Below are 143,279 nucleotides of genomic sequence, written 5' to 3'. Positions count from 1 at the left end.
TGGGATCCCTTTGATACATTTAGGATTATGGAAGCTACCTGTATGTAACAAATTGTTTCGATCCGTTGGCTTGCGAAACAAATTTGTTACAATTCCTCCCTCTTCAATAGTCATTTCTATGTCTAGGAAGTGTAACTTCTTTTTGGCAATCTCAGTTGTAAACCTTATAGTGGGGTGGCTCCTGTTCGCTTTCTCAACCATTTCCTGGAATAGCTTAACATCTCCCTGCCATATCACCAGGATATCGTCGACAAATCTCTGATACAACAAAATATGATGCCTGTACTCGCTTGCTAGGAACATCTTTTTTTCCAACATATGAACAAATAAATTTGCGAACGATGGTGCGACCGCTGCCCCCATCGACGTCCCCTGGCATTGCCAAAAGAACTGTTCTCCAAATTTAAAGTAATTTTTTGTTAACACAATTGCTAAACAGTCTATTAGGAAATAGAGTAGACGTAGGGGGATATCTGTCTCAAATAGCGCATTTTCTATGCAATCAATCCCCTCTTGCTGTGGGATCGCTGTAAATAAGCTTTCGATGTCAATGCTACAGAGGAAGCACTCATCATTTAAGCCAGTAATATCCTTCAATTTACATAGCAGGTCTGTGGTGTCTCTCAAACAGGTAGGAATTTGTTGCACAAGAGGTTGCAAATATGAATCCACGAATTTGGAAAGTGGTTCCAGCACCGACCCTATTCCGGATACTATAGGCCGTCCAGGGGGGTCTTGTAATCTTTTGTGTATTTTTGGTACAGTATACAGTACCGGTATACGTGGAAAAACTGTGGTTAAAAATTCCGCCACCCCCCTTATCAATTATGCCATCATTCCACGCTTCCTGGATCATAATATCAACCTCTTTTTTAATTTGTACAGTAGGATCATTACCTATTATTTTATAATGTCCAGGGACTGCCAATTGCCTCTGTATTTCCTCTACATACTTGGCTTTATCCATCACTACGATAGCGCCACCCTTATCAGCCTTTTTTATCACCAAATTGGTGTTGTTCTCTAAAGACTTTAGGGCTGTTCTTTCTCTTAGGGTGAGGTTATTCCCAGTGATGGCCCGCGACACATTTTTTTCCCACACCTGTTTAACATCATTTAACACAACGTTCTCAAACATATTTATGGCCTGGTTATCTATGTCTGGCATGTAACTGCTAGGTTTTTTTAGCAATACCTTCCTTTCATTTGGGCATTGTTTATTACCAATGAATTGCATTTTTAACTTAATGTTCCTTGTGAATTTCAAAAAGTCCACTTCCCAGTTTACAGGGTCATTGATGTAAGTGGGGACAAAGCCTAACCCTTTATTTAACACAGTACTCTCGGCTGTAGTTAGTTCATGGGAGGAAAGATTAACTTTTAAATCCATTACCTCCTCTGCTGGCGTTTCCGATACGGGTACTGTTCTCTGGGTATTGGTTCTCTTGAATTTTTTCTTTTTCCGTCGCTGTTGTCCCTTGGCATCCGCTCGCCTAAAAAAAACGGACGCTGAAGATGCAGTACTGGTCTCCGAGTCACTTGCCTGGCTGCCGTGTTCACTTAGTGGGGCTGCACCGTAATTCACATTGTCTCCATGTACAGGACCTGGCAGTCCGCTCTCTTGTCCCCTGTAGCGTGGTGGGTATCTTTGGGAGCGCTGCCGCCTTCGGTCCTCGTGGAAAGAGGACCGAAGGCGGCAGCGCTCCCAAAGATACCCACCACGCTACAGGGGACAAGAGAGCGGACTGCCAGGTCCTGTACATGGAGACAATGTGAATTACGGTGCAGCCCCACTAAGTGAACACGGCAGCCAGGCAAGTGACTCGGAGACCAGTACTGCATCTTCAGCGTCCGTTTTTTTAGGCGAGCGGATGCCAAGGGACAACAGCGACGGAAAAAGAAAAAATTCAAGAGAACCAATACCCAGAGAACAGTACCCGTATCGGAAACGCCAGCAGAGGAGGTAATGGATTTAAAAGTTAATCTTTCCTCCCATGAACTAACTACAGCCGAGAGTACTGTGTTAAATAAAGGGTTAGGCTTTGTCCCCACTTACATCAATGACCCTGTAAACTGGGAAGTGGACTTTTTGAAATTCACAAGGAACATTAAGTTAAAAATGCAATTCATTGGTAATAAACAATGCCCAAATGAAAGGAAGGTATTGCTAAAAAACCTAGCAGTTACATGCCAGACATAGATAACCAGGCCATAAATATGTTTGAGAACGTTGTGTTAAATGATGTTAAACAGGTGTGGGAAAAAAATGTGTCGCGGGCCATCACTGGGAATAACCTCACCCTAAGAGAAAGAACAGCCCTAAAGTCTTTAGAGAACAACACCAATTTGGTGATAAAAAAGGCTGATAAGGGTGGCGCTATCGTAGTGATGGATAAAGCCAAGTATGTAGAGGAAATACAGAGGCAATTGGCAGTCCCTGGACATTATAAAATAATAGGTAATGATCCTACTGTACAAATTAAAAAAGAGGTTGATATTATGATCCAGGAAGCGTGGAATGATGGCATAATTGATAAGGGGGTGGCGGAATTTTTAACCACAGTTTTTCCACGTATACCGGTACTGTATACTGTACCAAAAATACACAAAAGATTACAAGACCCCCTGGACGGCCTATAGTATCCGGAATAGGGTCGGTGCTGGAACCACTTTCCAAATTCGTGGATTCATATTTGCAACCTCTTGTGCAACAAATTCCTACCTGTTTGAGAGACACCACAGACCTGCTATGTAAATTGAAGGATATTACTGGCTTAAATGATGAGTGCTTCCTCTGTAGCATTGACATCGAAAGCTTATTTACAGCGATCCCACAGCAAGAGGGGATTGATTGCATAGAAAATGCGCTATTTGAGACAGATATCCCCCTACGTCTACTCTATTTCCTAATAGACTGTTTAGCAATTGTGTTAACAAAAAATTACTTTAAATTTGGAGAACAGTTCTTTTGGCAATGCCAGGGGACGTCGATGGGGGCAGCGGTCGCACCATCGTTCGCAAATTTATTTGTTCATATGTTGGAAAAAAAGATGTTCCTAGCAAGCGAGTACAGGCATCATATTTTGTTGTATCAGAGATTTGTCGACGATATCCTGGTGATATGGCAGGGAGATGTTAAGCTATTCCAGGAAATGGTTGAGAAAGCGAACAGGAGCCACCCCACTATAAGGTTTACAACTGAGATTGCCAAAAAGAAGTTACACTTCCTAGACATAGAAATGACTATTGAAGAGGGAGGAATTGTAACAAATTTGTTTCGCAAGCCAACGGATCGAAACAATTTGTTACATACAGGTAGCTTCCATAATCCTAAATGTATCAAAGGGATCCCAAAGGGCCAGCTACTGAGGGCTAGAAGAATAGCGTCCAAAGAAGAAGGGTATGATAAAGCTGCCCGAACCCTAAAAGGTAGATTCATGGAAAAGGGATATGCCCCATATGGACTGGACAAACTGATAGAGGAAGTTAAGGAAATACCTAGAGAGGAGCTATTAAAAGCGAAGGAAAGTAGAGTACGACAGGAGAGGATTCCCTTTGTTAGCCAATTTGGTAAACAAAGTAGGGAGATCGAGTCCATTATTAAAAAATACTGGCCAATCTTAAGTACTGACAAGGCACTCTCTAATATTTGCAAACAAGCACCAATGTTTTGCTACAAGAGAGGGAAGTCGATTAAAGACAAGCTTTGTAAAGCCAAACTCGAAACCAAGTGCAGGATGCAAACAATTTTCCATAGCACCCCTCAAGTCGGAACCTTCCATGCCTTAATTGTGTATGCTGTTCTTCTGTTATTAAAGGTAAATACATCAGTCACCCTACTAAAGGATATAAAGTCAACATGAAACATTACGCTACATGTAACACAAGCTCAGTAGTTTATTTATTGAAATGCCCCTGTGGGAAGGTCTATATAGGACAGACCTCAAGAAGTGTGAAGGAAAGAATAAAAGAACACAAAGGGAATATAAGAAACTATACCCCTAACACTAGTACAGATACAGCAGTCTCCCGACATTTTGCTGAATACCACCATAATGTAGCTCAGCTAAGGTGGTTAGTGGTAGAAGTGGTGAAACAACAAACAAGAGGAGGTGACAGAAAAAAAGCACTCCTCCAGAGGGAAGCTGTGTGGATTAAGAAATTGGATAGCATGCAGCCAGCAGGGTTAAATGACCAATGGAGCGTGAAATGCTTTTTATAACAAGTTAATTATATTTATTCTGCTTCAAATCCACAGATACAAGTGAATCCTGCCCTAACCTTATGATAGGTAAGCAAAGTAGTTTATTGCTGAATAGTAAGTAGTTAAACTGAGGGCTATGTATGACATTGTTGCTAATAGGTGACTTGAATTGAAATAGGCAATGCGGCTATAGCTTGCTACAAATGTGTCAAGTGAATCCTCCAGTAGGCAAAATATTTGCAGTACTAGGCTTTTCATTGTATATATGTTTTTACCAACCAGGTTGTGTGGAAGCCTACAACAGTGGTTGTCTTACCCAGCACGTCTCTGATGACTAAAGGATAATAATTTATAAGAAGACACAAGCACTTTGTACACTGTGGAGGTGTTTTAGTAGTTTTTTACTAATTTTTACTAATTGGTATTAATTGTTTTTAATAACCATTGTATAATGACACGATGTTGATGCAATAAAGTAGTTTTATAGTTGCACTAGACCCGGGGGGTAAATAATGGGTTAACTCCCTAAACAAAATTGTAATTGGTACACTTTCGTTTCCCCTCCCACCTATTTCCCTTAAAGATGGTGTGTTATTTGGTAATTTGTACACTTGACAAAGGGCAATTTTGCTCGAAACATGTTGTGTGAATAAAGAGATTTTTGCAGCAAAGCTCTGCGTCGACCTTGGACTGTTTCAACCAACAATATATTCTACTGAACGCCAATACCAAGGACGAGGTATAGAAACAGACCTTACAGGTTAGAAAAACAGAGGGGACAAAAACCACAGCCAGTGGAAACAATAGAAGTTTTCATATATATAGATATATATGAGCTCAAACGGCACTCACCATTCATTGGGGTTCTCGCCGGGTGCTAACCAATAAAACCAATAAATCAATAATAGTCCAGAGAAAGCACTCACGACATTGACCATCAGATATATTTCAGAGTCCTTTCTCTGGACTATTATATATATACATATGGAATATGGTGGAAGCTTTTGGAGGGCAGCCCTCAGGTGTCTATATATTGAAAATTCCAAAATAAAATTAAAAAATTTGGGGAGAGCTGTAAGGGCCTAAAGACAGCCCTGCCCGAACCTCTCCCACTTCACAAGTATCAATGGGAATTACATCCTTTACATCATGGGACTTAAACATGTTTATATGGGGGGCCCTTGATATCAATCTCTCTGGTGAGCCCCAGTCCAACACTGGCGCTAGCAGCAACAATAAAACTTTAAATCATTCATGCCCAACCTGCAACCCTCCAACTACAACTCTTAGTTCCATCAGACGGACAGTCCTACCACCATTAAAGGTGCCCCCCACCGATGTCTTATTTAAAGGAGAAGAAAAGCTCCAAGACAGTTTATTGCCAACAGATTAGCTACAATAATGCAAGCTATAAACTATATTTATTCTGCAGAATGCTTTACCATACCTGAGTAAACAGCTCTAGACACTGTCTCTGTTTGTTTAGGATAGAAGCTGCCATATTAGCTTGGAGCGACATCACTTCCTGCCCAAGTCTCTCCCTGCTCACTTACAGCTCTGGGCTCAGATTACAGCAGGGAGGGGAGGAGGGAGGGGAGAGAGGAGCAAACTGAGCATGCTCAAGCCCTAGCCCTGGAGGTTTAAGCTGAAAACAGGAAGTCTGATACAGAAGCCCATGAGTACACAATAGAAGGAAAGAAATTCTGTTTCTTTTGACAGAGGACTCAGAGCAGCATTACTTTAAGGGTATACTGGTGTATTTATATAAACGTTTCTGATAAAACTTACTTACTTTTAGCCTTTCCTTCTCCTTTATTAAGGTGCTGGCTGTCTAATTCTTCAGCGATTTAGAAAACACATAAAAGCCAAAATTACAGCACCGGGATCCTAAAAGTTTTCTCAAAATCGCCTTTCATCTTCTCCCCTTTCCTCCTCCGCAGGAACAGATTGGATCGATAGAAGATTAAATATATATATATATCTGGGCACCTCGAAAACGCTCTCATATCTGCGCCGGTTGTTATCTGAAACGTGTTTGATGGTGTCTCTGAATTCTCTTGCTACGTCTTCTCTTTTCATTGCCGGAAATCTGATGCCTGGATAAAACCAAAGAATAATAGGAAACATGGGAGAGGTTTTTTTTTTTCTTCCCTTGTTCTGTCTTGTTAGCAGAATTTCTAGAATCCTGTTCCATCAAGGGGAACTTTATTCTCATCCATTCCACCTTTATTTTAGGCTGAAAACGGACTTTTATTCCCTCTTTAGTGACAGAACAAAATGTTAGAGGTGCGTTATTACCACTCAGTGTCGGACTGGGGCACTGGGGGCCCACCAGAGAACCTGATCTGAAGGGCCCCCCAATTTACTCACGAAAGCCGACAAGGTAAAATAAACAAAATGCATAACAAAGTGAACATTTTTTTTATTTGTATACTATTAAATAACATTAAATTGCCACTATTAAATAACCTTATTAATAAGTATAATTTTTAATCACTTATAAAAAAAAACCACACAAACCAGTATACCTGCATAATAAACCAGCGAAGTAAGCTCGGGATAGACAGAAAAACGATAATATATAGTATAGTATTTCTTACTTAATTGTTACACCTGCGGTGATATTGGGGTTAATTATCATTAGGCAAAGTGTCTATTTCCCTTCCCCTGTGGGATTAGCTTGCCCTTTAACCAAAATAACACCTAAGGGCTAGTCCACACGGGGAGATAGCGACGCGTTTGCGGTCGCGGCGACAAAGCGCCGCGACAGTCGCCGCGACCGGCGCAGGCGACAGTTTTGTATGGGTGCCTATGTAAAAACGCCTGTGCTAACCACACGAGGCGATGCGCTTTTCAACAGTCGCCTGAAAAAGCCTGGCGAGGCCGCTATCTCCCCGTGTGGACTAGCCCTAAATGGCACCATCTGTGTTTCCAGATTTTGTACTTACAGACGTTTAAAGGTATTACTTGCGTAGTAAATAGTTGTTGCCCCTTGTTTTTAAGCACTGTTAGCATCCATCGGTTTCTAAAAAGATGTGCTAAACATCATGTAAAAAACCTTTAATAAATAAATTTAAAAGAGAAAATTGCACTCACATAAATATGCTTGGAATTAGCGGATAAAAGTCAGTCCATGGGTATTTCCAGCTATGTTTGCTCCGCTAGCGGAGGACTGATGGGAATGTAATAGGGACCTTAGATTGTAAGCTCACTTGTCAAGGACTGATGGGATTGTGATAGGGATCTTATATTGTAAAATCACTAGGACAGAAACTGATATAATTGTGATAGGGACCTTATAGTGTAAGCTCACTGGGCAAGAACTGATGGAAATGTGAAATATATATATAAAAATAGAGAGAGGGGTACACAGTTTATTCACATCAGTACACCATCAGCTTTATGAATCACATTTTGTCAACTTGTAATTGATTAAAAATTAATGTTACACTCGATCAATAAAAAAAAGTAAAAATTCAGTGCATATTTAATTTTTAAATCAATTTTTAATTCATTGTAAGCACTCGAGTCCCACCCCAGTCCCAGTAAAAATGGATTATGGAAATGGATAATAACAGAAAGTGGGTAAGCAAACTTAAAGGGGCAAACAAATGGTTAAATGTAAAATGAAATTAAAGGGGTGGTTAGCCTTTAATTTAACTTTTAGTATGTTATAGAATGGCTCATTCTAAGCAACATTTCAATTGGCCTTCATTATTTGTTTTCTATAGTTTTTAATAATTTGCCTTCTTCTGACTTTTTTCCAGCTTGCAAATGGGGGTCGCTGACCCCATCTAAAAAACAAATGCTCTGTAAGGCTACACATGTATTGTTTGTGCTACTTTTTTATTACTCATCTTTCTATTCAGGCCTCTCCTATTCCAGTCTCTTATTCAAATGAGTGCATGGTTGCTAGGGGAATTTGGACCCTAGCAACCAAGTGGCTGAAATTGCAAACTGGAAGCAGCTGGATAAAATGCTAAATAACACAAAAAAAACAGATTGTTTGCTCACCAGAAAAGTACTGTATTCAAGCTGGTCTCTAGCTAGAGGAGAAGCCAAGAACGTAGCAATAGGCTGCAGAGAACAAACGATGCCATGAGGGCACAGGCAGCAGGTCAATCAGAACCCAGGAACCACACCAGTACTCCCTCCCTGACGCGCTCTTTCTCCCTGATTCCCCCACCACGTGAGGGCGCAGGCACGGCAAGTGACGTCATCAGGGCTCAAATCGGAAAATAGGCGCACAGCTGAAGCGCAGCCACCAGGTGGAGAAGAGGCAGGAGGCGGGGCCATAGCTGCGTGATACAAGATCACGAGTTGAGCACCAGCAGCAATACAGATTATATAGTAGTGGCCACAGGGGCCCACAAGGACTGGGGCCCACCGGGATTTTTCCCGGTGGGCCAGTCCGACGCTGTTACCACTCAGCAAAAGATAACGTCGAATAAAAAGACATTTAACCTCCTCGAACACAAAAAGTTCTTTTTTTTTCCTATAAAATATTTTATATTTGAAGCCAGGTTACATAATAATATTCACCGCCATATTATCCTATTTCGGCAATACGTCGACTTTGCCTTTATCTTCTGATAGGTATTTTAGAAGGCAGTTATTACAGGTGCTTTAGATATGAGTCAATCTACTTCCGATCATTTTATTCTACTTTTGAAGAATATTTTCCGCATTTCTAATATACATGTAAAAGAGAACCTTCTGTGCTGCCTCTGCCCAAGGAATCGTCCTCGCTCAGAAAGAATACGAAAGCCCTTAATGATATTAGAAAAACAAGAGAACCCCAACTCTTAGAGCCTGGAGCCCTATGTTGTGCATCCTCCTTTGTGCTCCCCACCATGAAGAACAAGAGCAAACATTATTGACTAAACAAGTAGGGGGAACAAAGGGAACCGTCCATGATCCTCTGCGCCATTGTTTGTGCCTAATTTACGATGAAACCTAATGAACTCTCCCCTATTATAAAACCAGTGGATGGTAAATATTTGCTTTATGACTCTCATAGTGGAGCGCTTCCATTAACTAGAAACAAATAAATAAAACATCCGAACAGCTCTCCGAAGGAAACAATAGCTGCCTGTGCATGCAGAGTGGCCCCACTGGCAAATCCGCCCCACAATAAACGCGGGGCCTCCAAAAGCCTTCGATGGCCTTCGTCCGCTCCATTTTTCGCCTATAAATAACAAGCGCAGGTGGCGTTCCAGGAAACAATCGTATAAAAGTCCAAATGGAACCAATTAATCTCAGGGCGGGTTGGTTAAAACCTCTTTCCAGTCCTTTCGGATAGGCCTGTAATTGGTTTTCTTTTCCAGTCCAAGTTAAAAGAACAATGGGACCACTTAAATCTTTGTATTAAAGGGCAATTAAACCTTATAGCAAAGGAAGTTAATTCAGTTATAATGGAAGACGGCTGTAGCGTTATTTCTCATGGTCAGCAGATCTACGGCAAACAGGCCAGAGCTCCTCAATCAGTTGTCACATACCTTCTGTAGTTCCTCTCCTCCAAGTCATTTAGACATAGACATAGAGTGGGGTGGGTAATATTTAAATGTAAAGACTCTTACGGTGGACAACTACCATCAGGTTTGAAAATCATGCTGCAAGAGGGCTGCCTCCAATGGGTCTTTATGGGCCAAATGTATGATCTGGTTGTTTCACCTAAGCCAAATATTAGATCAGTCCAAATTATCCCAGCACAGACGGTCAAAAAAGGCAGAGATTTGCTTGTTTGGCAACCACCTTGTAGTAGGGATAATAGCTTCTAAGAAGACACTAGGGCAGTGGGATAGAATGTGTAGTAGGGAGAGATGGTGCCTATAGTAACAGTGGGATAATAGACTCTGGGAAGGGAGTGTGACTGTGGGATAGCAGGTATAGTAGGGAGAGATGGTGCCTATAGTAACAGTGGGATAATAGTCTCTGGGAAGGGAGTGTGACTGTGGGATAGCAGGTATAGTAGGGAGAGATGGTGTCTATAGTAACAGTGGATAATAGTCTCTGGGAAGGGAGTGTGACTGTGGGATAGCAGGTATAGTAGGGAGAGATGGTGCCTATAGTAACAGTGGATAATAGTCTCTGGGAAGGGAGTGTGACTGTGGGATAGCAGGTATAGTAGGGAGAGATGGTGCCTATAGTAACAGTGGGATAATAATCTCTGGGAAGGGAGTGTGACTGTGGGATAGCAGGTATAGTAGGGAGAGATGGTGTCTATAGTAACAGTGGGATAATAGTCTCTGGGAAGGGAGTGTGACTGTGGGATAGCAGGTATAGTAGGGAGAGATGGTGCCTATAGTAACAGTGGATAATAGTCTCTGGGAAGGGAGTGTGACTGTGGGATAGCAGGTATAGTAGGGAGAGATGGTGTCTATAGTAACAGTGGGATAATAGTCTCTGGGAAGGGAGTGTGACTGTGGGATAGCAGGTATAGTAGGGAGAGATGGTGCCTATAGTAACAGTGGATAATAGTCTCTGGGAGGGGAGTGTGACTGTGGGATAGCAGGTATAGTAGGGAGAGATGGTGCCTATAGTAACAGTGGATAATAGTCTCTGGGAAGGGAGTGTGACTGTGGGATAGACAGACACAAAGAATCGAGGTCACGCACCACTTGATTGCCAATCATTGGCGCACTTAGGATGGATGAGATAAATCATTGCTATACAGAGTGGGCAGTAAATGATCAGGTGTCCCCAATGACTAGGCATAGGCTAATGCAAATAATTAAAAACACTTGGGTCAGACACTGATCTATCAGACAGGATCTAAAGTGTTACATAGCAATGATTTTTTTGTTTTTTTAAGAAATGGAGTTACTCTTGTACGACTGATGACTTTAGCATTAACAGCCTCACTCAAGATAAAACTGCCCTTATGACATTTTATTCTGACCTTTGCAGCAACCCGGCAGCCTGATGGTGCCTATAGTAACAGTGGGATAATGTGCAATTGTTGCTGGTTAGAGCAATGACCCTATTGATAAACGAATCTGTTCATCAAATATTACTTCCCCTGTAATTTTTTACATACCATTTTTTCAATTGTGTCTTCTATTTTGGTTCCCCCCCCCCACAATCCAGTCCAGTGTTTGGGTTCTGCCAGCAGCTTATCCTGCTCGGATCATGTCCCCATGTTATCTTTAAACACAGCACTTACAGAACATCTTTGGCCCAGCTTGGCTTTATGTTCTGTGTCCCGCAGCCTCCTGTGATTTTATAATAATAAGAACAAGTGAAATGCCAAATATCCGACCCTCCGGCACTTGGAATGGGGTCTCGGGAATCCAGCGATCGGTGAATTGTACAGCAGTGATACAGACAAGTTAAATAAGTCCATCAGAACCTCATTCCGCTCAGTGTTCCAGTCTCTGGCATCGCCCGCCGGTTCCTCAGTATAAGTCAGTGTCATACAGCTCAGAGCAGGTTATAGAAAGAATAAGAGGGGGAGCGATGCATGAAAACAGCTGCTCGAACGGGAAAGAATAGGCTGATAAACATTGTAGCCACTAGCCGGTAAAGGTAACACAAAGGGGACACAAACCTTTAAGAGGATTCCCACCTATATTCATTAATTACACATGCTGAGAGCAGTATCTGTCTTCATTTTTCTCTTCTCTGCACTGCTGGGCCTGTCTCAGACGCTTTACAGAGCAAGTAGAGAGTTTTAGTGAAGGTTAACTTCCCCTTTATTTTTTATAATTAATGTGTTATTAATTACTAGTCTCATTTATTTTCACTGATCCTTTTTTATGCTCTTTTTTTTATAATGTCTGCGAGCTGTGAACCTACAGCTATGGTACAAGTGTTTTCCTGGGTAGGGAGAGCAGGTTAGGGCAACCCCAGTGGTTAAATATGGACACCACCACTTTAGCCCTAAGTCTCAGTGAGTAATGTTAATACAAGGTGTAACATTTGCTACTGGTACATGGAGCACTTGCAGAGGAGCTCAAGGCTGAGAAGGGAGAACACATATTTACTCTCTATATACACCTGAATGCCCAGCTAGAAGGTCGGTTAGGGTGGGATTTGGGGAGAGAACCTATTTGCTTTCCTAAGTGTTATTGGAACAATTTTTGAATAATTGATACGCCAAAGTATTGCTACATTTGTAACCTTGTAATGAGCTAAAGGGAACACTGATCAAAGGTTCCTCTATCCTCATCCCTTCAGTCATCCCTTCTTCTCTTGCAATTTTACATTTTAAATGAACTCCCTTTGCTTAACTTGTGCTTTTCTGTTCTTCACTCCCCTCTCCCACATCCTTCTCCTTGTCCTCATTTCCTTCCTTCCTTCCTCTTAGTCACCTTCATCCTACCTCTTTCACCTACTTTATTTGTGATCTCATCTCCATTTCCCCTTTTCTGCTGTTCTTCACTCCCCTCGTCCACATCCCCCTCCTCTTAAATCCACTTCCTTCCTCCCTCCCTTCATTCCACCTTCCCTCTTTCCTTCCTTCCTTCCCTCCCTCCCTCCATTCCTTCCTTCCTTCATCCTACCTCTTCTATCACCTTCTGTATTCCTGATGTCATCTCCATTTCCCTTCTCTGCTGTTCTTCACTCCCCTCGCTCACATCCCCTCCTCTTAACTCCACTTCCTTTCTCCCTTCTTTCCTTCCTTCCTTCTTTCATTCCTTTGTTTATTCCTTCCTTCCCTACCTCCCTCCCTCCCTCCATCCTTCGTTCCTTGATATTCCTTTGTTCATTCATTAATTCCTTCCTTCACTACCCCCTCCTTCCTTCCTTCCACCCTCCCTTCCTTCTTTCATTCCTTCCTTCCTCCCTCCCTCCCACCCTTCCTTCGTTCATTCCTTCCTTCCTCCCTCCCACCCTTCCTTCGTTCATTCCTTCCTTCCTTCCCCCCTCCCTCCCACCCTTCCCTACTTCCCCCCTCCCTTTCTTTGTTCATTCCTACCCTCCTTCCTTCCTTACCTACTTCCTTCCCCCCTCCCTTGCTTATTTCTTTTCTATTTCCCATGTTCCAATTAGCTTCTGCTGTGACTCTCTGCTGCCGCAACATTGTGTAACTGTCACTGAAATAATCAATAAATATTGTTAACGATTAATCTTCATCTTAAATTCACTGTGACCACTTGGCAAGTCAGAGGATAAAGTTCTGTTGTTGTTTAAAATGGTTGAAATTAGACAGGCCCCACACTTGCAGGTCAGCTCTTTGGGCGAGATTGCAGAGCTTTGGCAGATGATGGACCACATTAAGGTGATGCTGTGGTGTGTCTCCTGGGCAGATAGTTGGGTTACACGGGGGCCTGTGTATAGGGACTAAATGGGATTCTCCAGCCAGACTGATCATTATCTGGCCTAGCCCAGCCCTGGAAAATAGTTACTACAGGGTGACATTAACTTATTGGTTGACTTGAGTCACTAAATTATTGGGACGTGTATGGAGCCAAATCCACTTCATTCCAAACCAATATCTGTTCAAGTCTGTCCGGATAATCCCACCAGTTATAAATGGAAGGCTGGCAGGGTCCAAGCATTTATTGCAGGGCCGTTATCAGCTCTAGACCATTGATGGGCAACATTCATAACTCCAGGGGCCTAACATGTGGCCCCCGACTACTCTGAAGGGCCACGTGTTACACTCAGAGAATAGGGTCCCACTAGTGCAGATCTCAGTTGCTGGGGATAATGGCCTGGGATTAAATTATTGGTTTCCTCTGGATGACATGTTATATAGTCTGTCTCTTTGGATTTATCAGTGTAATTTCTGACCTTGCCTGCTCAGGGCTGATTATGATCTCATTTGAGCTGCATTAGGCGCTCGTTACTGCTCTGGGGGCGCTGCCTGTTCCAGGGCCACCCGATTAACACTGGGAGTGTGTGAGACACTAAAGGAACCCAGGGAACAAAGGGAGAAGGAACAACAGAGAATCAGAAGCAAAAAGGGAGAGGGATAGAAGAGGATTGTGGGACATAGAAACATTGAATGTTATGGAGAGAAAAGGAAGAAAGAATGAGTTCTGTGACCATATAAAGGCACAAGGCTGCAGGCTGAGTTATACAGGGAACTCTGAGTATCACTCATGTATTATAAGGGATAATGTACCCCCTACTGTAAATGATAAGGATATTAGAAGTCACTGAGGGGTTGTTCTGTGACCATATAAAGGCACAAGGCTGCAGGCTGAGTTATACAGGGAACTCTGAGTATCACTCATGTATTATAAGGGATAATGTACCCCCTACTGTAAATGATAAGGATATTAGAAGTCACTGAGGGGTTCTATGACTATATAAAGGCACAAGGCTGCAGCCTGAGTTATACAGGGAACTCTGAGTATCACTCATGTATTATAAGGGATAATGTACCCCCTACTGTAAATGATAAGGATATTAGAAGTCACTGAGGGGTTGTTCTGTGACCATATAAAGGCACAAGGCTGCAGGCTGAGTTATACAGGGAACTCTGAGTATCACTCATGTATTATAAGGGATAATGTACCCCCTACTGTAAATGATAAGGATATTAGAAGTCACTGAGGGGTTCTATGACTATATAAAGGCACAAGGCTGCAGCCTGAGTTATACAGGGAACTCTGAGTATCACTCATGTATTATAAGGGATAATGTACCCCCTACTGTAAATGATAAGGATATTAGAAGTCACTGAGGGGTTGTTCTGTGACCATATAAAGGCACAAGGCTGCAGGCTGAGTTATACAGGGAACTCTGAGTATCACTCATGTATTATAAGGGATAATGTACCCCCTACTGTAAATGATAAGGATATTAGAAGTCACTGAGGGGTTGTTCTGTGACCATATAAAGACACAAGGCTGCAGGCTGAGTTATACAGGGAACTCTGAGTATCACTCATGTATTATAAGGGATAATGTACCCCCTACTGTAAATGATAAGGATATTAGAAGTCACTGAGGGGTTGTTCTGTGACCATATAAAGGCACAAGGCTGCAGGCTGAGTTATACAGGGAACTCTGAGTATCACTCATGTATTATAAGGGATAATGTACCCCCTACTGTAAATGATAAGGATATTAGAAGTCACTGAGGGGTTGTTCTGTGACCATATAAAGGCACAAGGCTGCAGGCTGAGTTATACAGGGAACTCTGAGTATCACTCATGTATTATAAGGGATAATGTACCCCCTACTGTAAATGATAAGGATATTAGAAATCACTGAGGGGTTGTTCTGTGACTAAAGACACAAGGCTGCAGGCTGAGTTATACAGGGAACTCTGAGTATCACTCATGTATTATAAGGGATAATGTACCCCCTACTGTAAATGATAAGGATATTAGAAGTCACTGAGAAGTTTCTTGAAGAATAAACAGAACAGAATGAATGAGGGAGATGGTTTAGTTAATGATGACTGTCAGGCTTCAGTGATTCCAGTGTAAGAGCTAAAGCTCATTTAGTAGATCTGTGCCTAATGGTTACAATACATACGGTGCAATGCACTGAGGCTTTATGAATTGATTGCCAAGCCTCGCAGGAATGAATGTGCAACAAGCAGAAAGAAAGCAGGAAAAAACAATCCCTCCTCCCAGGCTGCACTAATTATACTGCAGGGACCACAGTGGACATTGGCTCATCCATGAACTACAACTCCCAGCATTCCCCTTAGCAACCTCTGGAGAACTACAGGTTATCTGAATGGTTTCTGTGCGTTTGGTGATTTCATCTGAGTGTGACCTAAAAGCACGAGTACCCAAGTGTAGTAAAACAGAGGCCCAACCCCATTGGTTTTTCCAGGTTTTTTTAACACGGCAGATTGATTCCAGCATATTATCTGATCAAGAGTCTCTTGCTTGGTCTTCTATTCCCCTTCCCTACTCATCAGTGTAAGCAAAATAAATATCCCCTTGTGACTTGAGTTGTCCTTTAAAGGCGTCATGTTTAAAGCCTGACTCCTTGTGAGATTATTAGGAGCGGAATTCCTGCCAACTGGAAGCAAAACGGGAATCAGCACGGATACGGATAAAGGTAATAAAGCAGCGAGTGGTGGGAAGGACTTCTGATATGTTATAATGGACTACGGTGTAAGTAGTAGGGCAAGTAAAAAAAGTCAATACATGGATTGTAAGTCTATAATAGTAAAGGAACGGTAACATCAAAAAATGTAATTCTTTTAACATAATGAAAATATCATGTAGTGTTGCCCTGCACTGGTAAAACTGACGTGTTTGCTTCAGAAACACTACTATAGTTCATATAAACAAGCTGCTGTGTGCTCTCCTTACTATAGGCACCATCTCTCCCTACTATACCTGCTATCCCACAGTCACACTCCCTTCCCAGAGACTATTATCCACTGTTACTATAGACACATCTCTCCCTACTATACCTGCTATCCCACAGTCACACTCCCTTCCCAGAGACTATTATCCACTGTTACTATAGACACCATCTCTCCCTACTATACCTGCTATCCCACAGTCACACTCCCTTCCCAGAGACTATTATCCACTGTTACTATAGACACCATCTCTCCCTACTATACCTGCTATCCCACAGTCACACTCCCTTCCCAGAGACTATTATCCACTGTTACTATAGGCACCATCTCTCCCTACTATACCTGCTATCCCACAGTCACACTCCCTTCCCAGAGACTATTATCCCACTGTTACTATAGGCACCATCTCTCCCTACTATACCTGCTATCCCACAGTCACACTCCCTTCCCAGAGACTATTATCCACTGTTACTATAGGCACCATCTCTCCCTACTATACCTGCTATCCCACAGTCACAGTCCCTTCCCAGAGACTATTATCCACTGTTGCTATAGGCACCATCTCTCCCTACTATACCTGCTATCCCACAGTCACACTCCCTTCCCAGAGACTATTATCCACTGTTACTATAGGCACCATCTCTCCCTACTATACCTGCTATCCCACAGTCACACTCCCTTCCCAGAGACCATTATCCACTGTTACTATAGGCACCATCTCTCCCTACTATACCTGTTATCCCACAGTCACACTCCCTTCCCAGAGACTATTATCTTACTGTTACTATAGGCACCATCTCTCCCTACTATACCTGCTATCCCACAGTCACAGTCCAATCCCAGAGACTATTATCCACTGTTACTATAGGCACCATCTCTCCCTACTATACCTGCTATCCCACAGTCACACTCCCTTCCCAGAGACTATTATCCACTGTTACTATAGGCACCATCTCTCCTTACTATACCTGCTATCCCACAGTCACACTCCCTTCCCAGAGACTATTATCCCACTGTTACTATAGGCACCATCTCTCCCTACTATACCTGCTATCCCACAGTCACACTCCCTTCCCAGAGACTATTATCCACTGTTACTATAGGCACCATCTCTCCCTACTATACCTGCTATCCCACAGTCACACTCCCTTCCCAGAGACTATTATCCACTGTTACTATAGGCACCATCTCTCCCTACTATACCTGCTATCCCACAGTCACACTCCCTTCCCAGAGACTATTATCCACTGTTACTATAGGCACCATCTCTCCCTACTATACCTGCTATCCCACAGTCACACTCCCTTCCCAGAGACTATTATCCACTGTTACTATAGGCACCATCTCTCCCTACTATACCTGCTATCCCACAGTCACACTCCCTTCCCAGAGACTATTATCTCACTGTTACTATAGGCACCATCTCTCCCTACTATACCTGCTATCCCACAGTCACAGTCCCTTCCCAGAGACTATTATCCACTGTTGCTATAGGCACCATCTCTCCCTACTATACCTGCTATCCCACAGTCACAGTCCCTTACCAGAGACTATTATCTACTGTTGCTATAGGCACCATCTCTCCCTACTATACCTGCTATCCCACAGTCACACTCCCTTCCCAGAGACTATTATCCACTGTTACTATAGGCACCATCTCTCCCTACTATACCTGCTATCCCACAGTCACAGTCCCTTCCCAGAGACTATTATCCACTGTTACTATAGGCACCATCTCTCCCTACTATACCTGTTATCCCACAGTCACACTCCCTTCCCAGAGACTATTATCTTACTGTTACTATAGGCACCATCTCTCCCTACTATACCTGCTATCCCACAGTCACAGTCCCTTCCCAGAGACTATTATCCACTGTTACTATAGGCACCATCTCTCCCTACTATACCTGCTATCCCACAGTCACACTCCCTTCCCAGAGACTATTATCCACTGTTACTATAGGCACCATCTCTCCTTACTATACCTGCTATCCCACAGTCACACTCCCTTCCCAGAGACTATTATCCCACTGTTACTATAGGCACCATCTCTCCCTACTATACCTGCTATCCTACAGTCACACTCCCTTCCCAGAGACTATTATCCCACTGTTACTATAGGCACCATCTCTCCTTACTATACCTGCTATCCCACAGTCACACTCCCTTCCCAGAGAATATTATCCACTGTTACTATAGACACCATCTCTCCCTACTATACCTGCTATCCCACAGTCACACTCCCTTCTCAGAGACTATTATCCACTGTTACTATAGACACCATCTCTCCCTACTATACCTGCTATCCCACAGTCACACTCCCTTCCCAGAGACTATTATCCACTGTTACTATAGGCACCATCTCTCCCTACTATACCTGCTATCCCACAGTCACACTCCCTTCCCAGAGACTATTATCAGACTGTTACTATAGGCACCATCTCTCCCTACTATACCTGCTATCCCACAGTCACACTCCCTTCCCAGAGACTATTATCCACTGTTACTATAGGCACCATCTCTCCCTACTATACCTGCTATCCCACAGTCACACTCCCTTCCCAGAGACTATTATCCCACTGTTACTATAGGCACCATCTCTCCCTACTATACCTGCTATCCCACAGTCACACTCCCTTCCCAGAGACTATTATCAGACTGTTACTATAGGCACCATCTCTCCCTACTATACCTGCTATCCCACAGTCACACTCCCTTCCCAGAGACTATTATCCACTGTTACTATAGGCACCATCTCTCCCTACTATACCTGCTATCCCACAGTCACACTCCCTTCCCAGAGACTATTATCCCACTGTTACTATAGGCACCATCTCTCCCTACTATACCTGCTATCCCACACACAATAGATAAGGTTATGGTACCAGTAAGAGTTAAGACAATTATCAAGTCTAATTCTGGTCTTCCCTGTAAATATTCGCTCTTTTTCTGCGCCTCTTTCTTAGTCACCTCTCCCGCCTCCCGCGCCGGAGCCTGTTTACACTGCTAATCCCTCACATCTCTGTAACCTTTTCCCCCTAAGGAAAAGGATTTTTCAGCCTAATGAATTGGAGCCCGGGGAGGACGGTGCCGAGGCAAAGGGACAAGGAGCTGTCAGACGAGGCTGCCGGGGAGATCTGAAGCTCCTGTGAAAAGTGATCGTGTTCTTCAAAAGGAAAATGTGCTAATGAGTCAGTTTCCCTACATGATAAGGCACCGGCAGTATACAGACTATTTGCCCATTACTTACTGCTGCCTCTGTTTTGGGACTTATTTAGGTTCTCTTGCTTTTGCTGTACTACAACTCCCAGCATGCCATGCCCCCTTCTGACATCAATATTATCTCACACACACATATAATATAAAGGTTTATGGGAGCATGAGGCCAGTGAGATCAAATCACTATGGTTTTTACCCATAATGCAGCATTATTTATCAGAATAAGTAGCAAGCACGCAAGTAGTGCATATCAGCATAATGCGCTTTTTAATGGACACAATTTTGTGCTTTACATTGCACCTTTGCATTATTACATGAGCCGTAATGGCCGACAAGCAGAGCCACTTACGCCTTCGTGGAAGCTTGCAGAGAGGGATAATGGAATGAATATACACTCAGTTCTTATTATTTTCTTTAGACAAATCCTCAGGAGAAAGAAAAAATGAATCCGCAGTGGCCCTTTAAGTAGCATAAAATTTACAGGGCCAAGGTAAAGCACAAAAGCAAACATGCACAGAGATGAGTGAAAACAAAGACATATTCAGGTGCATCAAGACTTTATTTAGACACAGGAAATGTTCTTTCCCCAAGTCTTTTCCTCTGTGAGATTAGGACAGAAATGTCAATATATCCGTGTCTTCTCACTCCAACGTAAGTCTGACAGGCGTGATGGTTAGGGCCCAATTTAGACCTGCCTGTAGCACTTGCTGCCAAGCAAAGAGGAAGATGGAGAGAGGGAGTGTAAGGAGAAGGGGAGATCATTAATCCATAGGTTATTTCCCCTCTGGGGACAAAGCTGAAGACAAGCCCTGGGGCACCAGAAATGTTCTGTTCTGGGACATGGGAAGACTTCTGCAAGTGAGAGAACCTATACCTTTGGTTCTGTTAAAAGTCGAATATTAGCCTATTTATGTCAAGATTGATTTGATATATGTGTCTCTCCATAGCTGGCGTAGTTTGATACATTTGTCCAACCAAGTTGTAGGCCAAATCATGTCGATGCAATCATCTAGCTTGAACCGTATGAGAAGGTCTATGCAGACTCATGGGGAGAGAACCATAAACGACCCAATGTGGCCCTTACCTGATGGGATTTTCCCAGTCTCTCTCATGGAGCTTACACCATCCTGTTAAGATATTCATTTGAGATGCCACCATTTTCTGGCCCCATACTCAGGAACCTAATGATGAAGAGCTTGATCTGCAGGTCAGAAGGTCCAGGTTGCAATTAATTCTTTATGTGGGTTATGATGGATGGTTGCAAAACGTGGAATGGACAACCTCAAGTATCCCTTACCTTGGAGCCATAAACTGTTTCACACCACCCCAGCTCCACGATTTTGAGACCATTGGGACGAGGGACGTTTTGGTCAAAAAATACAATTTGAAAACCTGTGGGCTATCCAGGGGTCCATTGTTGAAGTATTACATGACAGGAGGGCTAAGGGAAGTGTCAAGGAACAGACAGAATGCTGGATCTGTGCTACCACTGGGACAGAATCTCAGCTGCCATAAAGCAGGACAGGACTGCTGCTTACAATGGGGATCAGATAGGATCTGTGCAGCCACTGGGACAGAATGTTCTGTTATACAGATAGCTAGAATCTCAGCTGCCATAAAGTAGGACAGGACTGCTGCTTACAATGGGGATCAGATAGGATCTGTGCAGCCAGTGGGACAGAATGCTCTGTTATACAGATAGCTAGAATCTCAGCTGCCATAAAGCAGGACAGGACTGCTGCTTACAATGGGGATCAGATAGGATCTGTGCAGCCACTGGGACAGAATGCTCTGTTATACAGATAGCTAGAATCTCAGCTGCCATAAAGCAGGACAGGACTGCTGCTTACAATGGGGCTCAGATCAGACTAGTTTATTAGTGAAACTACAGAGAAGGGCATATCTTTATACTCTGGTGGGAGATGCTTTAACCCTTGCATTTCATTGCTGAAGATGATTAGCATCTTGGTGCTGGCACAGCTCCCCAGGTACAAGGTGATGCCAGCGCTGCAACTCCCTTTCTGCTATCAACTCCTTTCAACTTTTATGAGCTCCTGTTCCAGCCATGTATGAAATAATGCAGTCGCAGGGAAATAGTCACCTACTGAACCTTGAAATCAACCAGCCTGGATGGATAGTGCCAAATTCAGCACAGGGTGCCACTGTGTGAGCTCCGGTATCTTTGCCTCCTTACAGCAGCACCGACACCTATGCCCTCCAGTTAAGAGATCTTTTCCAGGTTTAAAGGGATACTGATAAGGTTCAAATCACTGGGTCTGACATGGAATAGATCAGACCAGAATATTGGTTCTGAATCCTGGCAGGTCAAACATTAATCATTATGTCAGCACAACTGGCTCGTGCTTCCTGGAATAGAGCTCGACTGAAGTAGAGAGATTGCTACACCCTTAAATGCACTGTGGACTTGATGCTGTAGGACCTTTAAGGAAAGAGAAAAGAAGTAGTAGAAGGCTTCCCTGGTCATAGACCCAAACAGCAAAGGATGTTGGGAGATGACATATCAACAACCACTTGCTGACTAGCCTACAAACTTCCCAATGCTCCTCGATAGCTAATGAACTTTTATCCCCCCCCTCCCCAAAAGCTGCTAAGAACGTCATCTTCCATCATCCCTACTGATACTGGAAGGCCACCAGGGACACACTGAGCGAATGGATAGAAAACACTCATACCATACAGTCACCGATTGGATCATTTTTATTATATAATAAAAAGCAAGACTGGACAAGGCGTTTTTTCTCCCTATTACCAATGACGGCCACGTATACGAACCAAGAGGCAAGGGTGGGGAAATTTGCAGCCCTTTTAGACAACTCTCTGTATTCTCCACCTGAAAAACTGGTGGAGAATGCGGAGAGTTGACTTTCAGGGAAGCCAACTGCATTAAGTAGGGATCACTAAGAACGAATGAGGCCTCCTTAACGGAGCGACACACACAGGCCAACGAGCTTGATACATGGGCGTGTATATTAGTAACTCAGAAGAGACAGGACACTTGGTTGCTGTCATTGTCAGAAGACTCATAATTTAGACTGGTCGTAGGCTCCTGTCTCGGCTGCCCTCATTCTGCCAGATCTCTCGGCTGAGACCAATTACGGAGGCTTGAGAGGCCAGTAACAAACCGATGTTGTAAAGGCAGCAGGAGAAACCAACCCCCCCCCCCCCAGGAGTAGCCAGGAACAGGGTGCCAATTAAAACAAGACAAAGGCCAACATGACGTGTCGACTCTAAAGAGGCTTAAGTGTTCATGGACTGAAGACCTCGGACAAGAGTTGAGAATATTATAATGGTGGAGTCAACGACACATGAACGTATACGAAGGAGAGCGAGCCGCACGCACACACTCGCAAACACACACACACACCAGCCGCAGCAAAATGAGGCTCGACACAACGTAAAACTGGTGTCACAGGGTTTACTGGAGCAATGCTCTGAAATCGTTACATGAATGGAGTCGCCCTAAAATAGTCACAATGGGTTACTGGAATGGTGCCTTCAACAGCCCAGTTATGTGTCGCACAGACTGTAAGAGCAAAAACCAACGAAGCATTGCAGACTAGTGGCGGAACGCTCTGCGGTTGTGAGAATGTTACGGGGGGCGCTGGAGTGATGCTCCGAGACTCAACGTGGCCTGTGGGAGGTTGGAATACGGGAGCAATGGCCTCTCAGTTCCCGCTGATGCCGAGTATATGAGAGCGGCTCAGACTAACGATACAGCAGGTCGTAAAGCAACACTCTGGAATATCTGCAGGTAGTAAAGCCGCTAAGTAGGGTGAGGTTCTGCAGTTCTACTGATACAAGCGCAAGAGCCTCACTCGTTTCACCAGGGGGGCAGTGCCATGTACAGCAGGCCTGGGGCTAATCAGAAAATGGGGCATAATATGTGAAAGCGCAGAGCGAACGCAGGGCTCATAATAGGAGGGGGTCCAATTGATGCAAATAAGGACAACTATTCCCCTGCATGGCTGCAGAACAAGATGGCGGCCCAACCTTTGGCCTTTCAGCTGCTGTTGAAGTGCAACTGCCAGCATCAAACAAGGCTAAAAAGGACTTGTATCTTGATTATTAAGACAGCGGGAATGGAGAGCAGCACACTTAGTAACTTCATAAGCAAGAGCTTATTGTAACCTGGCCCTTCTGTAACATTTACCTTTAATACTGTCATTGTTCATTGGCCAACTGCGGGAAACTATGGAGGCAGAGCGCCTGCAGCTGAGAAGCCCCTCCACCTCCCCAGGTAAATCGGCCAACTGTCTAGGATACAACAGGGGTGGGCGCAAGCTCTTGTGTTCATCCACAGGGGGGGGGGGGGGACAAGAAGCAGCTGATCAGAGTTAACACATGTGGTGCTCTACTGGCCTTCAGCAAGGTATAAAGTCATTTGGGTAAAGAGTTTCACACGAGGGGGGCGGAACAATTCCTGTACACACAAATGACGGGGGGTAGGGGGGTACATATCATCCAATATAATCATACATACAATGAAAACGTATTCGCAGGAGGTGGAGGGTTTGCACGCTTATAAGGATAGAGCTGCTGCTGCTGCATAAAAAGGAAAGTTGAGAATCAGAGGAGAAGTCTCACTGGCGGCAGGATCTCTGATTTTGGCAACCTGAACAGAACTCAGGCGTGTGATGCGGCTGGTTATTGGTTTACGGACAGCGGAAGAGAATAACCACCTCACGTCCTTAAAGAAACAGACACATGACCCATTCAGCACACAGCCTAGACCCGCAGTGCAGCAGCCCTCAGCCTACAATTTCATTATTCAGGGGGGGGAGCAGGCTGAGTTTGTAGCTCCTCTGAGCGGAGTTGTAGAAGAGGCAGGCCGGACACCCACACTCACATGCGCCGGAGAGAAAGAGAGAGACCCTTCCTTCCCCTCCACCACCCTTCTTGTAGTGCATGCATCACTCCTTGAGTTCAGCCAAAGCAAGAAGGGCAGTAACAGTCTTATAGCAGCTCCCTGCACTTGCCATCAAACTGACCCATAGGGAAATTTAGTGCCATCTACCCCTCCCCGTCTCCCTTTGGAACCAATAAAGCACAGACTAGGCAGTAAGGAGAGGGGCGTAATCCCTAGATCCTCCTCTCTCTCTACTCGTTAAGGCTCTTTGCTCACTTTGTAATATATATATATATATTAATCAGGGTGGAGCAAGAACACTTACCCCATTTGCAGTGAACATGGCTCCACTTAACTACCCTGGAGTAGTTGGCAACAGGGTGAGAGAGGGGGCAAAATGAGATTTCTCATTGTAAGCTTTATCCCATGACATGTTGGAGGGTCAGTTAGCAAATGGATTCCCCTCCAAGTCTATAGCACCATTGTCCACAGCTTGAAATCCCCACCAGCAGTAGTAGGCAGGGTGGGGGGTCAGTCTTTACAGCAGTACCAGGATCACAGGTCCGTGTTTCTACCTCTCCACCCCAGGAAAGGCGCCACTGCCAAGAGGCTGCACATCGACTTCACCCTCATTATTGTTATTGGTCAGCAACTGCGTCTCGGGGAGGAGTAATGGACTTGTTTGGGGCGGGGCAAGAAGGCGTTCTAACTCTGCTACAGTCTCCCTGGAGGTGGAGGGTTGTGGGGAGCGAGGGGCAGAAGCACGGGATGCTGGGTCAGACGCAGTCTGGGAGCCACGGTGGATTCTGTGGCTGACTATGATGTTGTTGCCGAAGCCTCCCATGGAGGCCATTGTTGTGCTCTGCTCTCTCTGCACCACGGCCGTCATCCCTCCTTCAGCCATAAGCCTCTGGATCCTGCTCAGAGCATCCTCCTGGCTCTCTCCTGTAGGACATGAAGCAGCAGAGTATGAGGGAAGAGAACAGCTGCAGAAAAATACAAGGGGAATGTAGGATCAGAATAGAGGGGAGAAATGAATTTGCTTGGCCTGGGAGTATTCAGCAAGGGAGGACACCAGAAAGAGAACTCAGGGACAGATCAGAGGATTCTCATAATTATAATGAACTGAGGATCAAAGCTCAAATCCAATCAGCTTTCATGTGGGACTGATACGACAGCTGTCTCAAGCATGCCATGGAAAGTAGGGGAACGTAACTAACAAAGGGAAAGAGCTGACACAACTGCTACTGTGCCAACATGGTGCAAGCAGTTGCCATGGATATACAAGAGGACTTGGTCACTTCATATCCCATTGCACTTAGTATAACGTGGACAATTGCTCTGTGGGCCCAGATGAGTTGTGCACCTTGTTCATAGAGTTAGTCACTGAGGGTTCTTCCCCTTTTTTCACATTCCCTTGCCTTGTTCCATGTTGAAGAGAAACACTGTCCATCACGTCAACATGGAACAAGGTGAGGGACGGTTTTAAAGGGGAACTATCGCGAAAATTAAAATTTTATATAAGCTTCATCATACCGAAATAAAATACAATAGATACAATTAAATATTCTGCATTGTTTCTGAAATAATCAAGTTTTCTTCACTATTCCTCTCTCAGCCTCTGTTTCTCTTCATTCTCTCTTCATGCAGCAGTTGGGTGTCAGATATTCATTGACAGTTAGATCCAATATATCTTATAGGGGGGCTTCCCTTCCTAGCAGATGTATTAGAGCTCACTCAAATAACTGATTCCAGTACAAACAAAATCTAACAAAATAACTGCCTTTTGCACAAATCCTTCATGTAGAGAAACAGGATCTCTATTTTAATAGAGTGAGCTCTAATACATCTTCTAGGCAAAAGGAGCCCCCCTATAAGATATATTGGATCTAACTGTCAATGAATATCTGACACCCAACTGCTGTATGAAGACAGAATGAAGAGAAACAGATGCTGAGAGAGGAATAGTGAACATAAACTTGATTATTTCAGAAACAGTACAGAATTTTTAATTCATTGTATTGTATTGTATAAAATTTCTTATTTCCGTAGGATAGTTCCCTTTTGAAGAAGAATTCAACCAGTAGTTTAAAAACATTTCCAAAACTTTTTCAGTCCCGAGCAGTGGTTCGGGACTGGAATTTTACTCCAATTGCGCATGCACCGAAACTTCCGAAAAAGACTGAAGGAAGAAGATGGCTGCCATGAACTCCAAGGCCAGAATCTGCACGGAGGGGTGAGTAAAAAATTAGGGGCATTTGCCCGGGGGGGCAGGTAGGCTGGTGGGAGGAGGGAAGAGTAGGGTTTTTTTTTATTACGGGTTGAATTCTCCTTTAATGACACTGCCAGTCTAAGGGAGGGGGGGATAACGGTCCTTCAGAGTCAGAGGAAGACTATTGAGGTCTTAGATCAGATGATGTTTATGCAACTGTTTCACATAAGCGCAAATTAATGGGCTCATGTAAAAAAGGAGGAGAATTTATTATGGAAGCATAAGTGGCCCCTTCCCACCCACCTGAGTCAGGCACCTCCGATGATGAGGGGATCCCTTCCTGCGACTCTCCAGTAGACGGTGCCCCCTCTAAGCTGCTGGAAGGGGTCTCTGCCGTGCCGCTGGACTCTGCTGGGGTTAACAAGAAGGGAGGGTACTGTGAGTGGACTGACATTAACAGCACAGAGAGAAAAAAAACACAAGAAATATTAAATTGGCTGTTTCACAGCTGTGTGCGAGCATTTTCAGTAAGCAATTAAACAAACAGACAGGGAAGCTTATTTAACTGAACTACCCGGGCGGTTACAGTAAATCTTATCCATTAAAACCCGAGGGATTCGGTGGCCAAACTGCTACGAAAAATGATGGAATGCCGACGCGGCTTGCTGGCCTGTGAAATTATTATTGGTCGCAAAATGAATAACCGATCAGGATCATCATGTAAAAACCTGATCGGCCCAGGTTTAAAGAGACACTAGCATTGCTTCTTACTCTTAATCCGGCAAAACCCGGATGTGTAATAAAAGACAAATTTTGCTCAGGTGCTGTAACCCATAGCAACAAACAGGATTGTCTGCCTTTACAGATGAAGCATGAAGACCCCTATCGCATTCACTCGATGTTTTTGGAGGTTACAAAACCCTTGTAGAGTGTGTCCTGGCTGGAATCAAACTCAGGTCCCCAGCATTGCAATTCATTTTCTGCTGCATTTGGGGAGTAGTCTAATAGCTGCTAATATTTAGTCCAGGAGTTCTGCAGCCTACTGATTAGGAGTGGCACTTCCAGTTCTCAGCGTCCAATTTGCAAACTCATACGACTGCAGAATTTTCCGTCCAAACTGGGGTGCACAGATCCGTTAAAATAACTTGCTTTAATCAGCTGCTTTGTGAAGGATTAATAGAAGTGTAATTATCTAATGCAGAACGTATGGCAGCAGCCTCACAGCCAGAACATAAATATTAGGGATGTACCGAATCCAGGATTCGGTTCGGGATTCGGCCTTTTTCAGTAGGGTCGGCTGATTCCTTGTGTGTGGCTGAACCGAATCTGGATCCTAATTTGCATATGTAAATTAGGTGTGGGAAGGTCAATCACGTGGCTTTTCGTCTCAAAACAAGGAAGTAAAACATTATTTTCCCACTTTTTCATTTCCTGCCTCTAATTTGTATATGCAAATTAGGATTCGGCCAAATCTTTCACAAAGGATTTGGTGCATCCGTAATAAATATACCAAACGCTCTCTGAGCATGTGCATGAAATGAGGCAGGGATATAGGGATATTTACCTAGATTTCCAGGTGTTGAGAATGGAAAATAAACCCTGCAGCAACACTCACAGCCTCCGCATTATACCAGGCAGAGGAAGAAGAGAGGAGTTAAGAAAGCAGGAGGGAAGACACATAGAAGCTGCAATCCTTACCCTCAGCAGTGGGGGGCGCTGGGCGGCTCTCTGGCACCTCCCTTTCGGTCTGTGTCTCTGCATTCTGCAGTTGAGGAGCAGGAGTCTGGGTTCCTTGGGAGGTCACCGAGGTGGTGGGATTACGAGGCTGAAGGCCAATGGCATTGATTAGGCCCATGTCTCTGTCTGATCTCCAAGAAGCACGACTGGTTCTGGGGAAAGAGTCCAAAGAGAATTAGTATTTGCGTATTGGAGAATCCCCCTCAGACTAGCCAACCAAGCACTGATCTTAAAAGGATACTGTCAAAACGCATCAGTTAATAGTGCTGCTGCAGCAGAATTCTGCACTGAAATCAGTTTCTGAAAAGAGCAAACAGATTTTTTTACATTTCATTTTGAAATCTGACATTGGGCTAGACATATTGTCAGCTTCCCAGGTGCCCTCAGTCATGTGAATTGTGCTCTGATAAACTTCAGTCACTCTTTACTGCAAGTTGGAGTGATATCACCCCTTCCCTTTCCCCAGCAGCCTAACTAGTGATGCGCTGAATCCAGGATTCGGTTCGGGATTCAGCAGGATTCGGCCAATCCTTCTGCCTGGCCGAACCTAAATCCTAATTTGCATATGCAAATTAGGGAGTGAGGGAAATCAGGTGACTTTTTGTCACAAAACAAGGAAGTAAAAAAAGTTTCCCCCTTCCCACCATTAATTTGCATATGCAAATTAAGATTCAGATTCAAAATAGTGGATTTGGTTCATCCCTACTAACAACAGCACAATGGGAAGGTAACCAGATAACAGCTCCCTAACACAAGATAACAGCTGCCTGGTAGATCTAAGAACAGCACTCAATAGTAAAATCCAGGTCCCACTGAGACACATTCAGTTACATTGAGTAAGAGAAACAACAGCCTGCCAGAAAGCGGTTCCATCCTAAAGTGCTGACTCTTTCTGAAAGCACATGACCAGGCAAAATGAGCTGAGATGCACCTACACACCAATATTACAACTAAATACACTTGCTGGTTCAGGAATGAAACTTTACATTGTAGAGTAATTATTTGCAGTGTAATTTAGAGACATCGTAAAAATTATGACAGAATCCCTTTAAAAGCTGTTATAGTAGGGTCATTTTAGGTCCTGATTAGATTTACAGGGGACCCTTTTGGCTTTACAGTACTGCAAAGCAAACCAATCATCCCAAACCCCCCTAAAACTCACTCAGTTTGGTCTGGATGCTCCTGTGGAGTAATGAGACCCTACCCAGTGTTTATTAAATAAACTGTATAACGCTTGCATATTATTCTCTCCTCCTGCAGGGTCAGACTTGCCAGTCAAGAATCCCAGGTGATCTCTTGGTGGGACAATACCCATCAGCCCTTTCTGATTTCCCCTAGAGGTCTATATCACACCTATTACATTCGCACGGCCTAGGTCTAATTGTTGTGAGAGTGGGCCCTCGTCAGGTTCTCTGGTGGGCCCTGTCTAACACGACCCCCTCTGTTACAAATGTGAATCAGATGAACCTTACCCAGGCCTCTCGCTGCTCCGTGGAGTGTTATGCTGTAGGATGGCCTCATTCATTTGCTCCCAGAACTGATCACAGACATTGTCAAATGCCCTGAAATAGGAAATAAAGACCATTATTATGTGGGTTAAGTTCCCCTTATATCAGTGTTCCTTGATTAGCATTAATGCACAGCGACTCCGGGTCTCTTAACACGAACCCTTTAAAAGGAGACAGATTGTAGAATGGTAATGGGTTAATGGATAATGGGAATGGTTTCTGGGTTAAATTGAAACCTACGCAGAATTGATGGAAACAATAGATGTCAACTGCTAATTATAGGGTGAGTGTGGCATTAAGCGGGTCTGTTCCCCCATTCCAGGGTTGCCAGCTAAATTGGGCAACTAATTTAAAGCCTAGGAGGGTTTTGAAAAGTAGAAACTAGCCAAGGTACGGATTTGGGCTATTTTTTGGGCTTTTGGCTGGTTTGTACTTTGGAAACCAGCCAAAGTTTTTCCTTGACCTAATGTGCCAAGCCTGTGTCTCCCAATGCATGTTGGGTAATGTAGTTTTTGTTTAACAATTTGCCAAGTTTAATGCAAGACTACAATACCCAGCATTCAGTGGGACTCACTTGTGTTGAAGTCGGGAGTTAACAGATTTTGATCTCTGTACCCCAGTCTCACATCCCTCTTAAAGGAGAAGGAAATTCCCTGGGCGCAAAAACCCTCCCCTGTGTTGCCCCCCCTCCCTCCTGGCCTACCTGTCCCGCCGGGCAAATGCCCCTAACTTGTTACTCACCCCTCTGCGCAGGTCCAGTCCATGGAGTTCACAGGCGCCATCTTCTCCCAAGCGATCTTCTTCCTGCTTTGACCGGCGTTTTGGCGCATACGCAGTAGGAGCATTTCACCAGTACGGATCTACTGTGCATGCGCCAAAAGTCATGACTTTTGGCGCATGCGCAGTAGATCTGTACTGGTGAAATGCTCCTACTGCACATGCGCCAAAAACGCCGGTTAACTCCTGACTTCAACACAGTAGATCCGTATCGGTGAAATGCTCCTACTGCGCATGTGCCAAAAACGCCGGTCAAAGCAGGAAGAAGATCGCTTGGGAGAAGATGGCGTCTGTGAACTCCGTGGACTGGACCTGCGCAGAGGGGTGAGTAACAAGTTAGGGGCATTTGCCCGGCGGGACAGGTAGGCCAGGAGGGAGGAGGGTGGCAACACAGGGGAGGGATTTTTGCGCCCAGGGGGTTTCGTTCTCTTTTAAGCATTCTCGCGTTTCCCGTGACTTTCCTCAATTTCAGCTAATTTTGGGGCAAAAATCTGCTGGCCAACAAAATGTCTAGAGTTTGCCCAGTTTTACCAAAATTTATTGAAATTTTTATGTATTAGGGCCTTGTGGGGCCCCTATACTCCCTGAGCCCCCCCTCTGTAGTAAAGGGCAAATCTGTCCCATTTTGGTTCATGGAAAAATTTGCAAAACCGTGAAAATTTAAATTTTTTTTCACATATATTCGTTTATTTTTTAGACTTTTTTTTCACTGCACATATTGTGCTGTTTTTGGGCTACTTTTGAAGTGCCTCTTGGCTAGTTTTGGACTGGTTTTATAGCTGATTTTGGCTGGTTTTGACAATTAGACCTCTCTCTCCCACGCCGGAACCACGTTACCCTTGTTCTTTCCTTCCCAGACAGACGGGAGTCGCGCTGAGCAATGCAGGGACGCTTTCGGAAAGTTCTGTTAATCAGCGGCATTGATTGGCTGATCAATACACAGCAGTGGTGATAAGCTCACACCGGTGACAGGGTGAAATCTGATTAAGCAATAATCAGTCACTTTTCTAACAGTCAAGTGACTCATACGGATCATTAGTCGCTTTCCCTTTATAGACAGAGCTGTCGGCGGCAACGAGGATCCGGACGAGGCAAAAAAGGTGCAGTGCACGGCTGCCTGATATCTAAACGAGCGTCTTCTCGTCCATTCAGATGAAGGACATCTGGGTTTTTTTCTTGGTGCATTCAGAAGCATCAATGCCAGCGGCAAACTATATTGTAAGAAAACGAGCCCCATCCATCACACAAGCCCAATCACTTGCAAGATGCAGGAGACAAGTGGATAGTTATAGAGTGCGCCCCTCCCTGATGCACCACTCACAAACAAACTGATAAATGAATTGTGTGGTGCCAGATGGCAGGCGAGAGAACTAGCGCTGAAGGGCATGAGACTGTGGAACAGGACCCCTGCAGCACAAGTCTACTGAAAGGATCACCGACCCACTGTTTATACAGGATTCAACAGGATGGAGACCACCCTAAACATCATGGAAGCCCTGTTTTTAGCTCTGGTTCACAGGTTGGGATCATCCATTGAGAGGGTAAGGGTTACAGCAAAGGCATTTGGTGCTAATGACCATGGCCAGAGCCGTCCTTAGGGGCCGGCAAATTGGGCCCTGCACTTGTGAAGGTTCTTCTGGCTTTCTACTCATGCGCATGATTAAAGGGATACTGTCATGCAGTGGCTTAACTAGATGTTGCTGGGCCCCACAGCAAATTAATTTTAGGGCCCCCAACATATCCAGTGTTTGTCCTGTTTTACCAATATATGTTCAAATTGCTCATCAATGAGAGCCTCATGGGGCCCCCTGTACCTCCTGGGCCCCCCTGCAGCCGCAGGGTCTGCTTCCTCTGTAGTTACGCCCCTGCTGTCATGGGAAAATATGTTTTTTTCCCCTCCAAAACGCATCAGTTAATAGTGCTGTTCCAGCAGAATTCTGCACTGAAATCCGTTTCTCAAAAGAGCAAACAGATTTTGTTATATTCAATTTTGAAATCTGACATGGGGCTAGACATATTGTCAGTTTCCCAGGTGCCCCTAGTCATGTGACTTGTGCTCTGGAAAACTTTAGTCACTCTGTACTGCTTACTCCTGTCTTTACACATTACATTTTTGGCTAACTTACTATATTAGATAATTTTTTTTATTTTGCACAGTCTATCTATTTACCCAGTTTTTATTTTTATACTGAACTGTTCCTTTAAAACAAAGCCAGAAGTTTCTAACCTGACACCTTGCTATTGGCACAATACAAAGCCATAACATTAGAGGTGACTCCATGGTGTGCCAAGCCCAGCAGTTGTAAAAACTCAGACTCTGCCAGTCATATGATATTGCAATACAATGCACAGGGGGTATAAGGGTGCACTTACTCTGGCCGACAAATCACCAGATCTCCCTTGTTGGTACCGTACGCCAATCCCAGGCCCGGCTCGGGCAGCCAACGGGCAGAGTTGATGCTGACGTGACGCCTCTGGTCTGCTGGCATCGGGTACAACACATTGAACACGCGCTGAAAAAGACAAGAGAGTATTTAATAGACACACAAACCTGGGCAGCATAGAGACAAAGCGGGACTTTAACCTGGCACTCACTTTGTACAAACAAAGATAAACTGCAACTGTCAGCACTGCAACTCCCTGCCAACCCCAACGCATGGCACTGACTCTGCACCAAACAGCTAAAGGCACGAGTGATTCCCCTGATCCTGAGATTAAAGGGAAAGTGATGTATTTTCTACAGGAATCGGATCCATAAAAATCAATCAGTGCACTGATCAGTAACAGATCCCTCTATACATCAAATGGCATGAGTCTCTGGGCTTAAAAGGCACAAAGGCAATTATATGGGGCAAAATTAGTGTAAGGTCTCTGAATGTAAATCCTAATTTATCTTTATAACAGCATTCTGTTCCTTTGACTGCACAGATCCTATCTGATCCCCATTGTAAGCAGCAGTCCTGTCCTGCTTTATGGCAGCTGAGATTCTAGCTATCTGTATAACAGAGCATTCTGTCCCAGTGGCTGCACAGATCCTATCTGATCCCCATTGTAAGCAGCAGTCCTGTCCTGCTTTATGGCAGCTGAGATTCTAGCTATCTGTATAACAGAGCATTCTGTCCCAGTGGCTGCACAGATCCTATCTGATCCCCATTGTAAGCAGCAGTCCTGCCCTGCTTTATGGCAGCTGAGATTCTAGCTATCTGTATAACAGAACATTCTGTCCCAGTGGCTGCACAGATCCTATCTGATCCCCATTGTAAGCAGCAGTCCTGTCCTGCTTTATGGCAGCTGAGATTCTAGCTATCTGTATAACAGAACATTCTGTCCCAGTGGCTGCACAAATCCTATCTGATCCCCATTGTAAGCAGCAGTCCTGTCCTGCTTTATGGCAGCTGAGATTCTAGCTATCTGTATAACAGAGCATTCTGTCCCAGTGACTGCACAAATCCTATCTGATCCCCATTGTAAGCAGCAGTCCTGTCCTGCTTTATGGCAGCTGAGATTCTAGCTATCTGTATAACAGAGCATTCTGTCCCAGTGGCTGCACAGATCCTATCTGATCCCCATTGTAAGCAGCAGTCCTGTCCTGCTTTATGGCAGCTGAGATTCTAGCTATCTGTATAACAGAACATTCTGTCCCAGTGGCTGCACAGATCCTATCTGATCCCCATTGTAAGCAGCAGTCCTGTCCTGCCTTATGGCCTTGATTCCAGTTATAAAGAGGAGTTGCTCTACTAAACAGACATTGTTTTTAGCAATATAAACAGCTGTGTGCCCATTCCTGCTAATTAAGCTATGTGAGGCCACAAGATACTACCCCTCCCTGGCAGATAGAGAAAACCAATATATAGGGGTGAATGTGCCAAGGACACCCACACTGTAGCACCTCAAGTCAAATTGACAGTCTCTGTTGAGCGTCAGGTTTCCTCTGCCCTTCCGCGTCAAAGACACTGCAATCAATTCATGGACGTCCAACTTCAATTAGCCGACTCTGATCCCTATTACTTTTATATTCCTTTATTTCCAAGGATTAGAAGCTGACCACTAACACCGTCCATCCGCTTAACCCCTCTGCTCCACGAGGCAGTGACTAGGAACGGAGTCTCAACTTGTAAGTATTTACGTTTAAAGAAGAGAGAGAACATGTTTTGTTTTGCAGCCCCCCCCCCAGGATCACAGGAGCCCATTTGGCCACCCCGTAGATAACTTGTTCTCCCTCTCCAGCCAGATATCTGTTGGCCAGGCTCCCATGCACTGGTCAACAAGCTTAAAGGGATACTGTCATGGGAAAAAATGTTTTTTCAAAATGAATCAGTTAATAGTGCTGCTCCAGCAGAATTCTGCACTGAAATCCATTTCTCAAAAGAGCAAACAGATTTTTTTTATATTCAATTTTGAAATCTGACATGGGGCTAGACATTTTGTCAATTTCCCAGCTGCCCCTGGTCATGTGACTTGTGCCTGCACTTTAGGAGAGAAATGCTTTCTGGCAGGCTGCTGTTTTTCCTTCTCAATGTAACTGAATGTGTCTCAGTGAGACATGGGTTTTTACTATTGAGTGTTGTTCTTAGATCTACCAGGCAGCTGTTATCTTGTGTTAGGGAGCTGTTATCTGGTTACCTTCCCATTGTTCTTTTGTTTGGCTGCTGGGGGGGGGAAGGGAGGGGGGTGATATCACTCCAACTTGCAGTACAGCAGTAAAGAGTGATTGAAGTTTATCAGAGCACAAGTCACATGACTTGGGGCAGCTGGGAAATTGACAATATGTCTAGCCCCATGTCAGATTTCAAAATTGAATATAAAAAAGTCTGTTTGCTCTTTTGAGAAATGGATTTCAGTGCAGAATTCTGCTGGAGCAGCACTATTCACTGATCCATTTTGAAATTTTTTTTTCCCCCATGACAGTATCCCTTTAACTTCCCCTTTAAAGCCCCTATATCAATACAGAAAGGAGCGTAGGAGACTTTGCCAAGGAAGGGCATGTGATAGAATATTCCAACAGACACTTCAAAAGCCATCGGCACTTCATTAAAAAGAGAATACTATTTGACTGAAAGCATTAGCCCTTGATGTGCGTTGGGCCAGCAGTGAGCACCCGGTCTAATTACATATAGGGAGAGCCTTACCTAACTATTCCTTTTGTTCTGCCTGAATCTCAGCATGAAAGCTTCTGTACAACATGAAATATCTATAGTTTTAACCCGTGCTGCCCACCAAACTATTCTCCCCATCAACTGGAATCAATAAGGGGCTGGTGTTGGCCAAAGCCAGTGACATTTCGGAAGGCGCCACATGTCGGCCGTTATCTGTCAGGAGCGAATATACACGCGGGGGGGGGTGACAGGTAAGTCATTAAGACTTCATTATGATGGATCAATAGTAGAAAAACAGATGCGGTGCTAATGGGCTTGGTAGGTCAATACTGTAAATAACACAACTTGTATTTAGAACGGTCAATAAATATCACACTATGGCCCCCCCCACACGCTCACATCCCATGCCTTTAAAGGGATTCTGTCATGATTTTTATGATGTCGTTTTTATTTCTAAATTACACGGTTTACACTGCAAATAATTCACTCTACAATATAAAATGTCATTTCCGAACCAACAAGTGTATTTATTTAGTTGTAATATTGGTGTGTAGGTGCATCTCAGGTCATTTTGCCTGGTCATGTGCTTTCAGAAAGAGCCAGCACTTTAGGATGGAACTGCTTTCTGGCAGGCTGTTGTTTCTCCTACTCAATGTAACTGAATGTGTCGCAATGGGACCTGGATTTTACTATTGAGTGTTGTTCTTAGATCTACCAGGCAGCTGTTATCTTGTGTTAGGGAGCTGCTATCTGGTTACCTTCCCATTGTTCTGTTGTTAGGCAGTAAAGAGTGACTGAAGTTTATCAGAGTCACATCACTTGGCGGCACCTGGGAAACGGACAATATGTCTAGCCCCATGTCAGATTTCAGAATGAAATTTAAAAAAATCAGTTTGTTCTTTTGAAAAAAAAAAAAAATGTATTTCAGTGCAGAATTCTGCTGGAACAGCCCTATTAACTGATGTGTTTTGGAAAAAAAAAAAACACGTTTTCCCATGGGGGGGTGATATCACTCCAACTTGCAATACAGCAGTACAGAGTGACTGACGTTTATCAGAGCACAAGTCACATGACTTGGCGGCACCTGGGAAACGGACAATATGTCTAGCCCCCTGTCAGATTTCAGAATGAAATTTAAAAAAATCAGTTTGTTCTTTTTTGAAAAAAAAAAACCAACGGATTTCAGTGCAGAATTCTGCTGGAGCAGCACTATTAACTGATGCGTTTTGGAAAAAAAAACACGTTTTCCCATACCTTTAAGGATCTGGTTAAACTAAATCCAAAAACTAAAGATTCCAGAAACCCCTTAATCAGCTTTTTTTTTGGCATGATTTGGACTTGTTGCAAATGCATTCAATGGGGGGGGTTCATTACAATGTGGCACCCTGCAGCAGGGCCACCATCAGAGTGGTATCCAGTCAGGGCCCCCCTGAAAGCACTGGTGTATAGGCAGAGTAGGGTGCAGGCTTCTGGGTGGATTGTGGCTGGGGTGTTGCCAGGTGAGGAATCTGCAGTCCTATTGTACTAAGGGAGTCAAGTCAAAGGATCCCAAAAGCATCAATGGTCCATTTTGTATGGGGGGGCCTTAGATGGGTGCTGGGCTTGGAGGGAGTGGGTGAGATTTGAGTGGATTGTGGGGTGAAGTTAGCAGGGCTCACTACCCACGGGGCCCCTAGTTATTAGACTACCTCCCACCTGGTTGATTCACCCTACCAACACAGTAGCAGAATGGTACCCCAATTAAAAAGAAAAAGGCAACCAAATTCCATACATTGCAAAAAAACTGACTTCTTGGGTCATATCTGGGTGTCACTTTTACGCCCAGTTCCAAATATCCTACTTTTTTTTTTTTACCCCAATTCCTTAGCATGGTCCCAACTCCACTGCCTCTCCCAAGTGCCGTGTTTCTTCACCAAATCCCAGGTGTCCCTTTCTCTAGTCCAACTGTTCCAAGTTCCCGGCTCCTTCATCCCCTCTACTAATAAACTATTTAAAGGCAAACTTGACTTTTAAGTTATTGCAGATTTAAAAGTTTCACGGCGTCAGTCAATGGTTTTTTTTTAGCGAGGGTTAAAGCAGAGAATTGAAGCAGAAGCCGGTGCTGAAATCGTGGAGCGTTGGGTTTCATTATGAAGAGGTTTCAGACTCTTCTCCGTTCCCTTGTGCTCTGCTAGAAAGACTTTACTAAAAACTGTCATTAAAAGCCGGAGTCTGTAACTGCCGCCAGCTTGTAACCTCCGCTCACAAACACGCGCTCCCCAGAGAGCTTTCAGGCTCACGGTGCCAATAAAGTCTCATCCAAACAGCCCAACTGCCGAGGTCACATGTGTCATAATTACGGGGGAAGTTGTTTTTAATCGCATGACACTGTTTTGCAGAAAATTAACAAGATTGGATCTTGAGAAGAGATAATCAGCAGTGACGGCCTGAGCAATTAATCCTACTCAATATTCCCGGCACCTCCTCGCACGCATAATGCTCGCAGCAGCACTCCCTTCTCTACTGCAGCCTCTCTATCTACTCTACTGACTCTCAAAATCCTCCCACTGGTTTTCTTCTCTTCCTTCCACTTTGGTGACTATAATGCTGGACCATACCAAATGCTCTGCAAAACCCAACCATACCCTACTCAATATTGCCGCCACCAACTCGGATAATGTTGGCAACACTCCCTCTTTACAAGCACATCTATCTACTCTACTGACTCTCAACAACCTCCTACTGGTTTCCTTCTCCTCCTTCCACTTTGGTGACAAGAATGCTGGACCATACCAAATGCTCTGCCAAACCCAACCTTACCCTACTCAATATTCCCAGTACCTACTCCGATAATGTTGACAACACTCCCTCTTTACAAGCACATCTATCTACTCTATTACATTCTTTGGCTTATCACAACACCCTCACCTTCATATTATTCCACTATAGTGATGGCCTGGACTATACCAAATGATTTGAGAGCCCCAACATTAAAAACACTCATTCCACTACCCCTGCAGCACCTAGTGCTGCCACCAGGAATCATGGAGCTCCATAACACTTAGCACAGGCTTCTTTTCCTGGGGACACCAGGTATAACCCAGTACCCTCCTGGGTGGTGGACCTTGCAAGCTAAGTAGAACATCTGATCCAAGGACTGGTCCGATTGCATCTTGGAGTTAATCTGGTCATAGATGTTGAGATTTTTAAAAGATCAGATCCTCATCGTGAGACCACGATTATCTCGGAACGATTGTACAAATTGTCCATCAACTAAAAAGACCAATTTGCCCGGAAAACAAAGGGGAGCTGTCTGCTTGGCCCTGCAAACATAGATCGATTGCACTGGGACCGACAAAGATTGTTTGACCTGGCCAATCAATTTCCTGACAGATGTCAGACGAAAAATCGTAAAATGTACGATCGTTCGAATCCCACTAACCGCACGATAATTTCGAAGGATTGGTCGGACTCCCCTAAAATCGGTGGTTCCGCAAGAAGAATCGTCGCGTCTATGGGGAGCTTTAGTACAGAATTTTTCCGCTCTGAGGCTAATTGGAGAGGCTTCAAATGTTTTTTTTTTTTCCTTCCTCTTATATACAGACTTAAAAGGTTGAACTTCATGGACATACCGTATATACTCGAGTATAAGCTGACCAGAGTATAAGCCGAGGTAGACTTTTTCAGCACATTTTGGATGCTGAAAAACTCGGCTTATACTCGGGTATATACGGTATGTCTTTTTTCAAACTAACTATGTAACCAATTTAAAAAAAAAAAAAGGCTAACAAAATCTCTGGCATCCTCTCAAATCTGCCAATAACATTCATGTCGCACCCACAACCCACCCAATCCCTGCTCACCCACCCACCTCAAATCAAACCTTCGTTGGTCTTAGGAGCACCCTCTGTCATGGGTCCACTGACTGGCCTCTCCTCCCTGATAAGGCCCTGGCTGCACCCAATAACAGTGCTCCGCTCCAGTATGGTGGCTGGGATAAACCATAAGCCATAACAAGATTGCTGCATTTTGACAGGAGGAGGAGGCTACAACTGATCGCCACCATCTAATTTCCTAGTTTCCGTGGGGTACAATAAACGGTTATTTTCACACCGTGCCCCACTGATGGCAACTGCTACGAGAATCTGTAATTTATTATGTGTCAGGATTCTAATTTAGTTTCCTTTGCTGAAGTACTTAAAGGGGAAATAAAGCACAACAGATAATTAGTCTGATTCCCAGCATGTGCTCCGTGCTGCGGTCATTTACCTGAGCTTAGGGACCCACTCACAATATACAAGGCTGATTAGTCATTCATTCTGGTTAATATTACTTGGCAGCTCAGAAACCAGTGCACTATGCTCTGTTCATTGATTTATGATTTTTAAGGACCCCTAAGCTCAGCTTCCCAACAGCAGCCCAGAGCCCACTGAGCATGTGCAGTGCCACTGACTCACAAAAGATGCCTAACAAGATCCAAGACGGGGAGATGCTGGGGGGCAACTTTGAAGGCCTGGAACATTACTGTTATTGGTCTGCTGAAGATCTGGGCTGTTAGCTCCTTTACAGATTACTAGACTCCATTCAAATGGGAAAGTATAACCCACACTTTGAACATCAAACCCCTTCTCCTCTTAGATTGTAAGTTCTAATGAAGCAGGGCCCTCATTACCTCTTGTACTGGTGTATGCACCCTTCTATTGTACAGAATATACTGGTGCTTTACAAGATAATAATAAGCCACAACTTCTTTTGTAAATTAACCTATTTTCCAGGAGGGCTAAAAACAAAGGGGGTCGGCAGGTACAAGGGAAAAGGATTCAAGTAAATTGATGGTGTGGCCTCTGCAAAATGACACAGGCTAAAACTGTCAGAAAATACAGGAGTGCCTGGGGCTGGAACAGTATGTTCCTTAATACAGAAAGGGCAAATGATCGGATGGTATCTGGGGGATTAATCAGTTGCCAAAAGACAACAAGTGACTGGCCAAGCATTCTGCCTAAATGTCAGTTTCCATGGTTGTGGGAGACGAGTAGAGTCCTATTAGTGCGACAGGGCACTTGCTGCTCATTAAAGGAATCCTGTCATCGGAAAACGTTTTTTTTCAAAACGCATCAGTTAATAGTGCTACTCCAGCAGATTTCTGCACTGAAATCCATTTCTCAAAAGAGCAAACAGATTTTTCAATTCAATTTTATATTCAATTTTGAAATCTGACATATTGTCAATTTCCCAGCTGCCCCATGTCATGTGACTTGTGCCTGCACTTTAGGAGACAAATGCTTTCTGGCAGGCTGCTGTTTTTCCTTCTCAATGTAACTGAATGTGTCTCAGTGGGACATGGGTTTTTACTACTGAGTGTTGTTCTTAGATCTACCAGGCAGCTGTTATCTTGTGTTAAGGTGGCCATAGACTCAAAGATCCGATCGTTTGGCGACATCGCCAAACGAGCGGATCTTTCCCCGATAAGCCACTAAACAGCATGGCTATATTGGGGGTAATTCGAACGTTCGGCTGTATGGCCGAACGATCGAATTACGATGCGCCAAAGGGGCTCCGACGGGTCGGTCGGTTAAAAATCCAACCTTCCCGTGGCCAGATATCGATTGGGAAGACCCGTCGGAAGCCCCCATACACGGGCAGATAAGCTGTCAAATCGGTCCAAACGACCGATATCGGCAGCTTTATCTGCCCGTCTATGGCCACCTTAAGGGAGCTGCTATCTGGTTACCATCCGATTTTTCTTTTGTTTGACTGCTGGGGGAAAAGGGAGGGGGTGATATCACTCCAACTTGCAGTACAGCAGTAAAGAGTGATTGAAGTTTATCAGAGCACAAGTCACATGACTTGGGGCAGCTGGGAAATTGAAAATATGTCTAGCCCCATGTCAGATTTCAGAATTGAATATAAAAAAAATCTGTTTGCTCTTTTGAGAAATGGATTTCAGTGCAGAATTCTGCTGGAGCAGCACTATTAACTGATTCATTTTGAAAGAACATTTTTTTCCCATGACAGTATCCCTTTAAACAGACACTGGGAATAGTGGCAATAAGCATACAGAGGGAGAGAAGCAGCTTGTTTATAGTGGCCGTAAAGAACCAGATGCATTTACACTGTAAACAGAACGTCCCATTGACATTGTAAATAGAACCGTCCCATCCCTCTTTGATAGTGAGGGTGTCAGGCCTGCGGCTCACTCCCTACTGCCAGCTCAGAGCCTGGCACCTGTGAAGGGGGGTGGGAGGATGAGTCAAAACAAGGAAGTGAATTATCTCCTAATATAGCAAAGCGCGGGAGGCATTTGCCAACAAAATTCTTGGCATGTGTTCAGATTCAAGCACCGGCCGCCCATGCCCGCTGCACTTCTGGCCAGCCCATTCCAACTGCCAATTTATTTCCAGCACAGAGATGACAGGAATTAATGCCCTAACGCTGGTAACGACAATAGTACAACTATATGATCCCTTATCCGGAAACCTGTTATCCAGAAATTTCCAAATTAAGGAAAGGCCGTCTCAAATAATAGTACATTTTAACCAAATTTTTAAAATTTGTTCCCGTTTTCTCTGTAATAATAAAGCAATATCTTGAAATTGAACGAAGATATAATTAATCCTTATTGGAGGCAAAACCAGCCTATTGGGTTTGTTTAATGTTTACATGATTTTCTAGTGGACTTAAAAGTATGAAGATCCAAATTATGGAAAGATCTGTTATCCGGAAAACCTCAGGTCCCAAGCATTCTGGATAACAGGTCCCATACCTGTATACCATTTATTCTAGAATACAAGGCAACACAATCTGCTTCCCATAGACAACTTGAAAGCTTCCAGTCATTGCAGAACCAAAAGGACCACTCCTATCCTTCGTCTGTCACTGGTTTCTGCCATTCAAAAAGACCAGGGAAGCTGGAGGATGCCTCCGTGTTGAATAGTAATGGAACTAGATTTAATAAAAAACAAAAAAAAAAACACACGCAGCCATAAAGTGAAACATGAGAAAATAGATTGGGACAACTAGGAAGTGAATATCATAGGATCGATAAAATTAATCTGTGGCACTTAGAATGATGACAACCAAGTAATTTTGGAAGGAAGTTCATCATATTGCCCATGAGCCTTTAAACCTTCAGTATAATGAACAGCCCCTTACCTGTAAACCGGAGACACAGGCAACTAACTACAGTAAGTTGGTTGTTAAAGGGATACTGTTATTTCTTTTTCAAAACGCATCAGTTAATAGTGCTGCTCCAGCAGAATTCTGCACTGAAATCCATTTCTCAAAAGAGCAAACTGTTTTTTTTAATATTTCATTTTGAAATCTGACTTGGGGCTAGACATATTGTCAGTTTCCCAGCTGCCCCCAGTCATGTGACTTGTGCTCTGATAAACTTCAGTCACTCTTTACTGCTGTACTGCAAATTGTAATGATATCACCTCCTCCCTTTTCCCCCCAGCAGCCTAACAACAGAACAATGGGAAGGTAACCAGATAGCAGCTCCCTAACACAAGATAACAGCTGCCTGGTAGATCTAAGAACAACACTCAATAGTAAAATCCAGGTCCCACTGAGACACATTCAGTTATATTGAGTAGGAGAAACAACAGCCTGCCAGAAAGCAGTTCCATCCTAAAGTGCTGGCTCTTTCTGAAAGCACATGACCAGGCAAAATGACCTGAGATGCACCTACTCACCAATATTACAACTTAATACACTTGCTGGTTCAGGAATGAAATTTTATATTGTAGAGTGAATTATTTGCAGTGTAAACAGTGTCATTTAGAAATAAAAAATATACCATAAAAATCATGACAGAATCCTTTAAAGAATGAAAATAAAACAGGTTTGGAGCAAGTATAGTAAGACATTTCTAGCCCTTACCCTCATTGATGTTTCTCCTCCATGAGGCTTCTGAAGGCGGAAGACCTGAGCCACCATATGCTCTGTGGAAGGATGAAGCAAAATCCTACGGGAGGCCAAACCAACCATGACATATCGTCCCATCGGGGACAGGCTTACTGAGATAGCATTGGGACCTGCACAAGAGGAAAAAAGCTCAAGTGAGCTCTCCAACAGAAAAGCAGTGCTTATAGCTTACCAGAAAATCAGCAATCTTACCAAAACGCTTGGTGAACAGGATCTCGCCCAAGTTGTGTGGCGCCAGGGAATATACGGCCAAGATGCCTTCATCAGGGAAGCCCCGCTGGCTGCTTGGGATAAAGGCTGCAAGGAGTTGCCCATCCGCAGAGATATCACAACTAGCATCATTGTATATCTTGCAGTTCTGAACCAGAACATTAATGGAGGCTGCAGGGACAACACAACTTAAGCATGAATACAAAGTCCCACATGTTTTTGTTATCTGGTCAGTGAATAAATGAACAAACTTGTTACTAGAACAGGGGGGTAGACACTCACCGTTGCTGATTTCGGGCAGGTCGTACTTGGTGAAGTCCCACCACTGCAGTCTGTAAGTCGTGTTTGCAATATTACTGGCCACCGCAGACTGCCCATCACCTATCACTGCACCTGTGCACAGATATAAGCAAAAAAGCATGTCAGGAGTTAAAAAGTCTAAAAGTTTATCCACAATGCTCATGACTCATTTTGTCTTTAATCATTCCTCAAAACAGTTCTTTTAATGATTAAGATGGTACGGTAAGAGACATACTAAACGAGGAGCACAGATGTACTCTGCCTAGAGAGATGGACCAGTGAGAGGGAAAACAGAATTAGGAACCAAAGATGGACCCTGTCCAGAGAGATGGTAAGATAAGAGGGACATGAAGAATAGGAACCACAGATGGATCCTGTCCATAGAGATAGTATGATAAGTTGGACATAGAGAATAAGTAACCACAGATGGACCCTGCCCAGACAGATGGTAAGATAAGTGGATGAGTAACCACAGATAGACCCTGCCCAGAGAAATGGTAAGGAAGGGGTCTTCAGAATGAGTAACTACAGATGGGCCCTGCCCAGAGATATGGTAAGATAAGAGGAACATAAAGAATGAGTAAACACAGATGGACCCTGCCCAGAGACATAGTAAGGTAAGAGGGACATAGAGAATGAGTAACTACAGATGGACCCTGCCCAAAATCGATGGTAAGGCAAAATGGACACAGAGAATGAGTAACCACAGATGGACCCTGCCCAGACAGATTGTAAGATAAATGGGACATAGAGAATGAGTAACTACAGATGGACCCTGCCCAGAGATATGGTAAGGTAAGAGGGACATAGAGAATGAGTAACTTCAGATGGACCCTGCCCAAAATCCATGGTAAGGTAAAATGGACACAGAGAATGAGTAACCACAGATGGACCCTGCCCAGAGAGACGGTAAGATAAGTTGGACATAGAGGATGAGTAACCACAGACTGACTCTGCCCAGAGAGATGGTAAGGTAAGAGGGGCATAGAGAATGAGAAACCACAGATGGACCCTGCCTAGAGAGATGGTAAGGTAAGAGGGACATAGAGGATGAGTAACCACAGATAGACCCTGTCCAGAGACATATTAAGATAAGTGGGACATAGAGAATGAGAAACAACAGATGGACTCTGCAGAGAGAGAGACGGCCCTGTGAGAGGGACCTAAAATATGAATAACTAGTTATATCCAAGCTGTAATGTAGAGTGCGCAAGCTGAGTGGTACTTAGAAATGAGTAAACATAGAAAGATATGTAAAGATGAGAGGGACATACAGAATGAGGAATCACAAATGTCAAGACAGAGGGCAAGATGAGTGGTACAAACATTATCATTATCCACACACACATGTATGCTGCTATACAGACACATGGAAAGGAGAGTAACACAACGAGACTGGATGGGTTAAAGGGAAATTCTAAAATAAAAAAAGATCAATGGTGTGCATCCCCCGCTGGAGCAGTCCCAGGGATTAGTATTGCACTGAATCTGCATCTCAGTAGAGCCACAAAAGCAGAGCAAGTCATGGGGAAAATAGCAGGGATACACCCGACCCCGTGTGTTGGGACGCGGCTAATAAATAACCCACCCAGTATTAATCCCGTGATATATGTTGGTGTCATGGTATCTTGCGTATCTCTGCCTCTGCTTTATTCCCATTCTCAGTGAAGAGTTCCGTAGAGCGTAAGCTCTTTAGAAAGCTGGAGCGGTTACACCTGCTTGCCTTCCTACCACCCCACGGCCCACACTTGTATTCTCTACTTGTATTCAGCGTTTCATGCCCTGAATACTTTGAAAAGGAACAGGGAGACGGAAGGGTCAGTAGAAGCTTACAGCCTTTCAGTGCCCCTGGGGGCGCACACTCTAATGGCAGGAGAGGAGGGGGGCTGGTGATGAGACAATCTAATGGAGGTCCCATTAGTCTGGGTCCCCAGAAGGCTGATGCCTCATCATTTGCTTGAGATGCCTGAAAAGGGAAGACTTAATGGAACCAGTTTCCAATCCTGAACCCGCCGAGACGGGAGCTTTGGCTAATTATGGAAGTGATTCCACCGGCTGGAAAGCCATGCCCGCGGCCCGGTCACCAGGGAGATAATCAGCAGGTTGCCTGAAGGGCTGCAAAATAAGTGCACTTGTAGGATCTTCTTGAGCTTTTAGCTCTGGTTTAAATGGAACATTATCACCAGCAGAGCGCTACCCAACAGCATGACCCCCCCCCCAATAGAGGCTGGTATGGAATTTACTGCTGCCCTCTCAGCTGGTGCTTCTACAGTCCCTCACTTTTAATGGCCTGGCAGCGGAATATATAAATGTAGCAAAGTGTTGAGAACCAATGAATCAAGAGGAGTCTATGTAATAGAAGTTGGCCAATGCTAAGCGCATAGATAGAGGCACAACCCCCGAGGAACCTTTCTTATATTTCTACTGGATTTATATTCATTGGCACCTCTCTACCCCCTAACCACCACCAGCAAGCCAATGTGGTCCCCCCAAATTCCCCCCAAAATCCAAGGAACAGGCCTTTGTACCCTGCACATTCCTTTTAACCACACCAACCAATCAATGTCACTGCTACAAATGTCCAACACCAACAGTATACCTACACCTCAAACATGGAGGATCTTTTCTCTATCCGCCACTTCTACAACGTGACCATCGTTGACTGTTAGGAGGCACATTAATCAAGGGTCGAATTTCGAACTCATGTTTTTTAAAGTCCCTTAAATTCAAATTAATTCAAAATTCAACCTGACGAAATGTATTAATAAAATTGAATTGTTAAAACCCGGACTAATTTTAACGACCCGACTTGAGTTTTTTTCTCCCAAAAAAACGTAAATGTCAGGAAGGCTCCGAACATCTCCAAATTGATTCCTGGACCTATCTCATTGACTTAAACAGTAATTTCGACAGGTTTTAGGTGGCGAATAGTCTAATTCAAATTAGACTATTAAATTAGAGTATGATAAATCTCGAAAATTGAATTTGATTTTTTTTAAAAAGCGCGAATCGAGTGTCGAAAATTCTCGTCGAATTTGACAGTTTTGACCATAAAAAAAATTAGAAAATTCGAATTAGAATTTTCAATTTGACCCTTAATAAACCTGCACCGTAGTATCAAAGGATCCCCGTTCTGCCTGGTATCAGTTTAATTGGCTTGTGTTTACATGACCTCGTTTGATTTAAATGAAAGAGAATTGAAACACATATAACCTTATGCTCGGTGGGAAGGACAGCTAAGGGTTACATGAAGGTCTCTACCTTGATGGTGTCCCCCAAACAGTCTGAGCAAGGATTCCCAGCACCCTCGGGGGAGGTGCTCTGCCAGGCAGAATCGTTGCTGCAATTTTCCATTGCCCATTGCCATGTAATTAGCTTGCTGATAAGAGGAAACTTTTACAGTTCCCCTGATGCCCCTTATTCCCTCCAGTCGGAAAAAAGGGTTGGTGAGCTGGCTAGAAAAAAAGGAACCCCTACCATGTTGTTAGCCCTGAGCTGCACAGTAGGATAATTAACTGTCTGCTGCTTCAATATAGGAAGAAAATCAGGCATCTCTATTGCAGTCTCGGGAGGAAAATGTTTCCGTCCTTCACTAAGTTACCAGCCCTCATTCAATAAAACACACTGGGGGCATGTAGAATCTTTCATTCCAATGCACAACGGGGGAAGGAAAATGACAAAAAGATGGATGGCATCTGCGGGGCTCCTTACTGGTACGCTGCTGCAGCGGCAAGGGGCCTTAAATAGACTCTGCTGCTGCTTTTGGGATGTCTAGGGACGACACCTTAACTGAGGCAAGTGAAATGGCAGCTCCTACTCGGCTCACTTAAACGGCAAGAACTCCATAGGAAATAACAATGCAGCAAATTCCAAACCTAACATGCTGCAATTTAAAAGGAAAGCTACTAAGGCAGTTTATTGCCAATAGATTAGCCATAATAGTGCAAGCTAGAACGCCATTTTTATTCTTTAGAATGCTTTTCCATAAACAGGTCTAGACACTGTCTGTGTTTGTTTAGGATAGCAGCTGACATATTAGCTTGGTGTGACATCACTTCATGCCCGAGTCTCTCCCTGCTCACTCATAGCTCTGGGCTCAGATTACAGCAAGGAGGGGCAAACTGAGCATGCTCAAGCCCTAGCCCTGGAGGTTTAAGCTGAAAACAGGAAGTCTGATACAGAAGCCCATGAGTACACAATAGAAGGAAAGAAATGCTGTGTTTCTTTTGACAGAGGACTCAGAGCAGCATTAGGTTGAGGGTTTACTGGTGTATTTATATAGACCTTTCTAATGAGGCTTACTTAGTTTTAACCTTTCCTTCTCCTTTAAGCCTATAGAACCGGCAAATTCAGCAACACTTTATAGTAATTATGCATCATTCCCTGCCCAGTGAAACTTACAATCTTATGTCCCTATCATATTAACACACACTAGGGTCAGTTATCAGGAGCCAATTAACCAGCCCATTTTGGAGTACGGGAGGAAACCATTGTACCTGGAGGATCCATTGCCCTGGCTGGAATTGAACCAAGGACCCCAGCTGTACAAATCTGCATCTACAGCTGGTTAGGAGGGATGTTGTCAATTACAACAAGAACCAGTGAATATCTCAGGGAAGATGGAATCACTGGTAGTAGGTTTCCAATGACAGCATCCTAAAAATATTGCAGGTGAGATGGAAAGACAGACAACAGACAAAGGTGAAGAGGGCAATAACTGTGCTGCTGTTCTTGGGAAGCAGTATGGCAGCCTCGTAACTAAAATATGGTGCCAGGAGCTGGGTGAGTTAAGAGTTAAACATGGTCAGTCCTGTTCACTGTATGAGCACCTATTACTAGAATTTTTTAAAGGAGAACAAAACCCTAAAAATTAATATGGTTAAAAATGATATATTTTACCAGCATAAAGTTTCAGCTTGTCAATAGCCGCAATGATCCAGGACTTCAAACTTGTCACAGGGGGTCACCATCTTGGAAAGTGTCTGTGACACTCACATGCTCAGTGGGCTCTGATTGGCTGTTGAGAAGCTAAGCTTAGGGCTCGTCACTAATTATCCAGCAGAAAATGAGCTTCCCTGGCTGTAATATAAGCTGATGCTACAGGTTTGCTGATTATTAAATTCTGATGCTAATTGCACTGGTTTCTGTGCTGCCATGTAGTAATTATGTGTATTAATTACTAATCAGCCTTATATTGTGACATTTCTATTCTATGTGTACTGTATATTGTGAGTGGGTCCCTAAGCTCAGTAAGTGACAGCAGCACAGAGCATGTGCAGTGAATCAGCAGAAAAGAAGATGGGGAGCTACTGGGGCATCTTTGGAGACACAGATCTTTACTGCTAAAGGGCTGTGGTCGCCTTGGGCTGGTACAGAAGCCCAAAACATAATGTACAACATTTCTAGCTACTTCTTTAGTTATGGTAAGGGCCATGTAGTGGATATGGGCATATACATAATTGGAAATAAGGAACAGAGGGACATCCAGCTGACTGGGAGTTTATTTCTACTACTTGGCTTATAATCCCATTTTAGTGGAAAGCCATATATTTTATAGGGGGAAAAAAGCGTTGCGACTAAGCAAAGATGGAAAATCTTGTGTTTTCTTTGCAATTCTTTCTGAACTCGGGGAAGGCAAAGTCAGGTGAATTGGAACCCGTCTGCTCGCTGTTTCGGAAGGAGCGGAAGCAATGGCCGCTGACCCTGCACTGATAAGCAGCACCGAGCTGACATTTAAAATAAAAATCAAGAGGCTGGCAGCTCATCTGCAGAAGAATTCATTTCCAAATTATCTTTGGAAAACAATCCCGAAGCTGATTTAACGCTCAATGGGATGTATTAAAGGGCAACGAGGATCGGGCACATGAAAGGCCTGGGGGGGGAAACGATTGCCATTTTAGGTGGAACCTGATCGCTAAGATTGATGGAACTGATATAATTTGGAAACAGCAATGGTAAGTATTAGGACGGATCCACGTGAGATGTTTGGCGCTTTAAGGGGTTGTTCACCTTTGAGTTAACTTTTAGTATTAGGGACTGATATTCTGTGACAATTTGCAATTGGTTTTAATTTTGTATTATTTGTGGTTTTTGAGTTACTTGGTATTTTATTCTGCAGCTCTCCAGATTGCAGTGTCAGCAAACTGGTTGCTAGCGTCCAGATTACCCTAGCAACCATGCATTGATTTAAAAGAGAATATGGAATATAAATAGGGGAGGGTCTGAACAAAAAGCAGAGTAATAAAAAGTAGCAATAACAATACATGTGTAGCCTTACAGAGCATTTGTTTTTTAGATGGGGTCAGTGACCCACATTTGAAAGCGGGAAAGAGTCAGAAGACAAATAATTCAAAAACTATACAAAGTAAATAATGAAGACCAAATGAAAAGTTGCTTAGAAATGGGCATTCTATAACATACTAACAGTTAACTGGAAGGTGAACCACAGCAGCTTTTCTTTTTTTTTTTTTAATAGTTTTTTAATTATGTGCTTTCTTCTTCTGACTCTCAAGCTTTCAGGGGGTCACTGATCCCATCTAAAAAAAAATTCCCTGTAAGGCTACAAATGTATAGTTATTGCTACTTTTTTTATTACTTCTACTCTCCTATTCATATTCCAGTCATTTATTCAAATCAATGCATGGTTTCTAGGGCAACTTGGACCCTAGAAACCAGATGGCTGAAACAAACTGGAGAGCTGCTGAATAAAAAGCTAAATAACCCCAAAACCATAAATAATAAAAAATGAAAACCAATTGCAAATTGTCTCAGAATATCCCTCTCTATATCATACTAACAGTTAGCAACCCCTTTAAAGAAGTAAAGGTATACAGCAAAAATGGATACTTCCAAATCAATCAGAGCCTTAAGGTGGCCATACACGGAGAGATCCGCTCGTTTGGCAATGTCGCCAAACGAGCGTATCTCTCCCCAATATGCCCACCTTGAGCTTAACAATGGCTAACAGGCGGTCGGATCGCGGGACCGCATCAACGAACAGATGGGATTTTTAGTCCCGTCCGATCGACATCTGGCCGACTTTCGGCCAGATATTGATCAGGAAAGCCAGTTGGAGGGCCCCTTACACGGGCCAATTAGCTGCCGACTTTGTCTGTCGGCAGCTTTTATCGGCCCGTGTATGGCCACCTTAACTCTGAATGATAGCCTTTGGTAGCCGACCAATCGGTCCACAATACGAGTGTTTATACAACTTCTATTTCTGAACTGGCCGACGCCTTTCATTCCTTATCCCAAAGGGCAGGGACCCCATTGTGAAACTATCTGGTATAGCTGTGCCTAGTTACCTATATTAGCGCTGGGACGAGGCACAGAAGATGAGTCCCATGACTGTCCTTGGTGTCATCAGCAGGAAGCTCATTTTGATTGGCCGTACTACCAAATAGCATGGTGCAACCTTCCAACAACGGACCGGCTGATATCCATTGTGCAGAAAGTCGTACAAAAGGACAATTGATAGTCTAACTGCACCGTGCAACTTGGTAGTGCAGCCAAACTTGTTGCCTGCTGAAATTATTAGTCTGAACAGTTCCTAGTCCCGGGGCTTCTTAAGACATCACGAGACAGGAGGCGAGTTTCTACAGCAACAAGAAGTTGGTGGGTTAGCAACCTGATGTCAGCGCTGGACCCTTCACGAGGGGCACAAGAATTAAATGCCAGAGTTCTGCTCGTGCCGAGCCTTTTGCGGATGGCATATAGCTCCCCTGGCTCTAATGTTGCCATGACAACCGTATCACTGACTTGCTGTTCCTCGTTAGAGCGAGAGGTAATTGGGTTAATTATCCCCTCGCAGAAAGGTTCATTGACGCACCCATCTAGAGGCACGCTGGAATAGTTCAAGATGCAACGGCTGCAAAAGTGGAATGCCGTAGGCAAAAAATCCACCTGGATGGCACCCCCCCTAATTCACGTGGCTGGGAGGGGTAAAATAATTTGCTGAACAAAACATTCCACGCTGTGGGAAGCAAAACCGATTGGGTGGCCTGGAAATACAAGGGGCTTCACAGGGAGCATGAAAAAGAGATCACAAAGAGGCAGTGTCATTAACCGCTTAAGTGCCAACAAAGGGCTATATTGCATTATATTTACCCAACAACCCAGTGTCCTTGTCTTTCTTTTGGGATAAAGGTGCAAACAGAGGCCAAAACAACATATGTTTAGACTATGGGAAGATAATGTTGTGTAGAAAGAATATGGGGTTGGTGCTTACCTGCCAGAACTCTGTTGACAGAAGAGTGTGTGGCCAGTCCCGGCTGACCGCGCTCATGGAAAATGCCAGCGTAAGGCAGGTATTCCGGCAGCAGGAATCTCCTGTACCAAAAAAAACAAACAAACACAAATAGGTAAAATGTTTGAGAATAGAAAGTACAGGTATGGGACCTGTTATTCAGAATGCTCAGGACCTGGGGTTTTCCGGATAACGGATCTTTCCGTAATTTGGGTCTTCGTGCCTTAAGTCTACTAGAAATTCATTTAAACATTAAATAAACCAAATAGGCTGATTTTGCTTCCAATAAGAATGAATTATATCTTAGTTGGGATCAAGTACAAGCTACTGTTTTATTTTTACAGAGAAATATGAAATCATTAAAAATTTGGATTATTTGGATAAAATGGAGTCTATGGGAGACAGCCATTCCCGTAATTCGGAGCTTTCTGGATATCGGGTTTCCGGATAAGGGATCCTATACCTGTATTGAAAGGTGTTAAAGGGGAATTATCGTGAAAATTAAAATGTAATATAAGCTTCCTCATACTGAAATAAGAAACTTTCTAAATACAATCACTTAAATATTCTGCATTGTTTCTAAAATAATCAAGTTTATCATCACTATCCCTCTCTCAGCATCTGTTTCTCTTCATTCAGCAGTTGGGTGTCCGATAATCAGTGACAGTTAGATCCAATATAAGGGGGGGTTCCTTTTGCCTAGAAGATGTATTAGAGCTCACTCTATTAAAATCCCCAGACATCATGTCTCTCTACATGCAGGATTTGTGCAAAAGGCAGTTATTTTGTTAGATTTTGTTTGTACTGGAATCAGTTATTTGAGTGAGCTCTAATACATCTGCTAGGAAAGGAAGCCCCCCTATAAGATATATTGGATCTAACGGTCAGAGAATATCTGAGGTATATTGGATATATTGGATATCTGAATTCTCAGAATTCTTAATTATATTTAAAAAGTTTATAATTTCAGTATGCTGAAGCTGACATTAAATTTTCATTTTCATGATAGTTCCGCTTCCACAACGAAATAGGGCCACCATTCAAAGGAGGCAGGGATACAGCTTGTGTTATAGGGGTGTACAGTGAATTTTTGGTCTGGATATTGCAGAAGAGGGGTCCTGGGCAGGAAAGTTTATATCTGGCACTTACAAATAGGGATGCACCGAATCCACTATTTGGGATTCGGCCGAATACCAAACCGAATCCGAATTTGCATATGCAAATTAGGGTCAGGAAAGGAAAAAGAGGAAAACACTTTTTTTGTGTTGAAAAGTAGCATGATTTCCCTACCCGCCCTTAATTTACATATGCAAATTAGGATTCAGATTAGGCCAAATAAAAATCCTGCTGAAAAAGGCAGAATCCTGCCCGAATCCCGAACCGAATCCTGGATTCGGTGCATCCCTACTTACAAACAGACCATTGTGTCAGTTGTGGGAAGGGGACTAACCATTTAGCAATACAGGAGGAATCAAATTGCAGATTGCAGCCCCATAAGGAATATAGAGCAGAAGGTCAGTTAACATTGTTTTGAAGAAGACCAGACGTCTGTATTCTTGTAATGTAAAGAATAAAGTCTGAGATGAAGAAGTGGCCCTCCAGCTATTACTTAAATATTCTGCATTCCTAACAACATTCGCCTGGAGGGGTGGGGGTGCTGGGAGCTGCAGTCAGCCACCCAATGTGATATAAGAATAAAAAGGTTAGAGCCATGGAGTTATCATATGTATAGTTAAAGGGAGGTTCTTGTTACGTACCTCGGTACAAAGCGTCCCAGGGATGGTGCCGACATTCGAGCATTTCGGGTTGTCCTATGCCGAGAGCGGTCCCCGTTGTCCCTGGGGAAAAACAATAAAATCAGTTAAGCAATGGTAGGTGGTGTTGGGCGAGACAGGGCAACCCTTAAAGGAGAAGGAAACTTGGGGGTGCCAAAAGTTAGGCACCCCCAAGTGATTGCATGTACTTACCTGAAACCCTGGGCCTGTGCCTCTATTAGGCGAAAACGGTCTGGGATTCTTCCAGAGAGCACCATGGAGCGATCCTCTTCCGGCTTCTTCTATCTTCGAATTTCCCGGGACAGACGCATGCGCAGTAGAATGAAATAGACGACTTTTTAGTTAAACTTCGGCTTTTTGCTCTAATGTGAGAAGAAAGAAGAAGGAAGCAGATCGCTCCGTGGTGGTCGCTGGAATAACTCCGGACCGCTGCCGTTTTCTCCTAATAGGCCCAGGGTTTCCGGTAAATACATGCGATCACTTGGGGGTGCCTAACTTCTGCCACCCCAAGTTAAAAAGTGGTGGTTCACTTTTAAATAAATGTTTTGTATGCTGCAGATAATTCTGAGACAATTTGCAATTGGTTTTAATTTTTTATTATTTGTGGTTTTTCAGTTATTTAGCTTTTTATTCAGCAGCTCTCTAGTTCGCCGTTTCAGCCATCTGGTTACTAGGGTCCAAATTCCCCTAGCAACCCTGCTTTGATTTGAATAAGAGACTGGAATATGAATAGGAGAGGGGCTGAAGGGATAGATGAGTAATAAAAAGTAGTAATAACCATACATCTGTAGCATTTTTTTTAAGATGGGGTCAGTGACCCCTATTTGAAAGCTGGAAAGAATCAGAAGACAATTCAAAAACTATAATAAAGAAAAAATGAAGACCAATTAAAAAGTTGCTTCATTCTATAACATACTAAACGTTATCTTAAAGGTGAATCACCCCTTTAAGTCTACCTCTGCATCTTCCATAGGGCTGCACCAGCAACTTGTGCCCCAAACTTGACATTGATGCGGGAAAATTAAAAACCCTAAACCAAGCATCTCCCAAATTGTCCCTTTAAAGGAAAAAGCATGACTGCATCACGCTACCATTTCCAGGACACATATCATGCACGCTATCGGACCAGCATGCATCACTGCGCATCGAATGTGGTCACTTCATCTGGGACAAAGCTGCTTCTCCCCCTTCTGAGAGAATTAAGATGCCCTCAAGAAATAGCTGTGCCCATGTCCCATTTATTCATGTCTTTTCATTGTCAAGCCTGTCCCGATTCTTGCTTGAAAGCACCCAGTTCCCTTTTTAGGTTGCCCCACTAACGTGTTGCGGTCTCGAGGAATGGCTGCAGCAAGAATAGTTAAGCCTTGCGGCGGTGAAGCGGATGGAAAGGCTGTTTGCTAAGAGTCGCCAGGTGTGAGGACAAATAGATGCTGTACCCTGCGATGTTGTAAAGGAGCCGTCGGCTGTTGAGTGGGGAGGAAAGAGTTTTCCAAAAGCCTTGTCAGCACCCTGCAGTTTTACATATCAAAGCTCATGTCTGACAATGCAACGGTGACACTTCATCTTCCCTCGCTAACAACGGTATCCGCATCATTTACCTTCACGTGCCCCGACCCCCTTCAACTCCAGACTAGTTACTCACAGCACCATGTGAATTGTTCTTTTTCACCACTTCAAAAGGCAAATAATTAAAGGGGAAGTTTCCATTTAAAGGATAAATAAACCTTTAAAATAAGTAAATATAAAATTGATGAGGGTGCTATTCTAAGCACTTTTGCAATGTACATTATTTATTTTCTTTTTATTCCAAGATATTAAAGGAGAAGGAAAGGCTAAAATTAAGTAAGCTTTATCAGAAAGGTCTATATAAATACACCAGTAAACCCTCAAAGTAATGCTGCTCTGAGTCCTCTGTCAAAATAAACACAGCATTTCATTAATTTTATTGTGTACTCATGGGCTTCTGTATCAGACTTCCTGTTTTCAGCATAACCTCCAGGGCAGGGCTTGAGCATGCTCAGTTTGCTCCTCTCCCCCTCCCTCCTCCCATCCCTGCTGTAATCTGAGCTCAGAGCTTTATGTGAGCAGGGAGAGACTCAGGCAGGAAGTGATGTCACACCAAGCTTATATGGCAGCTTCTATCCTAAACAAACAGATACAGTGTCTAGAGCTGTTTACTTAGGTATGGTAAAGCATTCTGAAGAATAAATATAGCATTCTTGCTTGCACTATTGTGGCTAATCTATTGGCAATAAACTATCTTGGAGCTTTCCTTCTCCTTTAAGGGATACATGTGCTGTTAATATGAATGAATTTTGTTACAACAGCGCCACCTGCTGGTCAGTTTCCCACCAGTCTGACCACCAAGTAGTCAAGGAAGTCAGGAAAGAAGAGGCTGCTCTGATGTTCTTCTGCTTAGGAAAGATTTGAGAAAGGTTTCTAATTTTATTCCTAAGCAGAAGAACATCAGAGCAGCCTCTTTCTTTCTCCTGACAACTTCCTTGACTACTTGGTGGTCAGACTGGTGGGAAAATGACCAGCAGGTGGCGCTGTTGTAACAAAATTCATTCATATTAACAGTACATGTATCCCTTAATATCTTAAAAGAAAAATAAACAATGAATGTAAACTGCAAAGGTGCTTACAATAGCACCCTCATCAATTTTACATTCACTTATTTTAAAGCTTTAGAATACTTTTTAGTTTTATCTTATCAATGCCATAAGCCTCTTTCCACCTTTCAAATGGAGGGGGGTCACCAGCAGCCCTGGTATGCTTAAACGAGAACTAAAGCCTAACTAAAGAAGTAGCTAGAAATGTTGTACATGATGTTTTGTGCTTCTGTACCAGCCCCAGGCAACCACAGCCCTTTAGCAGTAAAGATCTGTGTCTCCAAAGATGCCCCAGTAGCTCCCCATCTTCTTTTCTGCTGATTCACTGCACATGCTCTGTGCTGCTGTCACTTACTGAGCTTAGGGACCCACTCACAATATACAGTACACATAGAATAGAAATGTCACAATATAAGGCTGATTAGTAATTAATACACATAATTACTACATGGCAGCACAGAAACCAGTGCAATTAGCATTAGAATTTAATAATCAGCAAACCTGTAGCATCAGCTTATATTACAGGTAGGGTTGCCACCCGACCGGTATTTTACCGGCCTAGCCGGTAAAATACCTGCCAAGGCCGGGGCCGGTATTACAAAATTACCAGCAATGTAGCTGCCGGTAAATTTGTAATACGATTAAAAAGAGCCCTCGGCCTGCCCCCAATCCCCTGGAACTTAGCTTTTCTTGTGCTTCTTTTAGCGTCTGTGGTGCGGCCCCACCCCTTTTGATGTCACAGCCCGCCCATTTTGATGTCACGGCCCGCCCCTTTGTGTCCCCGCCCCCCACCAGCTGGTAAAGAATTTTAAAAAAGGTGCCAACCCTAATTACAGGGGAACCTCATTTTCTGCTGGATAATTAGTGATGACCCCTAAGCTTAGCTTCTCAACAGCCAATCAGAGCCCACTGAGCATGTGAGTGTCACAGACACTTTCCAAGATGGTGACCCCTTGTGACAAGTTTGAAGTCCTGGATCATTGCTGCTATTGACAAGCTCAAACTTTAGCCTCGTGCAATAAGTTCACTATATAAAAGATGGCATTTTTGGCCATATCCATTATTATTAGGGTTTAGTTCTCCTTTAAGTCACCATTCAAATGACAGAGACCTTCACAAGAAAAATGAAGGATAAGTACATACCAAGTTAAAATAAGCAGTAGCGGAATCCCTTTGTTACATACTCTCTCTTGCTGTATGAGTAGTTTGCAAGCGCCATATAAATGACACCGGCTAAAGCAGGGACGGCTGTTATATCTTTGTCATGTTTACAAGCCGAGCATTCAAGGGAAAGACTTATTGTCTCATGAAAACGGGAGAACTGGCAGACGCTTACAAAGGACTTGCTGTGGGCCAGCCGAATGGGATTATTTTATGTGTCCCTATTACATCCGGAATACAGATTGCACGCTGAGAGGCGACGAGACGAACACAAGAGGCAGAAAGGCTCATTTATTAATAGTGTAGCCCGCACAGACATTCATGCGACGCAGCGGTCGCATTTCTATTGCAGAAAGCCGCTGTCCCTGGTGATCCCTGCGAGTACAAGGAAATATCAGAGACACAAAGGAAACGCAGAATGCGTCGGGATAAGCTCTCGGCCTGCTACTCCTCTCTTATCTGATTAAAGCGCTGAAAATTTTCTCCTAGCTAATTGCAGTCATGGGGTATCCTCTCTGCAAGTGACGGCATACACAGGAAGATCTGCTCATTTCTCAAGGTAGCCAAATAAGTGTATATTTAGCCAACTCGGCTACCGATACACTGGGCCAGGGTGATCACAGGCCTACACCCATCAGGAGTAAATCACATTAAAGGGGGTTTTCAACTGATATTAGTATGATAAAGAGAGTGATATTCTGAGACAATAAGCAATTCGTTTTCATTTTTTTATTATTTGTGGCTTTTGAGTTATTTAGCTTTTTATTCAGCAGCTCTCCAGTTTGCAATTTCAGCACTCTAGTTGCCAGGGTCGAAATTACCCTAGCAACTATACACTGATTTGAATAAGAGACTGGAATATGAATAGGAGAGGCCTGGATAGAAAGTGGAGTAATAAAATGCAGCAATAACAATAAATGTGTAGCCTTACAGAGTATTTGTTGGGGTCAGTGACCCCCCATTTGAAAGCTGGAAAGAGTCAGAAGAAGAAGGCCAATAGTTCAAAAACTATAAAAAATAAATAAATCGAAAAGTTGCTTAGAACATTCTATAACATACTAAAAGTTAAAGGGGTGGTTTGCCTTTAAGTTAACTTTTAGTCTGTTATAGAATGACTAATATGAATAAAAAGCTAAATAACTCAAAAACCACAAATAATAAAAAATGAAAACCAATTGCAAATTGTCTCAGAATATCCCTCTCTACATCAAACGAAAAGTTAAATTAAAGGTGAACCGGCCCTTTAATGTGCTCCTCATTTTAGAGGATATTAGGTTAGAAGAGTGGCCTTCGGCCTTGTGCTTTTAAATGGTTATGGAACTCGGTGACTTATAATATCCTTATATTTTACAATAGGGGGAACTTTTTTCCAATTATAAATATATTTGTGTGTGTGCAATGTTTACAAAGGGGTTACACTCACTCAAACTCCTCAAATTCTAAATCTCCAGCCTCTACAGCTCCTTGAGCCTCGCTGGAGGACGAGACTGCAGAGGTGCGTAGTCGGTTCTGCTGGTATCTCATAGAGCGCTGCCTTATGCTGTCCCTCCGAGACAGGTACTGGATCATCCTTTGTGCGTAGTAGGCGGCTGGAGACAACCTGGAAATCAACAGCACAACACAGGCACGGTTAGCTGTCGCCGCCAACAAAGACTGACAGCAGAAATAAAGAGCACACTTTTAGGTTTACTTTTCCTTTAATCTTTTCAACGATGACTACAAAAGGGAAAACAAAGACTTGAGTGCAGCAAGTATTGTGTACTTGGGAGTGGAAAGATAATAGCCTGCGCTGAATTATTCAATTAAAGGGGTGGTGCACCTTTAACTTAACTTTTAGTATGTTATAGAATGACTAATTCTGAGCAGCTTTTCAATTGGCCTTCATTTTTATAATTTTTTAATTATTTGCCTTCTTCTTCTGACTCTTTCCAGCTGTGAAACGGGGGTCACTGACCCCATCTAAAAAACAAATGTTCTGTAAGGCTACAAATGTATTGTTATTGCAGCTTTTTCTTACTCTATCTATTCAGGCCCCTCTCCTATTCATATTCCAGTAGGGATGAACCTACTATTTTGGATTCGGCTGAACTCCTGAATCCTTTGTGTAAGATTCAGCCTAATTTCAAACCGAATCCGAATTTGTATATGCAAATTAGGAGTGGGAAGGGGGAAAATATTTTTTACTTCCTTTTGTGACAAAAGTTGACAAAATTTCCCTTCCCACCCTTAATTTGCATATGCAAATTAGAATCCAGATTCAGTTTGGCCGGGCACAAGGATTCGGCCGAATCCTGCTGGAAAAGGCTGAATCGTGAACGGAATCCTGGATTCGGTGCATCCATATATTCCAGTCTCTTATTCGAATCAATGCATGGTTGCTAGGGTATTTTGGATCCTAGCAACCAGATTATTGGAACTGTTAACTGGAGAGCTGCTAAATAACTCAAACTACAAATGATAAAAAATGAAAACCAATAGCAATTTGTTTCAGAATATCCCTCTCTACATCATACTAAATGTTAATTTAAAGGTGAACAACCCTTTTAAAGGTAAAGTTAACACAAAGAGAGGGATTTTTACCTGGCTGGGTCAGGGTAGATCGGATGCTCTCGAGAGCCGGTGGCATCATATCTGGACAGAGAGATCAATGAAGACTCCAAAAGCCTCCTAGAAGGTAGAGAAATAATAATAAAGGTCAAAACACTAAGTAGACTCACATACCCTGCTCCGGGCATTTACACAGTCAACAGCCCCTTTGTTGCCACAGTGTATTATGGGTATTCTTTGGAATAACATATTATGATAATATTCTATACCCCCAAGGATGTTATAAGCACATAAGAACTTAACAATGCTTCAAAGCTTGTCTTTCTGTGTAGGTGCTGCCATACCAAATACCATCAGTTTTCAAACTACACGTAAAGACATAACCAGGCAAATAAATGTCAGGAATGTAGGAAAATATTCAACACAGGTCACTTACAATTGTCTCAAGGTATTTCAGTATTTTAGGTTGGCCTAAGAGCTTACTTGGAAACAACCCAGTACATCTGATTGGTTTAACTGTATAGGGCCAAATAAATGCACTAATAGCACTAAATGGACATTACTGAAAACAGCTCAGTTGCCATATACAGGTATGGGATCCGTTATCCAGAAAGCTCCGAATTATGAAAAGGCCGTCTCCCATACACTCCATTTTATCAACATAATCCAGATGTTTAAAAATGATTTCCTATTTCTGTTTAATAATAAAACAGTAGTTTGTACTTGATCCCAACTAAGATATAATTAATCCTTATTGGAAGCAAAACCAGCCTATTGGGTTTATTTCATGTTTATATGATTTTCTAGTAGACTTAAAATATGAAGATCCAAATTACAGAGAGATTAGTTCCGGTAACCCCGTTATCCAGAATTACGGAATGAAGATCCAAATTACAGAAAAATCAGTTATCCTGAAAACCCCAGATGCCGAGCATTCTGGATAACAGGTCTCATACCTGTACTTTGTATTTAAACCCAACTAAGATATAATTAATCTTTATTGGAGGCAAAACCAGCCTTTTGGGTTTATTTACTATTTATATGATTTTTTAGAAGACTTAAGGTATGAAGATCCAAACCCAAGGTCCCGAGCATTCTGGATAACAGGTCCCATACCTGTACTTATTTATCAGACCTCTCTTATACACACTCAAGTACAAGGGCTTAACGTTTCCCTTTTCTGGGTATCTGCCTTTACACAAGCGGGGTAAGCCATATTGATTGATTAGGAAGGGGCCACATTTGGGGCGTATCGGTAGAGGGTTTTTGGAGAGAGGCCTTTCCTCATGACACCACTTTGTATGAATCGGTTAAGTTGTCCTTTAAGTAGCAAGTGGCTCATGTTAAAATACACAGGAGGAAGGTCCCTGCCCTGCAGAGCTTACAATTTAAATCAACAGAAAGAGCAAAACAAGGAGGCCTCTCTAAAAGACACAGGAGGAAGGTCCCTGCCCTGCAGAGCTTACAATTTAAATCAACAGAAAGAGCAAGACAAGGAGGCCTCTCTAAATGACTCAGGAGGAAGGTCCCTGCCCTGCAGAGCTTACAATTTAAATCAACAGAAAGAGCAAGATAAGGAGGCCTCTCTAAAAGACACAGGAGGAAGGTCCCTGCCCTGCAGAGCTTACAATTTAAATCAAGAGTAAGAGCAAGACAAGGAGGCCTCTCTAAACGTCTCTAAAAGACACAGGAGGAAGGTCCCTGCCCTGCAGAGCTTACAATTTAAATCAACAGAAAGAGCAAGATAAGGAGGCCTCTCTAAAAGACACAGGAGGAAGGTCCCTGCCCTGCAGAGCTTACAATTTAAATCAAGAGTAAGAGCAAGACAAGGAGGCCTCTCTAAAAGTCTCTAAAAGACACAGGAGGAAGGTCCCTGCCCTGCAGAGCTTACAATTTAAATCAACAGAAAGAGCAAGACAAGGAGACCTCTCTAAAAGACACAGGAGGAAGGTCCCTGCCCTGCAGAGCTTACAATTTAAATCAACAGAAAGAGCAAGACAAGGAGGCCTCTCTAAATGACTCAGGAGGAAGGTCCCTGCCCTGCAGAGCTTACAATTTAAATCAACAGAAAGAGCAAGATAAGGAGGCCTCTCTAAAAGACACAGGAGGAAGGTTCCTGCCCTGCAGAGCTTACAATTTAAATCAAGAGTAAGAGCAAGACAAGGAGGCCTCTCTAAACGTCTCTAAAAGACACAGGAGGAAGGTCCCTGCCCTGCAGAGCTTACAATTTAAATCAAGAGAAAGAGCAAGACAAGGAGGCCTCTCTAAAAGGCACAGGAGGAAGGTCCCTGCCCTGCAGAGCTTACAATTTAAATCAACAGAAAGAGCAAGATAAGGAGGCCTCTCTAAAAGACACAGGAGGAAGGTCCCTGCCCTGCAGAGCTTACAATTTAAATCAAGAGTAAGAGCAAGACAAGGAGGCCTCTCTAAAAGTCTCTAAAAGACACAGGAGGAAGGTCCCTGCCCTGCAGAGCTTACAATTTAAATCAACAGAAAGAGCAAGACAAGGAGGCCTCTCTAAAAGACACAGGAGGAAGGTCCCTGCCCTGCAGAGCTTACAATTTAAATCAACAGAAAGAGCAAGATAAGGAGGCCTCTCTAAAAGACACAGGAGGAAGGTCCCTGCCCTGCAGAGCTTACAATTTAAATCAACAGAAAGAGCAAGACAAGGAGGCCTCTCTAAAAGACACAGGAGGAAGGTCCCTGCCCTGCAGAGCTTAAAATTTAAATCAAGAGAAAGAGCAAGACAAGGAGGCCTCTCTAAACCATGCAGATAGGAATAGTTATTTGCGGTAGCCCCATGTGACTAAATGCCCTATAATCAGGGGTATCATCCGTAATCTCTTTCCCTTTGATGCTGAGCTGTTGAACAAGAGCCGCTCGCATTATAATAGAGTAACGGCACATTAGAGCGGATAATAAATCCTAGAGCAGCTACAGAGGCCAGGGTTGCGCCTGCCTAATTTCAGGGATACTGACAGCAAAATAACAGGATTTGCTCGTTACGAATAATTAAATGTTAATTATGTTTTTTGTTATGGATTTCTCCCATACAGCGCAGTTCTCAGCTCTTCTGATGTTTAATGGGCACAATATCATCCCAACATACAGTGCTGGGGTTTGCCTAAAAAAAAAAAAAAGTATTTGGCTAAAATCATTAAGCCCCGGCCATAAAATCTGCCAATTTGGCAGATAAAAGAAGCAGATTATTGGTCTGAAAATAAAATATTTGTTTGGCAGGTTTGAAAAAAAATATTGGTTAAAGACCAGACTGGGGCCCTTCATTTTTATTTTTTTAATCCTCCAGGTCTAGGGCTTGAGCATGCTCAGTTTGCTCCTCTCCCCCATTCTGCTGTATTCTGAGCTCATAGCTGTGAGTGAGCAGGAAGAGAATCAGGCAGGAAGTGATGTCACAGCAAGCTAATATGGCAGCTGCTATCCTAAACAGAGAACTTCTAGAGCTGTTTACTCGGGTATGGTAAAGTATTCTGCAGAATAAAAATGGCGTTCTAGCTTGCACTATTGTGGCTAATCTATTGGCAATAAACCGCCTTAGTAGCTTTCCTTCTCCTTTAACATCGCTCTCCTAAGGCTGCCACTGTGGTCCAAACAATGGTTCGACAATCAGCTGATTACAAGTTGTCCCATCATGTTGATGTCCAGACTGGGCAAAGATACATTTGGTGGTGATCTTGGCAAACAAGTGAATCTTCTTTTCTCCCATTACTGCCCAAATGTCCTACTTTTGCTTAGTGCTCTGTATGGCTTGTATTGCATTCGGAGAAAGCATAAACAAACCCCTTCCTAAATACATCACGTCCTAAGCAAACTCTGTAACAGGCACCAGGATCCCAAGCTCCGCCATTCCGTTACCTCGAGTGTTCCTTAAAGGGACAGTACAATTCAGTATAACAGAAAGCCCACAGTGCTGTGAGCAAAGGAACGACTTTATACAGTATACAGCCAATGTATGTGGACACTCCTCATTTTTGGATTTGGCAATTTAAAGGGATACTGTCATAGGAAAAAAAATTTTTTTTTTTCAAAACTCATCTGTTAATAGTGCTGCTGCAGCAGAATTTTGCACTGAAATCCGTTTCTCAAAAGAGCAAACTGATTTTTTATATTTAATTTTGAAATCTGACATGGGGCTAGACATATTGTCAGTTCCCAGCTGCCCCCAGTCATGTGACTTGTGCTCTGATAAACTTCAGTCGCTCTTTATGTCACTCTTCAGTCACCCCCAACCCCCAGCAGCCTAACAACAGAACAATGGGAAGGTAACAAGATAACAGCTGCCTGGTAGATATAAGAACAGCACTCAATAGTAAAATCCAGGTCCCACTGAGACACATTCAGTTACATTGAATAGGAGAAACAACAGCCTGCCAGAAAGCACTTCTGTCCTAAAGTGCTGGCACTTTCTGAAAGCACATGAACAGGCGCCCAAACAAAATTTTCCAACCAGCCTGATCGACGAGCCGACCGATATCTGAAGTCTTCTGCCGATTTCAGTCAGCCGATCTTCCACCATACACGCATCGGATATCATACGGAATTTAATTTAATACAATATCATCGGTGCATCTATGGCCACCTTCAGCCTGATCCCCAACATCGGTGCCCAACCTCTTAAAAGGAATGAAGCAAATCCCAATAACAATTTTCCAACATTTAATGGGAACTTGGCAGAAGAGTAGGAGCAGCAAAGGGAGGGACAACTCCATATTAATCCCCTTAGTTGCACTTGATTGCCTTGCACAACTGGGGTGTGATTCTAAACACGGCACTATCCACATGGAGTGAGTTTGCACTCCCTATGTCTGTCTGCTCCTTCTCGGTAATGCCCAAAATCTTTCAGGCAGCGATTCAAAACAATATTGGCACTTGAGGGTGCTATTTCATCGGAGTGTCCCATTTTGTCATCATCAGGGCAACCAGGAACAGAGCAGAGACATAGCACACCGTGTCTACAAAGTACATGTATAAAAGGAAAGCAAAACAGGGTTTATGTCTCTTTAAATTGAGAAAGCAAGTAAAGCTCCCCATAGACGCGACGATTCTTCTTGCCGAACGACCGATTTTAGGGAAGTCCGACCAATCCTTAGAAATTATTGTGCGGTTAGTGGGATTTGAACGATCGTACATCTTACGATTTTTCGGCCGACATCTGTTAGGAAATTGATTGGCCAGGTCAAAAGAATTTTGTCGGTCCCAGTGCAATGTATCTATGTCTGCAGGGCCAAGCAGGCAGCTCCCCTTTGTTTTCCTGGCAAATTGGTCTTTTTAGTTGATGGTCAATTCGTCTGATCGTTCCGAGAAAATCGTGGTCTCATGATGAGGATCGGATCTTTTAAAAATCTCAACATCAATGGCCAGCTTTACTCTATCCAGGCAGCAATAGCAGATTGGCTCAAAGACTAGCCAGAAGCTTAGTCATAGTCTAGAGCCCTTTTACTCTGAATTATATGGCTATGCCTCTCCAGCGGGAAATGCCATTAGGGAAGGAAAGATAAGCTGGCCTGAGTGATGCCTAATACCACTGCTCGGCCTTCTCTGGATTGGGGGGGGAATAAATGGAATTTGTTAGAGGGCTCTGCACTCGAGTCTTTCTACACATCCAAGTGCCAAGTTTCTAATTCTTTTAAATGGAGAATCTTCTGCTGCAGGGAGCCTGAAGACAGGACAGAGGGGAGGAACGAGGGAAGGAGGCAAGAAGAACTGGAGGGACTTGCCGCAGAGCAGAGGCCGATGCTGGAAGAATAAAAAGAAGCTGGCACTCTTTCTTCTCACCCACAGAAAAGCTGAGGGATAAAATGAGAAGGGTTGGAGGTTGCCAAGTTTTTCAGCGGCGCTCATGTACAAGCCAATCATAGCACATTCCAACTCGAGGTGCCTCGGCCAAAAACACTCAAGGGTGGGACGTGAGGAGAAGAGCTCCAAGTAAAGATGAAGCTGCGCCTTTGTTAAATGGGTTTTTTTTTTATTGAATAAGATGTAACCTCTAGCATAAATTCACTTTAATGGAAGGCCACCTTGCAATACCCTGTGATTGAGATGCCAATCATTGAGCAGAAAATGGATGTTTACTACAGTCCTAACATGAGCTGCTGTTTTTGCATTATATTGTTTGTATTACACATTAATAAGGGCCACAAATATGGCAGTGTTTGACTTCATTGGCCAGAGATTCATTGCGAGTCCAATTATAAATGTTACGATTTATAACAAATCTGGGCAAATCTAGAATATAATCTAGACCTTTACACTATGGAGATGGAACAAAGATTTAAGATGGACATACAAGGTCGCCAAACGTCGTCAAAGGCAGGGCGATATCAGGTTAATCCGATCGTTCGGCCCTAGGGCCAAACGATCGGATTACAAAGGAAATGGGGGCCGACGGGACAAGGGCCACAACTAGACGATGAGGTCCTTGATCGCCAAGTAAAATCAAACCTGACCGATCGATATCTGGATGATTTTTGGCTTGATATTGATCGGTGAGGCACGTTGGACAGTTAAGGCAACTACGCTTATAATATATTAGGGATGCACCGAATCCAGGATTCGGTTCGGGATTTGGGCCTTTTCAGCAGGACTTGGATTTGGCCGTATCCTTCTGCCCGGCCGAACCGAATCCTAGTTTGCTTAAGCCAATTAGGGGCAGGGAGGGAAATCACGTGACTTTTTGTCACAAAACAAGGAAGTAAAAAATGTTTTCCCCTTCCCACCCCTAATTTGCATATAAAAATTCGGATTCGGTTCGGTATTCGCCGAATCTTTTGCAAAGGATTCGGGGGTTCGCTGAATCCAAAATAGCGGACTCGGTGCATCCCTATAATATATAGATATAATACACAAAAGCCATGAATATCCTGTAAATTAATATAATACACAAAAGCCATGAATATCCTGTAAATTATATCCTTATAAACGGTGAGTTCTGATGTCATCAGTTATAAACGGTGAGTTCTGATGTCATATCTGTCACATGACTCACTGAAATTCGTGTATTATAATAAATAAAGTACCCCCAGTTGTAAAATATGAGGATATTAGAAGTCACCTCGGAGTTCCATGACCTGTATAAAAACACTCGGCCTTGTGTTTTTATATGGTCATGAAACTCCTCGGTAACTTATAATATCCTTATATTTTACAAAAGGGGGTACTTTATTCACTATATTATATCCTTATAAACGGTGAGTTCATATGTCATCAGTTATAAACGTGAGTACTGATGTCATTTCAGTCACATGACTCACTGAAACGTGTGTATTATAATAAATGAAGTACCCCCTGTTACAACATATGAGGATATTAGAAGTTACCTTGTGTTTTTATATGGTCATGAAACTCCTCTGTAACTTGTAATATCCTTATAATTTACAAGAGGGGGTACTTTATTCACTATATATATTATATAGATAGTTCCTAGTATTTTAATTGTATTCCTAGTATTTATTTAGTAATCAGTCCCTGCTCCAGTGGAGCTTACAATCTAAGGGCCCTATAACATTCACACACACTAGGGTCAGCTTTATCAGGAGCCAGTTAACCTGCAAGTATATTTGGGTACTCAAACATGGGGAGAATATACAAACTCCTAGTTAGAATTGAACTCAGGACCACAGCTGGTTATTCCTACTGGACAGCTGAAGGTGACAATTTTCTTTTTAGAGGATTAAACTTTTTCTAAAATTTGCATATGCAAATTAGGGATTAGAGATGGTGCCGTACTCAACTGAATCTTTTGTGGAGTGTTCAGTATCTGGAATCCATTAAAGGTACACCCTGCAATCATTGCTTTGACCTGCATGTTGCATAATACGGAACGTGCCCTGCTGCCCACAAAATTCACCGTATTCTCCCCAAGAGGAAAGGAAATTTTCGGCGGAATGAATAGTTGGGGAATGGAGGCTATTCAGCATTGGAAAGCCTTTCTTCAGGACTCTGAAATCCAGCCGCTGTTTCACAAGCCCAGGCTTTTCCTTTTGATTTAGGCAGCTTTTGTACTCATCCTGTCATTAAGTGTTCCATTTTCCCTGAGATTGGAATTTACATATCCTATTAGGCCGAACAAAAGAAGAAGCAGCAGCACTAGCACAGGCAAGCCTTGTCTGCATTCACAGGGGCCCCCCTCCCCAATTCTGAACGGATGGGAGATGCAGGCGACTGTTCCAGAGAACGGAAGAATGGAATTGAGGCCAAGGAAAGATGCTGAATTGTGTTTAACGCTGCTAAACTTATCAGTGACATCAGGTTTCAATACGGCGCTGCGTGAAAAATGCAACTTGCCTGCGACTGCATGGTGCCTGGAGCTAAGCTTCTTTAGAAAGGGGACAGATAAAGGGAGAGAAGAGAAAGCAGGGGGCAGATAAGAGAAGGAGAGAGTGATGGATGAGCGAGACAGAATGGGAGAGGGTGATAAAGGCAGGGTACTAGGTCTTTATATGTGGAGAACATGCTATGAAGATGTCACAAGGTGACAAACTGCAGAAGATACGGCTTCCTTTTTATATAGAGAGATTCTACTTCAATACCTGCCCCAGTGAGCTTACAATCTAAAGCGCCTCTCACTAAGGGCAGTTTTAACAGGAGTCAATTAACCTGCCTGCATAGTTGTAGCCACTACAAGAGGTTGCCACTAAGAGTAAGGGAACCTTAAAGGAACAGTAAAAAACGGAAGTCTTTTAAAGGAATGACAATTTAATGTTGTGTTTTGCAATGCACTGCCAAAACCGGTGTCCTTGATTCAGAAACACTACTATAGTTCATATAAAAAAGCTGCTGTGTAGCCATGGGGACAGCCATTCAAGCACAGGATACACAGTAGATAACAGATAAGTACTACTATAGTTTATATAAAAAAGCTGCTGTGTAGCCATGGGGACAGCCATTCAAGCACAGGATACACAGTAGATAACAGATAAGTACTACTATAGTTTATATAAACAAGCTGCTGTGTAGCCATGGGGCAGCCATTCAAGCACAGGGTACACAGTAGATAACAGATAAGTACTACTATAGTTTATATAAACAGGCTGCTGTGTAGCCATGGGGGCAGCCATTCAAGCACAGGATACACAGTAGATAACAGATAAGTACTACTATAGTTTATACAAACAAGCTGCTGTGTAGCCATGGGGGCAGCCATTCAAGCACAGGATACACAGTAGATAACAGATAAGTACTACTATAGTTTATATAAACAGGCTGCTGTGTAGCCATGGGGGCAGCCATTCAAGCACAGGATACACAGTAGATAACAGATAAGTACTACTATAGTTTATATAAACAAGCTGCTGTGTAGCCATGGGGGCAGCCATTCAAGCACAGGATACACAGTAGTTAACAGATAAGTACTACTATAGTTTATATAAACAAGCTGCTGTGTAGCCATGGGGGCAGCCATTCAAGCACAGGATACACAGTAGATAACAGATAAGTACTACTATAGTTTATATAAACAAGCTGCTATGTAGCCACGGGGACAGCCATTCAAGCACAGGATACACAGTAGATAACAGATAAATACTACTATAGTTTATATAAACAAGCTGCTGTGTAGCCATGGGGGCAGCCATTCAAGCAAAGGATAAACAGTAGATAACAGATAAGTACTACTATAGTTTATATAAACACACTGCTGTGTAGCCTTGGGAGCAGCCATTCAAGCACAGGATACACAGTAGATAACAGATAAGTACTACTATAGTTTATATAAACAAGCTGCTGTGTTTCATTTCATCAAAGGACTTAACATTTTTAGTGTTACTATTCCTTTAAAGACATTTGGGATCATTTATAAACACTGCACCTGGGCAGTAACCCAAATAATTGCTTTTACTGCACCACCTGCAGTTGGCTGAAAAAAAGCTAATCGCTAATTGTTCCCTATGGGTTACTGCCCAGGTGCAAATTTGGACACTGTTTATAAATGAACCCCATTGTCCCTAGCAAGTCTTGCTTAGCAGCACTGCTGTGATCCATACAGCATTGTGTCCCCTATCCAACAGAACTAAAATCAGCCGAGGGCAAAGAAGGGTATCTGTGGTGGGTAGCACTGGCTCTGAAACCATGCGTGCCATCAGGGTAGCCATATTCATGATTAAATTAACCCTAGTGTGTGTGTTAATTTAGACTGTAAGCTCACTAGGGCAGGGACTTACCTATAACAGGAATATGTGGACACTACTAAGATCAGTCAAACCATAATGGGCTTTATTTAGTCCTTTCTGTTGTGCAGGCAACAGTATATCTGGGGTTACGCTCACGCTCCTGGGAAGGCCATTCAAGCAGTGAAGGGGTTAAATTAATTAGTCGTTGGAAGAAAAGGGTGCAAGCAAATGCGATCCCCAGCACAAACACCTATATTTATATATATATATATATATATATATATATATATATATATATATATATATATATATATATATATATATATATATATAGTGAATAAAGTACCCCCTCTTGTAAATATATAGTGAATAAAGTACCCCCTCTGGTATATTATAAGGATATTATAAGTAAAAGAGGAGTTTCATGACCATATAAAAACACGAGGTTTTATTTATTATAATACACAAGTTTTAGGGAGTCATGTGACAGAAATGACATCACTAGTCACCGTTTATAACTGATGACATCAGTACTCACCGTTTATAAGGATATCATTTACAGACTATTCATGGCTTTTGTGTATTATACAAAAATAAAATGATGGCTGAGAGCAATGGTCATAGAATAACTACTAACATACTGCAGCTGCGCAGGTCACTTTACGATCCTGACAGCAGAGTTTTGCAATAAGGCTGTGAAATCAACCTCAGGCTAACTGCTGGCTCTGCTTCAGTCCGAAGCAGATCAGTTATTATTTCAACCCCCCAGGTTAACAAGTATGACTTTAAATAAAGGTAGTGATACAAACTTGCAGACTGCATAAAATACTGTCTCAGATTAATTAAATTTCCAAAGATAATCTAATCAAGAGAATCCTCATGCAAATTGAGACTGCACAAAGTCAGCATTATGAGCTGTCTAAAGTGATATCTTTCAAAGGGGTACCGTCAGGACTTGATAATTGCGGATCAACTTCATACGACGGCAGAACATGTAATGAAACTGACAGATGGGCCCCCACGTTAAAGGAGAACTAAAGCTTAACTAAAGAAGTAGCTAAAAATGTTGTACATGATGTTGTGGCTCCTGTACCAGCCCAAGGCAACCACAGCCCTTTAGCAGTAAAGATCTGTGTCTCCAAAGATGCCCCAGTAGCTCCCCATCTTCTTTTCTGCTGATTCACTGCACATGCTCTGTGCTGCTGTCACTTACTGAGCTTAGGGAGCCACTCACAATATACAGTACATAGAATAGAAATGTCACAATATAAGGCTGATTAGTAATTAATACAGATAATTACTACATGGCAGCACAGAAACCAGTGCAATTAGCATCAGAATTTAATAATCAGCAAACCTGTAGCATCAGCTTATATTACAGCCAGGGAAGCTCATTTTCTGATGGATAATTAGTGACGAGCCCTAAGCTTAGCTTCTCAACAGCCAATCAGAGCCCACTGAGCATGTGAGTGTCACAGACACTTTCCAAGATGGTGACCCCCTGTGACAAGTTTGAAGTCCTGGATCATTGCTGCTATTCACAAGCTGAAACTTTAGCCTCGTGCAATAAGTTCAGTATATAAAATATGGCATTTTTATCCATATTTATTTTTAGGGTTTAGTTCCCCTTTAAGAACCTGGCAAAATTATGCTTTGGGCTGTGTCCTCACCTGGTCCGTTAAACCTTGTGCATCTTTAGAATTTCAATATTTTATCATAAGAAGACAGTCAAGCTCACATGCAAATAGTAGTTGCAGCTATACTACAGATCTCGAGGTCAGCATCCAAAGCTCGCATTTCTGAGAAATGTGTTTCCTCGCCCTTACGGAAATTTCAGATGTCCTAGATAAAATCTCTTCTCCACAGCATTGTAATGGAATCTCCCCCGAGTCAGTGGCTGGTCCTGTTCTACAGATGGCTAATTCAGTGCAACAAGGCAACCTGCTACCCTGCAGCGCCACCTTGTGGTAAAGACTATCATTTGAAATAGGTGCAACAATCTAGGACCTTATGGTCTAAAGGTGGCCATAGATGTTACAATTAAGATCTTTCCTGGAAAAGATCGTTCGTTTCAATACACACGTGTAGAGCTGAATCATCAGATATACAGAGAGAAACAATAGAATTCTACCTGTATCTGACCATTCAGCACTAACAATGGCCGTTGTTTGGGTGCATTCAAAGTCGCCCAATCAAAACCTTCTGCAGATATCGGTTGGCTCTTCTCCCACCATACACACACAAATATCTTATTAAAATTTGTTTTGTAAGGTATCATCGGTGCGTCTATAACCACCTTAATTCTGACATATTGGCCTCTAGTTGAACAGACCTGATCTAGATTTGTCTTATGAAACGGTAAACAATAGCTTGTTAAAGGGGAACTAAAGTCTAAAATAGAATAAGGCTAGAAATGATTTATGCTTTCAAAGTTGGTCACAGGGGGTCACCATCTTGTAACTTTGTTATACGTCTTTGCAAGACCAAGACTGTGCACATGCTCAGTGTGGTCTGGTCTTCAGTTGGGAGGTTAAGCTTAGGGATCGTCATAAATGATCAAAACAGCACAAGTCAAATAATATCTGCCATAGAAGCCGATACAGCAAGACTGATTAATAATCAGAATATACAGACTGCACTGGGTCAGAGGATACAAATCTCTTCCCAGTCGCCGGCTGCTCTACAGGGAAACAAACAAAGCTGCTCGAGTTCTGGGAAGTAAGGCGGGGGGGGGCGTTTGAAAGTATGATCAATTTTCCTGCAGAGCAGTTAGGGGTCAGTCTGAAGTTTCCTATCTGCAGCAGTCACAGCAAGTAAATGAAGGGGGAATTTCACTGCATACAGTCAGGTTTATTAAAAAAATGGTACACATTTTTTAATTAAAGCATATTTTCATTAAAGAAATTAAAAATAGGATTTTTAACACCTCACTTGCAAAAGAATTAGCAATGCCCCCCCGTCTTACCTTCTGAGAGAGTCCTCCTCTGTGCTCTCCTCCTGCAGATCCTGTGGTAAGGCCTCTTGGGATACATTCGGAGCTCTACTAACAGATGCTGGCTGGCTGTAGACACGTTCCCAGTGTCCAGTCTCTGGGTTATACACCACTCCTACTGTTCTCTCCTCCTGTGTAGCCCCATTTTCCAGACGACTACTGCTTGCCGTCATGCTTCCTAGGTCCACTCTCCCCGCCCCCGCCGTACCAGGGTGATCTGTGCTGCCAGCGGCGAGACCAGCCTGGAAAGAGCTTGGGGGAGGAATGGGTGGAGGCTGCCAGGCAGAGGTTCCTGTTGTCTCTGGATAAGCTGGTGGGGTCCTTTCCCAGCGCAGTGTGTCATTGTTAAAGGTCAGCAGGTTGTGACATGCACGACAGCGATTAATGTGTCCACGGGGCTGGCTGGAGGTGCTGTCGCCTGCATGAGCTTGTGGGGGTTGATGAGATGATGTTCCAGGCTGCTCAGGTTCTAAATTGTTGTTAAGCATCTCGTGAGTCTGTCCCTGTGTTGTTCCCGGTGCTCCCGGCTCCACATCATGAAGCCTGTCGTACTCAAGGAAGAAGCGCCTCAGGTCACACTGAAGGTCAGTTCGAGTGGTTGAGGGGTGAACAGGTGGGGGAGCCCCAGTACTGTCAGATTCCGAGCTAGAGAACCCTCTCCCCTCTGTTGCTGAGGTGTATACAGAAGAGGACGTTTCTCCTTCCTGTTGTCGCAGAACTGACAAGAGGCTGACAGAAGAGGCACTCGTCCTGGGTGGTGGCATGGGTTCCGGCTCTGGCCGAGGTCCCATACTCAGCACAGTGCGAGTCCATTCAGAACCAGCCAAATCAGTGGGTGGCTGCTGATAGCGGGAAGGCTGCCCTGTTAGTGACCGGCGGGTAGGTCCCAGGCTCAGGTTACGCAGTGTGTTGCCGGCTGTGCTGCTGTGAACGCTGCTGAAGGCAGAAGGGCGGCTCAGAAGACCATGATCATGTTGAGCGGATGACTGGTGCTGCTGCTGCCGCTCCAAGGAGTGCAAGGGTTCTGTCTGCACTGGGGAAAATGAAGTGGAAGTAGCCCCCGAAGAGGTAGAAGGAGCCCCTGGTGCTTCTGGGTGTGGGAAGAGAGGAGAAGACAGCCGTGCATTGGAGCAGCGGATGCAGAGGCACAACATACTGGGGTCTTGGCAGCAGGGAGTATTGACTGCTGGGGCTCGCTCTCGGATGCGGGTATATAGAACCCGCTGGTTGCTGTCGTTTGATGGGGGAGGCAGTGGTGTAGGTGGAGGGGGTGGAGGAGATGGCGTGGCAGAATCCTGCACAGGTGGCTGCTCTCCTGCCTGGGTACCTGAGGATCGGGAGGAGAGCATGTGCAGGAAGTTGTGAAGCAGAGGAGTCCTGCGCACTGGCTGAGTCTGCAGCAGGGAACGCTGGCGATATATGGGAATCTCTGCACTGTCAAGGGGGATCTCAGATTCTTCATCGCTCTGAAGGAAATTTAAAAAAAAAAAGACAATTATTAAACAGCCGTCTAACTGCCTTACTTTAAACACACTGTGCATGGAGTCTGTTCAGAACTATACTGTGCTACTATCTATTCTTTTTACAATGAAGTGCAGTTGGCTACAAACCTTGTGCAAAAACCTATGTACTCCTTGGTCAAATACCTTTTGCTCACAGTCCAGTGAATTATTGCACAGAGGACTTAGTGGACAGATGGTTCCGTTAAGGTCCAAAACACAGCAAATACCTGCCTTGTATGGGCATCTTAAGAAACCATACATGTATAGAAAAATCATTTATCATGCTTTTTTACATTTCGTTTAAAGGAGAAATAAAATAAAAGATTAAAATAAAGTATGTATTAGGGGCAGAACGCTAACCCTGGGCAGGCTGGAGATTTCAAGGGCAGAGACATACGCTCAGATTCGGTGAGATTAGTCACGCAGCGCCAAATCTCCTCTTCTTCGGGGCAACTAATCTCCCCGAACTGCCTCCCGCCTGCTAGAATGAAATCACCAGCTGAATGGCAATTGGTGTGTTTCGTTTTACGAAGTCGTCGTTAATTCACAAGGAAACTTCAAGCAAGTTCGGAAAACGAGGCAGTTCGGGGAGATTAGTCGCCCCCCTAAGAAGAGGCAATTTATCAGAGAGCTGGGAGGAAGGGAATTGGTGTTGTTGAATGATGGAGGGGTGGCCTAGGGGAGCATTATTACGAAATCCACCCAAAATGGCCCACAAATTCCAACACAAATGTGCTTCATTTAGTATCTGAGAGTAATAGGGATGCTCGGAAAGCTTACCTGCTGGTTAGAGGGGTTTACGATAGCAGTAAGAAGATAATGTCCAAGGGGGTCAAATCGTACCAATCTGTGGGGGGAAAAGAGAACACATGTCGTTTCCTTGAAACAAAATACATGGCATAGAGAAACAATTAAAATAATTTAAGATTCCAAGGAACGCTATGTACAGTAGCAGGGCTTAAAGGAGAACTAAAGCCTAACTAAAGAAGTGGTTAGAATTGTTGTACATTATGTTTTGTGCTTCTGTACCAGCCCGAGGCAACCACAGCCCTTTAGCAGTAAAGATCTGTGTCTCCAAAGATGCCCCAGTAGCTCCCCATCTTCTTTTCTGCTGATTCACTGCACATGCTCTGTGCTGCTGTCACTTACTGAGCTTAGGGAGCCACTCACAATATACAGTACACATAGAATAGAAATGTCACAATATAAGGCTGATTAGTAATTAATACAGATAATTACTACATGGCAGCACAGAAACCAGTGCAATTATCATCAGAATTTAATAATCAGCAAACCTGTAGCATCAGCTTATATTACAGCCAGGGAAGCTCATTTTCTGCTGGATAATTAGTGACGAGCCCTAAGCTTAGCTTCTCAACAGCCAATCAGAGCCCACTGAGCATGTGAGTGTCACAGACACTTTCCAAGATGGTGACCCCCTGTGACAAGTTTGAAGTCCTGGATCATTGCTGCTATTGACAAGCTGAAACTTTAGCCTCGTGCAATAAGTTCACTATATAAAATATGACATTTTTAGCCATATTCAGTTTTTGGGTTTAGTTCTCCTTTTAAGGGGTGGTTCATCTTGAAGTTAACTTTTAGTATGTAACAGAATGGCTAATTCTAATCAACTTTTCAATTGGTCTTCATTATTTATTTTTAGTAATTTGTGAATGATTTGCCTTCTTCCAGCTTTTTGAAGGGATCACTGACCCCATCTTAAAAACAAATGCTCTGTAAGGCTACAAATGTATTGTTATTGCTACTTTATTACTCATCTTTCTATTCAGGCCTATACTATTAATAATCCAGTCTCATTCAAATCAATGCATGGTTGCTAGGGTAACTTGGACCCTAGTAACCAGATGGCTGAAATTGCCAATTGAAGAGGTAACGGAGCTAAATAACTCAAAAACCACAAATGATAAAAAATTAAAACCAATAGCAAATTGTCTCAGAATATCACTCTCTAAAAGTTCATGCTAAAAGTTCATTTATAGGTGAACAACACCTTTAAGGTGGCCTAGACATTAAGATTCTTCGACCAATTTCCGTGCAATCTGACAGAGCCTTCAAATTATCGTGAAGTTAGTGGGCACCGAATCTACCGATTTTCATCAGACATCGGTCAGAAAATCGATGGTCAGGTTAGAAAATTTATATCAGTCACAGTGAAATGTATCCATTGTCCAGTTGTTTGCAGGGCCAATCAGGCAGCGGGCCACGGTTTCCTAACCTTAAAGGGATACTGTCATGGGAAAAAAAATTTTTTTCAAAATGAATCAGTTAATAGTGCTGCTCCAGCAGAATTCTGCACTGAAATCCGTTTCTCAAAAGAGCAAACAGATTTTTTTATATTCAATTTTGAAATTTCACATGGGGCTAGACATATTGTCAATTTCCCAGCTGCCCCATGTCATGTGACTTGTGCCTGCACTTTAGGAGAGAAATGCTTTCTGGCAGGCTGCTATTTTTCCTTCTAAATGTAACTGAATGTGTCTCAGTGAGACATGTGTTTTTCTTAGATCTACCAGGCAGCTGTTATCTTGTGTTAGGGAGCTGTTATCTGGTTACCTTCCCATTGTTCTTTTGTTTGGCTGCTGGGGGGAAAAGGGAGGGGGGTGATATCACTCCAACTTGCAGTACAGCAGTAAAGAGTGATTGAAGTTTATCAGAGCACAAGTCACATGACTTGGGGCAGCTGGGAAACTGACAATATGTCTAGCAGCCCCGTGTCAGATTTCAAAATTGAATATAAAAAAATCTGTTTGCTCTTTTGAGAAATGGATTTCAGTGCAGAATTCTGCTGGAGTAGCACTATTAACTGATGCGTTTTGAAAAAAAACATGTTTTCCGATGACAGGATCCCTTTAAACTAGACGACATTCGTTTTTGTTGATGGACAAATCGTACATTTAAACGATTGTTTGGGGTCCTACAACAACGAAAAGATCTTTTAAAAACCTCTAACACCTATTGCCGCCTTTACAAGCGGATTAAACATAATAAAAGTATCAGCAGATGACATTGTGGAACGTTAGACGGGAGGGAACCTTCTGTAATGCGACCAAAGTGATTTCCCTTTAATGCACTGTAATAGGAGAAAAATCAAACATTTACCTTTAATGGCTCACTGGAGAGATAATCAATGCAAACTCTCCAGACAATAGGCAGTCTTTCTGTTACCTATTTAGTTGGCTATTAATAGGCATCCTCTTTAATCACTCATTATTTTCCAATTACCTTCTCGGCTGAATAGAGTACAAGGGAGAGCATTTCCCCATGCACACACTAAATGGTGATTATATAGAGCCTCTCGGTGGACAACTGAACCCTCGCAGAGAAGATCTGAGTGACGGCATCCGGTCCAGGAGTTGGAATAAACCCCTGGCAGCTCAGATGACAGCTAAGGCATTATTCGCATATCCATCTTATAAATGGATTAGTGAATAAATAAGCCTTGGAGCTGCCAGTTGTATCCCACATGCTGAAGGGATGTTCCAGAGCGAAGGCTACAGCCAAGTGAAGAGCAATGCTAATATAACATTACACTTGGAAAATTGAAGGCATTGGCGTAAGAAACATATCACCAACCCCAAACACTGCTATTGAGAAGCAGAAGAGCTAGTCATCTGTGAGAGTGGGTTTGTTATGTTCCTTGGTGGACCTTAAAGGGGAATTATCACAAAATTGAATATAAGCTTCAGCATACTGAAATAAGAAACTTCCTAAATACAATCAATTAAATATTTCAAATAAATGGTTCAAATCCCCCTAGCAACCAGGCATTGATTTGAATAAGAGACTGGAATATGGAGAGGCCTGAACAGAAAGATGAGTAATAAAAAAATATCAATAACAATGCATTTGTAGCCTTACAGAGCATTTGTTTTTAGATGGATCAGTGACTCCCATTTGAAAGCTGGAAAGTGTCAGAAGAAGAAGGGAAATACCGTATATACTCGAGTATAAGCCGAGTTTTTCAGCCCCCAAAATATGCTGAAAAACTCTACCTCGGCTTATACTCGGGTCAAGCGCAAAAATGGTCTAAGAATAGTCGCCGGCGTCCAAGAATATTCGCCGGCGTCCAAGAATAGTCTCCAAGAATATTCGCCGGCATCCAAAAACGAGACGCCGGCACCTCCAATGGGAGCAGAAACCCTCAATTTTTTGATTGAAACTTACCAGAAGCTGCTGCATTTCTCACCCTAGGCTTATGCTCGAGTCAATAAGCTTTCCCAGTTTTTGAAGGTAAAATTAGGTACCTCGGCTTATACTCGAGTATATATGGTAATCAAAAAAAACGATACAAAATAAATAACGAAGACCAATTGAAAAGTTGCTCAGAAATGGTCATTCTATAACATGTTTAAGGTTAACTTAAAGGTGAACCACCCATTTGACATCTATGTTTTCTAAAACAGAACAACCAGTCCTTTAAGATAAATGTGCATCAGATCACAGAGCACTGTACTCAAAGGGGAAAATAAAAAAAGAACAGAAACGAGACAGAATTTGATTGACTGTAGGTCCTTATAAATGGTGTCTCGGTGCAATAGAAAAGCAAAAGCGTTCAATATAAAGCATTGCACACCGGATGGATGACAGGAAGCTGGGGCTTGTGATAAATTGCGGACAATAGTTTTTATGTTTATCTCAAACTTTGGACCAAGAGGTTGGCAAAACTCCCAGACGAGACTAACTTTAAGAATCTAACTGGTGATTTGTATTGCTAGGATATACTAGCGACTATGTAGACAGGAGTCTAGTTTTTCCCTTAGACCAAATTAAAGGGCTGGTTCACCTTTAGGTTAAATTTTAGTATATTATAGAATGGCTAACGGTGCCCATACACTGAGAGATCAGCTCGTTTGGCGATGTCGTCAAACGAGCGGATCTCTCCCCGATATGCCCACCTTGAGGTGGGCAATATCAGGCCGATCCGATCGTGGGCCCTAGGGCCCAACGATCGGATCCTAATGAATAGCAATGGGCGGTCGGATCGCGGGACCGCATCAACGAATAGATGCGGCCGTGATCCGACGGGATTTTTTGTCCCATCCGATCGAGATCTGGCCGACTTTCGGCCAAATCTCGATCGGTGAAGCCCGTCGGGGGCCCCATACATGGGCCAATAAGCTGCCGACACGGTCTGTCGGCAGCTTTTATCGGCCCGTGTATGGTCACCTTAATTCTAAGCAACCTTTTAACTATTTGCCTTCTACTTCTGATTCTTTCCAGCTTTAAAACGGGGCTCACTGACCCCTTCAAAAAAACAAATGTTTTTTTAAAACTACAAATGTATTGATCATCTATTTCTATTCTATATTCCAGTCTCTTATTCAAATCAGAGCATGGTTGCTAGGGTAATTTGGACCCTAGCAACCAGATTGCTAAAACTGCAAACTGGAGAGCCGCTGAATAAAAAGCTAAATAAATCAAAAACCACAAATAATAAAAATGACAAACAATTGCAAACTATCTACATCATACTAAACCTTAATTGAAAGGTGAAACCCCCTTTAAAAGTATAAAAACCAAAAGGGTGCAAGTAGAAGAGCACCCGCTAGGATTCTGTTCATTTTCTAGCTCCATGATGTCCTGAGTAGTGACGAGTAAAATTTTTAGCCAAGTTTCGTTGTGAAAGGACGCCCATAGACTTCAATGGGAGAAAACAAATGGATGGCTGTGGACTTTAATGCATTTCAACGAATTTTCGCTGTTTAGCGAATTTTTGGTGAAGCGAAACAGGTTAGATTCACTCGTCACTAGTCCTGAAGAACAAAAAGTGTATGGCATATTTTAGATTATTTTAGGGAACAATGTATACGTCCGTGGCAGAAGGCACTTTCCCTATCTACCATTTGCAGACACTGGAAAAAGTTCCTCACCGTACACGTTCCATTTCACTGGCCGTTTTTACCACAGCGAAAGGTTCTCGCCGGCTCCAGTCCCAAAAGTGAATCTCGCTGGCGGTGGCGATAAGCAGCAGCTGTACTGTGGGGTGGAAAGCCAGGGAGGCGATGGCATTGTTACTGTCCGTAAACCAGCTTTCGCTGCCGCCCTGAAACATGTAAAAAAAACTCAAATTAGGGATGCACCAAATCCAGAATTTTGTATTCGGCCGAACCCCCAAATCCTTCGCAAAAGATTCGGCTGAATACCAAACCAAATCCGAATCCTAATTTGCATATGAAAATTATGGGTGGGAAGGGGAAACATTTTTTACTTCCTTGTTTTGTGATGAAAAGTCATCTCCCCGTCACTAATGTGCATATGCAAATTAGGATTCAGATTCGGTTTGGCCGGGCAGAAAGATTTGGCCGAATTCGAATCCTGCTGAAAAAGCCTGATTCACGAACCGAATCCTGGAATCGGTGCATCCCTATTAGAGACATGTGCTGGGAAAGAGACACAAATACAAGCTATGTCGGGGATAAACAGAAAGAATTCTGTAAAGACAATTCATTACGTGTGACCAGAAATACATAAAGCAGAACACTACTTCCTGCTTTTCAGCTCTCTTGGTTTCCATTGTTTGGTTACCACGCAATAACCAATCAGAGACTTAAGTGGGGCACCTGGGTCATAACTGTTGCTATTGAATATGAGCTGAATGCTGAGGATCAATTACAAACTCACTGAACAGTTACGTCCCATGTGGCCCCCCTTTATAGTAACTAACTACTACCTCCTCTTCAGCTCTCTAACTCTGAGTTAAGGTTTCCATACATGGATAGATCCGCTCGTTTGGCGATGTCGTTTTGGCGGTGTCGCCAAACGAGCGGATCTCCCTCCGATATGCCCACCTTGAGGTGGGCAATATCGGGCAGATCCGATCGTGGGCCCTAGGGCCAACGATCGGATCCTAGCATTCGCAAACGGGCGGTCGGATCGCGGGACCGCATCAACGAACAGATGCGGCCGCGATCCGACGGGATTTTTAATCCCATCCGATTGAGATCTGGCCGACTTTCGGCCAGATCTCGATCGGGGAAGCCCTTCGGGGGCCCCCATACACGGGCCAATAAGCTGCCGACTCGGTCTGTCGGCAGCTTTTATCGGCCCGTGTATGGCCACCTTTAGTGTTCTGGTTATTATATAGTGAATAAAGTACCCCCTCTTGTAAAATATAAGGATATTATTAGTTACCGAGGAGTTTCACGACCATATAAAAACACGAGGCCGAAGGCCGAGTGTTTTTATACAGGTCATGGAACTCTGAGGTAACTTCTAATATCCTCATATTTTACAACTGGGGGTACTTTATTTATTATAATACACAAAATTTAGTGAGTCATGTGACAGAAATGACATCACTACTCACCGTTTATAACTGATGACATCACTACTCACCGTTTATAAGGATATAATTTACAGGATATTCATGGCTTTTGTGTATTATATTAGATATAATACACAAAAGCCATGAATATCCTGTAAATTATATCCTTATAAACGGTGAGTTCTGATGTCATCAGTTATAAACAGTGAGTTCTGATGTCATTTCTGTCACATGACTCACTGAAATTTGTGTATTATAATAAATAAAGTACCCCCAGTTGTAAAATATGAGGATATTAGAAGTTACCTCAGAGTTCCATGACCTGTATAAAAGATTTTATATGGTCATGAAACTCCTCGGTAACTTATAATATCCTTATATTTTACAAGAGGGGGTACTTTATTCACTATATAATACACAAAAGCCATGAATATCTTGTAAATTATATCCTTATAAATGGTGAGTTCTGATGTCATCAGTTATAAACGGTGAGTTCTGATGTCATTTCTGTCACATGACTCACTCAAATTTGTGTATTATAATAAATAAAGTACCCCCTGTTGCAAAATATGAGGATATTAGAAGTTACCCCGGAGTTCCATGACCTGTATAAAAACACTCGGCCTTTGGCCTAGTGTTTTTATATGGTCATGAAACTCCTCGGTAACTTATAATATCCTTATATTTTACAAGAGGGGGTACTTTATTCACTATATCCAGTCACCCCAGCCTTTATACATTACATTTTTGGCTAACTATATTCGAAATATTTTTTATTTTGCACTGCCTATCTATTTACCCAGTTTTTATTTTTACACTGAATAATTCCTTTTACTCAGACTCTTCACCTTTCAGGATGTGGCACATCAGGTACCACAGGGCAGGGCAATGTACATCAGCTATACCCAGAGTGTGGAGAACAAAGGCATCTAGAAGGTACATGAGGCCAGAAACAAAAGGGCTGTAACTTGTAAATGGCATGGGGTTACTAACTGCAGGAAAAGGCAGAGTAAATCTGCACTATAAACTTTATCACGGCTTTACTGGTGTTTTAAGCAAGATTGGAAATGCATTTTCTTGATCACCTAAATCCTGACTGTCCATCTTGTGGTGCACCTGCTCTGGCCAGCAGTCATGTTTTAATGTCCACTTTTTCTATAAATCCTTATAGCAGCAGGAGATTTCTTTCTCTAGGTCACCTTTGAAGTTAAACCCGGTAGGTTTGCTTTGGACGCTGTGCCCACCATCTGCAGCTTTGACCACAATACCATATGATAATGCTAGTGGAAATGAGACAGAACAGGCTAACAGATTCATATAAACCTTGGGCATAAATACTGCTACTGATCTGCTGGTACAAACTGGTTCTTCCAGTTCAGATAACCATCTATTTAAGGCTCTAAACACTGAAACACTCACTCCACCAATGAATGACTTGCTGCTTCTGAGTCCATATATGTTATTTTTTACTTCTTCTTCAAATTAAACTTCAATTTAATTTAAAGGGATTCTGTCATGATTTTTATGATGTCGTTTTTATTTCTGAACTACACTGTTTACACTGCAAATAATTCTCTTTACAATATAAAGTTTCTTTACTGAACCAGCAAGTGTATTTAGTTGTAATATTGGTGTGTAGGTGCATCTCAGGTAATATTGCCTGGCCATGTGCTTTCAGAGAGAGCCAGCACTTTAGCTTTCAACTGCTTTCTGGCAGGCTGTTGTTTCTCCTACTCAATGTAACTGAATGTGTCGCAGTGGGACCGGGATTTTCCTATTGAGTGCTGTTCTTATATCAACCAGGCAGCTGTTATCTTGTGTTAGGGAGCTGCTATATGGTTACCTTCCCATTGTTCTGTTGTTAGGCTGCTGGGGGGAAAGGGAGGGGGTGATATCACTCCAACTTGCAGTACAGCAGTAAAGAGTGACTGGGAAAACTCTATTTGCTCTTTTGAGAAATGGATTCAGTGCAGCACTATTAACTAATGTGTTTTGAAAAAAAAACCCCATTTTTTCACATGACAGTATCCCTTTAAAGTCTCTGAAAACTGCAGCACTTACTTTGGGCAGGATTATCCCACGACTTGGAAGCATCTTCCTCAAAAGGGTATTTCTAAGTGCCGTTTGCACATCTTCTCTGACTGTTCTCACTCTAACACTGTAATAACCTTGAGATGTGTGCACTGAAAAGCCTATGAATCATTTCTAGATGGGAACAGCGTATCTGCTGCTGAAGTCTATGCTGTCAATGATAGGATGATTCTCATCAACAAAAAAGGATCTAACACTGTCATGGGTCAAAAACAGAATGAACCTTCCATTATCCTACTCCCACTATACTGGGATTGTCAAACAGACACCATTTAAGACTCTTCTTCCTGGAAGATCTTTAGCCTTTATCTGGGTCTGTTCCTTCCTCCTGAAGATTCCCCAAAACCTTGGGAGACCGCTATGTTGATCAGTGCCTTAAAAGTCTAAATCTGAAGCAGCTGATCTATTCTGTCCCTGTATTCTCAGCAGAATGAGAGAATAGATCAAGGATCTGGAATCTGAACCTGTCAAGGGTCCAAGATACTTACATGTAAGTCCCAAATTCTAACCTCGCCATCGAGGCACCCTGACGCAATGAGTCCTGGGATGGTGGGATGGAAAGTCACACACCATGGAGTGCGCCGATGTCCCACGAGAGAATGGATACAGCGCCCAGTCTTAACCTCTGTGATGTAAATATTGTGATTTACATGGGTGGAAGCCAGCAGAGTCCTGAAGGAGGAGAAAGTATTGCATAGGTTAGGAAATGCAGGCGTCAACAATGGGCAATGCATCTTGCCTCTGAGATCATTTAATGCAGTTATTCTGTAAAAAACTCTGCAGTGTCCCATATAGCTGCATCTTATGAGAAAAGAGAAGATACCATGTGCACGGCGTCGGTCTATGGCTAAAAGTTCATGAGCAAGGCAGCAAAACTATTAGCCACTTTTCTGTGCACAGATTAATAAAGAAGAATTTATTAATCTGTGCACAGAAAAGTGGCTAATCGTTTTGCTCTCTTGCTCATGAACTTTTAGTAGCACACGGACGCTCTCATTTTTACTAATTAATTCACAAAAAGCAACATTTTAATTAAATTTGTGTGCTACAGTGTACCTGGTTGTCTACATGTGTATAAACTCAGAGTCAAGCCCTAAGCAGATACGAAGGGAAAGCTGCTCGTTGGGCCCTAATCATTAGGCTCAGTGTGTAGTTTCTTGGCAGAACCCAAGGAAGACAGGTGATGATCGTGCTCTGCCAGGTGGCAAAGCAGCTGCATGCTATCACGAGTGCCAGTGGGCACAGGGAGGGGGGGGACTTACCTGTCTGGGCTGAATGCCAGTAGGAATGTAGAACGCGGGCTGTCGGGAAGCTCCACCTTCTGCAAGACAAACAAGGTCACGGGTTTAGAAATAAACAAGGCAGAAACACAAGCAATGCCCTCATGCACCAGTGAATCGACAAGAGCCCTCTGGAGAGACTTTAACCCCAAGAGTTCAACTTCGGGCTACTTTATGTCTGCTCACAAACTGCAAAGTACTATTTGATTGTAACTAGGTGTGTAAGGTATGTAACCCAATTACTGATGCGTGCCTGACATTACATACAGAAGAATAATTATTAGGAGATGGCATAGCAGATCTAAAGTTGGGCATACACTGTTAGGGCAAGGCCAGACATGGCGTTTTTACGCTACGTTTTTAAAAAAGCTCAGTCAGGCGTAAATACGATAAACTGCACTACCACTGAAACTAATGGAAAAAGCAATATGGCGATTCTCACATGGCGTTTGCAAGCCGAAATCCGGCACGGGACGCCAGTACTGGCGTTTTTCAGCAGAAACGCAAGAAACTACCAAATCAATAGATTCAACACTTGCTTGTTCTGTGACAAAAAAAGTAACGCAATTTCCCTCCCAACCCTCATTTGCATATGCAAATTCGGATTCGGTTCGGTATTTGGCCGAATCTTTCATGAAGGATTTGGGGGTTCGGCTGAATAGAAAATAGTGGATTCGGTGCATCCCCAATAGTAACATAGTAAGTTAGGTTGAAAAAAAGTTACACGTCCATCACGTTCAACCTTTTAACTCTATTTTAACCTGCCTAACTGCTAGTTGGTCCAGGAAGGCAAAAATAATAATAATGATCAAAAATATCTTATAGGGGGGCTCCCTTTCCTAGCAGATGTATTAGAGCTCATTCAAATAACTGATTCCTGTACAAACAAAATCTAGGCTATTCTTACACTTCTCACCTTGCCCTCCCATTTCATAAACCGGGTCTTATCCTCCACCAGGCATTGCAGAAGACGTTGGGCTCCCTGAGCTTGCAATCCTCTCTCCCGTCCAGCCAGGATCCGGACTGCATTCTTCTCAGGAGCTACCTTCATGTCACCACCAGTGCCGTCACTGCAAGCTCTTGGAACTAGACACAGGAGCTGACATCCAGGAGCAGGCGGACTTCATGGAAGCCTAGTGCACAGGGAAAGGAATGAACAGCCTGATAAGAACAATATGTTCGAAGGACAGAAACATTTCTTGCTTATCTCCTCTACAGACACCCCCAAATTACCCCCCATCAACATTCTCTATACAGGAGGAAAAAATGGCGCCAACAATTATTGTAGTTAAAGTGCAAGATAATCTATGTAATACTCGAAGGTGCATGCAGTGACCTTAAATGGGTGGTTCACCTTTAAATTAACTTTTAGTAAGCTTTTTATATATGTATATATATATATATATATATATATATATATATATATATATATATATATATATATATATATATATATATAGAATGACTAATTCTAAGCAATTTCTCAATTGGTCTTGATCCCTTTTTCTTTTTATTATGGTTTTTGAATTATTTGCTTTCTTCTTCTGACTCTTTCCAGCTTTCAAATGGGTGTCACTGACCCCATCTAAAAAACAAATGCTCTGTAAGGCTTAGGGATGCACCGAATCCACTATTTTGGATTCGGCCGAACCCCCGAATCCTTGCGAAAGATTTGGCCAAATACCGAACCAAATCCTAATTTGCATATGCAAATTAGGGATGGGAAGGGAATTTTTTTACTTCCTTGTTTTGTGACAAAAAGTCACATGATTTCCCTCCCCGTCCCTAATTTCCATATGCAAATTATGATTCGGCCAAATCCGAATCGTGCTGAAAAAGGCCGAATCCTGGATTCGGTGCTTCCATAGTAAGGCTACAAAATGTACTGTTATTGATACTTTTTATTACTCATCTTTCTATTCAGGCCTCTCCTATTCATATTCCAGTCTCTTATTCAAATCAGTGCATGGTTGCTAGGGTCATTTGGACCTTGGCAACCAGATGGCTGAAATTGCAAACCGGAGAGCTGCTGAATAAAAAGCTAAATAACTCAAAAACCACGAATAATAAAAAATTAAAACCAACTGCAAATTGTCACCGAATATCTCTCTTTATAATACTGAAAGATAATTTAAAGGTGAACAACCCCTTTAATACATCTCTGGTTCACTTGTTTGTGCATAGGGCAGTGGCTGACGGGAATATTTGTCCATCGCGATTATTCAAGTGCGACGGAGGGAGACAAATCACCTGAAAATGTGTCTCCATTGGAAATAACTGAAATTGCTGGTGATAAAACCAACATATCGCAAAGTCGCCAGAGGTTTCCTCCAGAGGCAACTTTGGGCGACTTTACGATATGCTGGTTTTACTGCCGCCAGCCAGTGCCCTAAATAGGATCTCTTGTTGAGCGCTACAGCTCAGCCTGTTTTGGGCATTACCCGGAGCACAGCTGTGTTCTGTAGATTAAATGGCACTCAATGGGGACAGAGCCAACAACTCATTAAGCTGCGTTGGGAGGGAACTGTTGCCTCAATACAGGCTGGAACACAGAGTATCTTTTTTGCCCAGTCCCCTCAAATAAAAATGCCATCTAAAGCACCAAATAAGCTTTGCCCCAAAATGAGCTAATTTATATAATAATTCCATAGGAATTAACTAATTATAGGAAGACGCAGAAAGGCTTTTCTCTCTTGCACATTAAGCAGCACCTTTATCAAGGGTCAAATTTATTTATGTGAGGTTTTTTTTGACTCACATGAACTCTATTTGACTCGAAATTCGAATAGTCGACTAGTTATTATTAAAATCGAACATGTAAAACATTGCAGACTCGAAAACTCGACTTGAATTCGACCAAAGTCGATTTCCGTTCTCTCTCTACAAACAACTCCAAATTGATCCCTGGACCTCTCCCATTGACTTATACAATGATTTGGCAGGTTTTAGGTGACGAATAGTTGAATTCGAATTCTTAAAGGGCCAGGGTATGAAAAATATCGAAAATGACATTTTTCAAATCAAGTTTGGTTAATTCCCTAGTCGGATTTGACAGCGTAGACCATAAAAAAAATAGAAAATTTGAATTTTCAATTCGACCCTTAATGGAGAAGTAAAGCTTAACTAAAGAAGTAGCTAGAAATGTTGTACATTATGTTTTGGGCTTTTGTACCAGCCCAAGGCAACCACAGCCCTTTAGCAGTAAAGATCTGTGTCTCCAAAGATGCCCCAGTAGCTCCTCATCTTCTTTTCTGCTGTTTCACTGCACATGCTCTGTGCTGCTTTCACTTACTGAGCTTAGGGACCCACTCACAATATACAGTACACATAGAATAGACATGTCACAATATAAGGCTGATTAGTAATTAATACACATAATTACTACATGGCAGCACAGAAACCAGTGCAATTAGCATCAGAATTTAATAATCAGCAAACCTGTAGCATCATCTTATATTACAGCCAGGGAAGCTCATTTTCTGCTGGATAATTAGTGACGAGCCCTAAGCTTAGCTTCTCAACAGCCAATCAGAGCCCACTGAGCATGTGAGTGTCACAGACACTTTCCAAGATGGTGACCCCCTGTGGCAAGTTTGAAGTCCTGGATCATTGCTGCTATTGACAAGCGGAAACTTTAGGCTAGTGCAATAAGTTCACTATATAAAATATGGCATTTTTAGCCATATTCATATTTTTATGGTTTAGTTCTCCTTTAATAAATCTGCCCTTAAGGATTCACTAGTCACGTTTGCTACAGTCTGCGCCTAAAGTACTGATCTTCCAGGCTCAAACACCAGAGACAGGGCCATCGACTTCAAACTTAGATTTAAAAAAACCGGTAAAAAATTGGAAAGTAATTGAAAAAAGTCTATTTCTCGTGAGATAACTGAAAATAACGGAATGGAAAAAAAGTGTTTGGAAGGTGAACAATCCCTTTAAGGCTTATGAAAATTCCAAAATATCCATAGATAGCGAACAAAAAAAAAAACAGATGCCCCTAATGAATCCTGGGTTGCACCAAACTGGAACCTTTTTAATCGGCCAAACCAATTCCGAACCCTTAAAATCACATGATAACAGAAGGTTTCAGTTTCTTTCTTTCTTTCTCACGTCCTCCTTTCTTTCTTTCACACGTTTGTGCAAATAAAGGTTTGGAATTGGATTTGAAATTTGGTATTTTTCTGCTCAGCAGTTCAGAACTTTAAAGTCACGTGATTTTAAGACATTGGATTCGATTCAGCAGAACACGTGCCAAACTGAATGCTGATTCGGTGCATCTCTTCTAACAAGAGAGACGATATATATTTGGATGAGCAGCCATGTTTTGCCTTCCAAACAGCTGAACCACAAAGTAGAGTCATGCGCGGGTCCATTTTTTGGAACCCGTACTTGACCCGTCCCCGCAACCCGAATTCTTACCCGCTTGGACCCGCTGACCATCAAGAATCAGGAAGTGCTGTCATTGTAAACTGGAAGTGACATCATCGGAAGTAGACGTGATCAGAAAAAAGGAGTAAATATCGCTATTGAGAAGACCCGCGGCCCGACCCACGTCTATACCCGCACCCGGAACTTCTACCCGCAGTGTACCGCAGGTTTTTGCGGGTATCCGACCCACTGCAGGACTCCACCACGGCTGACTGTCAGTCTTCTAGATCGTCACTTCTCCCAGCATTCTGAGTAAGCAAACACTTTTTTTGGACAGAAATCACTGTAACTCATGGAGCTTCTTATGCAGGTCAGTACCATAAGACTAGAAGATAGCGGGACTAAACTTCAAGAAAACATTGCAACTAAAAGTAAAAGCACTTGAGATAACAGCTCACATACATGAAATCTAGGAAACAACAGCACAAAGGGAATGGTCAGGCCATCTAATTAATGTTTAACCACAATAACATTTAATGTTTCTGCCAAAAATAATTAAGGGCAAACTTCTCATTTGATGGATGATATTTCCCCCGTTTTTTTTAGTAAGAAGCAGCAATGTTTTCTTATTTAAGGCCCATGAAAATAAAAGGAAGAACGAGAAAACATTGGCAGCCGCACTGTACACAGAGTACAAGTATCAAACAGAATTTATTGGCAGGACAATATTTTGATTGGCAGCCGGGGCCATTACAGCTTTAACCATTTTGCTTCGGAGTGGGGGGAAAACACGATTACACAGCCACATGCCACAATGGAAACGCCCCGACTGAAGAATAAACCACAATTCACTTTGCACTCCAATAACGTAGCCAGCAAAGTCATGCTGGGAGTTGTAGTCTCATCGAGCTCCTCTGAAGGATCCAAATGATGATCGGAAAGCCTATGGAGAGGCAACAGTTTGTCACCCATCCTGCAGTGCTGGAAATCGGGCAAGGAGTATAACACAAGCTATCGTCCCATTGGTCATTGTCTTTACCCATGTGACTAATGCCCAGGGAAGTACATGCTGTAAATTCAGATTAACCAGCCAGATAATTGCTTTAATTCTTCTACCTTCACTAGACAAACAAAAACAAAAGCTAACTGCTGATTGGCTGCTGTAGCTATTTTGTCCCTGCAACCACATAAAAACCAGAAAGTGTTTTCTCATTTCCTTCCTGTGAATTTAAGGGACGCGCAGAATCCAGTATCCAAAAAAAAATCAAGAACATAAAAAAGAATATTTTTTTTTCTCTTTCCCTCGTCTCCCTAATTTACATATGCAAATTAGGGTTTGGATTCAGTTCAGCATTCGGACAAATGTTTCACAAAGGAATCGGGATCTGGCTAAAATAGTGATTTCCATGCACCCCTAGCGAATTTGTGACATTGCTGGAAGCCGCTGTTCGTCTATTCCCACACTTTCCGAATGATCTCTCTTTCCTCTTTCATTTACATTAGGGATGCACCGAATCCACTATTTTGTATTCGGCCGAACCCACGAATCCTTCGTGAAAGATTCTGACGAATACCAAATCCTAATTTGCATATGCAATTTAGGGGTGGGAAGGGGAAAATATTTTTTACTTCCTTGTTTTGTGAAAAAGTCACGTGCTTTCCCTCCTGCCCCTAATTTGCATATGCAAATTAGGATTCGGTTTGGCCGGGCAGAAGGATTCGGCTGAATCCGAAACCTGCTGAAAAAGGCCGAATCCCGAACCGAATCCAGGATTCGGTGCATTCCTAATTTATATTTTTAGCCCAACCCTTAACTGATGAAGATCATTATTTGACAAGAAGTTTGTCATTCTGCAGAGAAAGCGCATGGCTGAAATCCATGGAATCTGGCATTGCTGCAAAGACTCCATAGACGTGAGTGTCTGGGCAGGAGAATACAGATAAGAGTCAAAACGGCTATGTCCACAGGCCGGCAGTTGCCAAAGCAATCCCACAGATTTCAAAGCATGGAATTTTTTTTCTTTTTTTTCATCACAATAAAAAAAAAAATATCTCTTAATATGTATCTACTTTATATAAAGGTGACATTTCCTTTAATTCAGACACGAACCTCCCCTTAAAGTTGTATGAGCAAACATTTGCCGTGGGCATGAAGCCACGAGGTTTAAATTCAACTCAGAAAAAGTTATTTCTAATTATTATAAATGTCATTAATATAATTATTATTTATAGTTGAATGGTTACAATTAGAAATAATGAGAAAAGTATGTCGCTCCATAAATAAACTCCCATAATGAGAGTCCTTAAACGCAGAGATCATTTCCACAAAGAGCTTTCTAGGAACTGATAACATTCGATAAAACTCCCGTATTCCCTAGCAAAAATCGCACACACATATGATATATTAATTTGAGCCATATTGAAAATGAGCTTGTGCAGCTTACACAGATCCCCCTGCTACATACAGGACTGCCATTCAGCTGCATAGGATTACGGCACACCAGCTGGAGGGCAGCACACACACAGGTATGGGACCCGTTATCAGGAAACCCATTATCCATAAATCAACAAAATAAGGAAAGGCCACCTCCCATAGACTGCATTTTCTCCAAATAATCCAAAATTCTCAAAATGACTTCCTTTTTCACTGTAATAATAAAACAGTCGCTTGTTCTTGATCCCAACTGAGATATAATTAATCCTTAGTGTAGTCAAAACCAGCCTATTGGGTTTACTTAATGGTTACATGATTTTCTAGTAGACTTAAGGTATGAAGACTAGTTATCTGTAAAACTAGTCGGAAAGACTAGTTATCTGTAAAACCCCAGGTCCTGTATGTATGTGTGTGTATATATATATATATATTTATATATACATATATATCTATATATATCTATATAGACTTGAACAAAACACCAGCACCAAGGGACTTTTTGTGCAAAAAACTTCTGTATTAGTTACATTGTGTGTAAAACCGACGTTTCGGTCCCTTTTGGATAGCACACACACACACACACATATATATATAAAATAAAAACTGGGTGGAAAAAAAGCCTCAGTTTCCTGAGTCTGCACAGTAATGTAGATACTAATTTGACAAGCAGAGTCAGAACAGGAATCCATTTCTTTGAATCAATTTAGCCTTTTACATAACATTACAGCTGCCAAACCCAGTCATTTAATAAATGGTTTATTGTCTCTCTAACAGGGAGATGTGTTTAGTTACTGTCTTGTCCCTTATTAAGTCTATTCAGGCACCTTACACTGGCTTTGCAGGAACTCTGAAGCATGTGGGTAAGACAGTGAACCAGAGCACAGGCACACACAGGAACTGATCTTGTAGAGAATAACTTTTACTAAGAGTTAACACAGCAACATATAACAGCACACTGTAAAATGGTGGCTTAGTCTTTCTAACACTCTCAGCACAGGAACAGGACGAACAAAACATGTGACCAGATCTGATTTGTCCTGCTTTTCTGTGGCGTGGGCAGAAATGACGGGTCTGCAAAAAGGAAAAAAATAATAATAAAAAGGAGCGCTGGGGGAGGGAAACCTGTAGCCCCTTAATATGCGCTGGATGAGAGGAGGTTAATGAGACATAGATGCGATTCTGGTGCAGAGAAGGGAAAATGGCCGCTGTTTGTTTATCAGGTTTATCCAAGGAAAAGATAGCCACGCCCAAAACATCCTTTAGCCCAACCCTTTTTGGGTGTAACACTGTGTACAAAGTATTTCGATGAAACTTGATGGGGCTTCAACCACAATTTGGGCAATTTTACTGAATGCAAATTACAGATATTCCACTCACACACTTCTCTCAAAAACTGCACAAGCTACACACAACTTCCTGCTTCCTACTTCCTGCCAAAATATTTCTCTCCTTTTTATAAGGTAGAGACTCATTAATTCCAGCTCCTATACTGCCCGCGAGCCCAGTAAAGTACTGCCCCTGTTATTGTCCTTATCTGTTGTGTCTCAGAGAATTGTGGGAGGCACATACCTACCCCCCAGAGTCTTTTCAGTCACTTGTCTCTGTCCTTGAATAAAAGGCACCTATCTAGTGCTTCCAATCCCTATTTCTGTAGGGAAATGAGAGAGAGCAGACAGTAACCCTTCCAACACTTTCCTCTTGTCTCTGTCTCTATATATTAGGTAGCGGAAGGAGGGTGGTTTGGGCATGTTGTGCCCAGTGACTTTCTTTGGGTCACTTTTCCTGAAGTTTAACTTTGGCGGTTTGGCCCAAGGAAATGATTCCCTGTGGGAAGTCTGTATCAGGAATTGGGTATTGCCTTTTGTAGGAACATGGTTTCAAGGCGGTAGAATGAAGAGATTTCGGATAGTACAGTTGTATCACAGGGTGATCAGGGACTATTTTGCTGTTTCTCTCGCTTTGAGAGACTGTGTGTGTGACATCCTTCAGGAAAGCCTTCGCTATCTTAATGGCAAGAGACTCCCCCCTAAGTTCTTTGACAACTGTTGGCTTTCACTCCAAGGGAAACTCTATGTCTGGGGCAACTTAAATTATCTTAGTATTGGCAGCAAAAATTGCCCCTGGGAGTGTGAAGAGGAAGAGACCCAGGATCACTTTCTGGTCAGTTGCCCTGTGACTAGAGACGTGTATGGTCAGTTAGCCGCAGCTCTTAAAGTTCCCGCCCTGAAAAACTTGACCTATACAGAGTCAGCCTATGGGGTTTCTGTCTGTTTCTACACATATTTGTCTTGTTCCCTATAAATTATTAAACTGCAATTTATTATTTGGCCGAGTATGCAGAAATGGAACTAAAGCCCTACAGACCTGGGTGAGACCATATTAACCAGGCCGTAACCCCTTTATTACCCAGCATCCTCCTTACAGATATTGCAATTTACTGAATTCTTTATCAGTCCTATAGTCCTCCTGCCAGGGTCCATGGGGTAACAGTGGCACCCCTAGTCCCCCCAAGTAGTTCTCCACTGTAGGATAGGAATTTAAATACCAATATGTCTGCAAAGGTCTTCCTTCATCTAGGGATCATAGTATAAGTCTAAAGCCACCTTTTCGCATCTTTAAGTGAACTTTTAGTATGATGTAGAGAGTGATATTCTGTGACAATTTGCAATTGGTTTTCATTTTTATTATTTGCAATTTTTGAGTCATTTAGCTTTTTATTCAGCAGCTCTCCAGTTTATAATCTGGTTGCTAGGGTCCAAATTACCCTAGCAACCATGCACTGATTTGAATAAGAGACTGGAATATGACTCCCAGCATCAAATGGCACTGTGACTCCCAGAATCAAACGACATGGTGACTCCCAATGGCACAGTGACTCCCAGCATCACATGGCACAGTGACTCCCAATGGCACAGTGACTCCCAGCTTAAAGTAGCACTGTGACACCCAATGGCACAGTAGCTTCCAGCATCAAATGGCACTGTGACTCCCAGAATGCACATAGGGCCCCGCATGTACATAGGGCATGTACATAAGTCGAAGGATTTACCGCAAATGCTACGATCGAACGATCGAAGGAAAAATCGTTCGATCGAACGATTAAATCCTTCGAATTGAACGATTCGAAGGATTTTAATCGATCGATCGAACGATTTTTCTTCGATCAGAAAAAGGTTAGAAAACTTATGGGGAAGGTCCCCATAGGCTAACATTGTAGCTCGGTAGGTTTAAAGTGGCGAAGTAGGTAGTCGAAGTTTTTTTTAAAGAGACAGTACTTCGACTATCGAATAGTCGAACGATTTTTAATTCGAATCGAAGTCGTAGTCGAAGTAGCTTATTCGATGGTCGAAGTACTCAAAAAAAACTTCGAAATTCGACGTTTTTTTACTTTGAATCCGTCACTCGAGCTTAGTAAATGTGCCCCGAAGTCTACTAGAAAATCAATGTAAATGTAAACATTAAATAAACCCAACAGGCTGGTTTGGTTTCCAATAAGGATTAATTATATCTTAGTTGGGATAAAGTACAAGGGACTGTTTTATTATCACAGAGAAAAAGCAAATTGTTCTTTAAAAATTGGATTATTTGGATAAAATGAAGTCTATGGGAGAGGGCCTTTCCATAATTCAGAGCTTTCTGGAGAACGGGTTTCCAGATAACGAATCCCCTACCTGTATGATGTAGAAAGTAATATTCGGAGACAATTGGTTTTCATTTTTTATTATTTGTGGTTTTTGAGTGATTTTGCGTTTTATTCAGCAGCTCTCCAGTTCGCAATTTCAGCAATCTGGTTGCTAGGGTCCAAAATAAACTAGCAACCATGCATTGATTTGAATTAGAAGCTGAAATATGAATAGGAGAGGCCTGAATAGACAGAGGAGTAATAAAAAGTAGCAGTAATAATAAATGTGTAGCTTTACAGAGCATTTGTTTTTTAGATGGGGTCAGCGACCCCTGTTTGAAAACTTGAAAGAGTCCCTGTAAAAGTAAGCACGCATGGCGGAGGGGAAGGGGGGGTGAGCAGACAGGCCATGGGGACATTTGGATTAGCAGCCCCAGCAGGCCTTGCACACCCCAGTCTGAACCTGGTATTGTACACTAGTGATGGCCGAATTTGTCCCGTTTCCCTTCACCAAAAAAAAATCGCTACAAAATTTGCAAAACGTCGAAAAATTCACAAAACGGTGAAAAATTGGTAAAACGCATCGTAGTCAATGGGTGCTTGTCAATATAGACGTCCGCGACAATTTTTTTTATTTTGTCCAAATGCATTAAAGTCAATGGGCGTCCGAATAATTTTGACGCGTGTCAATTTTTATGCGTGCGACTATTCTGACGTGCGGCCACATTTTTTGGACGCGGCAGATTTTCTCCGCAGTTTCACGAATTTATGCGCCAGCGGCAAAACGCAGAAATTCACGCCTGGCGAATTTATTCACACATCACTATCGTGCACATTATGTCACTGAAATAAGAAACTTTCCAAATACGACCATAGATGGCCATAGATTTGAATGGCGTTGTGTGTCAAAAAAAAATTCGCAGCATGAAAACATTTTTTGATGCCCATAGACTTTAATTGGCGTCGGCGACATTTCGCTGGCGGCGAATTTTTGTCAAAACGAAACAGGTGCCCATCCCTATGTATTAGAGCTCAGCCTCTCAAAATCATCAGGATTTGTGTCAATGTCAGTTATTTTGACTTAGGTTTTGTTTCAATTGGTGTCAGTTATTTGTCTGATCTCTAATACATCTGCAAGAAAATGGAGCCCCCTCCCCCAAAAAAGATGTATTAGACCTGTCTGACGCCAACTTCTACATCAGAAGGAAAGAAACAGACGCTGAGCATTAGGATCCGTTATCCGGAAATCTGTTATTCAGGAAGCTCTGAATTACGGAAAAGGCCGTCTCCCAAAGACTCCGTTTTATCCAAATATTCCAATTTTTTCAAGAATAATTTCCTTTTTCTGTGTAATAATAAAACATTAGCTTGCACTTGATCCCAACTAAGATATAATTAATCCGTATTAGAAGCAAAACCAGCCTATTGGGTTTATTTACTATTTATATGATTTTTTAATAGACTTAAGGTATGAAGATCCAAATTACGAAAGATCAGGAAAACCGCATTCTGGATAACAGGTCCCTAAACCTGTACTTGCAAACTGCTGAATAAAAAGCTAAATAACTCAAAAACCACAAATAATAAAAAATGAAAACCAATTGCAAATTGTCTCAGAATATCCCTCTCTATATCATACTAAAAGTTAAAAGCAAAATACGGAGTGCATGGTGGAAAGCCGTATTGGGACACTACCTACACAAGAGTTAATAGACCGGGCGTAGTCTCCACTTTGTTGTACAGCGCCCTATACACCTTGTATTAGAATTAAACATGTTTATTATTTGAACTATGATTCTCTGATGAGCAGCTAATTGTCATGGATAGTGATGGGAAAATAAATTAGCCTGGCGCGAATTAGCAACGAAAATCCGCGTTTCGCCACCGCCGAAAAAAGTCAAAATAGTTGTGCAAATTCACGACACATATCCGCGTTTCGCCGCCGACAAATACATTCGCAAAACTCCCGCGAAATTCGCCGGCGGCTAAACGTTTTGGACGCACGTCCGTAAAGTTGCTCGCGTCAAAATAGTTGCGCAGCAACACTATTCGGACGCCCATTTAAAAGCTGGAAAGAGTCAGAAGAAAAAGGCAAATAATTATAAAACTAAATAAATAATGAAACCAATGGAAAGTTTAGAATGGAGCATTCTATTACATGCTAAACGTTTACGTAAAGGAGAAACACCCACTTAAACATTGATTAAACCCAGTAGGATTGTTTTGCCGTCAATAAGAACCAGGAAGGGAAGTTTGAGAAGAATGGTTTAAAAAACATTATGAAATCTGATTGGCTGTTCTTGGCTCCACCCACATTTTCCAACCTTGGACCACAGTGCAAACACTGTACAAATTTTGGGGATCCTGCTTTTATAAGTGTCAGAATGGCAGCAGTTTAAGTTTCCCCATTGAAAGTCAATGAGTGGCATCTGATTGGCGGTTGGTGGCTCCTCCCACTTTTTCTAACCTTGAACTGTAGTTACCCAGTGAACTCTGCAAAGTTTAGGGGTCAATGACCTACAGAATGTGAGAATGGCAGCATATTAAGTTTCCCCATTGAAAGTCAATGAGTGGCATCTGATTGGCGGTTGGTGGCTCCTCCCACTTTTTCTAACCTTGAACTGCAGTTACCCAGTGAACTCTGCAAAGTTTAGGGGTCAATGACCTACAGAATGTGAGAATGGCAGCATTTTAAGTTTAAAACAATACAATTGGCTGTTGGTGGCTCCGTCCACTATTAATAACCTTGAGTGTGGGACCCCTGCCATTAACACTGTTTCATGTTTTTTTTTATCAGTCTTAGTGCAGTGAAAATAACGGAAAGAGAATCTTGTTTGATGGTTGAAATGTGAAGTAAAACACGGCCTTCAAACACCTATTATGATGTCATCGTTACAGCTGGCATTTCTCATAATAATCAGATCAGGCATTGTGATGTCATCGTGACAGCTGGCACAATCATTTCTGAGCATTGTGATGTCATAGTGACAGCTGACATCATCACTTCTTAGCATTGTGAGGTCATCGTTACAGCTGGCCTGTCCTGAGATGTAGTTGTTTACCAGTTGCTTTCGAGTCGTTTCAAGGCTAGCAGAGGAAGAAGAAGGAGCTCGCTCCCGATTTCTTTTTCTGTTTAGTGTGAAATAGATTCTAATTTTTTTCCCTTTTTTTTTAACTTTTTAACTTTTTAACTCTTTTTTCTTTTTTTAATGATGTTTGAAAAACTCAAAACTTTTTTTAGACCCATTTTGGCAGAGTTAATATATATCCTGTCCCTGTTAGTCGGCTTCTTTTTAGAACACCAAGGCATTAAGATCGGATATGTGATAGTAGGAATTCTGATATGGAAGCGTTACAGGATCTGGAAGAAAAACCGCCGTCCCACTGAAAAGACAGAGGATGAACCCAAAGAACAAAAAAAGATCCGAAAACAGTAAGGCTCCCGTGTTCTCTGCTTAAAGGGGTAGACATTTCAATTGTTTGTATTGAAGAATATCATTTTATTGTTTCTTTTTATTATTTATCAATTCATGTTGAAGTTTATTTTTCAAACCACTGAGCCATGACCCAAATAGGGTTGCCACCTTTCCTCTCGTTATATTCAGGATATGGGGGAGGGGGAAGCGGTGATGTCATGGGGCAAGGCTGGTGATGTCAGTAGCATGACCACTGAAGTCAGAGGAGGGACTAGTACGGTCAGGCATGGGGCTATGACATGGAGATCAGCGATTGGCCGATTGCCATGACAATCAAAGGGAATCTGGTCTGAGTTTCCTTCTTTGGTTTTCCAGTTTTGACCCGGAAAACGCCTCTGTCCTTGTCAAAACCAGACAGGTGGCAACTCTGGACCCAAACAACTTATTTTAATTAGGAATGCACCGAATCCTGCTTAAAAGAACCAAATCCGACCCCTAATTTGCATATGCAAATGAGGGGTGGGAAGGGGAAAACATTTTTTACTTTCTTGATTTGTGACAATAGTCACGCAATTTCCCTCCCCGCCTCTAATTTGCATATGCAAATTAGGATTCGGTTCGGCCTGGCAGAAGGATTCGGCCGAATCCTGCTTAAAAAGGCCGAATCCCGAACCGAATCCTGGATTCGGTGCATCCCTAATTTTAATGTCACCTTTAATGAGTCAAGGATGTGGGTCATATAAAAGCTTATGGGTAACGAGCAGTCATCCCTCAATTGTAGAAACAAATTGAAGCCCCCTTTGCCTAGTTTAAAGGGGTAGTAAAAAAAAAAAGAACAATTTCAAGAAAAAGTCAGATTTTATGCCCAAGGTAACGTTCTTTTGGCTGCCAGGGTCGGTGACCCCAATTTGAAACTTAGAATAATACTAAAAAATATACAATTATTTGAAAAAAGGGACTTCACCTCCAATTATTTTTCAAATAATTATATTCTCAATATAGATGTGGACACTCCATTAGCTTAGTTCACCAATTATCTAGCCTGAATATATCCCGCTAAAACCATTTGAAACTAAAAAAGATACTTTAAACATATTAAGGCCAATTGAAAAGTTGCTAAGAATAAGACACTTATGACTTCCTGAAAGTTAATGTATAAACGAACGCACCCATCTTAAAATTAGGGAGGCGCCGAATCCACTATTTTGGATTCGGCCGAATCCCTAGCAAAAGATTAGCCCAAGAACCGAATCCGAATTTGCATATGCAAAGTAGGGGTGGGAAGAGGAAACATTTTTTACTTCCTTGTAAAAAAAAAAAAGTTGTGTAATTTCCCTCCCGCCCCTGATTTGCATATGCAAATCAGGATTCGGATTTGGTTCTCACTAGGGATGTCGCGGACTGTTCGCCGGCGAACTTGTTCGCGCGAACATCGGCTGTTCGCGTCCGCCGCAAGTTCGCGAACGTCGCGCGACGTTCGCCAATAGGCGTTCGCGCCAAAATCGTTCGACCATTCGAACGCTAAAATCGAAGGATTTTCGTTCGAATCGAACGATCGAAGCCATTGGATTGAATGAAATCATTCGATCGAATGGCTTCAATCATTCGATTCGAACGAAAATCGTTAAAATCGATTAAAATCCTTCGATCGTTCGAATCGAACGATTTTCGGATGTTCGAAGTTCGCAAACTGTTCGCGAACTGTTCGCATTTTTTGCCGGTGTTCGCGAACGGCGTTCGCGAACACATTATCGGCGGTTCGCTACATCCCTAGTTCTCACCGGCAGAAGGATTCGGCTGAATCCAAATCTTGGCTGAATCCTGGATTCAGTGCATCCCTACTTAAAATAGACTTGGTTTATCATGGAGCAAAAATGTAAACGTTTAAATACAATAATGGAACATGAACCGTAACACGCTTCTTCCTCTCTGTTCCTGCAGGTTCCACGTGAAGGCTTTGAGAAAATCGAGTCCCTGAATGTGGTAAGTTATATATATATATATTTTTATTTACACTTTATTCTTTGTCACTGGATGATTGTACATGGGAAATTTGGGCATGCATGGGCAGGGCTGCCATCAGGGGGGGACAGGGGGGAGAGTTGTAGGGGGCCCCGAGGGTAAGGGGGGCCCGGCCACACCACACTTACTTGATTAGCCGGGCCCCCCTGCTTGCTGAGAGCTGCCAACTTTGGGAAGGCAGGGTGGGAGCACAGGGGGAGGTATCTTCTGTCCATTACTTTCCCTTATTGGTCACTGAGTTTAAGTCCCAGTTGCTCAGGGATTGGATAGCTGAGGTTTGAACTTCTCCTCCAGCTCATCCAATCACCATGCAGCTTTACAGGGACTCGAAATTCTGTGACCAATAAGGAAAGAAAATGCTGTCACTGGAAGAAGATGCAGCCACCTGTGCTCCCCTCCTCCCTTCTGTAGTTGGCAGCTCACTGACAGCAGGTGGGCCCCACTAATGAAGTACGTGTAACATGGCAGGGCCCCCCTAAAGGTAACCCTTTGTGGTCCCTGTTGTGTGGTGGGGCCCTGAGCGCCAAATTTTTTTTGAAACTTTTTTTTTAAACTTTCATAATCCATTTAAGGGGGCCCTGGCCACCAATGTTCTTATAATGTGGGGGGGCCGTGGCCACAATTTTTTTTTTTTGCCATGTGGGTTCCTAGCCATCAATATTTTTTAATGGGGGGCCCTGACCACAAATGTTTTTTAATGGGGGGCCCTGACCACCAATATTTTTTATTAACATGTGGGAACCCTAACCACCAATGTTTTTTTTTTTTTACTGTGTAGTGGGGGTGGACCTGTGGGGTGGGGAGGGTGGACTTGTAGGTGGGGCTTGCGGTGGGCACAACCCAGGGGGCCCAGGAAATGTTATCGTATGGGTATGTACGTGTGTCTACATCTCTAACCTCTGCCTTTTCAACTTGTTTCAATGGCAGATTGTTGAGGATATATGGCATCTTCTTTCCAAATACGTGGAAAAGATGATTCGAGAGAGGATTCAGCCTGACATACGCGCCAAAAGCAATTATCTTGCCTCGTTCCGTTTCATCAACATCGATTTTGGCAAGAAGGTAATGATCTCTTTCTGTACTTGGGTTATTCCTCTTCTTGTAAATAGATTTCTTGTAACACCCCAATCTTTATGCTCAGCCCCCACAGATAAAGTCTTGGAAAACTCATGCGGATCCAGAAAAAAAGCAAATAATGTTGGATCTCGATGTCAGGTACATTTCAAACCCATCTTTTTTCTATTTCCTTTGCCCACTCTGAAATGTCCCTTCCTTACATAATTGTCTTTTGCTCCTTTTTTCAGTTATAATGCCGACATAAAGGTGGATGCTGGTTTTACGGAAAAAACCCCCATAGCCGGCATCAAATCTATAAAGGTGAGCCTACCAGTCTTATATCGCGTACGTTAGCTGCTTCCTTTGCATTTATTATATATATAAACATTACTTTCTCTTTTGCAGCTGGAGGGAATCTTGCGGGTAATTTTGGCACCGCTGATGGAGGACTCACCCATATTTGGAGCACTGACCGTTTATTTCCCTCACCGTCCGGTAAGTCAATAAGATTTGGAGCTGAAGGTAGAATTCATATGTAGTTAGGAAACCGTCGATATTTCTAGTTCTGTAGTCTGAACTCTTCAATGTGACTGTGCATTTATTGCAGGTATTGGAACTACAATGGACCGGATTTGCCCACCTACTGAATATTCCTGGACTTCAGTAAGTTGACTTATATGTACTCATACTCTGCCCTTCCTTTCCCAGCTATTGCTTTTGTCTTTAATCAAAAACGTTATTGCGCTTTATTCCTCTCCCAATTCCCTACCTGCTCTATCTAGCTTATTTGTACATTGGAATAACATACATATTTCCTTCTCCCATCTCCTTCAGAACGCTGTCGGAAAAAGAGCTTGTGAACCAAATCGGACAGATCATCGTTGCGCCGCAGCATTTCAGCCATCCCCTTGCAGCCAGATTTGATTTGGCTAAGCTGCAGTTTTTAGAACCCTGGGTAAGGCCTAGTTTGTATTTTATAGCCTTCCTGCTTCCCTGTAGAGAGTCAAAGGGGCAAATTCACTAAAGGACGAAGCGCCTAACGTTAGCATTAATTCGCTAGCGCATTTTCGTTAATTCGCCGATTCACTAACGGACACTGGCATAAATTTGCTAGTGTTACTTCGCACCCTTATATGCCTGGCGAATTTGCGCAATGGACCTAACTACGCAAATTCACAGATGCGCGCATTTTTCTGAACGCTACCTTTTACGCTAGACTTCCTTCGCCACCTCAGACCAGGCGAAGTGCAATAGAGTAGATAGGGATTGCTTCAAAAAAAGCTGGCGTTTTTTCTTTTTTTATGGGTGATAGGCTGGTGATAGGCTTCCCCCCTACATTTCCTAACTCATGGCACCTTAACTATACAGTGGGCACATGTGTAGGGCAAAATAAAAATTTTATTTGCTGTTTTGAAGGTTTCCCAGGCGTGTGTAGTGCTGCTACATATACCTCCATTGTAACTTCAATTTGGCTCCGTATGCAAATTAAGCATCGCTAGCGTAACTTCGCTTTGCCTGGCGAATTAACGCTAGTGCAACTTCGCAACCTTTCATTTCCCCTGAGCGCAACTTCGGATTTTAGTGAATTTGCGTAGCGCTGGCGAAAATTCGCCTGGCGAAGTGCGGCAAAGCACGCGCTGGCGCAACTACGAATCTTAGTGAATTTGCCCCTTTAAAGAGTGAACTTTTAATTTTGAAAACTAAGAGAGTCTACGTTGAAGCTCTTTTCTCTTACACATTACCCTTTTCACTTTATTTTAGAATGCGCTTCGTATCCGAGTCATAGAAGCCAAAAACCTTGTTGCCAAGGAAATTTTAACCAAATCGTCGAACCCTTATGTTGTGATATGCGGAGGAGGAACAACAGCAAAGACAAGGGTGATACACAAGAACTTGAATCCAAAGTGGAATGAGACCTTTGAGGTATCGCATCGCTTACACAGATATTTATCTGTACAGTAAATTCAGTAGATTGCATCTTAGATATTATAACCACATTTCTCGTTTTATCCTTAGATATTATATTCTGACCTCCCAGACCAGGAGATAGAATTTAATCTTATCTCTGACAAAGGTGTTAAGATAAACCAGCAATTGGGCAGGTGAGTATGTCCATATGTGACCCTATAATAACAATAAGCAGCTGTAGAATCTGTAGATACAGTTTCTAACTATTTTTCCTTTTCCATATCTAGTTGCAGAATTAGAATTAAAGAGGTGCCAGAGAGAGGATTCATAGACAAGGTAAGTGTAGCCAGTCATGTTGATTTATAATGATAATAATAGTAATACTAATAATACAAAGCTTTCTGAGGCATCTGACTATGTTTTTTTACTTTACTATTTTAGTGGATAGATTTGGAGAACGTAAAGTCTGGCCAGCTTCATATCAAGGTGACACGTCTCAGGCTACTTTCAGACCCAACCCAACTGGAAGAGGTAAAGTCTCTGTTCCTTTAAGCTGGCTGCCGTGGAGATACGTTGGAATGTTTTGTTGGTGCATCAAATTTTTTTTTGGTTTTCCAGGTGCTGAAAGTAAACGAACAATCTCGGCCAAAAAGAGATAATGAGATTGCTTCAGCCGTTCTGTACACCTATATTGAAAAAGGAAGGGGTCTGCCTGTTCTACAAGTGAGTCAGATTAAAAGTCCCTCTAACTGCCATTCCTGTCCCTACTGCCTGTTATTATCTTAATTTGAGGTCCTTTTTAATCTCGAATATTTAAGATATAATAGGTGTAAAATATCTCCCAACACCAAGTTGAAAGTTTCCCTTTTTCCCATTATACACCATTATTGATCGACATCTTTTCTTGTCCAACAGATGAAGAAGGACAATCTGAAAGCGTTAGCTGTCGTGCAGGTTGGCGTTGAAGACAATGTAAAGAAGTTTGGAGTAAGTATTAGAATAACTGTCCAAATATGTGTTACTTATGGAGGAAGGGGAGGCGCTGATTGGCACTTCCTTGTACCCTGTGAAAATATCTGTTTCATTAAATGGCCGTGCCAGATTCCATTCTGAATACATCTTATTTCTATTTACAGAGCAGAATAAATAACGGAGAAGCAGAGTGGAAAAAGAGGTTCCAGTTCTTGATAAGGAACCCACTTAATGAGGAACTGAAGCTTAAGGTGAGTACAAATGGGCTTTTCTTACGGCTGCTGTTGTACCCATGTAGGGTGCTGTGTTGTGTTTGTTTGCTTTCTGACCCACTTATGACCGGTATTTTCACAGGTTCACAATGAACACAATAAGCCCATCGGAAGTATTACCGTGCGCCTATCTCGCCTTCTGGCTGCTTCGGAAATGACCTTGCAGGACTGGCTGCCCCTGGAATCAACTGAACAGAATAGTGAAATCCGGGTGAAATTACAATTGAGGGTAAGTGGTATACACTCTATTGTGTTAATATCATCTGTGCTAGAATATTTTCAGCTTTAAAAGACACTGGCATAAACAGTAACAGGGGGGAGGCAGGCCCGGGTGCAGCCTCCACCCGGAATCGTTTTTTTCAACGTTTTTTCGCCGGCACAAACTGCAGGCGGGCTCACAGAGCGGACCCTGCTAGAATTGCACCCACTGCTCCCCCGGTAGTTCAGTCACTGGCCATTAAAGAAATTGTCTCATATGTATATTGATCCAGTGTTATGTGTTTTCCCCTTAGATTTTGACCCCTGATGTTGGAGCTCCATCGCCTCAAGGAAAGACCAAGGCTCAATTTTTCAAACCACGGACCAAAGTCAAGAAGCGCTGATCATTCTTAGCCAGAAGTCATTCTTTCTGAGAATTTCACCACCAACATTAGCTCCTCTTGGGGAATGTTATACTGGTCACGCAATTATTGCACTGAGAGTAAGGGTGTCCGTTTAGTAAGGGTATATATTGTAGTCAGGTTGTTTTGTTCCCACCCCTGGAAGGTCCCACCAGAAATCCCCGGAGGAAAGTCTGGGTTAGAGGAGGAACTTAGAAGACTAGGTTTCATCTCCTACATGAATAATTAATTCAACTACCCTGATGTAGCCTCTCTTCACCCTTTGGCATCAGTTTAAGCTGTGAGCCATGCAAGTACTTTTGGGGCAGAGGAGAAGGAAGAGGACATCAAAGATGTCCATAAAGCAAGCCAACATTGAACTTTTGTATTACAAATAGAAGATATTTTGTTCTTGTAACATTTAAATGCCCATGAATGTCAACTGGAATGTCAACAGGCTCCCACCAGTCTGTAGAGGACGAACGAGGAAGAGGAGGACTTAACATAAACATCAATGCTGCTACCTAAGGCCACAACTTACCCTCTATGTGTCAGTACCTTCTAGGTTGCACCCTCATGGTCCCTGACCTTTGGCCTGACTTCTCATGATGGAACATCTACTGTCTGTCTTGCTTATCCGTTATTAAGATCAAAGCTAACACCAAATAAGTTTGACTTGGTCTGGACGGGATGGGTGGAAGATTTGCGGCTTGGGGCTGCTCATACCTGAGAAACTGTATCTGTAAGATTTGTCTCCATATCATTGTTATGCTGTATGTGATGTACTGCGAAATTGTGTACCTGGTCATGTGTACGGATATGCATATGTACAGCGCTGATTGCCAAGTATTGTGACTTGTTTCTCCACCAACCATTCTTTCTTTTTTCTTTTTGTTTGTATTTTGTTTTGAAAACAATAAAAACGATTATAAAAAAAAAAAAAGATCAAAGCTAACTCGCAGGTCTCCTTCCCATGGTTGGACAAATTTCAAATCCTTTTTTAGGAGTTAAATGGAACATATGGTCATACAGGATCTAGTATCCAAGGCAAATTAGCTTATAAGAGACTTAGTGCAGTATTGTATTTGAAGAAATCTAAATATTTCCTCTTGGGGAATGTTATACGGGTCACACAACTGTTGCACTGAGAGTAAGGGTGTCCATTTAGTAAGGGAATATACTGTAGTCAGGTTGTTTTGTTTTCACCACTGGAAGGTCACACCAGAAATCACTGGAGGAAAGTCTGGGTTAGACAAAAAAACAGCTGGTTTAGATGGAGAAACAAAATTATAAGGCCAAATCTGTGCTGTATCTTGAGAGAATTTGACAGAAATCCCTAGAGGAAAGTCTGGGTTAGACAAACCCTGAGAGAATGTGACAATATTGGGTGTGCCCTTATTTATAGAGGGAAGCATTTAGAACATAAGGGGGGATGAAGCCCGTTAAGGGATGAAATGGGATTATGCAAGGCCCCCTTCCCCGTAAGGTGCAGCCCTTTTAGCCTCCCCCACCCCATTCCCAGCTAGCCCCCAGGTAAGAACAATGGAAAGGGGGGAAAAAGTTGGCGGGTTGGGGGTGGAAACAGAGGAGGAGCGTTGAGCAGGGCAGGGGTTTTAAGAGGATGTGGTTTGTGAAGAGTTCATACATATTTGTTTTTTGTTTCCCACCCTCCCTCTCTAGGTAAGACGGATCCAGTCGAGAAAAAGGTGCTCCAGGGTTGTTATGACCGATCGCCTGGATGGGGTCAAGAAGGAATTTTTCTCATAGCACTTAATTGGCTGAAAAGTGCTAGAGTTTTCGTGTTCCTCTGGAGTACCATTATCTGTGTTGGTCAACAGATTTGCTAGGGTCAGCTGCGGCTAGGCATCAGTGCAGCTCTAGGTCTACGAATTGGTTACAGTGCAGGCCTACCTTGAGTGAGTCACAAGTGTGCATCAGACTGGGACTGCACGGTCTTCTCTGATGCATGCAAGTGACTGGGCTAGTGCCTTTTATGCACTTTGAGGGAGCAGGGGGTGGGCAAAAAGGCGGTCACTGAGTGCGCCCAACCCTTTGATCTCTACTTCATGTTTGGAAATCTTTTGGGCATTGAGCCCACGTTTTTTTGAGTTGCACATTTTTTGGGCAGGGAGCCCACGTTTGGAGCTGGGGTCAGGGTGTACCTTAACTTTGATTCTTTAAGTGTAAAATAAAGCCTGTGACCTCCACCGATTTTGCCATAATATGTCTCTGTGTTTTAATTGAATGGTAAAGGCACAACTTGGGGGATAGGGGGTTCCTTGGCCTATACATTTCGAACATGCCCACAAGAAGGCCAGTGTTTTAATGGACTTTCCTTGTGTACACTACATCCCAAGATAGTACAGTGGGTCACCTTACAGATTTAGGGTCTATGGCCTTGTTCAATGGTCAGCTCTATGGTTTATGGACATAGATATATTGATGTCAGTGTGAGCATTATGTTCAAGCTGTTTGTAAACGTTCCCTGTGTCTGTATTGGTTTATTCCAGACCCCCAAAAAACAGTTTAATTAGTGTGTGTTGATAGGGGCCTTCGACTGAAAGTCTGCACAGTAATGTAGATACTAATTTGACAAGCAGAGTCAGAACAGGAATCCATTTCTTTGAATCAATTAACTTTTACTAAGAGTTAACACAGCAACATATAACAGCACACTGTAAAATGGTGGCTTAGTCTTTCTAACACTCTCAGCACAGGAACAGGACGAACAGAACATGTGACCAGATCTGATCTGTCCTACTTTTCTGTGGTGTGGGCAGAAATGACGGGTCTGCAAAAAGGAAAAAAATAATAATAAAAAGGAGCGCTGGGGGAGGGAAACCTGTAGCCCCTTAATATGCGCTGGATGAGAGGAGGTTAATGAGACATAGATGCGATTCTGGTGCAGAGAAGGGAAAATGGCCGCTGTTGGTTTATCAGGTTTATCCAAGGAAAAGAGCCACGCCAAAAACATCCTTTAGCCCAACCCTTTTTGGGTGTAACACTGTGTACAAAGTATTTCAATGAAATTTGATGGGGCTTCAACCACAATTTGAGCAATTTTACTGAATGCAAATTACAGATATTCCACTCACAAACTTCTCTCAAAAACTGCACAAGCTACACACAACTTCCTGCTTCCTACTTCCTGCTAAAATATTTCTCTCCTTTTTATAAGGTAGAGACTCATTAATTCCAGCTCCTATACTGCCCGCGAACCCAGTAAAGTACTGCCCCTGTTATTGTCCTTATCTGTTGTGTCTCCGAGAATTGTGGGAGGCACATACCTACCCCCCAGAGTCTTTTCAGTCACTTGTCTCTGTCCTTGAATAAAAGGCACCTATCTAGTGCTTCCAATCCCTGTTTCTGTAGGAAAATGAGAGAGAGCAGACATTAACCCTTCCAACACTTTCCTCTTGTCTCTATATATTAGGTAGCGGAAGGAGGGTGGTTTGGGCATGTTGTGCCCAGTGACTTTCTTTGGGTCACTTTTCCTGAAGTTTAACTTTGGCGGTTTGGCCCAAGGAAATGATTCCCTGTGGGAAGTCTGTATCAGGAATTGGGTATTGCCTTTTGTAGGAACATGGTTTCAAGGCGGTAGAATGAAGAGATTTCGGATAGTACAGTTGTATCACAGGGTGATCAGGGACTATTTTGCTGTTTCTCTCGCTTTGAGAGACTGTGTGTGTGACATCCTTCAGGAAAGCCTTCGCTATCTTAATGGCAAGAGACTCCCCCCTAAGTTCTTTGACAACTGTTGGCTTTCACTCCAAGGGAAACTCTATGTCTGGGGCAACTTAAATTATCTTAGTATTGGCAGCAAAAATTGCCCCTGGGAGTGTGAAGAGGAAGAGACCCAGGATCACTTTCTGGTCAGTTGCCCTGTGACTAGAGACGTGTATGGTCAGTTAGCCGCAGCTCTTAACTGAATTGTTCAGTGTAAAAATAAAAACTGGGTAAATAGATAGGCTGTGCAAAATAAAAAATGTTTCTAATATAGCTAGTTAGGCACAAATGTAATGTATAAAGGCTGGAGTGATTTGATGTATAACATGTCAGTCAGGACACTACTCTCTACTACTACTCTCTTGGTTTACACTGACTGGTTACCCTGGCTACCAGGCAGTAACCAATCAGAGACTTGAGGGGGGGGCCACATGGGTCATAACTGTTGCTTTTGAATGTGAGCTGAATGCTTAGGATCAATTGCAAACTCACTGAACAGAAATGTACCATGTTGCCCCCCTTCAAGTCGTGTTCTGGCTGTTTTATTAGACATCTGTTCACTCTGTTTGTATTTGTATTGGTATTGGTATTGTCTCCCACACTCTGATACTGCTCTCCTTTTATCCTCAGGGTGATGGCAGAGATATTGCCCAGCACAATGTACGAGCAGAGATATGTCCTGGAAATGATTTAGTTTGTTCTCCATGCATTTCTGGAAGGGTGGGGGAGTTTAGTTATTGTTTTTGTGTTGGGGTGGTACAAAGGCCATATGGACAAAAACAAGACTTTGCAAGTTTGGCCTTGTGAATTGGTGGTTTGGACTATTGCCTATGGACAGAGGGATGGACTCTGGGGGCAGGAGGGTGAATGGGTGGGGTTGTTGGTTTTCTGATATGTTAACGTTTTGAATTAATGTAAGTGCATTTTTATAATAAAAATCCCTATATATTAAGTACATCCCTATTTCTATCATGTACTAGAATTTGAATGACAGAAGTTACATAATGCCCATCAGCGTTCCATGTCCTGTATAATTTGGCCAGCTGTTAACCCTCCAGATGCTGAGTCTCCACCAATCTCCGCATCCTCACAAAGCCCCCTGAACTTGCTTTAAAATGTCATTTTCAAAAGACTCTTTAACAAGGAGTCTATATGTTCTCTCCTTGTCTGTATGGGTTTCCCAGTTTCCTCCCACCTTCCAAAATAATACAGGCAGGTTAATTCCTGATAAAACCACGCCACTGTTATAAAGGCCTTAGTTTGCAAGCTCTACTGGGTTATCCACATTATCACAAGAATATGTCAATGTCGCTTTAAATCCCACCGCCGATCACTAATCCCGTGCCAAAATATTCTCAGAACTCAGGTCAGATTAAGAAGTTATTCTTATTGTTTCTTATTGAACGATTTGAACGATTTTTCTTCGATCAGAAAAAGCTTAGAAAACTTATGGGGAAGGTCCCCATAGGCTAACATTGTAACTCGGTAGGTTTAAAGTGGTGAAGTAGGTAGTCTACTTCGACTATCGAATAGTCGAACGATTTTTAGTTCGAATCGAAGTCCTAGTCGAAGTAGCCTATTCGATGGTCGAAGTACCCAAAAAAAAATTTCGAAATTCAAAGTTTTTTTACTTTGAATCCTTCACTCGAGCTTAGTAAATGTGCCCCGAAGTCTACTAGAAAATCAATGTAAATGTAAACATTAAATAAACCCAACAGGCTGGTTTGGTTTCCAATAAGGATTAATTATATATTAGTTGGGATAAAGTACAAGGGACTGTTTTATTATCACAGAGAAAAAGCAAATTGTTCTTTAAAAATTGGATTATTTGGATAAAATGATGTCCATGGGAGAGGGCCTTTCCATAATTCAGAGCTTTCTGGAGAACGGGTTTCCAGATAACGAATCCCCTACCTGTATGATGTAGAGAGTAATATTCGGAGACAATTGGTTTTCATTTTTTATTATTTGTGGTTTTTGAGTAATTTCGCGTTTTATTCAGCAGCTCTCCAGTTCGCAATTTTCAGCAATCTGGTTGCTAGGGTCCAAAATAAACTAACAACCATGCATTGATTTGAATTAGAGGCTGGAATATGAATAGGAGAGGCCTGAATAGACAGAGAAGTAATAAAAAGTAGCAGTAATAATAAATGTGTAGCTTTACAGAGCATTTGTTTTTTAGATGGGCTCAGCGACCCCTGTTTGAAAACTTGAAAGAGTCCCTGTAAAAGTAAGCACGCATGGCGGAGGGGAAGGGGGGTGAGCAGACAGGCCATGGGGACATTTGGATTAGCAGCCCCAGCAGGCCTTGCACACCCCAGTCTGAACCTGGTATTGTACACTAGTGATGGCCGAATTTGTCCCATTTCCCTTCACCAAAAAAAAGAATTCGCTACAAAATTTGCAAAACATTGAAAAATTCACAAAACGGTGAAATATTGGTAAAACGCATCGTAGTCAATGGGCGCTTGTCAATTTAGACGTCCGCGACAATTTTTTTATTCTGTCCAAATACATTAAAGTCAATGGGCGTCCGAATAATTTTGACGCGCGTCAATTTTTATGTGTGCGACTATTCTGACGTGTGCCCATATTTTGTGGATGCGGCAGATTTTCTCTGCAGTTTCACGAATTTATGCACCAGCGGCGAAACGCGGAAATTCACGCCTGGCGAATTTATTCACCCATCACTATCGTGCACATTATGTCACTGAAATAAGAAACTTTAGAAATACGACCATAGATGGCCATAGATTTGTATGGCGTTGTGTGTCAAAAAAAATCGTAGCATGAAAACATTTTTTCGACGCCCATAGACTTTAATGGGCATCTGCGACATTTCGCTGGCGGCGAATTTTTGTCGAAACGAAACGGGTCAAATTTGCCCATCCCTATGTATTAGAGCTCAGTCTCTCAAAATCATCAGGATTTGTGTCAAAGTCAGTTATTTTGACTTAGGTTTTGTTTCAGTTGGTGTCAGTTATTTGTGTGATCTCTAATACATCTGCAAGAAAATGGAGCCCCCTCCCCCAAAAAAAAGATGTATCAGACCTGTCTGACGCCAACTTCTACATCAGAAGGAAAGAAACAGACGCTGAGCATTAGGATCCGTTATCCGGAAATCTGTTATCCAGAAAGCTGAATTACGGAAAAGGCCGTCTCCCATAAACTCCGTTTTATCCAAACATTCCAATTTTTTTAAGAATCATTTCCTTTTTCTGTGTAATAATAAAACAGTAGCTTGTACTTGATCCCAACTAAGATATAATTAATCCTTATTGAAAGCAAAACCAGCCTATTGGGTTTATTTACTATTTATATGATTTTTTAATAGACAAGGTATGAAGATCCAAATTACGAAAGATCAGGAAAACCGCATTCTGGATAACAGGTCCCTAAACCTGTACTTGCAAACTGCTGAATAAAAAGCTAAATAACTCAAAAACCACAAATAATAAAAAATGTAAACCAATTGCAAATTGTCTCAGAATATCCCTCTCTACATCATACTAAAAGTTAAAAGCAAAATACGGAGTGCATGGTGGAAAGCCGTATTGGGACACTACCTACACAAGAGTCAATAGACCGGGCGTAGTCTCCACTTTGTTGTACAGCGCCCTATACACCTTGTATTAGAATTAAACATGTTTATTATTTGAACTATGATTCTCTGACGAGCAGCTAATTGTCATGTATAGTGATGGACGAATAAATTCGCCTGGCGTGAATTAGCGACGAATATCCGTGTTTCGCCACCGGCGAAAAAAGTTTTGGACGCACATTCCATTTCTTCGATTGTGGCGGCTGCAGTAAAGATTTGAAATAAACGTTTCAATTGTGAGGTTGTAGAATTTGCTGGAGGGGTTATGTAGCAGGGCTTGTCCCTTGTCTGTGCATAAGAAGGTTAATATAGAGTGCCAAAATTTCATTTACATGAGGACACTCCCACCACCTGTGAAGCGGGCTGCCAGTAGCATCACTACCTTTCCAACACTTATGATAGGTGGTGGTCGATGCGTTGTATTGTAGAAGGTGTAAAGTGCCATCGGAATAGCAGATTTTTGTTGCTCTCAATATGGTTTGTGCACCTGGTGGCACCCTTGGTTGTGTAAGGTGAATATTTAAAGGAGAAGGAAAATCCTGTTATACTTGGGGTGCCAAAAGTTAGGCACCCCCAAGCGATTGCATTTACTTATCTGCAGGACCAGGCCAAGCCCCCCCCCCACATTGGTGCTCACTGCAGGGATATCACTGATCACTCACATGTGAAAAATTGAAGTCATGTTAAAACATACCCTTAAATCGATATGCCTTCTCCTCTGCTATGGATAACACAGCACCTCCAGCACATGATTGGGGCCCCCCTAACAACATTTTCCAAATGTTTACAAACCCCCTGAACAAACTCCTACTTGGCTCATGTCCCACAGGTGCCATAGGGCAGGCAGAGTATGGCACACACAGGGAGAATAGGGCAGGCAGAGTATGGCACACACAGGGAGTAGAGGGCAGGCAGAATACAGCAGGAGACAGGCAAATCTATCAGGGCCACTCTAAGATGAACAGTTCATACTCTGCTACATATAATGACACAATGTTGGTGCCCCTCCAGCAGTTTGTATGAGTGTGAACAGGGGAACAATGTGGGCAGTTCCAGTCTGGGTCTCAGATGTGAACAGTACAGGGCTTTAACAATGCAGGGGGGAGTACAGGTGTGAACAATGCAGGGGGGAGTACAGGTGTGAACAATGCAAGGGGGAGTACAGGTGTGAACAATGCAGGGGGGAGTACAGGTGTGAACAATGCAAGGGCAAGTTAATCTCAGTACTGATACCTTTTAAAGATTATACAAGGTAAAGAGTCACAGCAGGCAGACTTTCATGTGGGGCCACACAAGCGGGGGGTTTCAGGCCGGATGCGTGCCATGGGCCACTCGTTGAACAGCACTACTGTAGGGGCCCCTATGGGTTAATCTGCCCTGCAGCTTTAAGGCCCCCACCTTTTTCTTAGAGTGATCTGCCAGAGAGAATGACACTCCCCTGCTACACTGCTATATAGTGTGTGTAGGGAGTGGCCACTTCCTCTTTGGCCTGTGGATGGTGATCCAGCTGGGTGGGCTCAGGGGAGCCTGGGCACAGCTAGGCCCAGAAAGGCCCATGTGCTTTGGAAGAAGAAGTCGGGGACCAGGTAACCCCGTGAATGAGGAATAGTTGCACTAGGGCAGACTTGTTATAGTCTCTCTAGGAGAGAAAGGCAGAGAGGTGAGAGAGAAAGAGCAGCTGAAGCTCCAACAAGGATTTGCAGTAAGGGAGGAGCTTCCCAGAGGCTCTGTGTGTTGCCTCCAGTCAGGGACCTCAGTGAGGAGGGACTGTAGGGTAGAAGCTGCTTTCCTGACAACTTCCAGGAGGGAATGAGTGTGTATTCTGCCAATGCCTAATGGAGACCTTTCCTCTGTGAGAAATGCCTAATGCCTGCAGCTCTGTGTGAGAAATGTGCTATTGCCTCAGCTCCTGCGTGACTACTAAACCTGTGGTCACTTGCCTTGTGTATAGTTAATAAACCGTTTCTGTTTTACTGCAAGAACCTCCTGGCGCCCATCTTTTGTTGTATGCACAGTAGCCTGGGGGATGTAGTTGCACTACACCATAGAGGGAACACTTCCACATGGCGAAGGCCCTGACCCTGTTGTGTAAGTCGCAGTGTAACCCATGCTTCTACTGCTAGCTGGACAGTTTAACTATTTGTGTGCTATGCAGCCCAAATAGGTGTTACACTACTATAGAGGAAACAGACCCCATGGCCCCGGACCCCCTATTTCCCAGACCCCCCAGAAACCGCTGGGTCTGCTTCCTCTAAGTTACGCCCAGTGGCGTAACTACCGGGGGAGCACGGGGGTGCGATTGTACCAGGACCCGCACCCCCGCAGGGCCCCCCCGGCAGATCGGGCCCTGCTGCAGCCGGCTGTAGCCGAAGAGAAAATCGGCACGGAAGGGGGTGGGGGGGCTTCACGGCCCGCACCAGGGCCCGCCCCCACCTAGTAACGCTACTGGTTATGCCACTGGAAGGAATAAACACTGCAAGGGGTCCTGTTAGCTGAACAGGTAGAGTGGGAGGGGCAGAACTCAAAGTCTTCTTCAGCCCTCTCTTATATAGGGTAGATATATGATAGGTGGTTAGCGGGTGATCTATTTAGATTGGGTTAGTTATCAAAGAGCTTTCATGCAATTTTCCATTCAGTTTCTAAGCAGGTGGGGGAATTTGGTGATAGAGGCCTCAAGTTCCTCAGTTTTCATCACCTTTGGGACTTCCCCTATATATACATTGCATGGCAAGACCGCTCCTCAATGTCTGCCTCCTTATCAGTAAGACTAGCTAATTCTTTTTCCATCATTTGTTGCCACCTCATTGTGCGCTGAGGCAAACTCTCCCATCTTGAGCTCTGCTGGGTCTCTCAAGCTACTTTTTCTAACCTTGAACTGCAGTTACCCAGTGAACTCTGCAAAGTTTAGGGGGTCCATGACCTAAATAATGTGAGAATGGCAGCATTTTAAATTTAAAACAATACAATACAATGGGTGAAATCTGATTGGCTGTTGGTGGCTCCGCCCACTTTTAATAACCTTTGACATTAGTTAAAATTAAAATGGAGTCTATGGGAGAAGTCCTTTCCGTAATTCAGAACTTTATGGATGACGGGTTTCCGGATACTTGTATAACTTCAGTGCCGACCCCTTTATTTATAATTATGTTTTTCGTTTCTTTTATTGTAAGGTTTTATGTAAACATTAAAGCAATATCAATTAAAAAAAATATTTCCAAAATAAAAACCAAGCAAAAGTTCCCCACAGTCAACTACACAATCAACAGTTATTTTTTTTTATCAGTCTTAGTGCAGTGAAAATAACGGAAAGAGAATCTTGTTTGATGGTTGAAATGAGAAGTAAAACACGGCCTTCAAACCCCTATTATGATGTCATCGTTACAGCTGGCATATCTCATAATAATCAGATCAGGCATTGTGATGTCATAGTGACAGCACAATCAATTCTAAGCATTGTGATGTCATAGTGACAGCTGACATAATCACTTTAAGCATTGTGAGGTCATCGTTACAGCTGGCCTGTCCTGAGATGTAGTTGTTTACCAGTTGCTTTCGAGTCGTTTCAAGGCTAGCAGAGGAAGAAGAAGGAGCTCGCTCCCGATTTCTTTTTCTGTATAGTGTGAAATTGATTCCAATTTTTTTCCCTTTTTTCTTTAACTTTTTAACTCTTTTTTTTTAATGATGTTTGAAAAACTCAAAACTTTTTTTAGACCCATTTTGGCAGAGTTAATATATATCCTGTCCCTGTTAGTCGGCTTCTTTTTAGAACACCAAGGCATTAAGATTGGATATGTGATAGTAGGAATTCTGATATGGAAGCGTTACAGGATCTGGAAGAAAAACCGCCGTCCCACTGAAAAGACAGAGGATGAACCCAAAGAACAAAAAAAGTCTCAGAAAACAGTAAGGCTCCCGTGTTCTCTGCTTAAAGGGGTAGACATTTCAATTGTTTGTATTGAAGAATATCATTTTATTGTTACTGTTAATGGGGCTATGACATGGAGATCAGCGATTGGCCGATTGCCATGACAATCAAAGGGAGTCTGGTCGGAGTTTCCTTCTTTGGTTTTCCAGTTTTGACCCGGAAAACGCCTCTGTCCATCTCAAAACCAGACAGGTGGCAACTCTGGACCCAAACAACTCATTTTAATTAGGAATGCACCGAATCCTTCTTAAAAGAAGCAAATCCAACCCCTAATTTGCATATGCAAATGAGGGGTGGGAAGGGGAAAACATTTTTTACTTTCTTGATTTGTGACAAAAGTCACGCAATTCCCCTCCCTGCCTCTAATTTGCATGTGCAAATTAGGATTCGGTTCGGCCTGGCAGAAGGATTCGGCCGAATCCTGCTTAAAAAGGCCGAATCCCGAACTGAATCCTGGATTCGGTGCATACCTAATTTTAATGTCACCTTTAATGAGTGAGGGATGTGGGTCATATAAAAGCTTATGGGTAATGAGCAGTCATCCCTCAATTGTAGAAACAAATTGAAGCCCCCTTTGTCTAGTTTAACGGGGTAGTTAAAGTAAAAAAAAGAACAATTTCAAGAAAAAAGGCTGCCAGGGTCGTGACCCCAATTTGAAACTTACAATAAGACTAAAAAAGATATAATTATTTGAAAAAAGGGACATCACCTCCAATTATTTTTCAAATAATTATATTCTCAATATAGGTGGACACTCCATTAGCTTAGTTCACCAAGTATCTAGCCTGAATATATCCTGCTAAACCCATTTGAGACTAAAAAAGATACTGCTTATACTTTAAACATATTAAGGCCAGTTGAAAAGTTGCTAAGAATAGGACACTTATGACTTCCTAAAAGCTAATGTATAAACGAACGAACCTATCTTAAAATTAGGGAGGCGCCGAATCCACTATTTTGGATTCGGCCAAATCCCTAGCGAAAGATTCGCCCGAGAACTTTTAAATACAATAATGGAACATGAACCGTAACACGCTTCTTCCTCTCTGTTCCTGCAGGTTCCACATGAAGACTTTGAGAAAATCGAGTCCCTGAATGTTGTAAGTTATATATATTTATTTACACTTTATTCTTTGTCACTGGATGATTGTACATGGGAAATTTGGGCATGCATGGGCAGGGCTGCCATCAGGAGGGGACAGGGCGAGAGTTGTAGGGGGCCCCCGAGGGTAAGGGGGGCCCCGTCCACGCCACACTTTCTTGATTAGCTGGGCCCCCTGCTTTCTGAGAGCTACCAACTTCGGGAAGGCAGGGCGGGAGCACAAGGGGAGGGATCTTCTGTCCATTACTTTCCCTTATTGGTCACTGAGTTTAAGTCCCGGTTGAGCTGCTCAGGGATTGGATAGTTGAGGTTTGAACTTCTCCTCCAGCTCATCCAATCACCATCCCTGGTCCCTCCCTGTTGTGTGGTGGGGCCCTGGGCACCAAATTTTTTTTTAAACTTTTTTTTAAACTTTCATAATCCATTTAAGGGGGGCCCTGGCCACCAATGTTCTTATAATGTTCTGGGGGGGCCCTGGCCACAGTTTTTTTTTACCATGTGGGTTCCTAGCCATCAATATTTTTTAATGGGTGGCCCTGACCACAAATGTTTTTTAATGAGGGGCCCTGACCACAAATGTGGTTTTCATGGGGAGCCCTGACAACAAATGTTTTTTTTATGGGGGGCCCTGACCACCAATATTTTTTTTATTAACATGTGGGAACCCTAACCACCAATGTTTTTTTTTTTTTACTGTGTAGTGGGGGGTGGACCTGTGGGGTGGGGAGGGCGGACTTGTTGGTGGGGCTTGTGGTGGGCGCAGCCCAGGGGGCCCAAGAAATGTTATCGTATGGGGCCCTGGGATTTCTGATGGCGGTCCTGTGCATGGGTATTTACGTGTCTAAATCTCTAACCTCAACTTGTTTCAATGGCAGATTGTTGAGGACATATGGCATCTTCTTTCCAAATACGTGGAAAAGATGATTCGAGAGAGGATTCAGCCTGACATACGCGCCAAAAGCAATTATCTTGCCTCGTTCCGTTTCATCAACATCGATTTTGGCAAGAAGGTAATGATCTCTTTCTGTACTTGGGTTATTCCTCTTCTTGTAAATAGATTTCTTGTAACACCCCAATCTTTATGCTCAGCCCCCACAGATAAAGTCTTGGAAAACTCATGCGGATCCAGAAAAAAAGCAAATAATGTTGGATCTCGATATCAGGTACATTTCAAACCCATCTTTTTTCTATTTCCTTTGCCCACTCTGAAATGTCCCTTCCTTACATAATTGTCTTTTGCTCCTTTTTTCAGTTATAATGCCGACATAAAGGTGGATGCCGGTTTTACGGAAAAAACCCCCATAGCCGGCATCAAATCTATAAAGGTGAGCCTACCAGTCTTATATCGTGTACATTAGCTGCTTCCTTTGCATTTATTATATATATAAACATTACTTTCTCTTTTGCAGCTGGAGGGAATCTTGCGGGTAATTTTGGCACCGCTGATGGAGGACTCACCCATATTTGGAGCACTGACCGTTTATTTCCCTCATCGTCCGGTAAGTTAAGATTTGGAGCTGGTTCGATGAAGGTAGAATTCATATGTAGTTAGGAAACCGTAGATATTTCTAGTTCTGTAGTCTGAACTCTTCAATGTGACTGTGCATTTATTGCAGGTATTGGAACTACAATGGACCGGATTTGCCCACCTACTGAATATTCCTGGACTTCAGTAAGTTGACTTATATGTACTCATACTCTGCCCTTCCTTTCCCAGCTATTGCTTTTGTCTTTAATCAAAAACGTTATTGCGCTTTATTCCTCTCCCAATTCTCTACCTGCTCTATCTAGCTTATTTGTACATTGGAATAACATACATATTTCCTTCTCCCATCTCCTTCAGAACGCTGTCGGAAAAAGAGCTTATGAACCAAATCGGACAGATCATCGTTGCGCCGCAGCATTTCAGCCATCCCCTTGCAGCCAGATTTGATTTGGCTAAGCTGCAGTTTTTAGAACCCAGGGTAAGGCCTAGTTTGTATTTTATAGCCTTCCTGCTTCCCTGTAGAGAGTCAAAGGGGCAAATTCACTAAGATTCGTTGTTGCGCCAGCGTCCGCTTCGCCGCACTTAGTCAGGCGTATTTTTGCCAGCGCTACGCAACTTCACTAAAATCGGAAGTTGCGCTCAGGGGAAACGTAAGGTTGCGAAGATGCGCTAGCGTTAATTCGCCAAGCAAAGTTACGCTAGCGATGCTTAATTTGCATACGGCGACCAAATTGAAGTTACAATGGAGGTATATGTAGCAGCACTACACAAGCCTGGGAAACCTTCAAAACAGCAAATAAAATTTTTATTTTGCCCTACACATGTGCCCACTGTATGGTTAAGGTGCCATGAGTTAGGAAATGTAGGGGGGAAGGAGGGTAGCCCCAAAAAATTTTTCAATCTTTTTCAGCCTATCACCCATAAAAAAAGAAAAAACGCCAGCGTTTTTTGGGACTTAGAAAAATGTTTAACTTGTTTTGAAGCAATCCCTATCTACTCTATTGCACTTCGCCTGGTCTGAGGTGGCGAAGGAAGTCTGGGTAAAATTTGCGCGTCAGTGAATTTGCGTAGCTACATCCGTTGTGCAAATTCGCCAGACGTAAGGGTGCGAAGTAACACTAGCGAATTTACGCCAGCGTCCGTTAGTGAATCGGCAAATTAACGAAATTGCGCTACGCTAGCGCATTCACGCTGGCGTTAGGCGCTTCGCCGTTTAGTGATTTTGCCCCTTTAAAGAGTGAACGTTTAATTTTGAAAACTAAGAGAGTCTACGTTGAAGCTCTTTTTTCTTATACATTTTTGCCTTTTTCACTTTATTTTAGAATGCGCTTCGTATCCGAGTCATAGAAGCCAAAAACCTTGTTGCCAAGGAAATTTTAACCAAATCGTCGAACCCTTATGTTGTGATATGCGGAGGAGGAACAACAGCAAAGACAAGGGTGATACACAAGAACTTGAATCCAAAGTGGAATGAGACCTTTGAGGTATCGCATCACATACCCAGATATTTATCTGTACAGTAAATTCAGTAGATTGCATCTTAGATATTATAACCACATTTCTCGTTTTATCCTTAGATATTATATTCTGACCTCCCAGACCAGGAGATAGAATTTAATCTCATCTCTGACAAAGGTGTTAAGATAAACCAGCAATTGGGCAGGTGAGTATGTCCATATGTGACCCTATAATAACAATAAGCAGCTGTAGAATCTGTAGATACAGTTTCTAACTATTTTTCCTTTTCCATATCTAGTTGCAGAATTAGAATTAAAGAGGTGCCAGAGAGAGGATTCATAGACAAGGTAAGTGTAGCCAGTCATGTTGATATATAATGATAATAGTAATACTAATAATACAAAGCTTTCTGAGGCATCTGACTGTTTTTTTTTACTTTACTATTTTAGTGGATAGATTTGGAGAACGTAAAGTCTGGCCAGCTTCATATCAAGGTGACACGTCTCAGGCTACTTTCAGACCCAACACAACTGGAAGAGGTAAAGTCTCTGTTCCTTTACGCTGGCTACCGTGGAAATACGTTGGAATGTTTTGTTGGTGCATCTAATTTTTTTTTGGTTTTCCAGGTGCTGAAAGTAAATGAACAATCGCGGCCAAAAAGAGAAAATGAGATTGCTTCAGCCGTTTTATACACCTATATTGAAAAAGGAAGGGGTCTGCCTGTTATACAAGTGAGTCAGATTAAAAGTCCCTCTAACTGCCATTCCTGTCCCTACTGCCTGTTATTATCTTAATTTGAGGTCCTTTTTAATCTCGAGTATTTAAGATATAATAGGTGTAAAATATCTCCCAACACCAAGTTGAAAGTTTCCCTATTTCCCATAATACACCAGTATTGATCGACATCTGTTCTTGGCCAACAGGTGAAGAAGGACAATCTGAAAGCGTTAGCTGTCGTGCAGGTTGGCGTTGAAGACAATGTAAAGAAGATTGGAGTAAGTATTAGAAGAACTGTCGAACTATGTGTTACTTATGGAGGAATGGGAGGCGCTGATTGGCACTTCCTTGTACCCTGTGAAAATATCTGTTTCATTAAATGGCCGTGCCAGATTCCATTCTGAATACGTCTTATTTCTATTTACAGAGCAGAATAAATAACGGAGAAGCAGAGTGGAAAAAGAGGTTCCAGTTCTTGATAAGGAACCCACTTAATGAGGAACTGAAGCTTAAGGTGAGTACAAATGGGCTTTTCTTACGGCTGCTGTTGTACCCATGTAGGGTGCTGTGTTGTGTTTCTTTGCTTTCTGACCCACTTATGACCGGTATTTTCACAGGTTCACAATGAACACAATAAGCCCATCGGAAGTATTACTGTGCGCCTATCTCGCCTTCTGGCTGCTTCGGAAATGACCTTGCAGGACTGGCTGCCCCTGGAATCAACTGAACAGAATAGTGAAATCCGGGTGAAATTACAATTGAGGGTAAGTGCCATACACTCTATTGTGTTAATATCATCTGTGCTAGAATATTTTCAGCTTTAAAAGACACTGGCATAAACGTAACAGGGGGAGGCAGGCCCGGGTGCAGACTGCAGCCTCCATCCGGAAGCGTTTTTTTCAACGTTTTTTCGCCGGCACAAACTGCAGGCGGCTCACAGAGCGGGCCCTGCTAGAATTGCACCCACTACTCCCCCGGTAGTTCAGTCACTGGCCATTAAAGAAATTGTCTCATATGTTTGTATTGATCCAGTGTTATGTGTTTTCCCCTTAGATTTTGACCCCTGATGTTGGAGCTCCATCGCCCCAAGGAAAGACCAAGGCTCAATATATCAAACCACGGACCAAAGTCAAGAAGCACTGAGCGTTCATTTTACAATCATTAGGTGACTGGCCAGTCTACCAACTCATAGACACAATCCACACAATCTATTTGATGAATTAGAGCCAACAGAAATTCCAAATAAAGAATTTATTCCTGATTCAAATGATATTGTTTACCCGTTATTAAGATCAAAGCTAACGCGCAGGTCTCCCTCCCACGGTTGGACAGATCTCAAGTCCTTTATAGGAGTTAAATGGAACATATGGAACATACAGGCACATTAGCTCATAAGTGGTTGGACGTGGAAAAGTTTCATAGTGACTTAATGCAGTGTTGTATTTGAAGAAATCTAAATATTTCCTCTTGGGGAATGTTATACTGGTCACGCAATTGTTGCACTGAGAGTAAGGGTGTCCATTTAGTAAGGGTAAATATTGTAGTCAGGTTGTTTTGTTCCCAACCCTGGAAGGTCCCACCAGAAATCCCTGGAGGAAAGTCTGGGTTAGACAAAAATACAGCTGGCTTAGATGGAGAAACAAACTTATAAGGCCAAATGTGCCGTATCTTGAGAGAATGTGACAATATTTGGGTGTGTCCTTAATTGTAGAGCAAAGCGTTTAGAACATAATACATTTTGAACATGCCCACTGTGCCGTGGTATGAGTTGACCTCTTTGGGCTTCTATATAGTAATAGTGAAGGTTTTAGGCTTCCCTTCTATTGCTTCTGGAAGCAGTATAAGAGTTAAATCTGGTTCTTTTGTTATCCCACAAAAATGTATTGAAAACTTTTAGTAAATATTCTATGCCCTCTGGAGGAGTAACAACTTTCGTGGTGTGGAGATGCGTACGGACATCAAAGATGTCTATGAAGCAAAGCAACATGGTACTTTTGTATTTCAAGAAGAAGTTTAATTCTGCTGAGGATCTGAGGAGGAGGATGAAGAAGGAAGAATGGGAGGATTTAATACCAACACAGAACTTTTGTATTTTGAAAAGAAGGTAGCATGCGGTAAAGTAACTCATGATCTGCCCACAATCTGAGGAGGATGACAATGGAGGAGGAACTTAGAAGACTACATTTTATCTCCTACATGAATAATTCATTCAACTACCCTGATGTAGCCTCTCGTCACCCTTTGGCATCAGTTGTGAGCCATGCAAGTACTTTTGGGGCAGAGGAGAAGGAAGAGGACATCAAAGATGCCCATGAAGCAAGCCAACATTGAACTTTTGTATTACAAATAGAAGATATTTTGTTCTTGTAACATTTCAATGCCCATGAATGTCAACTGGAATGTCAACAGGCTCCCACCAGTCTGTAGAGGACGAACGAGGAAGAGGAGGACTTAACATAAACATCAATGCTGCTACCTAAGGCCACAACTCACCCTCTATGTGTCAGTACCTTCTAGGTTGCACCCTCATTGTCCCTGACCTTTGGCCTGACTTCTCATGATGGAACATCTACTGTCTGTCTTGCTTATCCGTTATTAAGATCAAAGCTAACTCGCAGGTCTCCTTCCCATGGTTGGACAAATTTAAAATCCTTTATAGGAGTTAAATGGAACATATGGTCATACAGGATCTAGTATCCAAGGCAAATTAGCTTATAAGAGACTTAGTGCAGTATTGTACTTGAAGAAATCTAAATATTTCCTCTTGGGGAATGTTATACTGGTCACACAACTGTGGCACTGAGAGTAAGGGTGTCCATTTAGTAAGGGAATATACTGTAGTCAGGTTGTTTTGTTTTCACCACTGGAAGGTCCCACCAGAAATCACTGGAGGAAAGTCTGGGTTAGACAAAAAAACAGCTGGTTTAGATGGAGAAACAAACTTATAAGGCCAAATCTGTGCCGTATCTTGAGAGAATTTGACAGAAATCCCCAGAGGAAAGTCTGGGTTAGACAACCCTGAGAGAATGTGACAATATTGGGTGTGCCCTTATTTATAGAGGGAAGCGTTTAGAACATAAGGGGGGATGAAGCCCGTTTAGGGATGAAATTGGGTTATACAAGGCCCCCTTCCCCATAAGGTGCAGCCCTTTTAGCCTCCCCCACCCCATTCCCAGTTAGCCCCCAGGTAAGAACAATGGAAAGTGGGAAAAAGTGGGCGGGTTGGGGGTGGAAACAGAGGAGGAGCGTTGAACAGGGCAGGGGTTTTAAGAGGATGTGGTTTGTGAAGAGTTCATACGTATTTGTTTTTTGTTTCCCATCCTCCCTCTCTAGGTAAGACAGATCCAGTCGAGAAAAAGGAAAAAGTTGCTCCAGGGTTGTTACAACCGATGGCCTGGATGGGGTCAGGAAGGAATTTTTCTCATAGCACTTAATTGGCTGAAAAGTGCACAGCAGGCAGACTTTCATGTGGGGCCACACAAGCGGGGGGTTTCAGGCCGGATGCTTCCTCTAAAGTTACGCCCATTGGCTTAACTACCGGGGGAGAAGGGGGTGCGATTGTACCAGGACCCGCACCCCCGCAGGGCCCCCCGGCAGATCGCGCCCTGCTGCAGCCGGCTGTAGTCGGCTGGAGCCGAAGAGAACATCGGCAGATGTAGTTGTTTACCAGTTGCTTTCGAGTCGTTTCAAGGCTAGCAGAGGAAGAAGAAGGAGCTCGCTCCCGATTTCTTTTTCTGTATAGTGTGAAATTGATTCAAATTTTTTTCCCCTTTTTTTTTTTTAAACTTTTTAACTCCTTTTTCTAATGATGTTTGAAAAACTCCAAACTTTTTTTAGACCCATTTTTGCAGATTTAATATATATCCTGTCCCTGTCTGCTTCTTTTTAGGAAACCAACGCATTAAAATAGGATATGTTATAGTAGGAATTCTGATATGGAAGCGTTACAGGATCTGGAAGAAAAACCGCCGTCCCACTGAAAAGACAGAGGATGAACCCAAAGAACAAAAAAAGTCTCCAAAAACAGTAAGGCTCCCGTGTTCTCTGCTTAAAGGGGTAGACATTTCAATTGTTTGTATTGAAGAATATCATTTTATTGTTACTGTTACTTTTTATTATTTATCAATTCATGTTTAATTTGCATATGCAAATTAAGATTCGCATTTGGTTCTGCCCGGCAGAGGGATTCGGCTGAATCCAAATCCTGCTGAAAAAGGCCGAATCCTGGCCGAATCCTGATCGAATACTGGATTCAGTGCATCCCTACTTAAAATAGACTTGGTTTATTATGGAGCAAAAATGTAGACTTTTAAATACAATAATGGAACATGAACCGTAAAACGCTTCTTCCTCTCTGTTCCTGAAGGTTCCACGTGAAGACTTTGAGAAAATCGAGTCCCTGAATGTGGTAAGTTTTACATATATATATTTATTTACACTTTATTCTTTGTCACTGGATGATTGTACATGGGAAATTTGGGCTTGCATGGGTATGTACGTGTCTAAATCTCTAACCTCTGCCTTTTCAACTTGTTTCAATGGCAGATTGTTAAGGATATATGGCATCTTCTTTCCAAATACGTGGAAAAGATGATTCGAGAGAGGATTCAGCCTGACATACGCACCAAAAGCAATTATCTTGCCTCGTTCCGTTTCATCAATATCGATTTTGGCACGAAGGTAATGATCTCTTTCTGTACTTGGGTTATTCCTCTTCTTGTAAATAGATTTCTTGTAACACCCCAATCTTTATGCTCAGCCCCCACAGGTAAAGTCTTGGAAAACTCATGCGGATCCAGAAAAAAAGCAAATAATGTTGGATCTCGATATCAGGTACATTTCAAACACCCCTTTTTTCTAATTCCTTTGCCTACTCTGAAATGTCCCTTCCTTACATAATTGTCTTTTGCTCCTTTTTTCAGTTATAATGCCGACATAAAGGTGGATGCTGGTTTTACGGAAAAAACCCGATAGCCGGCATCAAATCTATAAAGGTGAGTCTACCAGTCTTATATCGCGTACGTTAGCTGCTTCCTTTGCATTTATTATATATATAAACATTACTTTCTCTTTTGCAGCTGGAGGGAATCTTGCGGGTAATTTTGGCACCGCTGATGGAGGACTCACCCATATTTGGAGCACTGACCGTTTATTTCCCTCATCGTCCAGTAAGTTAAGATTTGGAGCTGGTAAGATGAAGGTAGAATTCATATGTAGTTAGGAAACCGTCGATATTTCTAGTTCTGTAGTCTGAACTCTTCAATGTGACTGTGCATTTATTGCAGGTATTGGAACTACAATGGACCGGATTTGCCCACCTACTGAATATTCCTGGACTTCAGTAAGTTGATTTATATGTACTCATACTCTGCCCTTTCCCAGCTATTGCTTTTGTCTTTAATCAAAAACGTTATTGCGCTTTATTCCTCTCCCAATTCCCTACCTGCTCTATCTAGCTTATTTGTACATTGGAATAACATACATATTTCCTTCTCCCATCTCCTTCAGAACGCTGTCGGAAAAAGAGCTTGTGAACCAAATCGGACAGATCATCGTTGCGCCGCAGCATTTCAGCCATCCCCTTGCAGCCAGATTTGATTTGGCTAAGCTGCAGTTTTTAGAACCCTGGGTAAGGCCTAGTTTGTATTTTATAGCCTTCCTGCTTCCCTGTAGAGAGTCAAAGGGGCAAATTCACTAAAGGACGAAGCGCCTAACGTTAGCATTAATTCGCTAGCGCAGCGCATTTTCGTTAATTCGCCGATTCACTAACGGACACTGGCGTAAATTTGCTAGTGTTACTTCGCACCCTTATATGCCTGGCGAATTTGCGCAATGGACCTAACTACGCAAATTCACAGATGCACGCATTTTTCTGAACGCTACCTTTTACGCTAGACTTCCTTCGCCACCTCAGACCAGGCGAAGTGCAATAGAGTAGATAGGGATTGCTTCAAAAAAAGTTTAAATTTTTTCAAAGTCCTAAAAAACGCTGGCGTTTTTTCTTTTTTTATGGGTGATAGGCTGGTGATAGGAAATGTAGGGGGGAAGCCTAACTCATGGCACCTTAACTATACAGTGGGCACATGTGTAGGGCAAAATAAAAATTTCATTTGCTGTTTTGAAGGTTTCCCAGGCGTGTGTAGTGCTGCTACATATACCTCCATTGTAACTTCAATTTGGCTCCGTATGCAAATTAAGCATCGCTAGCGTAACTTCGCTTTGCCTGGCGAATTAACGCTAGTGCAACTTCGCAACCTTTCATTTCCCCTGAGCGCAACTTCGGATTTTAGTGAATTTGCGTAGCACTGGCGAAAATTCGCCTGGCGTAGTGCGGCAAAGCACACGCTGGCGCAACTACGAATCTTAGTGAATTTGCCCCTTTAAAGAGTGAACTTTTAATTTTGAAAACTAAGAGAGTCTACGTTGAAGCTCTTTTCTCTTATACATTACCCTTTTCACTTTATTTTAGAATGCGCTTCGTATCCGAGTCATAGAAGCCAAAAACCTTGTTGCCAAGGAAATTTTAACCAAATCGTCGAACCCTTATGTTGTGATATGCGGAGGAGGAACAACAGCAAAGACAAGGGTGATACACAAGAACTTGAATCCAAAGTGGAATGAGACCTTTGAGGTATCGCATCACATACCCAGATATTTATCTGTATAGTAAATTCAGTAGATTGCATCTTAGATATTATAACCACATTTCTCGTTTTATCCTTAGATATTATATTCTGACCTCCCAGACCAGGAGATAGAATTTAATCTCATCTCTGACAAAGGTGTTAAGATAAACCAGCAATTGGGCAGGTGAGTATGTCCATATATGACCCTATAATAACAATAAGCAGCTGTAGAATCTGTAGATACAGTTTCTAACTATTTTTCCTTTTCCATATCTAGTTGCAGAATTAGAATTAAAGAGGTGCCAGAGAGAGGATTCATAGACAAGGTAAGTGTAGCCAGTCATGTTGATATATAATGATAATAATAGTAATACTAATAATACAAAGCTTTCTGAGGCATCTGACTATGTTTTTTTACTTTACTATTTTAGTGGATAGATTTGGAGAACGTAAAGTCTGGCCAGCTTCATATCAAGGTGACACGTCTCAGGCTACTTTCAGACCCAACCCAACTGGAAGAGGTAAAGTCTCTGTTCCTTTACGCTGGCTGCCGTGGAAATACGTTGGAATGTTTTGTTGGTGCATCAAATTTTTTTTTGGTTTTCCAGGTGCTGAAAGTAAACGAACAATCTCGGCCAAAAAGAGATAATGAGATTGCTTCAGCCGTTCTGTACACCTATATTGAAAAAGGAAGGGGTCTGCCTGTTCTACAAGTGAGTCAGATTAAAAGTCCCTCTAACTGCCATTCCTGTCCCTACTGTCTGTTATTATCTTAATTTGAGGTCCTTTTTAATCTCGAATATTTAAGATATAATAGGTGTAAAATATCTCCCAACACCAAGTTGAAAGTTTCCCTTTTTCCCATTATACACCATTATTGATCGACATCTTTTCTTGTCCAACAGATGAAGAAGGACAATCTGAAAGCGTTAGCTGTCGTGCAGGTTGGCGTTGAAGACAATGTAAAGAAGTTTGGAGTAAGTATTAGAATAACTGTCCAAATATGTGTTACTTATGGAGGAAGGGGAGGCGCTGATTGGCACTTCCTTGTACCCTGTGAAAATATCTGTTTCATTAAATGGCCGTGCCAGATTCCATTCTGAATACATCTTATTTCTATTTACAGAGCAGAATAAATAACGGAGAAGCAGAGTGGAAAAAGAGGTTCCAGTTCTTGATAAGGAACCCACTTAATGAGGAACTGAAGCTTAAGGTGAGTACAAATTGGCTTTTCTTACGGCTGCTGTTGTACCCATGTAGGGTGCTGTGTTGTGTTTCTTTGCTTTCTGACCCACTTATGACCGGTATTTTCACAGGTTCACAATGAACACAATAAGCCCATCGGAAGTATTACCGTGCGCCTATCTCGACTTCTGGCTGCTTCGGAAATGACCTTGCAGGACTGGCTGCCCCTGGAATCAACTGAACAGAATAGTGAAATCCGGGTGAAATTACAATTGAGGGTAAGTGGTATACACTCTATTGTGTTAATATCATCTGTGCTAGAATATTTTCAGCTTTAAAAGACACTGGCATAAACAGTAACAGGGGGGAGGCAAGCCCGGGTGCAGCCTCCATCCGGAATCGTTTTTTCAACGTTTTTTCGCCGGCACAAACTGCAGGCGGGCTCACAGAGCGGACCCTGCTAGAATTGCACCCACTGCTCCCCCGGTAGTTCAGTCACTGGCCATTAAAGAAATTGTCTCATATGTATATTGATCCAGTGTTATGTGTTTTCCCCTTAGATTTTGACCCCTGATGTTGGAGCTCCATCGCCTCAAGGAAAGACCAAGGCTCAATTTTTCAAACCACGGACCAAAGTCAAGAAGCACTGATCGTTCTTAGCCAGAAGTCATTCTTTCTGAGAATTTCACTACCAACATTAGCTCCTCTTGGGGAATGTTATACTGGTCATGCAATTATTGCACTGAGAGTAAGGGTGTCCGTTTAGTAAGGGTATATATTGTAGTCAGGTTGTTTTGTTCCCACCCCTGGAAGGTCCCACCAGAAATCCCCGGAGGAAAGTCTGGGTTAGAGGAGGAACTTAGAAGACTAGGTTTCATCTCCTACATGAATAATTAATTCAACTACCCTGATGTAGCCTCTCTTCACCCTTTGGCATCAGTTTAAGCTGTGAGCCATGCAAGTACTTTTGGGGCAGAGGAGAAGGAAGAGGACATCAAAGATGTCCATAAAGCAAGCCAACATTGAACTTTTGTATTACAAATAGAAGATATTTTGTTCTTGTAACATTTAAATGCCCATGAATGTCAACTGGAATGTCAACAGGCTCCCACCAGTCTGTAGAGGACGAACGAGGAAGAGGAGGACTTAACATAAACATCAATGCTGCTACCTAAGGCCACAACTTACCCTCTATGTGTCAGTACCTTCTAGGTTGCACCCTCATTGTCCCTGACCTTTGGCCTGACTTCTCATGATGGAACATCTACTGTCTGTCTTGCTTATCCGTTATTAAGATCAAAGCTAACACCAAATAAGTTTGACTTGGTCTGGACGGGATGGGTGGAAGCTTTGCGGCTTGGGGCTGCTCATACCTGAGAAACTGTATCTGTAAGATTTGTCTCCATATCATTGTTATGCTGTATGTGATGTACTGCGAAATTGTGTACCTGGTCATGTGTACGGATATGCATATGTACAGCGCTGATTGCCAAGTATTGTGACTTGTTTCTCCACCAACCATTCTTTCTTTATTCTTTTTGTTTGTATTTTGTTTTGAAAACAATAAAAACGATTATAAAAAAAAAAAAAAGATCAAAGCTAACTCGCAGGTCTCCTTCCCATGGTTGGACAAATTTCAAATCCTTTTTTAGGAGTTAAATGGAACATATGGTCATACAGGATCTAGTATCCAAGGCAAATTAGCTTATAAGAGACTTAGTGCAGTATTGTATTTGAAGAAATCTAAATATTTCTTCTTGGGGAATGTTATACGGGTCACACAACTGTTGCACTGAGAGTAAGGGTGTCCATTTAGTAAGGGAATATACTGTAGTCAGGTTGTTTTGTTTTCACCACTGGAAGGTCACACCAGAAATCACTGGAGGAAAGTCTGGGTTAGACAAAAAAACAGCTGGTTTAGATGGAGAAAAAAAATTATAAGGCCAAATCTGTGCTGTATCTTGAGAGAATTTGACAGAAATCCCTAGAGGAAAGTCTGGGTTAGACAAACCCTGAGAGAATGTGACAATATTGGGTGTGCCCTTATTTATAGAGGGAAGCGTTAAGAACATAAGGGGGGATGAAGCCCGTTAAGGGATGAAATGGGGTTATGCAAGGCCCCCTTCCCCGTAAGGTGCAGCCCTTTTAGCCTCCCCCACCCCATTCCCAGCTAGCCCCCAGGTAAGAACAATGGAAAGGGGGGAAAAAAGTTGGCGGGTTGGGGGTGGAAACAGAGGAGGAGCGTTGAGCAGGGCAGGGGTTTTAAGAGGATGTGGTTTGTGAAGAGTTCATACGTGTTTGTTTTTTGTTTCCCATCCTCCCTCTCTAGGTAAGACGGATCCAGTCGAGAAAAAGGTGCTCCAGGGTTGTTACAACCGATCGCCTGGATGGGGTCAGGAAGGAATTTTTCTCATAGCACTTAATTGGCTGAAAAGTGCTAGAGTTTTCGCCTTCCTCTGGAGTACCATTATCTGTGTTGGTCAACAGATTTGCTAGGGTCAGCTGCGGCTAGGCATCAGTGCAGCTCTAGGTCTACGAATTGGTTACAGAGCAGGCCTACCTTGAGTGAGTCACAAGTGTGCATCAGACTGGGACTGCACGGTCTTCTCTGATGCATGCAAGTGACAGGGCTAGTGCCTTTTATGCACATTGAGGGAGCAGGGGGTGGGCAAAAAGGCGGTCACTGAGTGCGCCCGGCCCTGTGATCTCTACTTCATGTTTGGAAAATTTTTGGGCATTGAGCCCACGTTTTTTTGAGTTGCACATTTTTTGGGCAGGGAGCCCACGTTTGGAGAATAAGAGCCGCAACTGGGGTCAGGGTGTACCTTAACTTTGATTCTTTAAGTGTAAAATAAAGCCTGTGACCTCCACCGATTTTGCCATAATATGTCTCTGTGTTTTAATTGAATGGTAAAGGCACAACTTGGGGGATAGGGGGTTCGTTGCCCTATACACTTTTCGAACATGCCCACAAGAAGGCCAGTGTTTTTATGGACTTTCCTTGTGTACACTACATCCCACGATAGTACAGTGGGTCACCTTACAGATTTAGGGTCTATGGCCTTGTTCAATGATCAGCTCTATGGTTTATGGACATAGATATATGGATGTCAGTGTGAGCATTCTGTTCAAGCTGTTTGTAGATGCTCCCTGTGTCTGTATTGGTTTATTCCAGACCCCCAAAAAACAATTTAATTAGTGTGTGTTGATAGCACACACACACACACACACACACACACACATATATATAAAATAAAAACTGGGTGGAAAAAAAGCCTGAGTCTGCACAGTAATGTAGATACTAATTTGACAAGCAGAGTAAGAAAAGGAATCAATTGCTTTGAATCAATTTAGCCTTTTACATAACATTACAGCTGCCAAACCCAGTCATTTAATAAATGGTTTATTGTCTCTCTAACAGGGAGATGTGTTTAGTTACTGTCTTGTCCCTTATTAACTCTATTCAGGCACCTTACACTGGCTTTGCAGGAACTCTGAAGCATGTGGGTAAGACAGTGAACCAGAGCACAGGCACACACAGGAACTGATCTTGTAGAGAATAACTTTTACTAAGAGTTAACACAGCAACATATAACAGCACACTGTAAAATGGTGGCTTAGTCTTTCTAACACTCTCAGCACAGGAACAGGAAGAACAGAACATGTGACCAGATCTGATTTGTCCTACTTTTCTGTGGTGTGGGCAGAAATGACAGGTCTGCAAAAAGGAAAAAAACAATAATAAAAAGGAGCGCTGGGGGAGGGAAACCTGTAGCCCCTTAATATGCGCTGGATGAGAGGAGGTTAATGAGACATAGATGCGATTCTGGTGCAGAGAAGGGAAAATGGCCGCTGTTTGTTTATCAGGTTTATCCAAGGAAAAGATAGCCACGCCCAAAACATCCTTTAGCCCAACCCTTTTTGGGTGTAACACTGTGTACAAAGTATTTCGATGAAACTTGATGGGGCTTCAACCACAATTTGGGCAATTTAACCGAATGCAAATTACAGATATTCCACTCACACACTTCTCTCAAAAACTGCACAAGCTACACACAACTTCCTGCTTCCTACTTCCTGCTAAAATATTTCTCTCCTTTTTATAAGGTAGAGACTCATTAATTCCAGCTCCTATACTGCCCGCGAGCCCAGTAAAGTACTGCCCCTGTTATTGTCCTTATCTGTTGTGTCTCAGAGAATTGTGGGAGGCACATACCTACCCCCCAGAGTCTTTTCAGTCACTTGTCTCTGTCCTTGAATAAAAGGCACCTATCTAGTGCTTCCAATCCCTATTTCTGTAGGGAAATGAGAGAGAGCAGACAGTAACCCTTCCAACACTTTCCTCTTGTCTCTGTCTCTATATATTAGGTAGCGGAAGGAGGGTGGTTTGGGCATGTTGTGCCCAGTGACTTTCTTTGGGTCACTTTTCCTGAAGTTTAACTTTGGCGGTTTGGCCCAAGGAAATGATTCCCTGTGGGAAGTCTGTATCAGGAATTGGGTATTGCCTTTTGTAGGAACATGGTTTCAAGGCGGTAGAATGAAGAGATTTCGGATAGTACAGTTGTATCACAGGGTGATCAGGGACTATTTTGCTGTTTCTCTCGCTTTGAGAGACTGTGTGTGTGACATCCTTCAGGAAAGCCTTCGCTATCTTAATGGCAAGAGACTCCCCCCTAAGTTCTTTGACAACTGTTGGCTTTCACTCCAAGGGAAACTCTATGTCTGGGGCAACTTAAATTATCTTAGTATTGGCAGCAAAAATTGCCCCTGGGAGTGTGAAGAGGAAGAGACCCAGGATCACTTTCTGGTCAGTTGCCCTTTGACTAGAGACGTGTATGGTCAGTTAGCCGCAGCTCTTAAAGTTCCCGCCCTGAAAAACTTGACCTATACAGAGTCAGCCTATGGGGTTTCTGTCTGCTTCTACACATATTTGTCTTGTTCCCTATAAATTATTAAACTGCAATTTATTATTTGGCCGAGTATGCAGAAATGGAACTAAAGCCCTACAGACCTGGGTGAGACCATATTAACCAGGCCGTAACCCCTTTATTACCCAGCATCCTCCTTACAGATATTGCAATTTACTGAATTCTTTATCAGTCCTATAGTCCTCCTGCCAGGGTCCATGGGGTAACAGTGGCACCCCTAGTCCCCCCAAGTAGTTCTCCACTGTAGGATAGGAATTTAAATACCAATATGTCTGCAAAGGTCTTCCTTCATCTAGGGATCATAGTATAAGTCTAAAGCCACCTTTTCGCATCTTTAAGTGAACTTTTAGTATGATGTAGAGAGTGATATTCTCTGACAATTTGCAATTGGTTTTCATTTTTTATTATTTGCAATTTTTGAGTCATTTAGCTTTTTATTCAGCAGCTCTCCAGTTTATAATCTGGTTGCTAGGGTCCAAATTACCCTAGCAACCATGCACTGATTTGAATAAGAGACTGGAATATGACTCCCAGCATCAAATGGCACTGTGACTCTCAGAATCAAACGGCATGGTGACTCCCAATGGCACAGTGACTCCCAGCTTCAAGTGGCACAGTGACTCCCAGCATCACATGGCACAGTGACTCCCAATGGCACAGTGACTCCCAGCTTAAAGTAGCACTGTGACACCCAATGGCACAGTGGCTTCCAGCATCAAATGGAACTGTGACTCCCAGAATGCACATAGGGCCCCGCATGTACATAGGGCATGTACATAAGTCGAAGGATTTACCGCAAATGCTACGATCGAACGATCGAAGGAAAAATCGTTCGATCGAACGATTAAATCCTTCGAATTGAACGATTCGAAGGATTTTAATCGATCGATCGAACGATTTTTCTTCGATCAGAAAAAGGTTAGAAAACTTATAGGGAAGGTCCCCATAGGCTAACATTGTAGCTCGGTAGGTTTAAAGTGGCGAAGTAGGTAGTCGAAGTTTTTTTTAAAGAGACAGTACTTCGACTATCGAATAGTCGAACGATTTTTAATTCGAATCGAAGTCGTAGTCGAAGTAGCTTATTCGATGGTCGAAGTACTCAAAAAAAACTTCGAAATTCTACGTTTTTTTACTTTGAATCCTTCACTCGAGCTTAGTAAATGTGCCCCGAAGTCTACTAGAAAATCAATGTAAATGTAAACATTAAATAAACCCAACAGGCTGGTTTGGTTTCCAATAAGGATTAATTATATCTTAGTTGGGATAAAGTACAAGGGACTGTTTTATTATCACAGAGAAAAAGCAAATTGTTCTTTAAAAATTGAATTATTTGCATAAAATGAAGTCTATGGGAGAGGGCCTTTCCATAATTCAGAGCTTTCTGGAGAACGGGTTTCCAGATAACGAATCCCCTACTTGTATGATGTAGAGAGTAATATTCGGAGACAATTGGTTTTCATTTTTTATTATTTGTGGTTTTTGAGTGATTTCGCGTTTTATTCAGCAGCTCTCCAGTTCGCAATTTCAGCAATCTGGTTGCTAGGGTCCAAAATAAACTAGCAACCATGCATTGATTTGAATTAGAGGCTGGAATATGAATAGGAGAGGCCTGAATAGACAAGAGGAGTAATAAAAAGTAGCAGTAATAATAAATGTGTAGCTTTACAGAGCATTTGTTTTTTAGATGGGGTCAGCGACCCCTGTTTGAAAACTTGAAAGAGTCCCTGTAAAAGTAAGCACGCATGGCGGAGGTAAAGGGGGGGGGAGAGCAGACAGGCCATGGGGACATTTGGATTAGCAGCCCCAGCAGGCCTTGCACACCCCAGTCTGAACCTGGTATTGTACACTAGTGATGGCCGAATTTGTCCCGTTTCCCTTCACCAAAAAAAATCGCTACAAGCTTTGCAAAATCGAAATATTTCCTCTTGGGGAATGTTATACTGGTCACACAACTGTTGCACTGAGAGTAAGGGTGTCCATTTAGTAAAGGAATATACTGTAGTCAGGTTGTTTTGTTTTCACCACTGGAAGGTCCCACCAGCAATCACTGGAGGAAAGTCTGGGTTAGACAAAAAAACAGCTGGTTTAGATGGAGAAACAAACTTATAAGGCCAAATCTTGAGAGAATTTGACAGAAATCCCTAGAGGAAAGTCTGGGTTAGACAAACCCTGAGAGAATGTGACAATATTGGGTGTGCCCTTATTTATAGAGGGAAGTGTTTAGAACATAAGGGGGGGATGAAGCCCATTTAGGGATGAAATGGGGTTATGCAAGGCCCCCTTTCCCGTAAGGTGCAGCCCTTTTAGCCTCCTCCACCCCATTCCCAGTTAGCCCCCAGGTAAGAACAATGGAAAGGGGGAAAAAAAGTGGGTGGGTTGGGGGTGGAAACAGAGGAGGAGCGTTGAACAGGGCAGGGGTTTTAAGAGGATGTGGTTTGTGAAGAGTTCATACGTATTTGTTTTTTGTTTCCCACCCTCCCTCTCTAGGTAAGACGGATCCAGTCAAGAAAAAGGTGCCCCAGGGTTGTTACGACCGATCGCCTGGATGGGGTCAGGAAGGAATTTTTCTCATAGCACTTAATTGGCTGAAAAGTGCTAGAGTTTTCGCCTTCCTCTGGAGTACCATTATCTGTGTTGGTCAACAGGGTCAGGGTCAGCTGCGGCTAGGCATCAGTGCAGCTCTAGGTCTACTTCATGTTTGGAAATTTTTTGGGCATTGATCCCATGTTTTTTTGAGTTGCACATTGTTTGGGCAGGGAGCCCACGTTTGGAGAATAAGAGCCGCAACTGGGGTCAGGGTGTACCTTAACTTTGATTCTTTAAGTGTAAAATAAAGCCTGTGACCTCCACCGATTTTGCCATAATATGTCTCTGTGTTTTAATGGAATGGTAAAGGCACAACTTGGGGGATAGGGGGTTCCTTGGCCTATACATTTCGAACATGTCCACAAGAAGGCCAGTGTTTTTATGGACTTTCCTTGTGTACGCTACATCCCAAGATAGTACAGTGGGTCACCTTACAGATTTAGGGTCTATGGCCTTGTTCAATGGTCATCTCTATGGTTTATGGACATAGATATATTGATGTCAGTGTGAGCATTATGTTCAAGCTGTTTGTAGACGTTCCCTGTGTCTGTATTGGTTTATTCCAGACCCCCAAAAAACAGTTTAACTAGTGTGTGTTGATAGGGGCCTTCGACTGAAAGTCTGCACAGTAATGTAGATACTAATTTGACAAGCAGAGTCAGAACAGGAATCCATTTCTTTGAATCAATTAACTTTTACTAAGAGTTAACACAGCAACATATAACAGCACACTGTAAAATGGTGGCTTAGTCTTTCTAACACTCTCAGCACAGGAACAGGACGAACAGAACATGTGACCAGATCTGATCTGTCCTACTTTTCTGTGGTGTGGGCAGAAATGACGGGTCTGCAAAAAGGAAAAAAATAATAATAAAAAGGAGCGCTGGGGGAGGGAAACCTGTAGCCCCTTAATATGCGCTGGATGAGAGGAGGTTAATGAGACATAGATGCGATTCTGGTGCAGAGAAGGGAAAATGGCCGCTGTTGGTTTATCAGGTTTATCCAAGGAAAAGAGCCACGCCCAAAACATCCTTTAGCCCAACCCTTTTTGGGTGTAACACTGTGTACAAAGTATTTCGATGAAATTTGATGGGGCTTCAACCACAATTTGAGCAATTTTACTGAATGCAAATTACAGATATTCCACTCACAAACTTCTCTCAAAAACTGCACAAGCTACACACAACTTCCTGCTTCCTACTTCCTGCTAAAATATTTCTCTCCTTTTTATAAGGTAGAGACTCATTAATTCCAGCTCCTATACTGCCCGCGAGCCCAGTAAAGTACTGCCCCTGTTATTGTCCTTATCTGTTGTGTCTCAGAGAATTGTGGGAGGCACATACCCCCCCCCCAGAGTCTTTTCAGTCACTTGTCTCTGTCCTTGAATAAAAGGCACCTATCTAGTGCTTCCAATCCCTATTTCTGTAGGGAAATGAGAGAGAGCAGACAGTAACCCTTCCAACACTTTCCTCTTGTCTCTATATATTAGGTAGCGGAAGGAGGGTGGTTTGGGCATGTTGTGCCCAGTGACTTTCTTTGGGTCACTTTTCCTGAAGTTTAACTTTGGCGGTTTGGCCCAAGGAAATGATTCCCTGTGGGAAGTCTGTATCAGGAATTGGGTATTGCCTTTTGTAGGAACATGGTTTCAAGGCGGTAGAATGAAGAGATTTCGGATAGTACAGTTGTATCACAGGGTGATCAGGGACTATTTTGCTGTTTCTCTCGCTTTGAGAGACTGTGTGTGTGACATCCTTCAGGAAAGCCTTCGCTATCTTAATGGCAAGAGACTCCCCCCTAAGTTCTTTGACAACTGTTGGCTTTCACTCCAAGGGAAACTCTATGTCTGGGGCAACTTAAATTATCTTAGTATTGGCAGCAAAAATTGCCCCTGGGAGTGTGAAGAGGAAGAGATCCAGGATCACTTCCTGGTCAGTTGCCCTGTGACTAGAGACGTGTATGGTCAGTTAGCCGCAGCTCTTAACTGAATTGTTCAGTGTAAAAATAAAAACTGGGTAAATAGATAGGCTGTGCAAAATAAAAAATGTTTCTAATATAGCTAGTTAGGCACAAATGTAATGTATAAAGGCTGGAGTGATTTGATGTATAACATGTCAGTCAGGACACTACTCTCTACTACTACTCTCTTGGTTTACACTGACTGGTTACCCTGGCTACCAGGCAGTAACCAATCAGAGACTTGAGGGGGGGGCCACATGGGTCATAACTGTTGCTTTTGAATGTGAGCTGAATGCTTAGGATCAATTGCAAACTCACTGAACAGAAATGTACCATGTTGCCCCCCTTCAAGTCGTGTTCTGGCTGTTTTATTAGACATCTGTTCACTCTGTTTGTATTGGTATTGGTATTGGTATTGGTATTGTCTCCCATACTCTGATACTGCTCTCCTTTTATCCTCAGGGTGATGGCAGAGATATTGCCCAGCACAATGTACGAGCAGAGATATGTCCTGGAAATGATTTATTTTGTTCTCCATGCATTTCTGGAAGGGTGGGGGAGTTTAGTTATTGTTTTTGTGTTGGGGTGGTACAAAGGCCATATGGACAAAAACAAGACTTTGCAAGTTAGGCCTTGTGAATTGGTGGTTTGGACTATTGCCTATGGACAGAGGGATGGACTCTGGGGGCAGGAGGGTGAATGGGTGGGGTTGTTGGTTTTCTGATATGTTAACGTTTTGAATTAATGTAAGTGCATTTTTATAATAAAAATCCCTATATATTAAGTACATCCCTATTTCTATCATGTACGAGAATTTGAATGACAAAAGTTACATAATGCCCATCAGCGTTCCATGTCCTGTATAATTTGGCCAGCTGTTAACCCTCCAGATGCTGAGTCTCCACCAATCTCCGCATCCTCACAAAGCCCCCTGAACTTGCTTTAAAATGTCATTTTCAAAAGACTCTTTAACAAGGAGTCTATATGTTCTCTCCTTGTCTGTATGGGTTTCCCAGTTTCCTCCCACCTTCCAAAATAATACAGGCAGGTTAATTCCTGATAAAACCACGCCACTGTTATAAAGGCCTTCGTTTGCAAGCTCTACTGGGTTATCCACATTATCACGAGAATATGTCAATGTCGCTTTAAATCCTACCGCCGATCACTAATCCCGTGCCAAAATATTCTCAGAACTCAGGTCAGATTAAGAAGTTATTCTTATTGTTTCTTATTGAACGATTTTTCTTCGATCAGAAAAAGCTTAGAAAACTTATGGGGAAGGTCCCCATAGGCTAACATTGTAACTCGGTAGGTTTAAAGTGGTTAAGTAGGTAGTCAAATTTTTTTTTTAAAGAGACAGTACTTCGACTATCGAATAGTCGAACGATTTTTAGTTCGAATCGAAGTCCTAGTCGAAGTAGCCTATTCGATGGTCGAAGTACCCAAAAAAAAACTTCGAAATTCGAAGTTTTTTTACTTTGAATCCTTCACTCGAGCTTAGTAAATGTGGCCCGAAGTCTACTAGAAAATCAATATAAATGTAAACATTAAATAAACCCAACAGGCTGGTTTGGTTTCCAATAAGGATTAATTATATCTTAGTTGGGATAAAGTACAAGGGACTGTTTTATTATCACAGAGAAAAAGCAAATTGTTCTTTAAAAATTGGATTATTTGGATAAAATGAAGTCTATGGGAGAGGGCCTTATCATAATTCAGAGCTTTCTGGAGAACGGGTTTCCAGATAACGAATCCCCTACCTGTATGATGTAGAGAGTAATATTCGGAGACAATTGGTTTTCATTTTTTATTATTTGTGGTTTTTGAGTGATTTCGCGTTTTTTTCAGCAGCTCTCCAGTTCGCAATTTCAGCAATCTGGTTGCTAGGGTCCAAAATAAACTAGCAACCATGCACTGATTTGAATTAGAGGCTGGAATATGAATAGGAGAGGCCTGAATAGACAGAGGAGTAATAAAAAGTAGCAGTAATAATAAATGTGTAGCTTTACAGAGCATTTGTTTTTTAGATGGGGTCAGCGACCCCTGTTTGAAAACTTGAAAGAGTCCCTGTAAAAGTAAGCACGCATGGCGGAGGGGAAGGGGTGGTGAGCAGACAGGCCATGGGGACATTTGGATTAGCAGCCCCAGTAGGCCCTGCACACCCCAGTCTGAACCTGGTATTGTACACTAGTGATGGCCGAATTTGTCCCGTTTCCCTTCACCAAAAAAAATCGCTACAAAATTTGCAAAATCGAAATATTTCCTCTTGGGGAATGTTATACTGGTCACACAACTGTTGCACTGAGAGTAAGGGTGTCCATTTAGTAAAGGAATATACTGTAGTCAGGTTGTTTTGTTTTCACCACTGGAAGGTCCCACCAGAAATCACTGGAGGAAAGTCTGGGTTAGACAAAAAAACAGCTGGTTTAGATGGAGAAACAAACTTATAAGGCCAAATCTTGAGAGAATTTGACAGAAATCCCTAGAGGAAAGTCTGGGTTAGACAAACCCTGAGAGAATGTGACAATATTGGGTGTGCCCTTATTTATAGAGGGAAGCGTTAAGAACATAAGGGGGGATGAAGCCCGTTTAGGGATGAAATGGGGTTATGCAAGGCCCCCTTCCCTGTAAGGTGCAGCCCTTTTAGCCTCCCCCACCCCATTCCCAGCTAGCCCCCAGGTAAGAACAATGGAAAGGGGGAAAAAAGTGGGCGGGTTGGGGGTGGAAACAGAGGAGGAGCGTTGAGCAGGGCAGGGGTTTTAAGAGGATGTGGTTTGTGAAGAGTTCATACGTATTTGTTTTTTGTTTCCCACCCTCCCTCTCTAGGTAAGACGGATCCAGTCGAGAAAAAGGTGCTCCAGGGTTGTTACGACCGATCGCCTGGATGGGGTCAGGAAGGAATTTTTCTCATAGCACTTAATTGGCTGAAAAGTGCTAGAGTTTTCGCCTTCCTCTGGAGTACCATTATCTGTGTTGGTCAACAGATTTGCTAGGGTCAGCTGCGGCTAGGCATCAGTGCAGCTCTAGGTCTACGAATTGGTTACAGTGCAGGCCTATCTTGAGTGAGTCACAAGTGTGCATCAGACTGGGACTGCACGGTCTTCTCTGATGCATGCAAGTGACTGGGCTAGTGCCTTTTATGCACATTGAGGGAGCAGCAGGTGGGCAAAAAGGCGGTCACTGAGTGCGCCCGGCCCTGTGATCTGTACTTCATGTTTGGAAATTTTTTGGGCATTGAGCCCATGTTTTTTTGAGTTGCACATTTTTTGGGCAGGGAGCCCACGTTTGGAGAATAATAGCCGCATCTGGGGTTCAGGGTGTACCTTAACTTTGATTCTTTAAAGGGGAAGAAAACCTAGTCGGCGAAAAAACCCCACCCCCCCTCCCGTTTGTTGCCCACCCTCCCTCCTCCCCCCTGGCCTATCCGTCCCGCTGGGCAA

The 143,279-nt window shown here is 42.8% G+C and overlaps 4 protein-coding genes and 1 long non-coding RNA gene across 12 annotated transcripts in view; 2 read left to right on the top strand and 3 right to left on the bottom strand.

The window, feature by feature from the left end:
* LOC121402912 overlaps positions 1-362 on the bottom strand; it is a 1,894-nt gene extending 1,532 nt beyond the window's left edge. The window contains exon 1 of the mRNA XM_041589783.1: positions 1-362. This exon is cut by the window's left edge and continues 939 nt beyond it. Within this exon, the coding sequence (XP_041445717.1) occupies positions 1-318 (318 nt within the window). The 5' untranslated portion in view covers positions 319-362.
* Positions 363-6,002: 5,640 nt separating this feature from the next.
* Positions 6,003-9,998, bottom strand: LOC121402911. Its single transcript, XR_005966858.1, has 2 exons — positions 8,219-9,998; positions 6,003-6,300 (listed from the first exon to the last, which is right to left on the bottom strand). It is a non-coding gene; the product is annotated as an uncharacterized LOC121402911 (long non-coding RNA).
* Positions 9,999-22,348: 12,350 nt separating this feature from the next.
* Positions 22,349-87,104, bottom strand: LOC121402910 (activating molecule in BECN1-regulated autophagy protein 1-like). 7 transcript variants are annotated; one of them, XM_041589777.1, is made up of 18 exons: positions 86,791-87,099; positions 85,857-85,915; positions 85,083-85,266; positions 81,110-81,282; positions 75,999-76,065; positions 73,690-75,182; positions 60,634-60,720; positions 59,477-59,653; positions 54,263-54,343; positions 52,488-52,588; positions 44,243-44,353; positions 43,943-44,131; positions 43,706-43,860; positions 33,123-33,262; positions 29,937-30,026; positions 28,426-28,616; positions 27,031-27,135; positions 22,349-25,460 (listed from the first exon to the last, which is right to left on the bottom strand). In XM_041589777.1, the coding sequence occupies exons 1-18, from the start codon at positions 86,923-86,925 to the stop codon at positions 25,087-25,089; spliced, it is 3,912 nt and encodes a 1,303-aa protein (XP_041445711.1). In that variant the 5' UTR covers positions 86,926-87,099; the 3' UTR covers positions 22,349-25,086. The 7 variants fall into 7 exon arrangements, with proteins under 7 accessions (XP_041445711.1, XP_041445710.1, XP_041445712.1 ...); XM_041589776.1 differs by having other exon boundaries at positions 27,031-27,138; positions 86,791-87,097; XM_041589779.1 differs by having other exon boundaries at positions 24,869-25,501; positions 27,031-27,138; positions 86,791-87,103.
* Positions 87,105-102,931: 15,827 nt separating this feature from the next.
* LOC121402869 (extended synaptotagmin-1-like) lies at positions 102,932-107,463 on the top strand. The gene is made up of 14 exons (XM_041589591.1): positions 102,932-102,951; positions 103,041-103,113; positions 103,198-103,287; positions 103,400-103,455; positions 103,627-103,747; positions 104,554-104,715; positions 104,809-104,894; positions 104,988-105,036; positions 105,142-105,231; positions 105,319-105,423; positions 105,616-105,687; positions 105,837-105,923; positions 106,027-106,173; positions 106,457-107,463. Exons 1-14 carry the CDS (start codon positions 102,932-102,934, stop codon positions 106,544-106,546), a joined length of 1,248 nt encoding a protein of 415 aa, XP_041445525.1. The 3' UTR covers positions 106,547-107,463.
* Positions 107,464-119,673: 12,210 nt separating this feature from the next.
* Positions 119,674-125,650, top strand: LOC121402909 (extended synaptotagmin-1-like). 2 transcript variants are annotated; one of them, XM_041589774.1, is made up of 15 exons: positions 119,676-119,907; positions 119,987-120,060; positions 120,150-120,222; positions 120,307-120,396; positions 120,514-120,569; positions 120,741-120,861; positions 121,706-121,867; positions 121,961-122,046; positions 122,140-122,188; positions 122,291-122,380; positions 122,468-122,572; positions 122,765-122,836; positions 122,986-123,072; positions 123,176-123,322; positions 123,612-125,650. In XM_041589774.1, the coding sequence occupies exons 1-15, from the start codon at positions 119,818-119,820 to the stop codon at positions 123,699-123,701; spliced, it is 1,392 nt and encodes a 463-aa protein (XP_041445708.1). In that variant the 5' UTR covers positions 119,676-119,817; the 3' UTR covers positions 123,702-125,650. The 2 variants fall into 2 exon arrangements, with proteins under 2 accessions (XP_041445707.1, XP_041445708.1); XM_041589773.1 differs by having other exon boundaries at positions 119,674-119,907; positions 122,291-122,572.
* Positions 125,651-143,279: the final 17,629 nt, after the last annotated feature.

This window comes from Xenopus laevis, chromosome 4L (assembly GCF_017654675.1).
Source record: "Xenopus laevis strain J_2021 chromosome 4L, Xenopus_laevis_v10.1, whole genome shotgun sequence".
In the NCBI taxonomy this organism is placed as follows: domain Eukaryota; kingdom Metazoa; phylum Chordata; class Amphibia; order Anura; family Pipidae; genus Xenopus; species Xenopus laevis.
The sequence above is the reverse complement of the archived record's forward strand: the minus strand, read 5'-3'. Positions and strand labels throughout refer to the sequence as shown.

Coding starts and splice junctions, on each gene's coding strand:
- LOC121402910 (XM_041589776.1), bottom strand. CDS start 86,925: ATGAAGGTAGCTCCTGAGAAGAATGCAGTCCGGATCCTGGCTGGACGG. Junction 76,066..81,109: donor AGTGAAATGGAACGTGTACG/GTGAGGAACTTT, acceptor TTCCCCCCACAG/ATTGGTACGATTTGACCCCC. Junction 33,263..43,705: donor GAGGAGAAACATCAATGAGG/GTAAGGGCTAGA, acceptor TGTCTTTTTCAG/CGCGTGTTCAATGTGTTGTA.
- LOC121402869 (XM_041589591.1), top strand. CDS start 102,932: ATGTTGGATCTCGATGTCAG. Junction 103,288..103,399: donor TTTATTTCCCTCACCGTCCG/GTAAGTCAATAA, acceptor CATTTATTGCAG/GTATTGGAACTACAATGGAC. Junction 104,716..104,808: donor AGTGGAATGAGACCTTTGAG/GTATCGCATCGC, acceptor TTTTATCCTTAG/ATATTATATTCTGACCTCCC.
- LOC121402909 (XM_041589773.1), top strand. CDS start 119,818: ATGATTCGAGAGAGGATTCAGCCTGACATACGCGCCAAAAGCAATTAT. Junction 120,397..120,513: donor TTTATTTCCCTCATCGTCCG/GTAAGTTAAGAT, acceptor CATTTATTGCAG/GTATTGGAACTACAATGGAC. Junction 122,189..122,290: donor AGAGAGGATTCATAGACAAG/GTAAGTGTAGCC, acceptor TTACTATTTTAG/TGGATAGATTTGGAGAACGT.